This window comes from Castanea sativa, chromosome 1 (genome assembly GCF_040712315.1).
Source record: "Castanea sativa cultivar Marrone di Chiusa Pesio chromosome 1, ASM4071231v1".
NCBI lineage: Eukaryota > Viridiplantae > Streptophyta > Magnoliopsida > Fagales > Fagaceae > Castanea > Castanea sativa.
Window position 1 is genome coordinate 49532845 of NC_134013.1, and position 144179 is coordinate 49677023.

Consider the following 144179-nt stretch of genomic DNA (forward strand, 5'->3'; position numbering starts at 1 on the left):
ATTAGACTTGCAATGTAATGACAATCTCTCTTTTCAATGCATAGCTCCAAGTACGTGATTAATCAATTGATGCAAGGATTTCAGTACGTGACTTACTCCTTTGCATGAATCCAAGTATGTGACTAACACACCAACTTGAGGAAGATGTTGGCTGTAAATTTTTTCAGTTCATCCAACGATGAAGAACAAGAAGCTCCTTGGTTACAAAACTCTTGACGCAAAGACACAGTAGCTTCTTCAAAGAATATGATGAACTAGGTCAACTTTTGTCTCCGGTCACACAATGCATGAAGGGATGCCCTAATTCCTTGTGTGATGGCCTTTAAAATAATCCTTATATATGTCTAGGGTTGTGAGAAAAGAAACCCTACACAAATACACTTGGATGTGCGTGAAAACAAATCTGGAAATATGAATTTCATAATTCTTGATAGATACTGTTTTTGTTGAGCAGCTGTCGAGATTCGTCATTAGATCTCGATAGATATCTATCTGTCGAGTTTTAATGAACAACATTCTTCACTTGTTTCTTGAACAGATTTGCATGGTTTCAATATTAAACTTGAACTCTTGTTCCTTGAAGTACTAAACACATTCTAGATCTACTCAATTACAAGTAAAGTGCGTTTTGTTAAAGGATTAGCCAATTTACACAACATATGTTCTAACAAGTTCCACATATGTCCTTACAAGTATTTTATGAAATCCAATTTTAATCTTAATTTTATAGTTTAAATATAGATGTAATATTATATTTTGATAGGAAGGATGAAACCATTTTTTAAAAAATCTTTTTGAATAAAGAGTGTGATAATATAATATTAATACTTTATTAGTTGGTAACATGTACAATGCTCAAGAGAGTTCAACATGATATAATTTCTTCCTTTTTTTCATTTTTATTTTTTATTTTTCGGAATATAAAATTTGATAATAATGGTAATCATTAATATATTTATTATGAAATTTGATAATTATGATTGTTTTTGTATATGGAGCTTTAAAATATAATGTTCAAAAATTCTCATTGAGAACTTTGAAAGCTCGATCGTGTAAAACACTAAAACTTGTTGAGGCCCCTAATTTAAAATTATGGCTAAGTTGCTTTTAATCTACTCAACTAAGTGTGGAATAAGAGTAATTAATATGCAATTAACCGGGACTACTACCTAGTGCATGGATATACATAATCAACAGGTAGTAATAAAGCATGAGGAGTAAGAAGAGAGATGCAAAAACCGAAGTACTTGACATAAAAACCTCTCTTTGGCCTTCCATGTTGAAATGATCCACTAGTGAATAAAATTTGAGTACGAGGATATCAAAAAGATCCTCCAAGCTTAATCTATCCAATGTACTTAAACATTCTGATTTCTAGCTCCTAACGGACTTCATCAAGTCTTGTCTTTACTGGTTATCTGAATGTTGCAATTAGCTTCAAATTGCATCCACCAAAGAATGGCTTCATCCAATGCTTCCCATAGGTAGCAAAACAACTCTCAACACTCAAATTTGGTGAGGTATGTATTTGGGCTAAGAACCTCTCAAGGATTTGTAATTAGAGAGGTAGGAGTAGAGGAAACTTAAGAGAAATGTGTAGATGATTGTGGGTATACAATCACTAACTCTCAAATGGATTTCTAAGGTTTTTTCTCTGAAATTCTCTTTACAATTTTGTGGGTTGTGAGCTTATATAGTGTGGATAAAGAAATGAGGAAAGTACACTAAAATAAACTGGCAGTACATCTCATTGGTTGGTCAAGTCACGAGATGAGTCGCGAGATGCCTTATGGCACTTGACTATTCAGCTTTCAACATGTGCTTTTTACATGGCTTTTCGCGGGGTGTCCACTTGCGAGCTAGTCGTGAGTTGTCATTTCTTTACAGTTCTTCACTAATTTTTTACACTCAGCTCTTACATTGAATCCCATAAACATACAGGGAAATAATTGAAGAAATACAATCAAATTTGACACAAAATGAAAGCCAATAATTGAAAATCACAACTTTACAAAATTAAATATAGAATAGAATTTAAATTCAATATATATATATATATATATATATATATATATTCAATTAATTTATTTTTTTATTACAATTTTTCTAATTTCCCTAATAAGTGTGGCATCAAAATAATTCTTTTAATTCGATCTTTTTAGAATGTCGGATAACAATTGTTCAAGTTTTTTTCTTTTGATAGAAACCATAGAATTTCAACTTGTGACGTTTACTCTATGATAATTTTTTTTATTATCAAGTTAAGACACTAATTGGTTTTTGGTGTAGATGGAGTTTATATTCCAAATATTTTATTCGACCATAAGAAATTTTACTAGTTGAACTAACTGAAACCCATAAAATCATTCAAATTAATAAGTCATCAATGGTCATACGTTGGTTCGCTCTTTAATGTAACTTGGATAGAGAAAATCCCTAGTATGGTTGAATCCACTTTGACCCAAAATTCTCAAGATGTAATGTTTAAATCTAGCACAATATTGTTTCATAACATTGGAGAATGTCATGTTACGGCTTGTTATTGCCAGGGAGAGAGAGAAATACTTAATGTTCCAATATATTTTAAAAGAATAATTTTTCTTTCCTTGAGATTTTGTTCTTACAATTATCAACGGGGTTTTGGACTAACTGAAGAAGGAAGGAAGAAAATGGAAGCCAAGAGAAAGCATGTTACCAGAAATGCATTCATACTGGAGAATAAATGTGTTTTTTTTTTTTGATAGGAAAATGTGTTTTGTTTGTGTACTCTAATTTATAGCCATTATGGAAATAGAGAAAGCACAATTTAATTCCCCCTCAAACAAAAAGAAAGCATAATTTAATTGTCTTTTGAAGTTTAGAATAGTCTGGTTTAAAATTACTATAATTCTTGATATAAGTGAAAAAGGAAATGTAAGGAGGCTAAAAATTGACCTTGACATGGGTCCATAGACGTATGACCTTGACCAATTACATGCATGAGACAGAGAGTTTAAGTTTGACACTTTCTCACTTGCTGTGAACCCCATGTCGATCCACTCCACAGTCCATATGTCATGAATAACTCTGTGTTTTTGTATGCCCATGCAAATTTTGAAAATAAAGAAGCTATAATTACGATACGACACAACAAATAACACAATTTTTTTTATTTTTTACATTGCTTAAGTGGTAGGTTTTGATTGGTGAAACACAGCTTCTTTTGTGATTTTCGGCCAGCTCTATATAGCGAGTGAGTGACTTTCTGTTTTGTGCAGGTAAAATGAAATCCTTGGGATCAAGTTCTGTTAACCCAGCAAATGTGGAACTAATTCCAAAGCCCGTTTCACTCATCCTCCGGCAAATGTGGGAATATAACACCTCTCTTTTCAATAATATTATAATAATATTACAAATAGTTTTCTAATGTTTTATTTCACCAGAACTCAACTATAATTCTATTATCTCTGTATTAATTTTGTCCATTAATATTTTACAAAAGCTGATTTTAGTCTTAAATTTAGAATTTTAGATAGTTTAAGTATTGATGTAATACTGTGATTTGACAGAAACGAAGAAAATGGATTTTCGGAATAGTTATGAAACGAAATAATACTACTCGATCACTAGTCACTCAAGTTATGAATAAAATGTATAAACAGAATAATACTGCTCACTCAAGTTGTTCATATAAATACCCATGGAATTGGAATTCTTATTTGTACAAATGGTACTTTGAACTTAAAAGGAGCATGATGAAATTAATGATACTTCTATTCTTTATTTTTTGAGTTGTTCAGCCGGAAAAACATGCATGCGGGTTTTTTAAATATTGAAAGCCCATTTACAATTTTCATTTCAGATTTTTCTATGAATAAATTATATGACGTGTTTATCATTTGCCCATATTTCCCATAATTGTGGACAACATAATTCCTATACCTTGTACGTTATAAGATTCACTGGAAGAGATTATATTTAGGATTTGCATTGAAGTCCCTCAAATAAGCTAAATAGCCAATGGATCAAGTTTTTTCAGTTATTTTATTTTGCACATGTGATAACAAACTACGTGCATAGTTTTCGGGGGTTCCTTTTCACAAAAAAGAGAGGAAAAAAGAAAAGACGGTAGCATATTGAGTGCAAATTACAATACTGCGAATTAGAGGCATCACAAACCCCAAACCATATATCACACAAGGATTACTTATATATATATATATAGTCACCAATCATCCTGAGAATAATTAAACAACCTACATATATATATATAGTGCTTAATTATAGCTGAACCATGATGCTTATTATCTCAAAGGGGTTTAAGGATGGCAACCTTCACGACTGTAGATGGTACAACCCTTTTCTGATGGCGGAATCTTGGGGAGACACGGAGTATACGGTAATCCCCTACTGCATGGAGTTACGCTTCTGGTAGGATCAGTTACTGCTCTATATTCAGCTGAGATATAGGATATGAAGTAATAAGAATATTATCAAATTGATGAACCTAAATTGATGAACCTAAAATGGAAACCATGGGCCAAAACCACGCAAATTGGGAACAAGAGAGTCTGATATATTGCAAAACCGAAAGTTAATAGTGTATGTAGTTAATAAATAGTTAATATTTATGACTCCAGTTAACTTAATTGGTAAAATCACTTATGATTCAATAATTAACTAGTATTTAAGTTGAATTTACCAGATACACGGTAGTACTGTATGCTTTAGGAGGTAATATATGCTTTCAAAATCATGAAACTCATTGCAATATGTAAAAAAATCTATAAAAAAATCCATAGAAAACTTACTTAAAATAAGCTATTTAAAACTACTATTCAACGTATGTAATGAGCAACTGGCATGTAAACTCTTACTCTATAAACTTTATCAATTGTTCAGTTCGATAATCATGCATGCAGCAAAATAAATTAAAAAACAACTGTCGACTTGAAAATAGTGCTCACACCGGATAATTCTCGTGCTGCATTTGAAGCAGGAATGAAAAATGTGGAAGCCAAGAGAAAGCAGACAATTAGAATGGCTTTCATTTCGACAATTGATACTTGATAATGCTAACCTACCCTGATCTTATTTATAGACCTCAAAAAATAGGGTATAATTGAAATGTGTTACATTCGTGAGGGGCTTACACAGTCCTACTGTCCAATTACAAAAGTTAGAGTAAAACGCTAAAATTCCAATACTTCTTTATGCTCTTATCTTTCCTTCACCTTAATTTTGGTGGTTCCTCCACTAAGAGACTATTTCAACGCAATTTTCTTTCAATTAACCTTATAGAAAATGGTGATGGTGATAGTTATAATCATATTAATCCATCATGACTAATTTATTCATTACATTTTTATTTTAATATAATCATTCCATGATGACTTAAATGCATACTTTGTCACCTTCATTTATTCATTACATCTCAGATATTTTTCTTCTTTTACCAGAGAAAATTTGTCGCACTCCCACAAGTGGCACATAAAAATGGATTAAGATTTTCTCCAAACTGTGTTGAAGAAATCTAACTTAGCTATTACTATTGTTAGAGATATATTGTAAAGATAGTGGAAGCATAAGAAAGAGAAAGAGAGAAGATGAAAATTACGTGGTTCAGTTTGACGACCTACGTCCATGGTTTACCTAATTACATTTGATCTTTTATTCAAAATAATTTTGTGATTTGCAATTCCCTATGTATAAAGTGCTTGGAGGTCTTCAAGGGAAAATGGTTCGAGTTGTGAAGTTAGCAGCATTATAACTATCTAAAAAAAATTAAAAAAAAAAGTGATTGTGATCTTTTATAATTAAGGGTTGAATTTGAGAATCTTGAGATACAAAATTTCTATTTAAGAAGGGCATTTTCATATTTAAATTAATATATATATATATATATATTTAAAATACATTTTTTTTACTTGTTGAGACTTGAGGTACAACACTGCTAATTAATTTTTTATATTAGATTTTGTTAATATTTACTTTTCAATAGATAATATGTTTAATCAACTTAACATTATTGTGACATAATTGATTTAATAGAAAAAAAAAGTTATTGGCTAAATTGATGTATGGTTAAGGAAACCTAAAATATAATTCTAATTTTGATGTTAATGTTGAAAGAGGAAGATTATTTGGTTAAAACTTGTGAAAACAAGTCAAAATCTAGAAAAAACTGAGAACCAATTTCATTTTTGGTTTTTTGACCATTTTAGTTTTTAAAACTATATAAAAATCAATCATTAATAATGGTTGGATACACTTAATTTTTTTTTCAAATAATTTAAGAGAGCTGGTTTAGAATATTTAAGGTGTTTCTAGCTATAGTAAGAGATTTAGAATTCAATTCCTGTCTATACAAAAAATCGATTGATATATTGATTTGATGATAAAGAACTATTATCGGAAGCGGACGCTATAAATTGAAATTCTCTTAAAAAAAGAAGAAGAAACTGTTTCTAGCAATGGAGCCAGCATTATGTATGCTTCATCTACTACAACGGCAGTGATTTCCTTCAATTGCTTTAATGTTCTTTCTCAATCTTAATATATAGAATATTTTCTGGCTTTTCGATGACCTTTCCGGAGTTTATTTGTGTTTTCCGTCCCTATTTAACTAGCTTTTTTGGTCATTCTTGGTAGTTTTCCGACCATACTTGGTATTTTTCTGACCATTCCCTGTTGGTTCGCAGTAAGTTTTATGTTGTTTCCAGTATTATTTTCCAATTTTGATGTTTTCCAATGATAGATTCGAAGGTATTTTCCAATGATGCATTGTTGTGTCTGTTTTTCTCTCTAACCCATTGTTGGTGTTTTACGGTCTCTGGCTGTCATTCTCACCAGGCCTTCCCGTTGATCATGGCCTCTATGAGCTTAATTACATGGAGCCTTTCAATCCTCATGCACAAGATTCCGTCTTATTCATCACAGTTCACACCCAGTCTCACAATCTGATTTTCTCTTGAGTCTCACTAGATAGTTTCTTTCTTAATATGCAAGTATTAGAGGTTGTATTTTTCACAACATATTTTCCACGTTCTTTTGGAATTTATTATTTTTAGTGAATCAGATATAGTTGGTTTGTTGGTCTTGGTAGTCATCGATTAGTTTGTTTACTTGGATTTTCTTTCCTTGTGCTAATTCTTGTATATAAAAGAGAACACGTAGTTTTCACACATTTAATATCGCACTCTCTATTTTCTAATACTGGTTCTTTATATCAAAAATTCATTTACAATTTAGGTTAATCTAAAGTTAATCAAATATTTTTTAATATAAAAACTTTACACTGGGTTTGTTATATCATGAGAACTTAATGTATATTTAAGATTTTTATACTGTAGATGTAGATCATTAAGTTGAACTACCAACTTTTTTTTGTGTTCCTCTTTTATTCTTCCATTCATTATTCAATCATCATATACAATCACACTACTTTAATAGTCTTAAACTTAATTTTGTACATTAAAACCCAACAAGATTTATATTGTTATGGATTTGTCAACTTAATTATATAAGTTAAAAAAAAAAAAAACTCTATACCTAACAACGTTTTTACTTTTTATCATTTGTCCTTTTTCCCCCCTTGCACCCATGACTGGGCCTCAAAATAATTCCTTTACCTTTTCTTTTTTGGTCGAACAGTGGAAGAGATTATAATTAGAATTTGCATGGAAGTGCCACAAATACTCAATGGACTGACTTTAGTCAGCTCTTTTATTTTGCAAACCTTATACTGCAGAATACATGGTTCTCAGGGTTCATTGTAACAAAAGGGGCAAAAAAGAAGAAAGAAAAAGGCCGTAGCTTATTGAGTGCAAATTATTACAACACTGCGAATTAGAGGCATCACAAACCCTAAACCATATATGATGATGCAAAGAAGATCAGTAGGCTGGATGCTTCGGACTTGAAAGGACTACTGATTCTCTCTGCGGCCTGAAAAAAGAAAGAAAAGCGAATCAAAGGCGATCGGGGCTGCCGGCCAAAAACCCTCCGATGGCAAAGTTAGTTTTTCTCTCTATGTTATCTGAGTTCCAACTTTTTTGGAGTAAAAAATGAACATACCTTGGCCTTGTCTGAAACAGATTTTATATAGTGTTCTTATAGGCGGTTATCAAAATTGGAACTTCTCCTGGATTCAAGGAGAGGTAGAAATCAAATGTAACTTGCATAACTGTTTAGAAGTTATGCTTCTGTTCCACAACGGATACCTGGCGGTTATGCGTGGGATAAGGGATTATCACGTCATATTCGGAGATTTTCCTAAGTATGATACCCTCGTCCTGGAGTTCCTTAGTTGAGTGTGCTTTGGTACACGCGCAGGGGCTGTCTCGCCTAACAGACAAATTCCTTCAAGACAAGGTTGTCGGCATTCTGGACGAGTGCATCACTCTAGTGGTGCTTACCTCGTCCAGAGCTCTTCTCCCCTGGACGAGGTAATTGTAGGTAAGTTTCTGAGGGTGTTTACAATAGTAGGTGGGTTATGGACGACCTGAATGGACGACTCGGAGATAGGCTAAATCAGTTCCCTATCAGTTGCCCCCTGTTCAAGGGTCGTCCAAAGCTCTTTGGTTTTTGGACTCGCTTCAACGTATTATTCCACGTGTCTCAAGGTAGAGGACGAGGTTCCAAAGGCCCCAGATTATGCCACGCGTCATTACTTACTTGGGTTAACCGTTGCATCAATTTGGGTTTTTGAGGAGGTTGCCACGTGGTTCTTCCTGATTGATCATTTCGTTCTGGGTTTTACTTTTCAACACCTATAAATAGTGGATTTCCTCCCCTACCCTCTCCATTTTTCAAATTCTCTCGTTTGACATCTCTCGTCCATCGCCTCGTTCTAGGAGTATTCCAGCGTCCCTAGTTTCCTTCGTCTAGAGCCAGGTATTTTCTCTACGCTCGTCTTTAGGTTTCCCTTACATTTCCAAAATGTCCAAAAGTTTTTCTTCATCTAGCAATAGTGTTGATAGGGAGATAGATGAATATCGTAACACAACTAGCTATAGTGGTTCTAGTAGTGATAGTAGTAGGAGCAGTGGTAATACCACAGACGAGTATGTTTCTGGGGTTCCTGGGGTTCCCTTAGAAGTTTTCCAGGAAGAACTTAGGACAAGGGTGGGGTCTGGGTCTGGGTCTGGGGCTGGTCCCTCTAGCGCACCCTCGCCCACTAGAAAGGACGAGGTTGAGACTGTATACAGCTGCGCTGTAGGGGTTCTGACCAAGATAGACGAGAGGAAATTGGTGTCCCTTATAAGCTGGTACCAAATCTCAGACAAGCTAAATCCTAGATTAGCCATCCGAGATGAGTGGTGTTACCAACCTCACTTTGGCATTGGGGTTTATGAAGCCTATCTTCTAGGGGGTCTTAGGCTGCCTCTTAATGCTTTTGCCAGAGAGTTACTTAGTAGGTTAGGTTTAGGTTTGTGTCAGCTAAATCCTAATGCATGGAGACTAGTCGTTTCTATGCAAGTTTTGTGGAGAGAGGTTTTCGAAGGGGATTGTCCTCTTACCGAGGACGAATTCCTTTTTTGCTATAAACCCTCTGAAATTAGTCAATCTCGTGGCTTCTATCAGTTCACAGCCAGGAGAAAAGATTGTAGGATTATTAAATCTTTGGTTACTTCAGATAGGAGCTGGAAGACGGAGTTCTTCTTCGTCTCCGATTTTTGGGCAGGACGCCCTATTGAGTTGAGCAGGGATTCGTTTCCCCCCTATACATAAGACATAGGAAACCTTCGTCCTGAAGGTATGCTTACCACTACCGTAACATTACCTTTATTATACATCTTTCTATGTTAAACTCCTCGTCTTTATCGCAGGTGTTAGAAGGCCCTCGTTGAACAAGTTCTATCTAGGACGCGTTCAGAAGGCTCGTCTTCACCCAGAAAGGGACTTCCATTCTTTGGTCACCCTGCAGCGTCTTGCGACTTGGGGACTTGGCCCAAAGCCCTCTTTGGAAGCTTTAGCCCACGAAATCACAGTTCGTCGACGTGAGTTCTCGTCTTGAATTTCTTTTTTTTTATTATTTTCTTATTTTTGTCGTCTTATACAGAATTGTTGACTTATTCACCCATACCTATTATTATTATTATTATTATTTATTTTAGGGATGGCTACTATGAAGGAAAACAAGGGCAAGGGAGTCGCGGACGAGCGTGCTAAGCAAGACTCCGAGACAAGGGCTCGTCCTGCTGCTGGTGATAAGAGAAGCCTGTCAAAGGCTATCAACCTTGAAAACCTCCCCAGCCGGAGAGCCAAGCACAAAAGGTCTTCCAAGCCTGGGGTCGTCTCTCCCGCTGTCCCTGTTCTTCCTCCTCAATCGCCGTCCGTCCAGATCTTCGATGTGGAGTCGTCTGAGCCTGTTCACCTTTCTCCGTCCAAAACCAGTGTTCCTACCTCGTCCCAGCCTCCCGTTGACGTTGTGCCTAACCTTCTTGAGAGTGAGGGCTTGGCTTGGGAGAGGTTTCAACAAGCAGTGTCTGACGAGGACATGACTGTATGTTATAACATGTCCTTGAAAGATTTTGAACACTCAGGTGTCCACAATCTTTTCAAGGTAAGTGATATGAATTTATTCTCGTCACTAGTTTTGCTTTTATGCTTGTTGACTTTGCTTAATACGAAAACTCTTATTTGCTTATGTAGGCCATGTCCAAGTTTATAGTTGCGTCCAGGCAGGCTACTGAGCTGGACAGGACGAGGCTACTATTGGAGATGAGGATCCAGGACGTCAAAGACAGTTGCAAGGGCTGGGCTGAGACGGCTGCCAAGGCTAAGGACGAGGCCAAGGGTTTGCTCAACCTTGTCGAGGAGCTAAAGGTTGACATAGTGGAAAAAGACTCTCGTCTTGACCACTTTCAAAGGAAGATCGACAAGCTGAGCAACTCCCTTGCGAGGGCTAAGGATGAAGCTGTGGAGGAATTCAAGGCTTCGAAGCAATTCACTGACCTTCTGGACGCCAACTATGCAGTTGGATTTGAGGACTTTCGCATGGAGGCGAAAGAAAAGTTTCCAGAAGTTGATTTCAGCCCCATCGTCCTTCATCTAGGAGGTGCTACTAGTTCTTTTCTTCAGACTAGCTCTGAAGATGTCAATGTTGAAGATGATGCCTCGACCAAGCCTGCTCAAGACGACCCTGATGCCTGATGCCTTTGTTATTCAAAGATTTTATTACTATTTGTTTGAGTGTTTTGCTCTCGTCTTTTTTTTTTTTTGATGTATAATACATTTATCTCGTCTAGAGTACTTTTGACGAGTTTATAAACAATTTCCTTTCAAGGCTTATTTCTTAAGGATTTTTGGACGGTGGTCGTCCACCCTTTAATGTCTAATGAATGTGTCTTTGCTTGTCACTATTGTTGTTCCATGGACGAGTTTATGTATTATTTTTTGTTCAATTGCCTTTTAAGCAATGTTCCCAAGTGTTGGGTGACTACATGATTCCCTCATGGACGACTCGCTTAGGACGATGATGATCATTTTGCCTGCCCTATATGTGATTACTACTCGTATTTTCACAAGTTCACAACGTCTCGACCATATTCTCGTCGTTGGAATGCCATGTGTTAATGCCTACTTTCTTTCTTAGACAAGTGGGCCCTGGCCCTTACCTTGGACGAGCATGCCTTAGCATTTTTCTATTTGCTCTATCCTTTTTTAAAGGAAAGTTTGGACGAGCATGCCTTAGCATTTTTCTCTTCGCTTTATCCTCTTTTAAAGGAAAGCTTGGACGAGCATGCCTTAACATTTTTATCTTCGCTTTATCCCTTTTTAAAGGAAAGCTTGGACGAGTTTGCCTTCGTCCATAGATTTTATTTTTCCTAGGCTTTTGCCTCGTCCGTGGGTATTATTATGGAAATTGGATTTATGCTCCAAATATATAAGAAATTCAAACCATATTATAATTCAAACCGTATTATTATATGAACATTGTTCACAAACGTGGCACAGGCTTATAAGCTAGTGCCTTATTAAGATACTCAAGTACATAGCATCGTCTTTCATAAGCTAGTATGTAAGTAGTGCAAAAGTTTAAGAACTAGTGCACTTTTATTCATAACACACCATAACAGTAGTAAAAGCAAAAGTAAATATAAGCAAACACGCAAATCACAACTGTAATTTTGCCACTGACTTCCCTCGTCCCTACTCATCACTGATAGTACCTTCTCAGATGTTCCACGTTCCAAGGATGCTCTAACTTCCGCCCGTCCAGGGCTTCCAGGTAGTAGGACCCCTGCCTTTTGCAGTTGATTACCGTGTAGGGTCCTTCCCAATTGGGTCATAGTTTTCCATGAGCTGGGTTCCTGGTCGCCAAGGAGACCCTTTTGAGGACGAGGTCCCCCACACCAAACCGTCTGGGTTTTACCATGGCATCATGCTGTCTGGCCATGAGATTTTTGTACCTTGCCGTCCTTTGCTCCGCATTCATTCTTACCTCATCAATAAGATCGAGGTCAAGGCGAAGTTGTTCCTCGTTGTCTTTCTCCTGGTACTCCATCACTCGGTGACTTGCCATATGGACCTTCGCTGGTATGACAGCTTCACTTCCATAGGCTAGTTTAAAAGGGGTCTCTCTTGTCGGAGTCCGTGCAGTCGTCCTATAGGCCCAAAGAACACCTGGTAGCTCGTCTGGCCATATCCCTTTTGCCCCCTCAAGCCGAGTCTTGATGATTTTCAGCAGGGATCGGTTTGCTACTTCTGCCTGTCCATTTGCCTGTGGATGGGAGGGTGAAGAATAGTGATTCTTGATCCCAAAATGATTGCAAAAGTCCCTGAATGGTGCGTTATCAAATTGACGTCCGTTGTCAGATACTAATACCCTGGGTACTCCGAACCTGCATAGGATATTCTTCCATATAAAATTTTTCACGTTCTGCTGAGTGATTGCTGCAAGAGGCTCGGCTTCTACCCACTTGGTAAAGTAATCTATTCCTACCACCAAAAACTTCATATGCCGGATTCCTACGGGGAAAGGACCTAAGATATCCAGTCCCCACTGTGCGAAGGGCCATGGGGCCGTCATTGGGGTCTGGTATTCTGACGGCTGTCTAGGCACATTGCTATAACGCTGGCATTGGTCACATACCTTGACATAGGCTTTAGCGTCTGCCTGCATTGTTGGCCAATAGTAGCCGACACGGATGATCTTATGGACAAGGGACCTTGCCCCTGAATGATTTCCACACGATCCTTCATGAATTTCCCTTAGAACATAGTTTGACTCGTCAGGAGCCAAGCATCTTAAGTAGGGTTGGGAAAAGCCTCGCCTGTACAACACCTCATTTATGAGGACATACTTGGCCGACCGGACCCTTAACTTTCTCACTTCATCCTTGTCTTCTGGAAGCCTCCCATCTTTGAGGTAAATTATTATCGGACTCATCCAATTCTCTCCTCCTCCTATCTGCTGTATGTCAGGGATGTCTATGCTCGGCATGTACTGGATGTCGCCGAACGCGTCTATGACCCCTGCCGAGGCGGCTTTTGCCAAGGCGTCTGCTTCCGCATTTTCCTCCTTGGGAAGTTGAATAAAACTTATGGCTGAAAATTTTCGGGCAAGGCGTTTCACTTTGTTGAGGTACTTCTTCATTCGATCTTCCTTGACATCACACATCCCATTTACTTGGTTAATGACCAGTTGAGAGTCTCCTCTGATTGTTAACGACTCCACCCCTAAGGACTTGGCCAATTCCAACCCCTTGAGTAGAGCCTCGTACTCAGCCTCGTTGTTGGTAGTTGGATACTGCAGACGAGCCGCATACTCCAGCTTTTCACCCTCAGGGGACTTCAGTATAATTCCAATCCCTCCTGCATACAGTGTGGACGATCCGTCTACATTAACCACCCACATTTCATTTCCTTCGTCCTTGTTCAGGTCGTCCTGACTGGGGGTGAATTCTGTAATGAAATCTACCAACGCCTGCGCCTTTATCGTGCTCCTTGGGAGGTACCTGACATCAAACTCACTGAGCTCAACGGCCCACTGTACTAGCCATCCAGCAGCTTCCAACTTGCTCATCGCCTTTTTTATGGGATGGTCTGTTAGGACGTTGATGACGTGTGCCTGAAAATAGTGTCTCAGCTTCCTGGAAGCCGTGATTAATGCGAAGGCTAGTTTCTCCATCATCGGGTATCGTCCTTCTGCCCCTCTCATCGCGTGGCTTGTGTAATAGACCGGCTTCTGGACTCTCCCCTCTTCTCTGACTAATGCTGAGCTTACTGCGTGTGGGGACACTGCCAAGTACAAGTACAACTCTTCCCCAGGTACAGACGGACTCAACAGTGGTGCCGTCATTAGATACGTCTTCAAGTCTTGGAAGGCCTTTTGACACTCGTCCGTCCATTCAAAAGGCTTCCTAAGGACTTTAAAGAATGGTAAACATTTGTCAGTAGCTTTCGATACGAACCTGTTGAGGGCGGCGACTCGTCCAGTAAGAGACTGGACTTCCTTGATATTTTTCGGTAGCTCCATGTTCAGTATCGCCTGGATCTTATCCAGATTTGCCTCAATTCCCCTGTGCGACACCATAAACCCCAAGAATTTACCCGATGAAACCTCGAAAGCACACTTGCTCGGATTTAATTTCATGTGGTACCGTCGCAACGTATCAAAAGTCTCTTGAAGGTCGTCCAGATGTTTATCCTCGTCCTGGCTCTTCACCAGCATGTCGTCCACATAAACCTCCACATTTCGCCCGATTTAAGGACGGAACATATGGTTAACCAGCCTTTGGTAGGTCGCCCCCGTGTTCTTCAAACTGAAGGGCATTACCTTGTAGCAATACAACCCTTGGCTCGTGATGAATGAGGTATTCTCCTGATCCGCTTTATTCATCTGAATCTGGTTATACCCTGAGAAAGCATCCATGAAGCTAAGTATCCTGTGACCTGCCGTCGAGTCCACTAACTGGTCAATGCATGGCAATGGGCAGCTATCCTTGGGGTAAGCTTTGTTTAGATCAGTGAAGTCCACGCACATCCGCCACTTGCCATTAGCTTTCTTGACCATGATTACGTTCGCCAACTAGTCTGGGTAATGAACTTCTCGGATGAACTTCGCGGCGACCAACTTCTGCACCTCTTCCTTAATGGCATTGTCTCATTCAGGAGCAAAAACTCTTCTCTTCTGACGCACTGGTTTCGAATAGGGACTCACGCTCAGGTTATGGGCAATAACACTCGAATCAATGCCGGGCATGTCCTCATGACTCCATGCAAAGACATCAAGGTTTTTCTTCAGAAACCAGACCAAAGCGCGTTTTGCCCCCTCTTCCATGCTCGCCCCAACTTTAGTACACTTCTTAGGCTGGTTATCGTCCAAAGGGATGTCCTCTAGTGCTTCAGTGGGTTCCGCCGCGATTCTCTGTCCGTCTATACTCATTGCCTGCATGTGTTCGTCCATTGCTAACATAGCCAAATAGCATTCTTTGGCAGCCAATTGATCCCCTTGTACGTGGCCTACCCCGTGCTCAGTTGGAAATTTGATGGACAGGTGGTAAGTAGAGGTTACCGCCTTCCAACTATTCAAAGTTGGTCTCCCGATAATTGCATTATATGACGACGCACAATCAACAACAAGAAAATTTACCTCCTTGGTTATCTGCTATGGATATGTTCCAACGACCATCGGTAATGTAATGGTACCCACCGGTTGCACCTTCATTCCTCTGAACCCTACCAACGGCGAGTTCACTAGTCGAAGTTGATCTCGTCCTAGTCTCATTTGTTGGAATGTGGGGTAGTAGAGGATGTTTGCAGAGCTACCATTGTCTATCAACACCCTTCTGGTCATGTAGTCAAAGATGAGCAAAGTGATGACTATCACGTCATCATGTGGGTTATTAAGTCGTCCTGCTTCCTCGTCCGTGAACGTAACGACATGCTGGTCTACTTCCTCGGTCCTTGGTCGTCCGGACAACTGGATGTTCTGCACCGCCTTCAGATATGTCTTTCTTGACTTGGATGACTGCGCTGTCGAGTTTCCTCCTATAATCACCCTTATTTCTCCTAGCGGGGGTCGTGATGATTCTTCTACCTTGGCTTTCATTTTCTCATCTCTTTGGTCTCGTCCAAGGAAATTCCTCATTTTTCCTTGTCTAATGAGGTTTTCTATCTGCTGTTTCAAGTCAAAACACTCGTCCGTGTCATGCCCGTGGTCTCTGTGAAAGCGACAGTACTTGCTCTTGTTACGCTTGTTGGGGTCTCCCTTCATTTTATCTGGCCACTTCAAGGACGGATCGTCCTTGATCTGCATAAGAATTTGCTCTAGTGGCATATTCAGGGGGTGTACTGCTGATTCCTCGCGGAGGAACTCGCCTTCTTGCTCTCCTTATCTTTCCTCTCGTTTACCCGAACTTTCTTTGGATGAGGTCCCTGGTCCGGATAGCGATGGTGGCCCAATTCCGAGCGTTCTGCCCTTTTTCTTTTCTTGGCTATGATAGCGTCTTCAGCATTCATAAAATTCTGGGCCGAATGGACAAGCTCGGCCATAGTATGTGGTTCCTGCTCGTAGAGCTTATGAATGAACAAGTTAGAATTGACCCCATTGTGGAAAGCGACCAGCAATAGCTTGTCATCCATCTCATCCACCGTTAAGGCTTCTCTATTAAACTGGGTGATAAAAGATCGCAAACTCTCATTGTCCCCTTACTCTATAGTCAGCAGGCTAGAGGAGGAACGTTTGTGACGCTGTCCTCCAATGAAGTTGTTGACAAACAGCTTACTCAGTTCTTCAAATGATCCCACTGAGTTTGGGGGAATCTTACTGAACCACACTCGCACTGGTCCCTTGAGTGTGGTGGGAAAAGCTCTGCACATGATCTCGTCTGGGACCCCCTGCAGGTGCATGGTCATCTTGAAAGTTTCAATGTGATCACAAGGGTCGCGATTTCCATCGTACGAGTCTAAAGAAGGCATTTTGAATTTCGGGGGTAGAGGGTAACTGTTGATGGAAGCTGTGAAAGGGGAGTCCGTTCGGTGGACCATATCGTCTACTGGGTTTGACCTCCTCATATTCTCCCTCATCTCATCCATGACTTTCCTCATCTGGTCCATCTCTCTCTCTAAGTGTGGCATCCTTTTTGAAGTGGTACCCCTTGTCTGATTCTCGGACTCTACATTTTCCCCCCCTCTTTCCTGACTCGGGGCCCTTCCCTCCATGTGCCCCTCTTGACACTGCCTCATGAGGTTGATCTCCCTATTCAACTCTTGGTTTTGACGTGTCAGTTCTGCCATAGCGGCAGTCATGGATTGTATGTGCTGAATAGAAGGCGGTTTCATTACAGATGCTAATTTGCAATCGCGAAGGGGATTGCTGGATGCATCCCTACTCTCCTAGTGGCCTAGGTTGGTAGCCCTTGATCTTGTTCGAACCATTCAGCCTTTTGTCTGGGATAGAGTAACTTTTTACAACAAAAACACGATTGAACAAAAAAGGACTGAGTATTGTTTGTATGCTGTCCTTGCGCGTTCCCACAGACGGCGCCAACTGATGATGTAAAGAAAATCAGTAGACTGGATGCTTCAGACTTGAAAGGACTACTGGTTCTCTCTACGGCCTGAAAAAAGAAAGAAAAGCGAATCAAAGGCAACCGGGGCTGCCGGCCAAAAACCCTCCGATGGCAAAGTTTGTTTTTCTCTCTATGTTATCTGAGTTTCAACTTTTCTGGAGTAAAAAATGAACATACCTTGGCTTTGTCTGAAACAATCTTTATATAGTGTTCTTATAGGCGGTTATCAAAATTGGAACTTCTCTTGGATTCAAGGAGAGGTAGAAATCAAATGTAACTTGCATAACTATTTAGAAGTTATGCTTCTGTTCCACAACAGATACCTGGCGGTTATGCGTGGGATAAGGGATTATCACATCATATTCGGAGATTTTCCTAAGTATGATACCCTCGTCCTGGAGTTCCTTAGTTGATTGTGCTTTGGTACACGCGCAGGGGCTGTCTCATCTAACAAGCAAATTCCTTCAAGACGAGGTTATCGGCACTCTGGACGAGTACATCGCTCTAGTGGTGCTTACCTCGTCCAGGGCTCTTCTCCCCTGGACGAGGTAATTGTAGGTAAGTTTCTGAGGGTGTTTACAATAGTAGGTGGGTTATGGACGACCTGTATGGACAACTCGGAGATAGGCTAAATCAGTTCCCTATCAATATATAATACATCAAACAAAGATGACTTATTTATAGCCATTATTTAAAAGTCAAAAGGGGTTTAAGGTGATGAGCAACCTTCGCGACCGTAGATGAAACAAGGTTTTGGTGGCTTTGGAACACATGAAGTATATGGCTTTCCACGACCACACTCAGGGTAGGACTTTCTAGGTGGAGATGGCGTAGTTGCAGTTTGAGATGGTGAAGTCACAGGTGGAGATAGCGGCGTTAAAGGAGGATTTAGTGGCTTCCTGGGGCCGGGTAGACATTCACGATATGACTTTCCACGACCACACGTAACTACTGGCTTATCAGGATCCTGAGAAGGTACTCCTACTGCAGATTGATCTGAGATATGATATGAAATAATTATCCGAATATATATTGCTGGAGAATTTTAATATTAAATAATTAAAAAGAATAAATATTATAATAAAAATGTAAAGATTAGTGAAAATGTTTAATCTTACATTAAATAGTGTGGCTTGTGTTCAGTGGAAGTTTCTACTGGACACGTGTCCACTCTTGGATACGTGTTCGAATCTAAACGTGTTCAGTGAAATTTTTCACTGGACAGAAGCCTTACCCCACATTAAAAAGAAGAGAAACTATTTTATTCTTTTTAATTGTGGTGATTAATGAGCTAATATGAATTGTCTTAAATATTGGGCCAGATACGTACTCCTTAAGAGAGAGGTGAAATGTGGAGGTGTTACTGCAATATACACTAAAAAAAAAAAAAAAAAAAAAAAGACAAATACAACTATCTACTAGAAACTATAGTGTTGTCACCGGCTAAATCTCTAGTGGCATTGATTTTAGAAGTCAAGGTTGACTAGAATAGACTTAAAATTGATGAGGGATCTTCCACTCTTCCCTCCTTTTTCTTTAGTCAAATAGATATATATTTTCAAACCTGAATTTAACTGTGGAACTAGTATTTTTTTCTTTTTAATATTTGCAATGAAGTAAATATCGGTATCTTCATTCAAATCTAAGTGTTTCTTTTTCTTTTATTTTTTTGTAACACATTCCCAAATATAAGTCGAAAACTGATTTTTATTAATAAAAAAAAAAAATTCTTATGAAAAATTCCACAATTTTTTAATATAAAATATAAGGACATTTTAGGTACAACATTTTTCTAGATAAAATTATTTTTAATGTTCATACAGTCAATGCATGTACGTTGTTGCAGTGATGGTCACACTTTTTTATTTTTTATTTTTTTTATTAATATTTTATATCCATATTGACATTTTTCCAATCGACGTTTATAAATAAAAAATATTTACAGTGTTATAAATTATAGAACATGGGATCTCTCTCTCTCTCTTCTTATTGAGACTAAACCAAGATTGGTCCGTCATTTTGGGGCTTTATAGCTTCTTTCTCTCAACACAGAAGATTAAGGTGGAGGGAAAAAATTGAATCACTATTTGAGAAGGGGAATAGAAAGAGTGTACTGAAGATCATTCTTTTCCTTTTGGTGAAACCAACCTAGAATTTTTATTTTCCCACAATTTTGAGGGACTTTTTCTACTTGGGTCCCTTAGGCAATTGCCTAAGTTGCTTACCCATAGAGTCAGACCCGATTTCCTTTGTTGTGACGCCTTAATTATTTTTCCAAATTAAAATCTAAATCAAATGAGTAAACCTTGAGTGAGTCTTTTTAAAGTCAATTGCGCTCCCCCTTGTGCAAGTGTAGGGATATAGTTAATGAATTGTCGTAATCTAATTTTTGCCATGTTCACCTTTGAGGGTTTTCACTTTGGCGACTTGTGAGATATAATGTAAAGTGTGTGACACGTGTCCTACAATAGAGTGATGTGTATGTGTAAATAAGTCTTGAAGAGGGTGAAATTAAAGTGGACGAACAAAATTTACGAGACCTACCATGGGTAGCTTCACTAGGTCGACGGACAAAGAGATAAAATGGCAACAACGCATCAAAGGTGGACGGATGACCTGTGGTGAACAGATCACCTGCAATGGACGGATAACAGTTCAGATGGATGCTAAGGTTGACGGTGGCAAAAGGCCACGTGGCAATGACATGGCTTATTTGGTCCCCAAGGAACTTCAAACGACAGTAACTTGTGCTCCACAATTAACCCTAGTCAGTAAAGCCTCTATATGAAAAGGGTCCCTTAAAATGCGCGCATTTATGAAGATCTTCTCTACAAGAAAATATTCCTCTTCGCCAAGGAACCAAGGTCGCTTCCCCACTACCATAAAAATGCCAAAACCTTCAGAAAACGAGGAACACGTAATTCACCCCAGCTCTGGCACTCTAGGGTTGTGACAGTTTTTTTTGACTTAACCTTCAGAGGGTATTTGGCTAGTACCACACCGGTAGTCTCGAGGTTTTCTTTCTTGGTGTTGTGCAGGTGTTGTTTGGCACGTAAGAACCGTGCAACTTACTGACGATCTTTGGCATCATTATTTGGCGCCATCTGTGGGAAATAGAATGTAAGTGAGCCGTGTTGCTGCTTCCCAGAAAAAGAGTTGCATGGTGCTTACTCGCTCAATGGCAACCAGCACCAACAACCAAGGAGACGAACCATGTACCACGGCCCTTGAGAGACAGATTTAGACACTTGCTACGACGGTTGAATGCCTTACCCAGCAAAACCATGACTTGGAAGAACAGCTGCGCCAAAGGAACGTTGAGCCCCGAGACCAAGAGGGGGAGCAAGAGGGCAATAGCCTTCAGCACAATGATAACAGGCAAAATCGAGAAGGGCCAGAAGGCAGTAATGTCATGAGTAGGCCGATGGCCACAGATATCACCCCACCGAACCTGGTCGTAAATATGCAGATGATGAGGGAACAGATGGATTTGATGATGAACGCCCTTAGAGGACAAGTATCAAGGGATCTCAACGAACTAGTGCATTGGACGGATTCACCCTTCACTACACCCGTTACTTCGTTCCCTCTTCTACCAAAGTTCCGCATTCCGTAAATAGAGGCCTACGACGGGCCGAAGGACCCATTATACCACTTGGAGAAGTTCAAGACCCTCATGCACCTGCAGGGTGTAGTGGACGAAATCATGTGCCGGGCCTTTCCCACAACATTGAAAGGTCTTGCAAGAGTATGGTTTAGTAGGCTGACGCCAAACTCCATCAGTAACTTCAAGGAGTTAAGCGCCCAATTTGCCTCGCACTTTATTGGGGGGCACAGGTACAAGAAGTCGACGGCGTGCCTAATGAATATCAAGCAACGGGAGGATGAGACACTAAGGTCTTATATCACCCGCTTTAACAAGGAGGCCCTCTTGATCGATGAAGTAGACGACAAGATACTTGTACCAGCATTCACCAATGGACTACGGAAGGGTAAGTTTTTGTTTTCCCTATACAAGAACGACCCGAAGACCATGTTAGACGTGCTTTACAGGGCTACCAAATACATGAACGCGGAAGATATGCTACTCGCACGAGAGGAAAAGCCTAGGAAGAGAAAAAGACAGGAAGAAGCAAGTCAGGAAAGAGGATGGAAGGCCATGAGGACGAGAGACAGACGGGAGGATAGACGCTCCAAGGTCCCCACGGCAAGGTTCACAAATTTCACCCTACTAAACGTTTCCATTGATCAGGTACTTATGTAGATCAAGGATGAAGGATCATTGACATTTCCTGGCAAGCTGAAAGGTGACCCCAACAAGAGGTCCAGGGACAAGTACTGCTGCTTCTATTGAGACCATGGCCATGATACGTCTGAATGCTACGATTTGAAGTAGCAAATAGAAGCCTTGATCAAGCAGAAAATAGAAGCCTTGATCAAGCAGGGTAAATTGCAGAGGTTTGTTAGCAAAGAAAAGACAGACTAGCCATAAGAGCAGGGCCCCCAGAGGGAAAGTGAGCGCCCTAAACCACCCATATGGGACATAAGGATGATTGTAGGGGGCACCACAACTTCCTGTTCAACTAAGAAGGCATGCAAGACCTACCTCTAGGTGGTTTAGAACGTCCAGCTGACAGGTTTGGTCCCAAAGATGGCGCGCATCGACAACCTGGTGATCGGGTTCTTAGAGAAAGATGCTCGACGTCTCCATCATCCACATGACGACGCGCTTGTTGTGAGTATACGGATTGGGGACTACAACACTCACAGGGTCCTAGTAGATAACGGCAGCTCCACTGATATACTCTACTACCCAGTATTTGAGTAAATGAGGATTGGGAGAGAATGGTTGATTCCAACTGATGCACCACTCGTTGGGTTCGGAGGAACAAGAGTGTACCCACTAGGCGCGGTCACCTTGCTTGTCATAGTTGGCGATTACCCCCAGCAGATCACCAAGGATGTTATGTTCCTGGTAGTAGTCTGTTCATCTACTTACAATGCCATTTTGGGCCGCCTTACCCTCAATTCATGGAAGGCTGTAACCTCCACTTACTACTTGATGATTGAGTTCCCCATCGAGTACAGGGTAGGAGAAGTATAGGGAGATCAAGTAGCGGCGCACGAATGTTATATCGCCATGCTAGAGATGGACAACCATTTACTAGCAAAGTGCATAGAAGAACAGTGACCGGTGGCGGTGCCAGTAGAAGGGATAGAAGAGGTGCTCCTTGATGACTCCAAACCCGAGCAGACGACAAAAATAGGTGCTCTTGCTAGCCCACCAGTCCGCCAGGCCTTAATATCATTTCAAAGAGAGAACCAGGATGTCTTTGCTTGGAGCCATGAAGACATGCCCGGAACTGACCCTTCGGACATTGTCCACAAGTTGAACGTATCACCCTCTTTCCCTCCCATTTGCTAGAAGAAACGGGTGTTCGCTCAAGAACGGGACCGGGCCATAGAGGAGGAGGTTTGCAAGTTACAGGAGGCAAAATTTATACGACAAGTGTACTACCTCGACTGGCTGGCCAATGTGGTAATGGTCAAGAAAGAAAATGGAAGGTGGAGGATGTGCGTGGATTTCATAGGTTTGAACAGGGCGTGCCCCAAGGACAGCTACCCATTCCCAAGGATTGATATCTTGGTGGATTTAACGACAAGACACCAACTATTGAGTTTCATGGATACATTTTCTGGGTACAACCAAATCAAGTTGGACGAAGCTGACCAGGAGAAGACTTCTTTTGTCATAAACCAGGGCCTCTTCTGCTATAAAGTGATGCCGTTTGGCCTCAAGAATGTAGACGCGATGTATCAGAGGCTTATGAACAAGATGTTTGTGCACCAAATTAGGAGAAACGTCGAAGTGTACATAGATGACATGCTGATAAAAAGCGTATAGGAGGACGACCACCTAGACGACCTAAATGAGACTTTCGAGACCCTCAAGCACTACAACATGAAGCTGAATTCGAACAAGTGTACGTTCGGAGTGACGACAGGGAAGTTCCTGGGATTCATGGTATCCCAAAGGAGTATTGAAGTCAACCCAGACAAGGTACGGGCTATCATGGAGTTAGCTCCACCAAAAACCACCATGGAGGTACAGAGTTTGAATGGTAAGATTGCTGCGTTGAACAGATTCATTTCAAGAGTGACAAATAAGTGCTTTCCCTTCTTCTGCACATTAAAAAGGGCCTTTGAATGGACGACCGAGTGTCAACGAGCGTTCGAGGATCTAAAGGCATACCTTTCTTCCCCACCTTTGTTAAGCCCATCCAGACCAGGAGAGGAGCTCTTCTTCTACTTAGCCGTCTCCTCAACTGCTGTCAGTACAGCTCTAGTCAGGGAAGGGGACGGGGCCTAAAAACCCATATACTTCACATGCAAAGCGCTCTAAGGGGCAGTAGAGAGGTACCCACCTATGGAGAAGCTCGCCTTCACGTTGGTAACTGTAGTGCGTATACTCAAACCATACTTCCAAGCCCACACTGTAGTTGTCTTGACAGAAAGACCCTTGCAGAGAGCAATGAGCAGTCTAGAAGCGGCTGGACAGATGGCGCTATGGGCGATCGAGCTGAGTGAGTTTGACATATAGTATTGTACGCGTATGATCATAAAAGGGTAGGTTATTGCCGACTTCATTGCTGAATTCACTCACATGGATGAGCAGGGAGCAGAAGGGAACCCCCAATGGATGATCCACACAGACGGGTCGGCAAATAAACATGCAGGAGGAGTTGGTATAGTACTTCGCAGCCCAAAATGAGATGAGGTTGAGTGCATGGTCCGACTTGACTTCCCTACAACAAACAATGAGGCCGAGTACGAAGCTCTAATAGCAGGACTAGATCTCGCGCAAACAGCAAGGGCCACGGATGAGATAGTGCATTGCGACTCCCAAGTGGTTACCAGTCAGATTAACAGTGGTTACGAGTATAGAGGAGAACGGATGAAGGAGTACCTCGAACAGGTGAAGAATCGGATGCACAACCTCAATGTAGAATTCATTCAAATCCCAAGGGAGGAGAATGAGCGAGCCGACCATCTTGCCAAGGCGGCATCAGCAGATAACATATCTTTCCCTAGTCAGGTACTCTTCTTTGTTTAGAATTTACCAATAATAAACACAGTCAGTGTGCAGGAGATAGGTATCGAGGACAACTAGATGACACCAATTATCTCCTACCTAAAAGACGGTGTGTTGCCTGATGATAAGGAAGCTGCGAGGAAGTTGAGAGTTTATGCTGCATGATTTGTATTGATCAAAGATATCTTATACAAAAAAGGTTTCTCCCGCCCTTACCTAAGGTGCTTTATCCCCGAGGAAGCGGACTATGTCATGAGAGAAGTCCACGAAGGAGTGTGCAGGAACCACTCGGGATCGCGATCCTTAGTTCATAAGTTGATTAGGGTTGGATACTATTGGACCACTATGCAGAAGGATGCCCAAGCGTACGTCAGAAAATGTGACAAATGTCAGAGGTTTGGCAACCTCATAAGGCAACTGATGGAGGAGCTCACCCTAATGATAGCCCCATGGCCCTTTGCTCAATAGGGGCTTGATATCATGGGACTGTTTCCTACAGCAGTCAGGCAATTGAAATTGCTACTAGTCGGCATAGACTACTTCACCAAATGGGTTGCAGACGAAGCCCTGGCTAGCATCACGGAAAAGAATGTACGTAGTTTTGTATGGAGGAACATCGTTTGTAGGTATGGTATACTTAGGGTCCTGGTCTCAGACAACGGGAAACAATTCGATAACAACGTATTCAGGGACTTTTGCTCATAGCTTGGGATTGAGAAACACTATTCGTTGCTCGCACACCCTCAGGCCAATGGACAGGTTGAGGTCACAAACCGATTCTTGCTGAAAATCATCAAGACTCAGCATGAAGGGGCAAAGGGTATCTGGCCGAAAGAGTTGCCAAGCGTATTATGGGTATAGAGGATGACGGCAAGGACACCTATAGGAGAAACACCATTTCAACTTGCGTATGGCAGTGAGGTGGTCATCCTAGCTGAGGTAGGTCTCACAAGCTACAGAGTAGCGAACCATGACGAGGAGAATAATGATGAGGTGATGCGCCTACAGCTCAATATGGTAGATGAGGTCAGAGCGACGACTGAACAAAGGTTGGCACGATACCAAAACCTTATGGCCAGGCACTATAACTCCCGGGTGAAATACAGGGACTTTCAGGAAGGAGATCTCGTCTTGAGGAAAGCAATGGGCGCCACCAAAGACCCCTCCCATGGGAAATTAGAACCTAATTGGGAGGGACTGTATAGGATCACATCATGGCATAGGAAGGGCACCTACTACCTCAAGACACTGAACGGAAAAAAGCTGCAGCATCCCTAGAATGCGGAGCACCTGAAGAAATACTACCAGTAGATAATGGCACAAGCGACAACACTTCTCATTTCCAGTTTATTTTTCTAGTTTATAACTTTAGTTTTTATTATTATTATCTGCGGTACTTTTAGAGCCTAAAGGGAAATTTTCTTATTTTTCATGAACAAAATTCTACTTGCATATCTATCATAATAAGAGGAGTTTATTCAAAACATGTTGAATATTTTTCCAGATTATTAATCACCAAGTCCATAACCTGGACGGATCATCCTAAGAAGGATGCAATTTATTCAGTAAGTCCATAAAGTGGACGGATCATCTTAAGAATGGTGAAATTTATTTACCAAGTCCATAACTTGGACGGATCATCCTAAGAAGGATGAAATTTATTCACAAAGTCCATAAAGTGAACGGATCATCCTAAGAGGATGATATTTATTCAGTAAGTCCATAAAGTGGACAGATCATCCTAAGAGGATGAAATTTATTTAGTAAGTCCAAAAACTGGACGGAACATCCTAAGAAGTATGAAATTTATTCAGCAAACCCATAAAGTGGACAGATCATCCTAAGAAGGATGAAATTTATTCACTAAGTCCATAAGCTGGGCAAATCATCCTAATAAGGTTGAATCACAAAATCCGTAAGGTGGACGGACATCCCAAAAAGGACAGTTCGTTCACAAAATGGATGGGTCACATAAAAGGGTGGACCAAGCAAGGTAAACAGATTCACTACATAGATAGACTAGCTTCGTTCACACAAGGATGAGCGCAAAGTAGATAGGTGTATATTATAAAACATTTAATTAAAATATTATAGAGGAATGTCTACATAAAAGCCTACAAAATGATAGGAAATGGTTAAAATTAACAGAGATACTGTTCTCCCAGGCATTTTCAAATCTGAACAAAAGTGAAATAAAAATGAAAATAACTACTGTGGGGTGACGGGGGTTTCCTCCTCATTCTCATCAAATGTCTGGACCTCGGGTTGACAGGTGCAATCCTCAACGGACTCTTTTGTATTAGCTTTTTGAGCATCACCGTCGCTGGGGTCATCACCAAAGAGCTCGTTCGTCCCTTCCGAGTCAACGGGGTGAGCAGGAGTCTGGCCTTTAGGATCTATGGTAATGTACGAAAGGTTCAAGTCTAGGCAATCCTCGAAACCGTCAGCAAAGGATATGCCCAGTTCACTTAGAAGAGCATCAGAATCTCAATACTTTTGTATAGCGTCAATCTTTGCCTAACGGAGACTATCCTCTTTGTCTTCTAAGACTTTTCCTAGTGCCTCTACTTGTTTTTCCAACTCACCTCGGAGTTGTTCCAACGCCTTGAGATTCTCTTCCTGACGGACTTTCCAAGCTTTTAGCTCTGTCAACTCCTCTTCTATCACTTTTGCCTTTGCACAGACACGCTCCAATGCCGTCTCATAGGAAAGGCAGCGCTCTATTAACCCCTTCATCATCAGAACCCCTGCACCAACCACAAATTGAGATAAGGAAAATAATAAACAAACACGACGAAAATGTATTGAGATGGATACAAACCTGTGTAAGGTTGAACAGACCCGTCTCCCCCTTCGCTTTAGTGGCGTGGTTGCCTAGATCCTCATAGTCCTCGTCCTTGATAATGGATGTGATTTGCTTAAGGGCATACTGCGAATCCTCGCGAAGACGGACGAATGGTTTCTCCTTGACGGGATCTGGGCTAACCATCAAGCCTTTACCCTTCCCTAGGCTAAGCTTGGGGGGCAACTTGAACGAGCTGGAAGTTTTTCCGGCAGCTAGCCCGATCACCACCTTAGGCTTCTTAGCGTGACGGTCCAATTTTTCAGACGGCTGCCTTTTGGTGGACAAATGAGCCAAGCCCGTCTTAGAAGGAAGGCTCCCTTCCTGTTTTTTCTTAGCAGCAGCCTGCTGCTTGATGTAAGCTATTCTCCTGCTATTTTCAATTTCTGCATTAAGTGGACGGGTAAGAATCAGGGAAGCTACTGGAACACAAAAATATATATTGGGCAACGAACTTACGTTGGCGAACCTGTGTGTCGTATCGATGGGCAGCAGTAGTGGGTTCAAGGCTGTCGCAGTACCAGTGGAGAGTATCCAAAGTAACTAACTTAACCCACGTTCTCTTTGACAGCTTGGTGGTCTTGAAGATTTTTTTCCAAGAAACCAAACTGCTCAGTGGTAACCTATGGACAGTCCCAAGCTGCAAAAAGAGATGGTTAGAATGATTAAACAAATTGAAAAATTAAACCTAAGGAGGATGGACACCTACCAAACGGGGGCATTATACCCCAGGTCTTGTCCACAGGCATGTATTCCTGGTCGTCGAGGTGACACATCCAGTTGTCCCCTTGGAGGAAAAAATATGGACTCTTCCAGTTCCTGTTAGAGTCTAGGGTCTTGCATACTAACCTAAGCAACAGACTCCTTGGCAAGAAACTGTACATAACCCTAGATTGGACGATCTCGGACGGACGGTAACAATGGAAGAACTCCTTCACTATAAACCGGCGCGCCCTGTTAAACATCACCCCGTACAAAACTTTCACACCTAGGAAGACCATCCAGGCATTTGGGGAGATTTGGGTGACGGTCAGTCCTAAGTATTGGAGAAGACGACGGTGAAGAGCGCTCAATGGGAAACAAAGTCTTGCTTTCAGCATCTGCTTATACACTTCGATGTCTTCGAGACCTCTATAGTAACATTTTTTGGACTTAAAGGGTAGACGGATGGGTATGTGGTCGGGTATCTGGTACTTCTCCTTAAGTGTATTGAAGTGTGTTTGTTTGATGGTGGAAACGAAGTCATTGATCATCCACAAGGGAAGCAGGATAAATTCCCTAAATCCATCAGGATCTATGACGGATTGAGTAGGAGGGTCTACACCGTTTAGATTGTCATTTGAATCATACTCTGACCCGTCCTCATCTCGTACCTCATCCTTCATTGTAGAAGGTGAGTTGGCTGACAGAGCCCTTTCCTCGCTGGAGGTGCCAGGGTCTGCCTGACTTGACGAAAACACCTCATCGTAGCCCGCTCCTTCGTGGACACACAATTGACCACTTGACGCTTTACTAGATATTTGACACCTACACGTGACGGGTAAAAACCCTAAGACTCTAGGTCTACACAGATGACAGGCAGGCGAATAGAATGATAAAAAAGAAAAAACTTGGGATAAAAGGAAGAATACTTACAGCTTGACGGCGTAAGAAGGGCGATGGGAAGAGTGTAGAGAACGGTGGCACCAAGTTGACGAAGCGACGACTTAAAGAGAGTGGACGGTAGCGCTCTACTCAGCAAAAAATTCTTTGAAATGTAAAAATGAAAGGGATGAGCAACATATATGTAAAGGGAACGGCTCGGAAGACAAAGGGACGCTTCGATTCCAGCAATTGACCACTAAAAGCTTGCCACGTGCCCCTACCACATTAATGACCCTAGGCTAGCCTGTCAATCAACACACGCTTCTCAAGAATAGGGTCAGACCGTCGCTCCATGGATCCGTACAAAAATAGGCAATGGGTCCATAGAGTAAGGGGCAACTGAAGAGGGTGAAATTAAAGTGGACGGCCAAAATTTACAAGACCTACCATGGGTAGCTTTACTAGGTCGACGAACAAAGAGATAAAACGACAATGACGCATCAAAGGTGGATGGATGACCTGTGGTGAACGGATCACCTGCAATGGACGGATAACGGTTTAGACAGATGCTAAGGTTGACGATGGCAAAAGGCCACGTGGCAATGACATGGCTTATTTGGTCCCCAAGGAACTTCAAACGGCAGTAACTTGTGATCCACGATTAACCATAGTCAGTAAAGCTTCTATATGGAAAAGGTCCCTTAAAATATGCGCATTTATGAAGATCTTCTCTACAAGGAAATATTTCTCTTTACCAAGGAACCAATGTCGGTTCCCCACTACCATAAAAATGCCAAAACCTTCAAAAAATGAGGTACGCATAATTCACCCTAGCTCTGGCACTCTAGGGTTGTGACAATTTTTTTTGACTTAACATTTGGATGGTATTTGGCCGGTACCACACCAGTAGTCTCTTGAGGTTTTCTTTCTTGGTGCTGTGCAGGTGTTGTTTGGCATGTAAGGACCGTGCAGCTTACTGACGATCTTCGGCATCATCAAATCTTTTATTTATCTTTCCATTTTTTAAGAGTCGTTACCTACTTCTAATTAACCTATTAACTAAGGGCTTTTCTTAATGGCTCCCAAACTAAAAAGGTAGGCAAAAATGTTGAACCAGAATACATGGACTCAAAAGCTCGGTTATTGGTGGCAAATATGTTATAAACCTCACAACGTTTATCTAAAGGATAGTACCCTGTCTAGAATTGAGTCATAAAGATAATCGTTTAAATAATAACTAAAGAATTTGGCATTTAGTTTGATTTTGTTTTTGGCATGTGTGATCATGTATAAGTTAAACAAGTGCATGTCATGTGAAAGTTTGAATGCATGGCATCAAAGTCTATTCTAGAATGATGTAAATGTGAATGCGTGAACATACAAAAATACATGATAGCATGACATGCGAATGCGTGACATTTGAATATATCTTAGGATGACATGCGAATGCATGTTGTGGACGACTAAATTTCTCGGTTTGAAATAAATCAAACAAGTAAAACAGTTTCACAAATGCGAATTTGTATTGATGAATGTGTGGTACAATTCTCTGTGATTACAAAAGAGTGATCCTCTGATTCGATTTCCTTGAAAGACTTATTGATTGGAATTGTGGTAGTGTGATTTTGATTTGAACACAAATATCCTTCAATTTGGCTGAAGAATGATCGAAGACCCTTGAAGTAAAATTACAATGAATCTCCGGCTATGAGCTTGTTAGAAATTCTTTGCTCTTTGTGTTCTTCGCGTTCTTGATGCGTTCTTCATCTTCGAAGGTTTGTGTTGGAAGTTTTTCGGTGCTTTAGAGGCTTTAATCCGTAGAGCTTCGTTGATTTATGGTTTGTTGAGGTTTTTAGAAGCTTTTGAACTTGATTCCAGCAAACTTCAAGATCTAGGTTGATAGCTTGGATGGTTTTGCTTCGAATGTTCTTCGGTTTTGAGGTTGAAGTTCTCAAAGTTCTTGAAGGCTTTGAGGCTTGATTCCTGCAAAGCTTCTATACTTCTGAGTACTTCTGAATTTTCTTTGATGCTGCTTGTGCTCTAGATGGCTTGGTCTCTTCAGAGTTTCTGGAGGCTTTTGAGCTTGATTCCAGTGACCTTTGAGATCTAGGAAGATGATTTGGATGATTTCTCTTCGAATGTTCTTCGTATTCGAAGTTGAAGTTCTTGAAGTTCCTGGAGGCTTCAGGGCTTGATTCTAGCAGAGGTTCTAGATTTCTGAACTCAAGATCTCTTCCCGATTCTTCCCCAAATTTCTTAGTGTCTTCATCTCCTCCTAAATGCCTTAGGAAGGCTTCTATTTATAGGAGTTTGGGGGTGGGTGAGCGATACGTGGCGGAGTCTGATTGGTGACACATGTCACAGCTTGATTGGCCTGCTTGTGTCATCGCTTACACGTGATGGATTGCTTGTGTCATCGCTTACACATGCAGGGTTGCTTATGTCATCGCTTACACGTGCCTAAGTGTGATTAACATTTTGCATGCTTTTCATGTTTTTACTTTAATGAAACTTGGCAAATTTCTAGATAATATACATGATGCTTTGTAATTAGCCATTCTTTATGGGCTTGGTAGCATGATGTGTCAGCTTGTGATAGGCCGGGAATTTTCCCTATCTACAAATACCCCCTTGAGACTCGTTCACGTACATAGCTTCAGAGTGTGATGAGGGAATGAGTCTCGAAAAGAATGAATTTTGGCACTCGAATCTTCAAGTGCAGTGGCTGAAGGTGGCGAAGCTTTTAGCATGATGAAGTAATTTCAAAAGAGTAGACCCACCCATATGAAAGGCTTTGATGAGACCGAAAAGAGGTCTGCGAGTATTTGAATGTACTCGCGTGACCGAGTCTTCTCAGTAGAGGTTAAGTCAAAGTAATTTCAAAAGAGTATTTTGGATCATTGGTGGCGATCACAGGGTGTAGAAGATGGAGAAGAAATGAGAATGTCGCCTGGGTACAGCATGCAGAGCTATGGGGCTAGCCTCCTATTTTTAAGAAGTCTAGGCGAAGTAATTTCCAAAGAATATACTTTGGATTACGGCGAGGACATGTGGAAGAGTGGTTGAATGTGCATGTGTCATTGTTTCACTTAGGTTAAGTTGAGGTAATTTCAGAAGCTTATGGATTCTGGGTATGCTGATGTTGGTGGTGAAGAAGATGGCGATGAAGCAAAGTGAATGGTTGAAACATATGACACCATGGCGCTGGCCCTGTATGTTAGGGACCTTCTGGTGTAGATTTTTCTAGGAAGTACACCATGGGATATGGGACTGATTGCATGCTGAATGAGGTCCGACAGCAAGTCGTTGAATGTGCCTGTGTGATAGAACCATGCTGACGGACATTAAGTTGAAGTAATTTCAGAAGTATATTTTCTGAAATTATTCAAGCTGTTTTTAAGTTGGAGTAATTTCAGAAAGTGTGTTTTAAGGTACCAGCAACGATGACATTTGGGCCCCACGCTGGTAGGAACACGGAATGAGCCTTTGGCGACCATTTACCGACATCAAAGGCTGAATTCTGATGAGCTGGTACCTTGGAGGTCATCGTAAGTGTTGGATGGGAGACAATTTGTAGGATACCCCAACACCTTTTACCACCTTCACCTAATGCCACTTGTTGGAAAAGCACAAAAAAAGAAAAAAAGAAATGAAAGGTGGAGCTAACTTGCGATCCTAGTTTTAGAAACCAGCCAAGTTGCTGTTTGTTTCGAACCACTGCTTCTGATGGGAGACCAAGCAGTTGGAGAGAGACTACGGGAGCCCTGATCTTAGGAATAGATGTCTCTACTGGACTTAGATTTCCTGGCCAACCAAATCCAAGGAAGCATGGAACGACGATACCAGCCTTGTTATGAATAACTTTATGGACAAATGAGGTCGTTAAGGGGAGAAACAAAGTTTGTTCGGATCTCAAAACTAGCAAGAATGTTGTGAGAAAAGCTTCTATGAAACCATGAGAAGGTTGAGCTCAAGCTGATTACGAAGCAATATCGATTGCTAGGTGTTGAGAATGATGAGGCTATAGTGAGGAATGGCTATGAGAAGGAGGTTTTGAGATTTTGAAAGAAGCAAATTTTCATTTCATGATTCAGTGTGTTTTTCTTGTTGAGCTATAATGAATCCTACCCTTCTATTTATAGCGGAGAGACGAAGAAAAGTAGTTGGGTAGTTGAGAATGGCAGATGAGAATTTTTGGTGAGAATGGTGGATGAGAACAGTAGGCACCAAATGGGAATGGTAAGTTGGAGACTCGTAGGCACCAAACGGAAATGGTAGGTTGAAGTAGTGATCCAATGTGATTTCAAGTTTAAGACACACTTGTGAGAGTTCATCTGTTCTTTGAAAGGGGAGCCTTGATGAAGTTTGGAGGATAACCCTGAGGGAATCCAAACTAAGTGGATGAATCTCCAATTTTGATTTTGGGAGCTTAAGTTTTGGACACTGCTAGTACTTCGAAGAAGTGGGTTAGATTGGTGGTTTCCAAGTTCAAAACAAATAAGCAGATTTCAAAATCGGAATCTTTGTGAAAATCTGAATAGGACAAGTTTTGCTCGGACATCTTGATTCTTGGTTAAAGTTCACATCAAAGCCAATAGCCATAGAATCACACCATTTGAGTAATTTTGGATTCTCAAATGAATAAATAAACCCCAAAATTGGAATCTACGTGAAAAACTAAGCAAGACAGGTCCTTCTTGAAAATTTTGACTTTCGGTCAAGATTTATGCAAAAGTCAACTCTCTGGAAATTGGACGTTTGCGCAATTTTCGAGTTTCGGATAAAGAAATGGATCCTAAAATTGGAATGTACTCGAAAAATCGAGTGTAATAGGTCCGTTTTGAAAATTTTGACTTTTTGGTCAAAGTCAAAGGTCCAACTTGGTCAAAGCATTTTTTTTTTAATTTTAGGCGGTCCAGATCCGAGTCAGGATGAATGGGTCAAACCGGATCTGCCTGGACAAATGGGTCAAACCGAGGCGGTGACATCATTGATGACGTCATGCAACTGAGACGTGTGTCCAAGTGGGCACGTGGGAGCGCGTGATTGGTGAGGGCGGCGCGTGTTGGTGTGTGGTACTGAGGCTGTGAACGCCGGCTTTTATGGTAGCGCATGGAGGAGCGTGGTAGCTTTTTTGGTCTCGAGAAATTTGGGTTTTGTCGTTCTGGGGCCGTTGGATCGAGTGGTAGTGTTATTCTTGTGAAATAAAGTCTGGATTTGTATAGTTTTGAGGGCCTAAGTCGTTGGTCATTGCGAGTTTGTGGCAGCGCGTGATGGCGCGTGGCTAGGCACTTAGGCCTGAAATTTCCAGGTTTGGCAAATCGAAGGCCGCTGGATCGAGTGCTGAGGTTAGTTTTCTCAGTTGGTGATCCGATTTGCACAGATGTGAAGGAGTAGGCCACGATCTTCGAAGCCTATGGTGGCGCGTGGAGGCGCATATTTTCTCCGGTGTTGATCATCTTTCTGGGTTTTGTACATCGAGGGTCGTAGAAGACTACTGTGGTGTCAGTTTTGTGAAATAAGGTCTGGATTTCCACAAATTTGGATGAGAAAGTCGCGAGTCTTTGTTGGACTTATGGCCTATTGGTCTAATTTTGTGGTGGCCGCCCTGACAGGATGGTGCCAGGATTCAGACTTGCGAAGTAGGTAATGAGCCATTATCTTCTGTCTCCATGGCTGAATATGCTCTTTCATTTCAAAATTCAGCGCAAACTTCCCTGAATTTGAGTGTATTTGAGTTTGCAAAATCTGAATTTGAGCTGCAATTGTATTCACATTTCTGAAACGTGAATATAGTTTTTTCCATTGGCTAGTTCGTGGAACCATTTAATGGTTTGCTGACTTTCTTCATATTTCTTGTCTGCTAGTTTACCAGAAGTTCTCTATATAAGACGTGAGATTGGCTTCGTTCATTTGGGCATTCTTAGCCTTCAGTTTTCTTCTCCAGCTTTCAAGAATTTTTTATTTATTATTATTATTTTTTTACATTTTTCCTTTGTTTAGACATGCCATGGGATTTTCTTTTGACATTTTTTTTTGTTGTTGCTTGTTTTTGTTTTGCAGCACAGTTTCCTTGATCTTTGGGTTTTGACATCAAACTTTATGTTGACGTTCTCATAGTAGTGTTTGCCTTCATTTGGTGGCTTTGTATTTCATTGATAGCAATGTTCTTGCGGTGACGTATGCCTTCATGTTGTTACATTCTTTTCTTGCATCAACAATCTGTTAGTGATATTTGTCTTTGCAATGACGTTTCTATGAGGATATTCAGCTAGGCAAGGATGCTATTGCAAGTACTCATCTTTGAAGTCGTGTTGGCTCTGGTGTTGGCAGTTAAGCTGGACCAACACTTGTCTTTCCATATCAAGAATCTTTGCAAAGTAGCCACATCAAGAGTCTTTGCCATTGAAGCCGCTCCAGCATTTGTCCTTGTACTGAAGCTACACTAGCACTCTTCTTTTGCCACAAAGCTGCCTTGAAATTTTATCTGTATTGAAGCCATGCCGATATTTATTGTTGCCATGAAGTCACGACAACACTCCACATTAGCACTTGCACTCGCATTGAAGATGCACTAATATTGGCCTTTATAATAAAGCTGCATTAGCACCCTTTTTTAGAGGCAACATAGTTTAGACATTGAGGGTACATAGTACTGTCACTAGACATCAAGATTTTAGAGATGCCAACAAGACGTTAAAGATGCGAGGAGTCCCTATCAAGACTTTGAAGATGCAAGGAAATTCCAACAAAATCTTGAAGTTTCAAGAAGCTCCCATCAAGACTTTGAGGATGCAAAGAGATGCCAACAAAACCTCGAAGATGTGAGAAGAATGACACCAAGACTTTGACATTGCACAAACATGCCCTTAGAGGAGAGATGATGCAACACCAATTTCAGATGTTGGAGGAAGGTGACGTTGTTTAGATTTCAAAGACATGATGTGAAACAACACCACACAAAAGGGAGATGATGTGGTTCAAATTTCAGAGTTGTGAAGTGGCACAACCTAGAAGAGAGACAATATAGCCTAGACTTGAAAGGTACAAGAAGATGCCTCCAGGAGATAAGTGATGCAAAGCATACTTTGGAGACGTGGGATGATGTCCACAGAAGATGAGCAATGCCATGCAGACTCCATTCCTTGCAACATAGGTTGAAGATTTTATTTTACTCCACAACCAAGAATCAACTTATCATTATTTCAAGGAAAGATGAGTAACACCAATTCTTTGCAGCTGTCATTTTCTACCACAATGATCTTTGAACATCATATAGTGAGCAATTGATTGATCTTAAGCGACGCCTTGCCAATCAAAGGGTTCTTGAAAGCATGTTGACTACCTTTGAACAAACTCTTCAAGCTAGACTGGTAACCCTTTTTCTTTTTCATGTGACTGAACTTAGTAAAAAGTACTAAGCTACCTACGTACCCCGGAAAGGGATCAAGTCATTATGTAGTTTAACAGATTTTTTTTTGAATGATTTTTTTTTGTTTTGTTTTTTTTTTTTCACAAAAAGGGAGGGCTAATGTGTGTAATCCTCGCCCCACACCCCACGGCATTTCATGGGTACCAATTGCGCAATAGTGGGTATCACCACTAATTGAACCCGAGACCTCGGCCTCAAGGGCGACAACGGCATCCAACCACTACGCCACACTCGCAAATGGTGACATAGAGTGGGATTAATTTTTTTTTATTTGTACGCTTTCAAAGGTAATGGGTAGGCATCATGTACCCTTGTAGCGTTGTAGTGGGCAGTTTAAACTCTTACAGAGGAACAACCTTCGATTTTCAAGCATAGAAGTGTTTAAGGAACTTCCCATTGATAGGGCCGATCCTTACGCCATCATTGTCAACCAATTTGTAAGCCTTGTTGGTGTTTGCCTCTTACCTGAGAGTTGGAAGTACATCACAAGCAATGGTCACATGGTTTGACCCGACAACTTCATCAAGGTCTAGATCAATCTTGTTTTCTTTGGCAAGCTTCATGATTTGTTCTTTGAAGACGAAGCATTTTTGGATTGGGTGGCCAATGATGCGATGATATTTATAGTAGTTAGGGTCATCAACTTTCCCCATGTCTTCTGGTCGCTTGCATTCTGGCAATTTAATCAACTTCAATTGCAATAGTTGTTCTAAGATGTTTGGCACATCTTCATCGGGGAACGGATATGCTTTTTGCTCACGTTCCTTAAAGGTCAGATGATGCGCTTCGTTCTTTTGGCATCCTTCAAGTTGTTTTTCATTTGCCTTTGCTCCTCTTCTTGGAACCTTAACTACGACAGTGTTAACAACCACTGGGTCTTTGAGATTGTCTTTTGCATTCCTGTCATTCCTCCTTACTTCCTTTCTCCTTTCCTCGGGTATGGGAGGGTTTGTATTTCCATGGCTAGAAATGCTCAGCTCCATGTCATGCGCACAAGTTGCTAGCTCTTCAAATGTTCGGGGCTTTATGAAGTCCCCAATGCATGCCTTGGATGCATATTTCTACAGTAGATATTTCAGAAAGTCTATCCTTGCAATCCAAACTCAAAGAACGCCATCGATTGATATAATTAACCACTGGCTCATTTTCCCATTGCTTGGTATTAGTAAGCTCCATCGTGCTTACCGTGCGGCGCGTGCTATAGAATCGGTCAAGGAACTCCCTTTCAAGTTGTTCCCAACTATCGATTGACTCAGGTTCTAAGCCTGTATACCAATCAAAGGCATTCCCCTTGAGTGAACAGACAAACTGCTTTACAAGGAGGCCTCCTTGAGTCCCTGCATTCTCATAAGTTTCTACAAAGTGAGCAACATGTTGCTTAGGATTTCCTTTGCCATCAAACTGCAAGAACTTGGGGGGTTGATACCCATTTGGCATTCTCATGTTGTCGATGCGCTTTGTGTAGGGTTTTGAATATCTAAGAGAACTTGTAGAAGAACCTCTATATTGTGCTCGGATGGTATTTGTTATCATGTCTTGTAATTGTTGAACTAATAACGAAGCAACCGAAGTAGATTGTTCCCGTTGAGGAGTGTCTTGATTTTCTTTCCCTTTGTCATCTTTTGTAGAAGTGAAGCCAAATGGGAACTTAGGATCATGGCTTGATTCACCAAGATCTTGTATTTCAAGTTTATTCATTAGAGTTGCAATTTAGAGGTCCTTATCTTCAAGTGCTTTTGTGAGAAGGATGACCATTTGCTCCATTTCAGCCATCTTTTCTTCCATGGTAGAGGTGTTAGTCATCATGACTGACACAACTTCCCAAGATGATGAGGAAGGAAGTGAATTGAAGTGAGCACGTGAAATCTCATTTTTTGGATTCCTTTTGATGGGAGAGAAATCGTGCGACCAACTTCTTGTGAAGGAAGAAGGGGATTTGCCCCCATACTTGAGGTGTTCCTAGGTGGACATGTCCTTGTTGATGACCTTGTTTCTTGTAAGAGGGTTTAAGGAGATGATTGTTTGGACCTTGGCTCCCTTGGTTGATTGAGATTGAAGTTGATTATGAGCTTTAGGTTGGCTACAATTGATTGCACCAATGTAGTTGTTGGTGGTAGCCGTACTAAGTCTAACTAAAGTAGCTATTGTTGAGGCTTGGATGTTCTTGCTAGAGGCCATTGAAGTTGGTAGCAAGATGACGAAGATTTCTTTCTTTGCAGGAGAAGGAGATGAGAGGCAGAGAGGTCCCACCGGGCGTGCCAGAATTTGTGGAAGACTAAATTTCTCGGTTTGAAATAAATCAAACAAGTAAAATAGTTTCACAAATGCGAATTTGTATTGATGAATGTATGGTACAATTCTCTGTGATTACAAAAGAGTGATCCTTTGATTCGATCTCCTTGAAAGACTTGTTGATTGGAATTGTGGTAGTGTGATTTTGATTTGAACACAAATATCCTTCAATTTGGTTGAAGAATGGATCAAAGACCCTTGAAGTAAAATTACAATGAATCTCTGGCTATGAGCTTGTTAGAAATTCTTTGTTCTTTGTGTTCTTTGTGTTCTTGATGTGTTCTTCGTCTTCGAAGGTTTGTGTTGGAAGTTCTTTGGTGCTTTAGAGGCTTTGATCCGTAGAGCTTCGTTGATTTTTGGTTTGTTGAGGTTTATGGAGGCTTTTGAGCTTGATTCTAGCAAACTTCAAGATCTAGGTTGATAGCTTGGATGGTTTTGCTTCAAATGTTCTTCGATTTTGAGGTTGAAGTTCTTGAAGGCTTTGAGGCTTGATTCCTATAGAGCTTCTATACTTCTGAGTACTTCTGAATCTTCTTTGATGCTGCTTGTGCTCTAGATGGCTTGGTCTATTCGGAGTTTTGGAGGCTTTTGAGCTTGATTCCAGTGACCTTTGAGATCTTGGAAGATGATATGGATGATTTCTCTTCGAATGTTCTTCGTATTCGAAGTTGAAGTTCGTGAAGTTCCTGGAGGCTTCAGGGCTTGATTCCAGCAGAGGTTCTAGATTTCTGAACTCAAGATCTCTTCCCGATTCTTCCCCAGATTTCTTAGCTTCATCTCCTCCTAAATGCCTTAGGAAGGCTTCTATTTATAGGAGTTTGGGGGTGGGTGAGCGATACGTGGCGGAGTCTGATTGACACATGTCACAGCTTGATTGGCCTGCTTGTGTCATCGCTTACATGTGATGGATTGCTTGTGTCATCACTTACACGTGCCTAAGTGTGATTAACTTTTTGCATACTTTTCATGTTTTTACTTTAATGAAACTTGGAAAATTTCTAGATAATATACATGATGCTTTTTAATTAGCCATTCTTTATGGGCTTGGTAGCATGACGTGTCAGCTTGTGATAGGCTGGAAATTTTCCCTCTCTACACATGCGTATAGAAATATATCCTTAGATGATGTGTGCATGAATGAACGATTTATTTTTAGAAATAAAAGGCATAAACGGTAAGTGGCTTACCTTGCATTCTTAAATAAGCTAACAATTCAAATTAAATCCTCATATTTATTTCTTAGGGAAAGAAAGGCACCAAAATAAATTGCTAGTTTTTTTGGGGGGGGGGGGGGTTGTTTGGCTTTTGGTGGCCATGGACTAAATTGATTTAAGCCAAGTGCCTAGCATCATGTTTGAAAAATATTCATTTTTGAAAAGAATTTTTGAAAATCTCATAAGTTTTTATTGAAAAATACCTAAAAGGGTTTTTGTGAAAATTTCATGAATTTTTATTCAAAAAGTCCCTAAAAGCGTTTTGATAAAAATCTCATGAGTTTTGATTTGGGAAACTTTTTAACAAAAGTCTCGTAAGTTTGTGTTTTGAAAAAAATTCCATAGAAGGGATTTAGGCATTTAACAAAAGTCTCATGAGTTTTTATTTTTTGAAAGTCTTGAAAATATTTTATTGGTGGAAGCCTTGAAACCTATTTATTTATTTTTGAAATAATTTGAATTTTGTTTGTAAAAAAAAAAAAGATGCTTTTTTCAAGCCATTTTTTATATGGACCATGAATTTACGATATGCATGATGCAACTATGCATCTTCAAATCCAAATGTGTAATCACCTCATCAATTCCAAGAATATTAAGAATGACCTAAGCATCAAAGATGAATTAATGTGACCGTGCAAGAATGAAAATTTAAGTAGGCAAAGATGGAAATTTTAAGGTCAAGGTGGAAAGCTTATGACAAAATTGGATGGTTTGATGAAAAAAAACAAAAGTAAACTTGAACGTAAAGGTGCAAACTTTGTTTCAAAAATAGAAGTTTTGACATAAAGATGTGAGCTTTTAATGTTAAAGGTTGAAAATTTAATGCGAAAATAGAAGATTATGTTGGAGATGTTGGCTTTATGGGGAGAAAACATATAGGAACACCACTTGACCCAAATTTCTTAGCCTTCTAGATTAAGTGGTGTCCCTATATGTTATATTAATCTCTTAATTGAAATCTCCTCATGATATTATCTCCCCAACAAATGGAATTAGAGCATATTGTTTTGTATCAAAGTCCCTTTCCCACTTGAAGTAGGGATAGTAGATTGCACAAGGCAAAGTCCACACAAATGATTCTGGAAAAATACCTAACATAGTGCTAAATCATGGTGTGACGTGAGGTTCCCATGGACATGAAAGTGTGAGTTGGGTTCCCATGAATAAATGTTCAGGGTTTACACGTGGTTCAGATGGATGACTTGTTGATCAAGAAAAAGCCCATAAGGTAGAGGGAAGTTGGGAAGCTAGTAGAACTTGATCATGGTCCAAGTAGAGGTCTTGAAGCCCATAGAGAGGCAAAGACTCACATGAGAGAGGGAGATTGTTTTTTTGAGAATAAACGGTAGAAATCTATTCAAAGAAATAATAAGTTTATCAAAAGCAAGGCATCATCATAGATCAACCATGCTAAAACTGTACTAGCTACAGAGCTTTCTCTTCACCTATCAAAACCAGCAACTATATGCAAAGTTACATCAAGAAATGCCAAAGAAAAACAAGACTATCTTACAATTACTCAAGACAAGCTTCCATAATTAGCTTCCAAATATTCTAAAGCATTGGCTGCAACAGACTTGGCTAGAAAAGGGGGATCAGGACGTGGAGTACCGTAGCAAGCCTCATTCCACTTATTCCAAATCATCCAGTTGGTTGTGAAAAATATTGCAATCTCTGGGTCATTTTTCCTTTGCATTATTTGATCAGCCACATCCACAAATGAAAGATCTATGCAATGAGACATGATCTCCCTCAAGCATGTGGACTTCCAAACGCATATGTACAGCTTAGCAGGATATGGTCTGTTGACTCCACCCCATCCTCATAACATTCACATCCAACATCAAACAAAATTTTCCTTCTAGTTAGATTTGCTTTAGTAGGTAGTATATCTCTACAAGCTCTCCAAATGAAAGTTTTGATTTTATTACATAACTTGACCGCCCAAATCACTTTCCAAATTTTATTGCTCTGTAAGTGATTGGATGATTGGCCATGAGAAGATCTTAGTTGTTGAGTTTGGATCATCTTATATGCACTTTTTACCGAATATTCACCCGTGTTTGTGTATGCCCAAATTTGGATGTCTTGCACCGCTCTATTGCTCAATGGGATGGATTTAATAATCTCATCTTCATGTGGGAGGAATACATGATCAATCATGGGTACTCCCCAAGATCTTGTAGTTGGATCAATAAGGTTATCCATTGTGGTCATTGTTGAAATTGTGGAGCACGGGGTTACCACCTTGAATGATGGTGGGGTTGGAAGCCATTGGTCTTGCCAAATTTGAATTTTATTTCCAGTTCCTACCCGCCATCTCAATCCACTGTCCAAGACAGATCTGGCTGCCACTATACTTTTCCTTGCAAAACTCCTTGAATTTGGTGATGGAGCATCTAAGAAAGATGTATTGGGAAAGTACTTTGATTTGTAGACTTGATAAAACAAGGAGTGTGTGTTTTTCAGAAGCCTCCATCCTTGTTTGGCTAACATGGCTAAGTTGAAAGAATGGAGATCTCGAAACCCAATTCCTCCCATTGACTTAGGCATACAAAGTTTAGACCAACTCAACCAGTGTACTTTCCTTTCTTGTATCTTTTGACCCCACCAAAATTTGCTCATCATCCCTTCAAGATCTTTAAGCAAACCTTTCAGTAGTAAAAAGCATCCCATGGCATATGTGGGGATAGCTTGTGCCACGGCTTTAATCAAAATTTCTCTTCCAGCTTGAGACATTATGTTTTCCTTCCATCCCTTTAGTTTACTCCAGACTCTTTCAATGATTGGAGCAAAAGCTGGTTTTTTGTTACGCCTCACTATACTAGGCAGCCCTAAATACTTCTCATATTCTGGGACTGTCTCTGCACCCAATGCCTGTTTAATTGATTCTTGAGTCTCTAGTCCAGTGTTGTTGCTAAAGAAAAGAGAAGTTTTATTAGTATTAATCTTTTGTCCTGAAGCAGCCTTATATAAATTAAACAAAGAATTGACCTATCAACACTCTTCTACTGAGGCACGACAAAATAATAAACTGTCATTGGCAAATAGGAGATGAGAAAAACGAGGACTACCTCTGCTAGCTGCCACTCCTCTTATAATTCCATCTATTTCTGCCTTTTTGAGCAAAGCGGTAAGCCCCTCAGCACAAAACAAAAAGAGATAAGGTGACAGGGTCACCTTGTCTCTGTCCTCTAGAAGGCAAGATATAACCTGTAGGATTGCCGTTAACTAAAACAGAAAAATGAGCAGTTGTTATGCATGCCATTATCAGTTGCACCCATTTTGCATGAAACCCCATTTTCTCCATCACCCTTTGTAAATAACCCCATTCAACCCCGGTCATAAGTTTTGCTCATGTCTAATTTAATAGCTACCAGACCTATCTTGCCCCACCTCTTCTTTTTCATGCTATGCAAAGTTTCATATGCAACTAAAATGTTGTTTGTAATTAACCTTCTCGGGACAAAAGTGCTCTGAGTATCAAAAATTAAATTTGGGAGGATGAGCTTCAGCCAATTGACCAACATTTAAATATGATTTTGTATAGCACATTACATAGGTTGATAAGGCGATATTTTGTGATTACTTCAGGGTCTTTGGTTTTGGGTATCAGTGCTATGTGGGTATTATTTATATTTCAAAGTATAATTCCAGAATTTAGACATGATAGCACAACATTAGTTACATCAGCACCTACTATATGCCAAAACTTTTGAAAAAAGAAAGTAGTCATACCATCATGGCCTAGAGCTTTTGAAGGATGCATCTGAAATAAGGCGAATCGAACCTCTTCTAGATGAAAGTCTCTCACAAGCCAATCATTCATCTCCTCCGTGACTACTCTAGGAATATGGGCCACCACTTCTTCAATGGAATTCGGATTTGAAGATTGGAAGAGAGTCGAAAAATGTTGAATTATCACCCTTTTTATATTACTTTGTTGCTTTATCATCGTACCATCCATCTCCTTTAGCGAGACAATTAAGTTTTTTTTTTTTTCCTTCTTGCAGGTGCCTTTGCATGAAAAAATTTTGTATTACGATCACCTTCATGCAACCAGCTGATACGGAATCTTTGTTTACAATAAATTTCTTCTTTCTCAATTAAAATATTAATTTCATGCCTAAGAGCTTCACATTCAGCCCACGATGAATCCTTGTTGTTTTGCTCTAGCACTTGTAGCCTATTTCGCTTTTCCTCATCTTTTTGCCTAAGGAACACAATGAATTTTTACTCTAGGCTAACAACCGCTCCCTACATTCTTTTATTTTGTTACACACCTGGAACATAGGACTTCCATTGAAGGAAACAGACCAAGCATTTGCAATTGTGTCCTCGCAGCCTTCATCTTTCACCCATGCTTCCTCAAACTGAAATCTTTTTTTATACCTCCCAATTTGAAATTGTGATTGCCTTCTTAATCGCACCCCAATGGCCATATGATTGGAATTTGAAAAGCTTAAATGATGAACTTCAAAGTGAGGAAAAAGATCATACCATTCTTGATTAGCTACCCCACGGTCGAGTCTAACATATACCCGATCCTGTTCATCTCTTTGATTGAACCATGTGAAATGAGCACCTTTAAAACCCATGTCCCTTAATCTGCAATCGTCCAGCACTTCTCGAAAATTTGCCATTTGCCACTCACTTCTTGGTTCCCCTCCTTGTTTTTCATTCGCTGAAAGTATCTTGTTGAAGTCTCCTATGCGTATCCATGGCAATGTGACTTGCTGATGAAGTAGGTGCATCAAATTCCATGTCTCAATACGCTTCAAATTTTCAGGGTGCCCATAGATACCTGTCAATCTCCATGAAACCCCATCCTTCTCTGTCACAATAACATCTATATGGCTTTTTGACAAGGTTTCAATTTCACATCCCATTCTGAATCCCATAACAGAGCCAAGCCTCCACCCATTCCAATTCTATCTACACCCACTACATTATCTATTTTTAATTCATCTCTCACTCCTTCTATGTCTTTCTTTTTAAGTTTAGTCTCCATCAGAAATACAATTCAGGGATGTTGAACTTTAATGAGCTTAGAAAGCTCTCCAACAGCACCTTTGTCCCCAAGTCCATGACAATTAAGGCTTAAGATACTCATAGTTCAGCTTCCTTAATCACCTTACTTCATATTTCACTTAATCACCTTACTTCACAGATTCAATAATCCAACACAAAAACACCTAAATCTGTGACCCTTTAAGAGACAGATTTACCTGTAGCCAAGATAAGGTGCTGTTGAGATGATATGGAAGCTCTCCGCTTTGGAAAGACCCAACCACATAGTGTCTTTCATTGCTAAGAGCAATTAGCCCCTCCACTCCAAGATATGGGTTGGACCAAATTCATAAGCTTAAGTCGTTTGGGTGAAGTGGTGTCCCTAACTATATGTTATGTTTACTACTCAATTGAAAGCTCCTTATGATATTATTTTTCCAACACTTAGACTGTTGGGATAAATCCCCGTCTATGTTCCTGACTGAAACCCTTGACCACTAATTGAGTTTTGTACTTCACTAAATTTTCACCATCTGTCTTCAGCTTGAACACCCATTTGTTTCTCAGTGCCTTCTTACCTTTTGGAAGTTCAACCAACTCATAAATCTTATTCTTGTGCAAAGAATTCATCTCTTCTTGCATAGCTTTTATCTAGCTCTGCTTGTCCTTATGAGACACTACTTCCTAAAAGCTTTTTGCCTCCCTCTCATCAATAATAAAAATATACTCAGAAGAGGGATATCTAGTCGATGGACGACACTCCCTAGTAGACCTCCTCACATGAGATTCTTCCATCTCTGGTGGAGCAGGCTGCTCCGCCTGCTTAACATATTCTATATCTTGAGCATCATCACCATAAACTCTTTTCGCAGTTGGAGTGGGAACATAGTATGTGTACTTGAAGCCCTTTTGCAAATGGAATAGGGCAGGTCCTTTTCGCAGTTGGAGCAGGAACGGTATATTGCACCAAGCAATCCCATATAGACCACACAAACAATCTTGGAAAATACCCAATAATTGAGTATTATTGCCAATGGTGCTAGACAATGGTGAGGTGCAAGGTTCCCATAGAGAATAAAAGATATGTGGGGTTGACATGTGAAGGCCCATGGATAATGCACTAATGAAGGAAAAAGCCCATTAGGCAAAGGGGAACGAGGATGACTTGTTCATGACCCATAGAGAGGTCTTGAAGCCCACAGAGAGTTAGAGACTCACACAATAAGGGGAGATTGTTGTGTTACATGTGTGAGTAAAGTCCCACATTAAATAATAATGAGAAAAATGAATAGTTAATATAACATAATTGAGCACATACTCACTGGGCTTAGGCCTTTTGGGTTAAAGTGTGTCTCTATTTGTTATATTAATTATTTAAGGAAGTTCTCCAAGGTGTATATTTCCCCAACATAGACTACCTCTAAAATATTCCTCTCTACAATAGACAAAATTCCAAGAATCAACTAAAGTAGTTTATGGGATGAGGGGGTTACACACCTGATAAAATATTCAAGTACTAATAGTTCGACATTCTCACTAGCAAAAAGGAAAAAATAAAGTCATAATTTTAAGAATCAATTGAAGTAGTGTGTGGGATGAGGGGATTACACACCCGATAAAATATTCAAGTACTAATAGTTCAACATTCTTACTAGCAAAAAGGAAAAAATAAAGTCCTCAAAAGGATTTATGACAGTGCGCATTAACTATATGCTATGTTTACTATTGAATTGAAAGCTTCCCAAAGTATCTTCCCAACACTTAGGATGTGTTTGTTTGAAGGTGAAATAGGGTGGATGGAAAACTTTGGAGAGAAAATTGGAAGAAAAACTTTTTGGAGTGTGTTTGGTTGAGTGGAGAGGAAATAAAATAAATGGTAGGAGCTAGGTATTTTCTCCCGAAGCCCACCAAAAATTTTTTTCTCCAAAATGGAGAGAAAGCTGAAGGGAAAAATTGGACATCATTTTTGGACAAAAATACCCAAGTACAAGGCTTGTCCACGTTGCTCTTTTTCTTTTTCTTTCCTCATGGATGTTGCCTCTTCTTCCCTTTTACTTTTTTGTTTTTTTTGTTTTGATTTACTAGGTAGGCTTGCTACACGTCCAGGGCTTATATTCTTCTTCTTCTTCTTCTTCTTTTTCTTTTTCTTTCTTTTGTGTGTGTTTTTTTTTCTAGAAATAATTTTATTTTTTAATAAATTTAGGTGATTGATTTTTTTTGGTTGTTTATCCCTTTTTTGGTTTTAATTGAGCATCAGTTTTTAACAAGGGTATATACGTAAATTTTTACAAACTCAATTTTTCTATCCTTCCACTTTTCTACTTCCAACAAAAAAAAAATGAGGGAAATTGAAATTTTTTCTACCCTTCCTCTTTTCCATCCTTCAACCATTTTCTATCCTCCCACTTTTCCACCCCTCCAACCAAACGGACCCTTAAAGCACCTCTAAAATATTCCTCTCAACAATAGACAAAATGCCAAAAGAATCGACTAAAGTAGTGTCAGTTTGGCATGCTTAATTTTGCTAACTTATTTTACTATTCAGCTTATTTTTGTTACTATTTATGGGTCATGCTGTACTTTTTTACCTAACTTTTACCTTTATCTATAGTATTTTCAGCAAAAAATTTTCAGTTTCAGCAAAATAAGTAGATCTCAAATAGACCCATAGTGTGTAGAATGAGAGAATTACTCGTCCAATAAAATATTCAAGTACTAATAGCTCTAGACATTCTCATTAGCAAAAAGGAAAAAAATAAAATCCTGAAAAGGATATATGACAGTGCGCATTAATTCATTTGTGTGTTGATAGCCAAACCATTTTCAATTTTAGTGGCCTTCAAATGGACTTTCTAAAGAAAATTGAAATTGGATGTCCAAATCAAGGAGAATCTTGCGCAATGCGAATAAGGGTTCGAAGATAATACTTTGATTAGGAAAATAAACAAAGGCAAGGATACAAAGACCAGGTCAATTGATAAATCTCCTTTGCTCTCCCATCATTCTTCACATTTTCCATTTCCCATCATAATTATCTTTCAATAAATCTAACAAACACTACTAATTTTATATCTAACGTCACGCTGAAATAGTTGATTGTGCGTAATAGATACGTTTTGCCGATTGATTTTCATGTGTACCCACTAAAATATTTAAGTTTAACACTACTCTTTTACATTCATAACATTTTTACAATATTTTTATAACAAATTATAAGTGGTAAGTTGTTAGTTCTAATTTAAACTTACTTCTGAAATTACTTTTTTGCCTATACATTTATTTAGTCTACAATGTGAATCTTACAATATTGATAATACAATATAAAATATAAACCAATAATTATCTAATTTTTAATTGGTCAAAACTTCCAAACACATCTTTTCACAACTAAAATAATGTCCACATTCTTGATTTCTATCTAGTTTTCTGTGATATATGTGAGAGAGAGAACAATTTTCACAAAAATTGAGTTGCCGAGTTTTTATTAATTTTCATATGACCCTATATTAAAATCACTTTATCAATTGCAAGCAACTCACAATACTTTTAATTTTTTATTTTTTGATGAACAATACTTGCAATTTGTAACCTTAACAATTGTAAAATATTTTCTGGAAGTTGCTGTGACTTTAGACTTATTCAATACTCTTCCATTATATCATTCTTCGGTTTGTCTTATTCCAGTGAATTTAATAGTACTCCATTACACGTGCCCCTACTTGGGTGCATGATCTATAAATAAGATCTGGGTATAGAAGGTCACGGTATGAAATATCAACTCTCGAAATGAAGGCAATTCTTATTGTCTGCCTTTTCTTGGCTTCCTCATTTTTCATTGCCTCTTCAAATGCAGCTAGAGACATTCCAATACGTGGTAATGAGAGCACTAGTTTCTAGTAGACAGTTGTGTTCTAAATTTTGTTTGCAGCATACTAATGTTTTGATTATTATTTTTCACTAAAAGCAATTCATTTATGTTGAAAAATATTTTGAATATCAGCTTGTTTCAAATTGTTGGTCTAGAATGAATGATTCAAAATTATTTTTTTATATACTGATAATGAAATGAACTTTCTTTTTTGAAAGGACAAAAGTATAATTATTTATTCACCTCCAAAAGCTAGTGTTTTCTAACAAATACTAGTTAGTTATCACATACTTTCACTTTTTGAGACTTTCAATATATGGAACTATAGTTCCCATTGTTATGGATTATTTTCCCTGGTAATTTATTCAATTTGGTCATACTCTGATAGTTAGCTTTATCTCATATCTCAGGTAGGTGTAATCCATATGTTCGAGAATGTTATAACGATCCTCCATACCAGATGCCACATGCTCCACCATTGATTCCGCCAGCTCCACCCTTGAATCCGCCATCTCCACCTCATAGGAGGTTTCCACCTCAATCTCCTTGTACTCCTGGCCCATATAGGCGTGGTTGCCCACCTTAAATCCCTCAAGATATGAAGCACCATATATATATATATATATATGAGCAGTAATTAAGAATAAAGTAGGTTTTGTGTGATATATGGTTTGGGGTTTGTGATGCCTCTTCTAATTGGAAGTCCTGTATTAAGCACTTCATATTAATTTGATCTAATGTCTGCAAAATAAATGAGATGACTATAAGTTACTCAGTTGGTTTATTTGAGGCACATCATGCAAATTCCAAACTCTACCTTATCTACTTTTCTGAAATGTTCCGGTTATAAGAATTATTTTTAGACCTCATTTACTAGAGAAGACACCCGGCCAAAAAAAAAAAAAAAATCATACATATGGGGCCAATTAAGTAATTCGAATTCTATCACTTAAAAAAAAAAAAAAATTCTATCCAACTTTTTATTCACAAATATTTCACAAAATCCAATTTTCATCATTTTGTTAAATTTTTGTTGCATATCATATTAAATATGTTAGCATAAATGCAAAAGCGAAAACATAAAATATAGTATGATTCCTTAAGTTATTATATAAGTGTAATATAAATCTTGTGTTACAATGACTTGAACATGAGTATATATATCATTGAAATCACAAATTTTGGGTTTGGTGCTATCTCCTTGTGTAGGAGCTCTCTCTCTCTCTCGACTAGCTGGGAGACTACTCCCTCCCTTAGGTTTCCTAAGGGTTTTGACTTTTTCTTTTTGTTTTGATCTGAGATCCTATACCATGGCCGAAGATGTAATTAATGGTTTAGAGAAGATGAAGTTGACGATGGAGGAAGAAGAAGTAATCACGATCTTGGATGAAGGTCGGAGGGAAGAAATTGAAAGTTGCCATCTGAGTTTGCTCGGCAAGTTTCTCACATGCAAACCTTTCAACAAACGGGCTGCCCAAACAAAGTTGAGGCGAGCCTGGGGTTTGGAGGATTCGGTTCAGATTGTGGAAGTAGGTTCCAATCTATTCCAGGTCAAGTTTAATAGAGAATTTGACATGGACTACGTATTTAAAGGAGGACCCTAGTCCTTTGACAATCAAGTGCTCCTGTTAAGAAGGTGGCAACCCGGAATGACAGCAGCGAATATCAAGTTTGATTCAATGGCTCTCTAGGTTCAAATTTGGGGAGTGCCGTTCAATATGTCATCTCCCAAAGTGGCAGCAGAGATTGGTGGCTGTATGGGAGAGGTGGTGGAAGTAGAGAGGAGGCAGAAACTGGATGCACAAAGTCTTTTCATGAGAGTTAAGGTAGCAGTCCCCACGTCAAAACCTCTACGACGGGGTGGTTTCATCGGTGGATCGGATGGAAAGAGTTCATGGGTTATGTTCAATTATGAGTGTCTTCCCTTGTTCTGTGGATTCTTGGGACATGACCTCTACGACAGGGTGGTTTCATCGGTGGATCGGATGGAAAGAGTTCATGGGTTACGTTCAAATATGAGTGTCTTCCCTTGTTCTGTGGATTCTTGGGACATGACCTAAAGCACTGTGCAGAACATTTTGCACTGAGTAAGAATGGAGGTGAGGTGGTGTACCAATACGGTGAATGGCTTAAAACTACAGGAGGCCATTCTAGATCACCATCAAGGATGGGCTTGGCCAAGAACCACCATCTGAGCAATGCAAATTCGACTGAGGCTTAGACCGAAAATAGAAGCAGTCTAGTGAGGCTGGCGGCGGAGGACATGTCCAATGGTACAAACCCTACAGATGGCAATTCGCACATAAAAGGAAAGGACGAGAAAGTAGGGATTTCACCGATTTAGATCACCATCTAGATCACTGTCTTCCCTTGTTCCGTGGATTCTTGGGACATGACCTAAAGCACTGTGCAGAACATTTTGCACTGAGCAAGAAAGGAGGTGAGGTGGTGTACCAATACGGTGAATGGCTTAAAGCTGCAGGAGGTCATTCTAGATCACCGTCAAGGATGGGCTAGGCCAAGAACCACCATCCGAGAAATGCAAATTCGACTGAGGCTTAGACCGAAAATAGAAGCAGTCTGGTGAGGCTGGCAGATGGCGATTCGCACATAAAATGAAAGGACGAGAAAGTAGAGATTTCACCGATTTTCACGGATGCTGCTTCCGTAACGGATGGGATATCTAAGGAAAGTTTGGGGCCGTTTTCATCGGTTAGAAAGTTTGAGGCGCCAAATTTAAATAAGGAGAGTATATCTCATAATAGTAATTTGCAACACGTGGAAGTCAAGTGGCCAAAACCAATTATGGGGCACGTGGAAGGGAAGGAGCAGTTTGGGCCTCAAGTTTCAAAACAGAAGCCCACTTGGACAAGACTAGTAAGGATGGAGTGTGGGCTGAGCTTAGAAAAAACAGAAGCGAGGCCGTATACGTTGGGGAAAAGAGGGATCCAGGAAGCTGAAATAGAAGTTGGTAATGAGATTAAAGGTCAGCTGGGTAAATGGGGTAGATGTTCTATAGAGTTCAAAACGACTGAAGCGGTGGGGTTCAGGAGCACCCTTGCCAAGCAAAATGAGGCTTTTAAGTTGGAACTACCAAGGGCTTAGAAACTCTTGGATAGTTCAAAGCCTTCAAAATTTGGTGAAGGATCAAGCTCCCATTGCATGTTTCTTAATGGAGACACGCATAGACTGAGAGGGTTATGAGAAACACTGTAGAGAACTTCCTTTCCAAAACAAGTTGATAGTTAAGAAGCCTTATGGTGGTGGTGGTCTAGCTCTTATTTGGAAATCTAAGGTGAATATGGAAGTGATAAATTTTACGGACAATCATATCTTAGCTAGGGTGGTGGAAGATGATGGCTTTGCACGGATGTTGACGTGCTTTTATGGATGGCCTGAAGCAAGCCAAAAACATAAATCATGGGCTCTGCTTAATCACATACGCTCATTTGTGGATGGACTATGGTGTTGTGTGGGTGACTTTAACGCTATACTACACTCCTCAGAGAAACTAAGTAAGTATCCTCCTCCTTGTAAATAGATGGATGATTTTCTTTATGTCTTGGATGTTTGTAGATTGGCAGATTTGGGTTTTGTTGGCTATCCCTTCACATGGAATAATAAAAGACTGGGGCTGGAAAACACGAAGGAGAAATTGGACAGGGTGGTGGTCAACACGGGTTGGAAGGAAAAATTTCTAGTGAGCTCGGTGACTCATTTATTTTCTCATGCTTCGGATCATCGCCCTTTGCTACTACAAGCTAAACCAGACTTACGGCGCTGAGGCAAAAGCACAAGGAGCTTCAGGTTTGAAGAAGCTTGGCTGTTGAGGGCTGATTGCGAGGAGGTAATTAATGAGGCGTGGGGGTTGGTGGGCACCTTGGAGTTGGGTTTGTGTTTCATGCAGGAGAAAATTAGCAAGTGTGGATCAGTACTTCAGGCGTGGGGTGCGGCTGACACTAATCCAGATGAGAAGGAAATCAAGAAACTCCAGAAAAGGGTGGAAAAGTTAAGCATGACTGAACCGACAATGGCAAACAAGGCTGAGTTCTTGGCAGCAAGCAAGACATTAGATGATTTGCTTCTTAAACAGGAAGTGTAGTGGACCCAACGATCTTGGGTCTCGTGGCTGAAGCATGGTGACAAGAACACTAAGTTTTTTCATTCCAAAGTCTCTCAAAGGCGGAAGAGAAACTTCATTCATAGGGTCAGAGATCAACACAACCAATGGGTGGAAGAACTTGACGAAGTGGCTGGTGTGGCAATTGAGTACTTTGAGAGTATTTTTCAGTCAGATACATGTCAAAGAATGGAGGAATATCTTAGTGTAGTGCAACATAAGGTGACCCCAGCGATACAGGATATCTTGTCTAGTGACTATAGTGAGGAGGAAATCAAAGCTGCATTGTTCCAAATGGGACCAACAAAGGCGCCTGGACCTGATGGTATGAATACTATTTTTTTACCAAAAATATCGACATATTGTTGGGGATGATGTGATTGCAGCTGTACTTGATTTTCTAAATTCTAGTAACATGCTCCCTGAAATTAATTATACTCATATAGTTCTTATTCCTAAGGTGAAGTCTCCTGAGAATATCTTTGATTTTAGACCTATTAGCCTTTGTAATTTCATTTATAAAATTATTTCGAAAGTGATGGCTAACAGATTGAAACAGATTCTTCCTCAGTTGATTGCTCCTACCCAAAGTGCTTTTGTTCCAGGCAGACTTATCACTGATAATGTATTGGTTGCATATGAAACCTTGCATGCCATGCACTGTAGGGAAATCAGGCAAGAAGGGGTCTTTAACTCTGAAGTTGGATGTAAGTAAGGCTTATGATAGGGTTGAATTGGAGTTCTTGAAAGGAATAATGATCAGATTGGGATTTCCTATGTCTTGGATTGAAAGGGTGATGTGCTATGTTTCCACTCCCTCATTCTCAGTTTGTATTAATGGTAAAGCTTATGGGAACATTATTCCCTTAAGAGGACTTTGCCAGGGTGACCCATTATCACCTTATTTATTCTTGCTATGTGTTGAGGGATTTACAGCTTTGTTGGCAAAATCGGAAGATGAGGGGAGGCTTAATGGAGTTGCGGTTTGTAGAAGAGCACCTCATATTTCCCATTTATTATTCGTAGATGACTCATTGCTATTTTTCCAGGCATCTCAGGAGGAAGTGCAGTGTATCACAAATATTCTACAGCTATATGCAGACTCATCCGACCAATGTATAAATTTTGAAAAGTCATCCATGTACTTTAGAAGCAACACGACGAATGGGCAAAGAGAAATCTTAAAACACATGTTGGGAGTGAAGGAGGTAGACAGATTTGAAACTTATCTAGGGTTGCCTACGCTTATTGGTTGATCAAATACCAAGCCTTTTCCTTCTTGAAGGATAGAGTTTGGAAAAAGCTGCAACGTTGGAAAGGGAAAATGCTATCACGAGCAGGCAAAGAAGTTCTAATTAAAGCTGTAGCCCAATCCATCCCAACATATACGATGGGGGTATTCTTGCTCCCTACTAAGCTTTGCCATGAACTTAATGCCTTGTGTTCAAGATTTTGGTGGGGTTAAACCGGAGACGAAAGAAAGGTTCACTGGAAAAATTGGGGGGCGTAATGTCTGCCCGAGAAAGAAGGTGGAATGGGTTTTCGCGACTTGAAGGATTTCAATCTAGCGGTGCTTGCCAAGCAAGGGTGGTGGTTGATTCAAAAGAAGGACACACTACTCTATAGGTGTTTTAAGGCATGCTATTTTTCACGGTCCAACTTTCTAGAGGCTTCAGATGTTCCTAACAGCTCCTATGTGTGGAAGAGTTTAATGGTGGCACAATCTGTTTTGAAGCTGGGATGTTGTTGAAGGGTGGGCGACAGGTCCGTTATTCGGGTTACATATGATAAGTGGATACCGAATCAAGTCACAAACCGTTTACTGCATCCACCGGTAAAAAAGGAATGGGAGTGGCGGGTTTCAGACCTCATTGATTGGAGAACAAATTCTTGGGATCGAGAGGTGGTAGTGTCTAAATTTCAAAGGTCAGATGCAGAGGAAATCCTTCACATCCCCTTAAGTCGTAGACAGGTTCCTGATGTGATTTTCTGGCTCTATATAAAGAGTGCTAAGTAGTCAGTGAAATCCGGATATCACACCGCGAGGTTGATTTCAAAGCAAGAAGCAAAAGTGTTCGATTGGAGAGCCTGCCTTGATATTCTGCCTACACACGAGAATCTAGCTCGGAGAAGGATTATTGAGGAAGCCAGGTGTGGGGCCTGTTCTCTAGCCATAGAAACAGGGTACCATGCTTTGTGGGAGTGTGGGTTAGCCCAGGACATATGGGCTGGTTGCACAAGATGCTTGCAAAAGGGCAAGATTGATCACATGGATGTGCTACACTTGGTCAAAGATATGCAAAGCAGATTGTCCAATGAGGAGCTGGAATTGTTTTGAGTCCAAAGTTGGTTAATATGGAATCAACACAACACCATATTGCATGGAGGTGTCATCCAAGACCCAAGCACATTGAACCAACGCGCTAAAGACTATTGGAGGAGTTTCGGGTGGCACAGACACAGCTAGGCATCTCGGGTATGATAGCGTCAGTACAGGCATGGCGGCCTCCTTTGGGTTCGCTCTATGAATTGAATTTTGATGCCGCGATGTTTACCAACATGAATTCCACAGGGATTGGGGCGGTTATCCGTAACAATATGGGGGAGGTTATGGCAGCTATGTTTGCCAAAGGACCTGCTATTGCGGATAGCGAAGAGGCTAATGTGCTCGCTTGTCGAAGAGCCCTAGAGTTTGTAGTTGATGCGGGCTTTGTAGGGCTGGAGATTGAGGGTGACAATGCCACTGTAATGAAGTTTTTGGCTTCGTTGTGTGCCATCAAGTCGAGGCTGGGAAATATTTACGAAGACATCTGTGTGTTAGTGGCAGGTTGCAGGTGTCAGTCTTTTCTTTGGGTCAAACGTAGTGCAAACCGTGTAGCCCACTCCTTAGCTAAGTATGCTAGTTTGATAGAGGAGGATATCTATTGGATGGAGGAGTCTTCACCTCCAGCTCTTAAGGCGTTGTACATGGACTCTATTTCTATGAATGATTAATAATATGTTTGGATCGGTTTCAAAAAAAAAAAAAAAAGAGTATATACCAAGGAAGTCAATACCATACCGGAGGTTGTACCGGTTTGACTAGCGGTACGGTATATTTCGGATACCGGTCAATACCGGTGTATCGTTTCGGATTTATCACAATTTTTTTTATCAGTATTAGTTAGTAACAACTAACTACTTAAGATTTATTGTGAAAATATTGTAGTAGCATTTCTCAATTTTAATTTTTTTTTCTTTATTTTTTTTCCTTATTTTTTTTTCATCCACACGTTTCTTTTCTTTTCTTTTCTTTTCTTTTTTCCCTCTTTTTTTCTCCTCCACACCTTTCCCTTATCTTTATCACATCTGGAGCTTTCTAGTCTCTTCACATTTTCCTTTATTTTCTTCACGTCAGGTTTGGACTCTGGAGCTCTCTAGTGTCTAGTCCCTTTACTTTTTTTTTTTTTTTCTAGCACTTCCTTTGTAACTCTCTTCAATTTTCTTTTTTCTTTTCTTCTCTAACACTTTGTCTACTCTAAAGCATTGAAGAAGTTCTCTCTCTTTCTTTCTCTCTCTCACATCGTCGGTGGATGACTGGGTTAGTTTTGCTCTTTTATTTTTATTTTTTTGGTTTTAATTTGATTAGCTTTAAAATTGTGATTTGAGTTTGTATTTTGATTGAGATCTGTCGATTTTGTGCACCGTTGTTTTCTGATGAGAAGCAAATAAAGAGTTTTGTTCTTCTTTTTCTCCTTTTTCTTTATTTTCTTTCATTACATATGAGACTTTTTGTGTTTCGGTCCGGTATCCATTTACCGGCCGAAACAGCCGGATTTCGCCGGTACGCGGCCGGTATTTTTTTCAGTACGAAACAGGGCTGTACCTGTACCGGTGCATTGACCAGCACGGTATATACTGGCCAATACAGTATGGTACGGTATCCTGGGTTGCACCGACACGCCGTTTTTGGCATCGTGTCGGTGTCCGACACGTATCGGACACCAGAACCGGTACAATTCGCCGGACTCCGATGTCCAAGCAGTGTCTCTTTTTTTTTTTTCTTTTTTTTTTTTGGCTTCTCCGACGCGGCTCCGACGCAGCGCCGACACGTCCGACACGCCAGGAGTGAAAAAAAAAAGAGAGAGAAGAAAATCACAGATTGGCGATCGGCGCTGCCGCTGCGGTGCCCTGTCCATCGCCGCTGCCACTCCGCTGCCGTTGCCCTCTGTCCATCGCCGGAGCTAGATCGGGCCGATCGGCGAGCTCCATTGACGTCACCGATGTGCCCTGTCCCTTCCGATCTCTCTCTCTCTCTCGGCGTGGACGTCAGGTCCGATCTAGCTTCTCTCTGTGTTTTTCTTTTTTTTCTGTTTCTTTGAGATATTTGGCCAGTTGGTAATGGGTGAGTGGGTTACTTATAGACACTCACCTGTTATAAGGACAACGTCCCCTTTTTTTTTTTATTTTTTAAATCCCACTCTCACTGTGACTGTGTGGGAGTGGGATATTATATAACATTTATGTTGTTACTATCATTATGTGCCAAATATAATGTTGTTAATTGTTACTGTCATATAATATAATATTGTTATTGCTATAGTTTTATTAATTTATTAAAGTTAAACTTAAATATTGTAGATGATTTTATTAAAATGAATACTGAAAGTATAAATTGAAAATGAATATTGTAGCTTTTGAATGTAGCCTATTTAAACTTTTGGTTTGTACTCTAAACATTTTATGTGTATTATTGTACTATTTTGAATGTTAGTTTACTTATTTATAGTTCTTACATAATTTAAATTCTAGACATAAACGTATTTTATGTCTAAAAATATTTAAAAATATGCCTAAATATAAAATTTAATTAATTATTTAATTGCCGTGTCCACGACGTGTCGTGTCTTTATTTTTCAAAAATTGCCGTATCGCCGTATCAGTGTCCGTGTGTCGTGTCCGTGTCCGTGTCCGTGTCTGTGCATCATAGACGGTATCACCCACACTGGTATATACATCTTAAATGAACCATACACTGGTTAATATATCTCTAACAAATATTATGAACATATTAGGAATTCTATCAATAAAATTGTAGATGAGTGAAATTGACTTTTGAAACTCTCTAAAGAGTCAAGATTTAGAACTTATTTTAGTTCACTGTTTTAATTTGGAGAAATACTTATGCATTATTACAACCAAGATGCCGATAAAGCATTACTTAGAAGCGAAATTATAAACCATATTACAATTGAGTTGCAATTTGTACATTTCTTAATTAATTTTCCTTTTCATGGACTCAACGTTATGAGCTACTTTTTGAACCACAACTTGCAAATTATAGAAATTTTCGAAATACGTGATAGCTAAATTATAACTATCATAAAATAAAAATGGCAAGATAAAGTGGTTAATATAACATAATTGAATCCAAACTCATAAACTTAAGTTTTTTGGGTCAAGTGGTTGTCCTAGCTATATGTTATGTTAGCTACTCAATTAGAAGCTCCCAATGGTATCATCTCACCATCTCTAAAATATTACACTTCAAATTCGAAGAATCAACTAAAATAGTGCGTAGGATGAGTGGATCGCACACACAATAAAATATTCAAGTACTAATTAATAGCTCTAGACATTCTCACTGGCAAAAAGGAAAAAAAAAAAAAAAATCCTGAAAAGGATATATAACAGTGTGCATTAATTCATTTGTGTGTTTATAACCAAACCATTTGCAATCTTAGTGGTCCTTAAATGGACTTTCTAAAGAAAATCGAAATTGGATGTCCAAATCAAAGAGGATCATGCGCCATAAGGAATAAGGTCTCAGGGATAGTACTTGATTAGGAAAAGAAACAAAGGAAAGGACACAAAGACCAGGTAAATTGATAAGTCTTCTATTTTCTCCCATCATTCTTCACTTTTTCCAACCTCATCAATAATTACCTTTCAATAAATCTAACAATACACCCAATTTATATCAAACTTCACAATATGCTGAAAAAGGTGATTGTGAATGAGAGATACTTTTTGCCAATTAATTTTTATATGAACACACCAAAAATATTTAAATTTGACAAAATAAATAATTAAGTTCCTTGGAAAAATTATTAATTGGCCAAACACATCTTTTCACAACTAAAATAATGTTCACATTCTTGATTTCTATTTTGTTCACTGTCTTCTATATATATATATAGAGAGAGAGTAATGCCACAAATTAAACAATTTTCACAAAAATTGAGTTGATAGATTTTTATTAGTTCTCAATGCCCACTACAAAAATCACTTTATTGATTACAAACTTACAACTCAAAACTTGCTCAACAATAGTAAAATATTTGTGAAAATTGTTGACTTTAAAAGACATGTTCTATACATTTTGAATTATATCATTCTTCAGTTTGTCTCGTTCCAGTGAATTTAATAGTTCATTACACATGTTTCTAAAAAAAAAAAAGGTTCCTTACACATGTCCCTATTGGATGCAAGAAATATCAACTCTCGAAATGAAGGCCATTCTGATTGCCTGCCTTTTCTTGGCTTCCTCAGTTTTTCGTTGCTTCTTCAAATGCAGCTATATACGTAGGGCGGCTCAACAACTCTGGGCCTTGGACAAAAATTTTAAATGGAATATTTTTTATATTTAAATATTAATCAAATAATATATATTAAATTTAACTATCAAAACACAATTTATAATTAAAAATGATAATTTAACTAAAAATAAAATTTAAAGTATAGAATAGAACTTGGTTATTGCAATTTTTTTAAAACCGTGACCATTTTAAATTTTAAAGTCTAAACCTGCACAAATAAAAATTAATTTATTATATGATTCAATAAATTAGTGTCATTATAATACAAATAAGTTGATATGATACATATCAAATTATTAATTAATATAAATATTTATAATAATTAAAAAATTCAGAAAACGTGTTGTCCTATCTATGACTGTCGGTTGTGCATGCAGCCTGCAGTTTGCAACTGGCAGGCTGTGTTGCTGTACAGTACACAACTGTACACGGTACAGTTGCGCACAGTTTAGCCACATTTGTTTTTTAATTTTTAATTTTTTACATTTTAGGATATAATGAGGTATTTTTAATGCATTTTATTGATCAATAAAAGTACTTAATTTTTTTAATGAAATATATAGATAAATATATTATATGTATATATATATTTTTTTTTTTTTAGAAGTAAGGATTTTAGGTGATTGCATCAATTACATCACCTATTGAGCGAACCTTTATTATATAGGCATTAGTTTCTACTTTTTGGCATAGAGTATAGACAGTGGTGTTTCATTTCTTTTGAACCATTTATTTCAATTTCACGTATACTTTGTTTGGAAGATGGTACCATATGCTGAATTTTTTTTTTAAATAACTATAAAATCAAAACTATATCATTAGTAAACAAAAGTTTGAAACAAATTTGGTTTCTAACAAATCGAGTCCAGAGAACTCGATTTTGGGCAAAGAAATCGAGTTCAATGGACTCGATTTGTTCTTTTGGCAGCAGCTGACGTGGACAGGGAGTCCACGTCGACCTAAAAATCGAGTCCATTGGACTCGAATTAGGACAATAGTAAATCGAGTCCATTGAACTCGATTTCTTTGAAGCTCACTTTCACTTAATCCCTCAATTTCAAACACTTTCACCGTCTCTCTCAGTCTGACTCTCAAATCTCTCTCAGTCTCCACCGTCTCTCCACCGTCTCTCCATCGTCTCTCACTGTCAAATCTCTCAGTCTACATCGTCTCTCCACCGTCTCTCACTGTCAAATCTCTCAGTCTCCACCGTCTCTCCACCGTCTCTCACTGTCAAATCTCTCAGTCTCCACCGTCTCTCCACCGTTTCTCACTGTTAAATCTCTCTCAGTCTCCACCGTCTCTGTCAGTCACACCAACGTCTCTCAAAAACACCCACACCGTCTCTCAAACACTCTCCCACCGTCTCTCCACACACCCAAATCCGACCCAAAGACTTAAACCATCCCCATTGCAAAGGTAAGTTTTTACTAATTTTTCCCTTTATTTTTTTGGTTCTTAATTTATTCTTGTGTTAATAAATGGTTGATTTTGTATTTACATAATTTAATTTTTACTATTAATTGGCTAATGAAATTTGAGGGCATTTGTTGAGGAGGAGGAGGATAATCTGTGCTATATGTTCAAAGTCCAGCAAGATTTGGTTTTTGAGACTAGTTTATGATTAGTTTTAGGGTTATTTTACAAAAGAAATACAGTTGATAAAAATTTGGATAAATAATTAATGAAATAGATAATATATATAAGAATTTGTTTTTGTTGCATGTAATACTATAGGTGTTGAACAATTATTGTATCACAATGTCGGGTGACGTTTTGGTAGTAGAGTGGCAAAATTAGCTTTAGACTCCAATTGTTAATTAAATTTCAAGGAGTGATGAAAAAAACTTAGATGAAGTCCCATGCTTCGTGTTACCGTTTTGGTAGTTGCTACAATAAAATCGAGTCTAAGAAACTCGAAATGTTAGTTTGCTAATTAGTTTGAAAATGATGTTAACTAACGTATATGTTTGAAAATGGGTGTCTTATGCCAATTTTCTCCTTTTGGTTCTGTTTTTGTTTTAGGAAAATCAAGTGTTAAAGAGTCGAGTTCACGTGGAACTCAATTTTCTGAGTTTCGAGTTGTTACAGTGAAATCGAGTTTAAAAACCTTGAGATGTTAGTTTGCTAATTAGTTTGAAAACAATGTTAACTAACATATATGTTTGAAAATTATCTTTATATGCCAATTTTCTCCTTGCAATGTCACCCGAACTTATCTAATAGTTTTAACTTGATGTATTCTATTTAGCTAGTTTTTCTATTCACTTGATTCTATCTTATTGACATAAATATTGTCTCTTATGGAGGTTGTGTGGATAGTGGTATTTGGAGAATTGTGCAATAAATTAGGCTATACATTGAGATCCTTGCCAATTTATCTTGAACATGGGCTTATATTACTCTTGAGTCCCTAAAATTTGTGTAGTATGGCTGCCGTTGCTGAGGTGGATGATGAGTTCGGTCCTGGTCCCAGGGTTCCTTCGGTGTTAAGGTTTCTAACATAACATCGATCATCCGCTGTTTGGGAAGGCCAGGTAAAATAAAAATCGACGACCTGCTGAATACCAGCTCCTTCTTTTCTTATCCTTTTACATTATGTTGATATTTTTTTTTTCATTTCTAAAATCCTAAGTTTGTCAATGGTATCACTAGCTTTGTATGCATAGTAATGTTCTTGCAAAATGGTCTGTAAATAATTATCTATCTCTTATCATTTTCGTTTTAGGCTATACTCCTGATTTTGTTGATAAAATTCTTCTTGAGCATAACCTTAATCTTGATATATAGCTTTTGTATTTTTGGTTTTTGTATAAAAAAAATAAGGAGACTACAAACGCTTCGTTAAATAAGTTGTCATAAACTCATGGAAAATCCAATTGAATAATTTATAGTCTATTTTCCCAACAATAGCTACAATCATTTATACAAAGGTAATGACATATTACATCTCATCACCATGGTTCTATCATGTGCAGGATCCGGGGGTATTGAAATGTCGTGGTCGTAATGAGGAGTTTCGAAAACGAAGCCCGATGGTGGATGATCGCGTCCTCGACATTGTCAAGAGAATTGGATTAGAGGGGCTGTATAGGACCCCATTTAGAGAGCTTGACCATAATTTGATAACGGTCTTTGTTGAGCGATGGCGGCCTGAAACCCACACCTTCCACCTTCCACATGGTGAGATGACGATCACATTACAAGACGTGGAGGTTCTGTTGGGGATTCCAATCGATGGTGAGGCAATTGTTGGAACTTGTGCCTTGAAATGGGCTGTTGAATGTCAAGAAATGCTTGGAATTGTTACTAATTCCGTGGTGCTTAAAGGACAGAGGATCCAAATCAAGAAGCTACTTGAAAAAATTGACCAAGGGTTGCCCGATGGTGCAGAAGAGGTTGTTGTGCATCAGTATGCACGGTGTTATATTCTAGCACTCCTAGGGGACACAATTTTCGCTGACAAGTCTGGCGATAGGGTGCATACGATGTGGTTGCAAATGTTGAGGGACCTTCACAATCCACCTTGGTACAGTTGGGGGAGCGCTTGCCTTGCATGGTTGTACAGAAAGTTATGCAGGGCAATCGACAAAAACGCTAGTCAGATTGGTGGGGCCTTAATACTCGTTCAATATTGGGCATGGTCCAGATTCCCTTTTTTGTGCCCAAGGATGGACCTCCCACCAGATGGTGCATATGGCCCACCATTACCATCTTCGCCATTGTCTATTAAGTAAGTCTCTTCCTTGACCGATTCTCTCTATTTTTTTTGGATCCATCATTTTAAACGATATGACACATTGAACTTAGCATTATTCAACATACATATCCTTTTTATTTTTTATTACATTGCATATTTGGTAGATATTGATTTCCTCTTTCTTCATTGTAGGTTGGTTTGGGTCGTGAGCACGAAGAATAGCCCCGCCGAAATCTGTTTGGTTCGGTACCGTTAGCTTCTAGATTCTATGTATCCCAACCAGGTATCCAAATTGTGTTTCTTGTAATGTTATCTTAGTCTATACTGTTATAACTGTAAAATATGTCAATTCAAAATAATGGAACATTGCATAATGTGCTGCGCTTTTTTTTTACTACAACAGGTGGTGTGGCAACCATATGAAGCCGAATTAGGCCACCTGCCTGCGTTCTATGTAGCAAGGCGGGACATGTGGACGGCGAGGGTGCCGCTTGTATGTTTCTGGCTAGTAGAGAAACATACACCGGATCGTGTTCTTCGTCAGTTTGGGATGGTGCAAGAAATTCCCGAAGATGTTGATACTGACGATGCCCTTCATAAGATAGACTTGAGGGGGAAGATTGAAGTGGATTGGAGGGTCAGAAATTTTAGCCACATCCAAGTATGGAATACGAGAGCACAGAAACTATGTCATGGAGCACGACTAGAGGGTGCTATGTCGAGTGTTCATCCATACTTCGGCTGGTATGGTAAAGTCACATGGAGGTTTGTCGACCACACTAGCACCTCTCTTCTTATTACGGTAATCGCTTTGACCTTTCTTTCCAAATTTTGTTGTGTATTACCATTTTTGCGTTAGGTGTACTAATTGTATTACAAAAATTGCAGGTCGCCATGCACAAGCAGATGTTGATGCGTTATGTAGTAGACAGTCCTGAGCACAAGCTGATTACAGCTATGCTGAAGGAAGTGGATCGCCTTCACCGTCTAGCTGCCCATCTTCCCTTGGAAGATGCGGATACAGCAAATCCAGAACTGCCAGAACATAATGCACGACCACGCACGAGCTCAACTCCTGCCAGCCATAGCCATGGCCAGTGTGTTGCACCCCATCAAGGCCAAAATCAACCCCCTCCACCCCCACATGCTTATCCTGCCCCAGAGTTCCCTCCACCCCCACATGCATCACCTGCCCCACAGTTCCCTCCACCCCTACATGAATCACCTGCCCTAGAGTTCCCTCCACCCCCACATGCATCTCCTTCCCCAGAGATCCCTCCTCGTACTACTCCCGCATTTCCTGACCTACAGATCCCTGTACCCACTGCACATGCATCTTCTCACCCCGAGATCCCTTCACCCACCCTATGTACATTTTCTGACCCCGCGCATCTATCCCTTACTCCACCATCCTTTGATCTCGGCATTGATTTCAATGACACCCCTCAGGTCATGCACACTCAATCTCCCTCGTACAGCATTGGTCATATACACCATGTACCACCCCATAGTGACTCCATGTCATTCATGCCCACTCCTGGACTGCATATAGCTCCTATGACTATGAGCCTCACTCACATTTCGTCCGCTACACCATCCTCCCCCGCAGTTGTAGTATCTTCAGTTGTTGGGAGTCAAGCAAATCAACCAGCTGTGCATGTCGAGAATGAGCAAGTTGATGAGCTACAGTCACCCCCACAAGGTCGGCCTAAACGCACAAGAAAAGCACCTCCTTGTGGGACAGGTGGTCACAAAGCAGGACACAAGGCTGGCCCCACGGTATGCATTGGTCATTTACTAGCTTTGAATACTTTCGTGACTGCTGTTATAGTTGGTATTAAAATTCATTTGATCCATTGTTTTTTTGTAACTTCGTCTTTGCAGCAACGCAAGGAGCCTGACCAAGGAGATGCGGTACCCCCTCCCCCACATACCAGACATTATACAAGACAACGTAAGCGTCAAGTGCCATAAGGTTAGCACCCCATCTGCCCATAACCCTATGCTTTTCAAGTGCCATAGGGTTAGCACCCCATCTTCCTCTCTTAACCCTTGATTGTTTATTGTTCCTTAACCCTAACAGGATTGTTTATTGTGCTCATATGCTCATATGCCCATATGCCATTTTTTCTTTTTTTGATATCATAGTCGTGAGTTTGGATTTTATACATAATGTTTATGTGCTTAATAATGAGTTTTATTTATTTTGATGAATATGAATGTTCTTTGTAGGTGAACATACTTGTTGTAGCAAGAGAGAGTGACCAGTATTTGCAGTGGCAAAATTTCATCCCCATGAAGTTTGTGAGTTTCTTACTTTCTTTCTGCATAATCAAAGAATATGAGCTAGATATGTACTGGTTTTTCTGTGTGCATGTATATATTATTGAAATTCTGTTTTTGGGGGTGTGGTTTAATTTCATAATTTTGCAGACATGTTTGAGTAAATTTGGGGTTTTTATATCTTTCACCATGTCATATTGTCAATGTGTCTGGGTTTAGGATCTTATTTAAACATAGATATGTTGTGTGTGTTATTTAAATTCTGGTTTATGGGGGTTGATTAAATTTCATTGTTTTGTAGACATGTTTGAGCAGAGGTGGGGGTTTTCATTTCCCACCATGTCACATAGTCAATGTATGTGTCTTCTCAAACATAACAGAATTGTATGTTGATTCTCTCACTTTCGAGCTCTTGTCAATAATAGAGTTTTATTCCTGAGTTGATCTTCTAACCTGTCTTGGTCTGCAGACGGCTTAGTGGCACAAATTTGGGAGGAAAGTTGGGTGATAGTTTGGGAGACTTTGGAGCGATCTTGGCAATGTATGTGTCTAACTTGTTCTGTAATTTTTGATAACATGTATGCATACGTGTATCATATGGGTGAGTTTCATATCATTCTGAGTGACTAATGGTGAAATTATTTTAATTCAATTTGGTTAACGTTGTCTCAAAGCTCTAATTTCATATTTACTTATTCTGTCATTGTCAAAATGTTAAGTAAATAACCCCCCCCCCCCCCTCACATTCCAATACTCTAAGGGAACTTATTTGTTGAAAAGTGAGCTATAGTTTCACTTGTTCTGTCATTGCCAAAATGCTGATGGCATAAATTAGGCCGTTATTGGACTTTGTGATTCTCAAGGCTTAAGCAATAAAATACTTGATTTACTAATCGAATGATCTACACATAAATTCATTACATGCGAGAGCATATTGAGGCAGAAGCATCAAATTACATTGCTGCTTGCTTTTGTTTAACTTCTTAAATATCTGTCTGTAATCTTATTAAGCTTTGTGCTACATCATGGGGCAGAGATCTAAGCAACAACCATATTGGCGGGACTATTCCATCGTCTTTTCCCTCCACCATCAGGAACCTGTATGTTTCGCACTCATTTATTTTTTGTATCCATGTGAAAGCTGATTTAGCAAATTATTTTTTCCCACGAATATGCTTCTAGTATATCCTAAATTTATGTCAGTCTTGTATTTTATTTTCCTTGTTTAGTTCTCTTTCAGCTAACAAGCTCACTGGAATCATCCCCGATGCTTTGTCCTCATCTAGCCAATTGATGGACTTGTAAGTCAAAGTTGGCTCATGTATACATCTTTAAATATAAATGATGTAATTAGAAGTTATATACTGTTTGGAAACTCTTATGTTCGGTTTTTGGCCAATGATGTGTGTTACATGGTCGCTGAATATATACATTTTTTGAAGGGTTGGTTAGGGTATGAAAAAGGATTCAACCAGAATTGCTGTTGCGGACATATCTATTTCCAAGCTGAAAAATGAAGGGGCAGATGTAATGCTTTGTAGCATAGATGAAATACTTTTCTTTCAAGCGGTTTTTATAAATTCTATTGTTTTCCATTTTCTTTATCCAAAGTGTTTCTCCTCAGTTTACTTATTGTGTACTTGGCTTTCAAATGCACCCCTTGGTGATTTCTTTTAATGTGTTTATATTTACAAAAATATGATTTTTTTTTTTTTGGATAAGTAAATATGATTTTAGTTTCTACTAGTTTGTAGAATCCAGGTAGCTCCAGTAAAAAAAATATTAATAGTTTTAGTCAGCGGTTGGAAATCAATCTTGGTTTCTATGTGTGGCATTAGTTAACACCTGAAGATGCTTATCAAAAAAAAAAGAAAAAAGTTAACACCTGAAAATGTTCCTGAGATTTTAGCTAGTACAAAATGAATAGAAGCAAATTTATCACAAAAAAAATGCCATAGTAAATGTTTATAATGTTCATGAGAAATGTGTTTCCTATTATTCTCATTCTTTCTGGTTAATACATTTTTTATTTGATAAGTAATTGAATCAGATATAAAAAAAAAATCTATAGAGGATGTTTTTAGTGGCAAAACTATTGATAAATAATTTCAATGCATTTCTTATACTGATTAAACATTTTGCAGAAAGTTTCCTATGTCCCTATCCTGAATCTGTTATTCTTCCATATTGCTTGAAAAAGCTTCATTTTAGATCTTCAATAGAGCATTCTTTTATATTCCAATTTGTTCTATTTCCTGTTCACAATAAGTTTTTTAGGCTGCTTCCAGATTTTAATCTGTTTTTGCCATCACTTTGGGGGTAATTTGATCATATATTGGTCCTGGTGTTCATTACATAAGACAGGGTCATCTATGTATAAAGGGTTTAGGTGGCTAGGGCTAGAAGTTTACTCTTACACTTCCCTTGGGTTGACCCTAGCATGGCATGACTGGAACCTCATCTAATGGCAATGATTATGATTATATTTCATGATCCGTCAAATAAACTTGCATGTTTTATTTCTAGTGTGAGCAATCGCTTCTATGCAATATAAAAAACAAATATTTGTGTAACATTCTAGGGCTTTAATCAAAGCTTTTAACTGACCAATTTGTGCTTTTCTTATATATTTTACTAAAAAAAATCATTGCTTTTCTTCCACAATATTTTCTTTTTTGAAGTTCAAATCAAAAGGATATATCCAATTTGTAACAATATAGTTCTTTTGTTGAGTATAGTATGGGGTTGGCCTAGTGGTTCTGAAGGCCTTATGAGACCCATGAGGTCCTACGTTCAAAACCTCTAGCCTACGTCTTTGAGCAACCTCCAAGGGAGTCCTCCCTTGGTGTGTGTGGGATGAGGGGACTACACTCATCTAAGAGAACAATTCCCCCCCCCCCCCCCCAAAAAAAGCATCCAATATGACATTAGTTTATTGTTCTTGGGTGTAACATTTTGGGTGGCTATAAATTGATGGGAGTACTGTTTTCAGTTGCACAGAGGGAAATACAACCCATTCTTTTCGCATTTCTGATTTCGGGGTGTTTGATCAAGCAGTTGGATTTCGCTTAGAGGATGCGGTTAACGTGAGTGAAAGTAAGTATTCAGTAATGGAACTCACATTGATTAATTCAAGAGCAAACAGTCTTAAGTTGTTATGTATTTTCATTCTGTAGGAGCATAAGAACTATTCCGCATCTGGTGATCTTAGTGGAACTTTACGTTTTGACTTATCACAGAACTTCCTTTTTGGCTCTGAACAATCTTTTTACATATAATGGAGAAAAGTATGTCAAAGTAAAAGTATAGCATGTAATTTGCAAAAAAAAAAAAGGGTTAATAAAAACTATGTGTATCTCTTTCAGATTGATATATGATGTAAGAAAATCATGACTTATGAGTAATAATCAAATACATGGAGATTCTGTCTATTTAAGAAATTCAAGTCATCAGAGTACATGCACAGTACTAATAACTTTTGTTATGCAAGAGAAACATAGGAAAAGCTGTGTATAATGATGATTGTTGCTTTTTCTTGAATGGAATTTTAAATGAAAGACTAGAAAGAAACATTTATTGTCACATGGACACTCAAACTCTGTTTAACATATAGAAATCAAGAAAGAAAGATTTCGACATAAACTGCAGCAGTCCTTGATTCAATGCAAAATATGTACTTTATGGAGAATAACTTAAATAAAAAAAATGGTCAAATGCAACTGGAGATATCATATCTAAAGAGACCACATCAATCAGTGGCTTTGATATGCAGGATGGAATGATGGAACTAAGTCCAATCAATTAAATTTATTACCTTTAGTTTAGAACAAGAGACTCCAGGATAATACTGGTAGCACCTAATATAGGGTTGGGTTAATATGAGTATGACCTTTAATAATATTCCAGTAACACCCATAACTTTCTTGTACTGCAGTTAAGAATAAACCTATTGAAATCTATCTCTTTTCTTCTCTCCCTCACTTTTTTTGAGAAGGAAATTTGTATGACTTGATGCAGATACTGTGTTTAGTTCTACAAAAGTTAGTGGTCAAGCAGTTTCTTCTGATCCCCTTCATCTTTACACTTCTGATAAGGTGAATTCCTCTAAAGTACTAAACTTTCTTATTTTAAGTTGTAGGTGTACTATACTAGCCTTACATCTTTTATTTTCTTCTATTTATATGTTTTTCTTTTGGCAAAACAGTCACCAACTTCACTTGATATAAATCCATCTACCTTCCGAGTGGAGCGTCAGAGGTTGCCGTTAGAAAAGGGTCATCCATCAAATCTGGTTTCTGTATCAAGTGGTAATATTGAGAACTGGGAAGAGTCTGCCATGGCTGATGCTAGTCCAAGGACTGATATCTCTACAGATGTGGAGACAGATGATAAGAATCAGAGGGTAATGCTTTGTTTACCTCCACTCTTGAAATATTATTTCCTACCTTTTAATTATATAAATTATAATTTTTTTTTTATAAAAATTTTTGTTAAGTAGGGGATGAAATCCCTTGTTTTGCACCCAGGCTCTCCCCTAATGGAGAGAGCCGGACATGCCAATGGGCTTCGAATCCATTAGCATATATTTAACATGTTATTTTCTCCATTCTGCATATCTGGACTCATAATTAGATAATACCAAATATCTAGAATTATGTAGCACAAATCTAAGGTTCCCAATTTAGATACTTATTTGTGCTCTTTTTTCTTGAATATAAGTTTTTTTATCCCCTACTCGTTTGAAAATTTCGAGGATGTTAATCATCATAGCTGGCATTCTGACATTTAGGCTCTCAATTGTGCAGTTTGATAGAAGTCAATCTATTGCTAATGTGGCTTCCGATTCCAGTGACATATCAAAGGATAAATCAGATCAAAAGGTTGTATGTATTAAACTATTTACATGAATTATATATGCACTTTCAAGAGGGAATTCATGATCTTTTGCTTGATTGCACTTTACAGACTCTCCGTAGGCTTGCTCAAAATCGGGAGGCTGCAAGAAAAAGCCGATTGAGGAAAAAAGTATGGGCTTATATCTTGCTGCATTGGTTTATCCAATTATTGTTCTTTCAAAATATTCCTTTTTTTTTTCTTTTTTTTTTGTGTTAGTTGTGAAAACAACTATAAAACACAGTTACTGTTTTTATTTTTTGGCATTTAATTGCCAGCATGCAATTTCATTAGTTTAAGAATTATCAAGACCAAGTTTATTTACAGCTTTGTGAATTTTCTTCTTCATATAAGAATCAAACTGTTCATTATTTTTTAGTGGGATTTAAATTTAATAGGAATTCAAACTCCTTTCTTTTATTTGGTACTAGTCTACTAGAATGATAGCATTCATAAGCTGAGCTTAGTGTAATCTGAACTAAATGTACCAAGCTTGACCTAACCCTGGCCCAACCAAATGCGAGCTCGTTGTCTTCTGGGGAAAGCTTTGCTGTTAAGGCTCTATTTTTAGTTTATATTTTCAGTTATGGATGATAAAATGTTACATCTCTCTCTCTCTCTCTCACACACACACACACACACACACACAAACACACTTGCAAAGGGAAGAGACAATAAATATAGTAGTGGTGAGGTGCTTATGGGGAAGCCAATTTGAAGTTTCCCTACTCTAGCATGGGATATGCTAGTTGCTAGAGAGAATGGGTTCCCTACTCTTCTTTCAACTTGATGTTTCTAGGTTTCCTATTAATTGTAACAAAAATCCTCAGGAAATGAGACAGACCTTCTTTTTTTCCAAGAAAGTATTTACACTGAACAAAACTCAATTTACAGAATACTCCCCTCTAATGAACGTGGCCCTAGCTTTATAGGTGCACAGGTTGTTTATTTCTTGTGGGCCTTTTCCACTATTGTCCCAATGAGAAAAGATCTCTTTTCTTTGGTACATTTTGTCTCAAGGGTTCCTTATCTGAAGGGAATATGTTCCTTGCTTTGGTGGGGACGCCACTTGGTTTTTATACTTATGTGACAAACTTGGCACAGATGCCTTTTGGGGTCTCAATTTATGGCCCTCTCTAGACTGAGCTCCTGGGGCCTGCTGCAGTTAGTTTCCTATCATCTGGGGCTTAAGCCTTTTTCTGCCTGTTTCCTTGGCCTTCTTCAGGGTTAGATGCTGTTGCTGTTTCCTGGATTTTATTAAGGACTATGTTTGTCTTGGCTGCAGCCCTGTTCACCAATCATTTTTTTTTAGTTTGTTTTAATCTCAGCTGCTAGATCATCACTAATTGGCCCATTAATTTAAAAGAAATGCTGTGAAAATAGATATTATTGGTAATCAATCTTTTTAAGTACCTTGGATGGATTTTGCCAAGTAATATATCGTTACATGAAATTTGGAAGTAGTACTTATGTGTCACATCCTTGCAGGTTTTTAATAATTGTAACCCCTGTTTCCAAAAAAAGCACGCTCCTTAGTTATCTTTTGGCCATGGAGCATTTATAGTTGCAAGCATCCCTAGTTTCAATAATTCTCTTTATTTACTTGAATTGATTCTGGTGTAGGCATATGTCCAACAGCTGGAGAGTAGTCGTTTGAAGCTGACCCAATTAGAGCAGGAGCTTCAACGAGCAAGACAGCAGGTTAGTTTTGGTTAATTCTTCATAATTAGATTGCCTAGTTCTGCTTCATTTTTGGTAATTGATGTCCTTGTTAGGTGTGCATAGCTTGCATATTTGCATATTTATTTTCAAAAATCTTTAGCCTTTGGCCTTTGGCTTAGTTGAGAAAGGGTAGGTTGGAGTTCTGGTAGGTCTTAAGTTCATCTTCCCGCAACCTTCCCCCCCCCCCGCCCCCACAAAAAAAAAAAAAAAAACTTACTTCTTCATTTTGTCTCCTGTAGGGAATCTTTATATCAAGCTCAGGAGACCAAGCCCATTCAATGAGCGGAAATGGTATCCTTCCTTCAACTTAATTATTGCTCCTACTTCAGTGTGGTTCAATTTTATTTTATTTTTCTGGAACTAAAGAGACTGCTTCATGATGATTGAGGGATCAATATTGGATTATTATGACAAGTTTATTGGAATAACATATTCAGGGTCGTAGCTGTCTTGTATAAAAAAAAAAAGAAAATTTGGGATGGCATACGCAAATGACTTGTGTCTTATATGTACATTGGACAACTGTTGTTAAATCATGTTCTTAGGATTGCGGTTAAGTGATTAAATTTACCATTTTTTAATAGCTTAAGTTTTTGGGTGAATCGGTAATTTAAGACATGTATTATGTGAATCCACCAATGCTTCAAATGGTAATGATAAAATTGAACTATATTCCAAAATGTGTGGGATGATTGCAAAGCTTTTTTCATTGGAGTTTGTAAAATCTATCCATTTTCTTAATCAAGAGAAGTTTGTATCTATTTTATATCTCTACATTGTCCATTATACTCTGTTTAGTGTTAATGTGCTTCATTTATGAACACACACACTCTCTCTCTCATGTGTGCAAGCTCTCACACATGCAGGATTTTTTTAGTTGTTAGCATTTAGTGTGCCACATTTGATGCATATGTGCAATGAAGTGGAGGTGTACTTGTACTTTAGGCAATTGCTGGATATGCAGAGGTAGCAGTGGTGTTCAATGTAGTTGTGGTGATGGTGCTTGTTGCGTTACCACAATTTAATTGAGTGTAAGGTTGATTTTGATGGCATTGGAAATAGTTTAGGTCATTAGCATGGAGGAGGGAGTTGACACTTTTTTTGCATTATTCATCATTGACACTTTTTTTGCATTATTCATCATTGACACTTTTTTTTTATAAAATTCACCTGTTGACTTTTTTGCTTGCTGTCCTTGTTAATCTCTATTTTGTTAACTATAAAATTTAGAATTCTTTTCATCTCTTAGGAAGCATGTTCTTATCTTGGGAGCTGATATATTTGCCTTTTTCTGGGTGGGGATTTGGAATTCCTTTGTTCCCCCCAAGCTTCATTTTTTCCCAGTCTACTTGGATTTTTTAAAATGATTTTGATGTGCATGTGGTTCAGTTTGGCTAATTTAGGCTGTTTTGTTTACAGGAGTACGAAAACAATCTCTTCCTGCAATGTGATAAATGCAGAATGATGGTAAGAGCTTCTTTATTTGCTTATCTGATGCCATTTTCATTGCATATTAGGATCATATAAGTATAGTGTTTGGTCTAAGTACTAAATGTTTGCATCATATCTACTATGCAAAGATGGGTAAGTAGAAATACAAGAAAAGATAGGATATGAAATGAAGAAATTAGTTTAAAGGAAGGGGTGACTTCTATTGATGACAAGATGGGGTAGAGTTGATTGAGATGGTTTGTTCATGTGCAAAAGAGAACAATTAATGCCCAATAAGGAAGGATGATTTGGTTCAAGTTGAGTGAATGAAAAAAGGTAGAGGAAGACCCAAAATAACACTGGTAGAAGTAGTAAAAAAGGACATGTTAATTAAAGAGATAACAAAAATATGATTTTGGATAGGATAGAATAGGATGGTGGAGAAGAATACATGTGGCCAATTGCGATTAGTGTGTTGAGGATCTTTTGCTGCCCCCACAATTTTGGGACTAAGGTTTTGTTGTTTACATCATATCTACTGATAGTGTCTATGGTCTTTAGACCAAATGGTAACAATATTGTTTACTTATAAATTTAAAAAAAAAAAAAAAGAGCCAAAGTAGCCCACCTAGATTTTTGGGCACAAACGTTACAATATTGTTTTGTATTGAGAGCATTGAGAACATTATGTTAACAATATGCCGATTCAACAAATTTAGAATATGCCTTATGGATTTTTTTTTTGCAGGAAGCACAGAGTGCCATCAATGACTTAACTGGTTAGGCAGATTGTTCACCTCCATTGCCTTTTTTCTAAAATCTTTTTTTTTAATTTTTTTTATATTAAAAATAATCTTTTTGTGAACACTCTAGTTTTCTATCCTTCCTGGAGCTGATCTGTTTTTCCCACCATCATGTAGGTAAATGGCTTGGAAATAGGCAAATAAGATGCAACTGGGCGACCAAAGGTGCTACTTCTAATGAAGACAACAGGCAAATCAATGAGAATCAAAATGCAGTTGTACTTACAAATGGATCTTCAGGTAGCATGAAACCTTCTTCTTGATTCTGTCCACTATGTAGAGTCCTGGAAAATCAGGACAGTGCCTTTTTAGGGACTATGTTGACCAAGTTTCTGGTCACCACATTCCCTGGAATATGCTTATGCATGTAATATGGAATCACAGCATACAGCACAACATAATCTCACACGTGATAGCCTAAAGCCAGGCTATATCAATAATCTGACTATGATTAGCTTTACAGAAAATTGACAAGTGTGCCCATTTGCTTGAAGTATAACCACTCACCAAAAGTTAAAATGGCTTGGGTGATATAGAACTTTGTCCCAGCTAGTCGCCAATCTGGTTACTCTATTAGTTGGGTGACCAGCTGTTTTAATGAGGTGTATTTTGTTAATATTTGTGGAAAACACAAAATAGCTAATGGTCATTGATAGACTGGAAAGTGATATGCCTAGCAGACTCAAAACAGAAGCTTTGAGTTAGGATTTGTTAGGGTGTGCATTCACATTTAATAATTAAGATGCTTTAAGGTGTCATTAAGTGCAATACATTAAGCCTTGACAATTTATATTGAGCTATTGAAGGATAGGGGTACACAATACATTCATAGACCTACATATATGATAGGTTAGTATACAGCACATGCACTCACATGGGATTGAATCCCCCCCTCCCCCTTCTCTTCCCCTCTTCTCTCTTCCCCCTAAAAAGAAAAATCTGGGGTGGCAGGTAGTGTGGGAGGAGGCATTTGGTCTAAGGATCATTGGCATGCAATGACGAGTAAAATAAAGGGCTATGGAGTAAGAAGTCTCCTTTTCTCCTTGACGTGTCTTAGGAAATTTCTTAGCTCCATAGGCTCATGAGAACTTTAGGAGTAAGTATAAGAACTGATGTCAGGTTGTGTCAAGAGCTAAGGTCATATATTATGTGGCCTCTTTAAATTTGACTTATTTCCTGTTGTATCCCAAAGTATGTGCTCTAATTGATGATATGCTAGGCTAGAATTGGCTTGGAATATCTGGATTTTGACAGCTATTTTCTTCTGTTTTATTTGTTTTGTAGATGGAAGCCAGGAGAATATCAATGAGGAGGCTCCTGAAAACAATCCAGCATACACTACTGTCTATATTGGCAACCTTTCCCATGAGGTAATAAGAAATGCATGGAATTTTCTTAATTCTTGCACATAGCACATTAATGCAGGAAAGACTTGTTGTCTTTGTACACTGGAAATAGTTTTGAAATTTGAGAAATTTCTAATTATTTTAGTAAGATTAGGTTAAGTACCAGGGTTAAAAGGGAATAGAATGGGGTGGGGCCAATTTCTCTATTCCTCACCATTAAGAGGCATAGAATATCCAAAGAAGTGTATAAATGCTCCAATTCCCAATCTTGGACATCCCTAGAAAATTGAAGATCCCAGTGAAGCCTTTGGTTAGGAAAGTGCATAACATCCTCAATAGAAGACCCCTTATTACAACTAATGCTATAGAGTTCCGGAAAAGCCTCTGAGAGAGTACAACCTACACACCGCACATGATGCCAAAATTTAATTCTATTACCAACACCAACCTCAAACTGATTCATATCTCAGCAAATAACTGATTCTATCTCTGCATTTTTGCATACAAAGTCCAAGCAGTGTGTTTGGCACAAGGAGAAGGTAAAAAGATTATTTATTAAAAGGAAGTCTAAAAATTTAAAAGAGAAGAAAAATTAGAAAGGTTTCCAGGGAAGTATGGATCAAGAGATCATAAACTTATTAAAAAAAGGGATCAAGAGATCATAAGGTGTATAACACTGAAACTCTGTTACTTCAGAATTAAGAAATCCTTTGTTATCAAATTTCTCATTGATATTGCAATCTAATCTTTTAGGTAAATATCCTAAGAAAGAAAGCAGGCAAGAGAAAAAGAACCCTGGAATATGAGAGGAATGGTGCAGTAGGGTACATCTTCAAAGGAATTAATAAGATATCTACGTATATTAATTTTTTTAGAAATTACTTAACTATGCTAGGGAATTGCTGCATATTTTAGAAATTACTTAACTATGATAGGGAATTGCTGCATTTTTTAGAAATTACTTAACTATGCTAGAGAATTCTGTAACTGAGGCAGGGAGGTATTAAACCCATACCTGCCCTGAATTCATGCTGCATTTTTCCATCTTCCCCAACCACCTGGCCTATTTTAGAATTCATGCTGCATTTTTCCTTTGAAAGTCAGAGTGTTGTATGAGTAGTTCTTTACTCTTGGAACTAGGGATGAGCATTCCATTATAGATTATATAGACTATTTCTTTTAGAGGACTATTTTTTGTTGGACTCTCTTCCTAATTCTTTAGGAATGTTTGTAACTTGTATATACATCATGTGTTTGCAAGATTTTCTTTTTTCAATAGAATTAACATAAAAAAGAGTGGATAAATGAGCTATCTTTTTTCAACAAAATGCAATCACAAATGTAAAGCAGCAATGCAGCGATTTTGTCATGACCAGAAACATCCAGTGCCAGGAAATGACTGAAGATGTGCAAAGACAAATGGCGGGCCTCAATTTCCAGGATAATAAAAATGCAAGTGCTTACAACAACTACCCTTCAGTAGGACATCAGAATCAAAGATCCAATTCACAACAGCAAGCAGATCCTCAGCCACAAGCACCTTCCTATCAGCCACCAGAGCAGCCTACAATGCCTGGGTATGGTCCCCCACAAGCTGATTATAGCTGACCACAACCTGATTATAGCTCGCCACAGGTGCCTTCTCCTTACCATGTTCCACCTACTTCTGTTCCATATCCACATCCTCAGGCCCAACAGCAGCAGTCACTTATTGGGCATGAGTATGGCCAACCTGCTTATCCGAGGTGGCGAGATCCATACTACAATGCCCATGCACAACAATCTGGATCTCATCCTTGGCCTCCTTACACCATCCCAGCTCCATACCCTCCTCCTTACCAAAGTGGCTACTATAAGCAACAATAGTGTAGTTGTGTATCATCTATCCATTTTGGCTATATAATTTGATTGCTTTTGATATGTAATCTGTCACTTTGTTCCATCCTTGCTTAAATAGATTGGATTTAGCTAGATCTTATTTATGGTCGTATAACCTCTTGATAATCCGTATGCTAGTTTGTGAAATGCTTTGTATGTGTATTGCATAGCTTGTAGTTGGATTTTTCTGTAGCTTTTAAATTATGTTGAGATTTACCGCAATGATACTAATTTGCTAAATAAAAATCATCTATTTTACTTTTTGTGTTCCATTTATGCTTCTATCAAAAGTAAAATTATTAGTACTATGATTTTGTGAGGTTGACACGTAGGGCTTGTGACAGGAAACCACCCAAATTTTTTTTTTTTAAAAACCTATAAATCGAGTTCATTGAACTTGATTTATGTGGCCTTATAAATCGAGTTCATTGAACTCGATTTATGTTGCTATAATTCGAGTACTATAGACTCGAGTTCTACATTGAGTACTCTTCTCCAGAGATTTTAGGCAGAGAGTTGGGACAAAATCGATCCCTATGAAGTCGATTTTTACGTTTTTTTTTTACATTTTTTTTTTGTTTTCCTTCTTACTTTTTTTCGTATCCTTTTTTTTCTTGGATTTGTTTTTCCGTTTTTTTTCTTGCTGTTATTTTTCCTTTCTTTTGCTTACTTTTTTTTCTTACCTTTTTTTTTTCTTTCTTTTGCTTACTTTTTTTTTCCTTTCTTTTGCGTACTTTTTTTTCTTACCTTTTTTTTTCCTTTTTTTTCTTACCTTATTCTTTGCTTACTTTTTTTTCCTTTTTTTTGCTTACTATATTTTTTTTCCTTTTTTTTTTCTTCCTTTATTTTTCTTACTTTTTTTTCCCTGTAGTGCAGAAACACGATATTTTTCTCTCTCTATTCAGTATGTTAACTAAAGAATAAGCAAAACTTTTAGAAAACCACCTTATTGGTTATTTTCCTTCCTCACAAGTAATGCCACCATCAACTTAACAAGACTAAAAATTATAAACAATAAGTGAACAATGTCATGCAGAGTAAAAATCAGATAAGACTTGACGAAAATAAGGTCGTAAAAGAATCGAAAGCTATACAGATGAGGAAGAAAATAGGTACATTGGATACAGAATACTTCGATTACAAGTGCATTCAGTGCTAAAAGAAAATAATAATTGTGCCGATACAACCCAGTAGTAAGTTCGAATACACAATAAAGAGAACCACAATTTACATCTACAATGGCATTCCAAAATCGAGTATCTGCATACCTGAGAAAAATTTAAATATTGTCGTTAAATACCAACAGCCAAAACAACGGTACTAATCTACGTAACTTGGATAATTGATATAATCATGACATTTTATATAAAAGCATCACTTACCTAGGTTGGGTCAGTATTGCTTGTCGAAGCCCCACGGGAAAGCGGACATCTTCTACGGTTATGCCCATGTTGATGACACAGTCCACAGCTCTGCTTTTGTTGAATCTCCCTCAAGTCAGAATCTGGCCTTCGGCTTCCCGGTTTTCGCCGGACCCCATCCATCTCATTCCGTATCCTAGACTTCACAGGTCGACCTTTGGCCCGCAACAGGTCTGGGTCAGGCCTTTGGACCTTCCACATCCCTCCACAATGACTCTGACTTGGGCACCACAAATTGGTGTAAGTAGGTGCGAATGGCGTTGTCCAAACTATAACATGGGTCAATATATGCAGTTCCATCTTGCCCCAAGTACTGAAGAACTGTAATCGCATGTGAACAAGGGATCTTTCGATTTTGCCACTTTCCACAACCACATGTTCTGGCCAATATGTTTACTTCATGACTATGTTGTCCCCCTCCAGAGCTATGGATGTTGTACGCAGTCGTTACTTGATATACACCATGGACATTATTAAACGGCCTTACTTGGTGTGTTTTAGATTTTTTCAAATTTGCATCAAAGATTTCTAAGGCATATTTACTCCACACCTTGCCCTCCAAGAGATCATGAGTAATTTTTTTGTGTCGATCATGGAAATACGCGACAAGTTTGCTCCAAGTGAATTCAACCAGTGCAGCAATGGGCAGGCCACGGGCACCTTTGAGTACTCCATTGAACCACTCTGAGACATTGGTTGTCATAGCCCCATAACGGTATCCACCATCACGTAACTGGGTCCACTTCTCTATATCCTCTTTCATTAGATATGTGTATGGCATGATGGATGGGTCAGGTTCACTTACCTGTTGTTCAGTGGCTGATTTCTTCCTAAGGGCCTCGATCTCGGCTTCCTTGATAGGTTGCATGTACAACTCAAATTTAGCTTCCTGAGTAGCATACCCCGCTTTCAAGGCCAATGACTTTAAAGTGGCGTCCTGAAAATGCATGTTGAAGTTGCTAGCAACATGTCGAAGGCAATATCTGTGGTATACTCATACTCGTCCATGATCATCTCTAGGCCAGTTTGCAATTGCGTTTCGAATACCCTTATGTCGGTCAGAAATTATGCATATGTCCTTATTTGCTATCACATCCCTCAGTACAAACCTGACGCAATCTAAAAACCACCTCCAACTAGGCCCTGACTCTTTGTCCACAACAGCAAAGGCGAGAGGCAAAACCTTGTTGTTGGCATCGGTGGCCATTGCAATCATCAACACCCCTCGATATTTACCATACAAATGGGTCCCATCAATACTGATTACTGGTTTACAATGTCTGAATCCTTCAATGCAAGGAGCGAAAGCCCAAAATACATATCGCAATATTGTAACACCTTCCTCCCTCGGTTCAGTGAGATACCAGTACCGGGTGCCAGCTTCTTGATCCAAGTATGCCAACAACAACTTTTTCAGCCTTTCGTAAGACTCTTCCCAATCGCCGAATATCTTTGCAATAGCCCTTTGTTTCGCATCCCATATCTTATAGTAAGAAAGCTTATGTTCATAATACTTCCCTTTGATGTAATCTCTAAGGTGTTGAATTGTTGCCGTGTGATTTTCTCGCAACATTGGAACAAATTCTGCTGCAAGAAAATTACAATCCATCATTTTACCATCAAGAGCCATGCCAAGGGTCATACAACTGTGAGGACCTCCATAAGATGTGACCATCCATGTTCCTTGTTTAGGCTTCATGACTGCTCCAACGTACCACTTGCATGACTCATCCATGCATTTCACATACAGTCTACTTTTGGTCGACCTACTAGTCAGACAGTTTCTGTTATGCTTTGCGGCATAAATTGTTAATGCACGTTTCACCGCTTCTTTATTCGCAAAAATCAACCCCGTACAAAAATTCATGTCCGCATTCCAAGAAGAAGCAAATGCTTGCTCACCAACTTCAGGATCAACCATATTTTCCCAAGTATTTTCATAAAATGATAAGGCGGGAGGTTCATAAACGGGGGTTGCATTTGTAACATGCTGAACTCTAACAGTAGGGTTTGCATCATCTTCATCACATTCATCCATACCATCAACATTAGGATTGAGAGTAATTTCATGGTCATCAACACCCCTATCAAAGTCACCTCGCTCAATCCTCTCTTCGTACTCATCTCTATCGTCAAGATCTTCCCCAACACAGTGTTCGTCTTCATCTTCAACTACTGGAACTGTAGAGGATTCACCTCGATGTGTACAAAATTGATCTTCATATCTATTGCCAGGTTCGCTCTCAACTGTTCTTGGTGTCTCTTGAAAAGGGGGTGTATAGCCTCCCAACGTGGTGCACTAATCATCTAGGACTTCAAACTGTAGAGATGTAGTTGTTTGTATAATATCCTCTATGCCGACTTCTGCACGCGGCTCCAAAGTGACGTACAACTCAAAATTTGCTACTTGTTCCCATTGACGCATCTTGTGAAACATGAACTTCACATGTTTGTCTTCTGTTATCGCCATATATCTGTAATTAATGCATTGATTGAGGACTTCATGTGGAGAACGGAAAGTAATATGTATGTCATGCAAAGCAGGGTTCAGTTGCAGCTCTTCCATAATTTTTATCTTTAAATCACTTAAGGTCTTTAACTTATGGCGTATCATCATATAACATCACTGGATACCCGGACCTTGAAATGGAAATCCGTCATAAGGGTTGGCATTGCTAAGGGATCCACTGTAGTATATATTTATATAGATCATTATCAATCTATAGATCATCAAGTGCAATTGTGTTAGTGACAAATTTATAACTCTCAATCAACATCAATCACAAAACTTTGGGTATGACATGCCAACAATACTAACCTCAACCAAATTTGCATATACTCACATCCAAATCATTCTAGAGGCATGACTTTCAAAACCCATTCAAATAAGATATGATAAACAAAAATATTATAGCAACTAGTTACCCATTGAAATCTTTGTTACAAATCTGAAACAATTATATCTTGAAATAATTTATACTAAAAAGACTGTAATGGGTGTCTTAGGTATCAAACTCATAATCCATTTCATACCAATGACAAAAACCTAAAAGTACTAAATATTCCTAACAATTAATCACAATATTTAGTACTAAATATTCCCAATATTAATTTTGAATAAAAACCTAGCATAATCACAATATTTGGTACTAAATATTTCCCCAATACTAAATATTCCCAATAATTAATCACAATATTAATTTTTATTAAAAACCTACAAAATAATTTAATCACAATATTTACACTAACAAAAAATAAGCAAATATTCCCAATATGTTGTAATAACATAATTAATCACAATATTTGGTACTAAAAATTCCCAATTTACAATCACAATATTAATTTCCTAAAAAAAACTTAGCAAATAATTTAATCACAATATTTACACTAACAAAAAAAAAATTCCAAAGATGTTGTAATAACATTAATCACAATATTTAGTACTAAGTATTTCCAATAATTAATCATAATAATAATTAAAAAAAACTAACAAATAATCACAATATACTAACAAACTACCCACAAACAAATAAACTAATCACAATATTTACACTAACAAACAAAAAAATAAAAATTTTCCTAATATGTTCTAATTGTTTCTTAAAAAAAATAACCTAGCAAATAACCACTATATTTAACTAACAAAAAATATTATCAATATTATAAAAAACATTACTTGAGAGTTGATGAAAGTTGAGTGTGATTGTTGTGTGAGTGATGAAGTAAGTTGTGTGAGTGATGAGGGTTGTGTGAGTGATGAGGGTTGTGTGAGTGGTGCTGCTGTGAGAGCAGAAGAGAAATGAGAGCATAAGTGAGCCGGGTAAGGGGGAAAAAGGTCTCAGTTGGGACCCACATGACACGTGGATGGGTTGGGGACCATTCACAGAAATCGAGTTCAGGAGACTCGATTTTTAGAAGCAAATAAATCGAGCCTCCTTGACTCGAGTTACATCCACGTGCCCGAAAACCATGGTGCCCAAAAATCGAGTCCAGTAGACTCGATTTACCTTAAGTGATCACGTGACCAAAAATCGAGTCTAGTAGACTCGATTTACTAAAGTGATCACGTGCGCCCCCGTGAGTGTGGAAAATAGAAATCGAGTTCATTGAACTCGATTTTTGTGCCTACGTGGCCTCCTGTCCAGCTCAGCCAGTGCTGCGATGGAGAAATATAAACCGAAAATCGAGTCCAATAGACTCGAATTGTTAGAAACCAAATATGTTTCAAACCTTTGCTTACTAATGATATAGTTTGAGTTTTGTAGCTAGTTCTGTAAAAACGCCCCATATGCTCGAGCTAAACATATTCAAACTAACGCTTCTTATACTAGCAAGAAAACCACAAAGAAAAAAATTGCCTGGGATGTTTCTATGGAGGCCACGTCAAGGTGAATTTATTCACAAAAAAACTAAATAGAAATAAATAAAGAAATAAAACTACAGTAAACTTGAATTTATTGCTAGGGGTAATTCGTCTAAGTGAATTGGAAGGGTTTTTTATTTATTTATTTTTTATGGGATTTAATTACATAAAAGAGTTGAGTGATCAAATGAATCCAGACCATATTTCCACATTCCAATTAAAAAATGGAGTCTCTTTAACTGGGGAAAATGGAAAATGTCGAGCCTATTGCACTGTGATTTAAAGTGGGTTTAGCTATATTTTTTTACTAAATGCTATTTTGTCGAGCAAGCTAAGAATGCTCTAGTGGAGTGATCAAGTGTTAGTTTTTAATTTGGTCATGTTATCTAAGAGATTAAAAATGATTACTTTAAACTTTAAGGGCTAAAATCATTCATCAGCTGAAGTGTAGGGATTAATGGTGCAAACTATGCAATTTGACCAAAATATTACTGTTTGTATTATAAGGTACCCTTGCCTCATATATTCATACTTGTTCTTGTGCTTCCCTATTGGTGATTTTAGCCATGAATTTTTTGCATGTAGTCTGTTAAATAAGATTGGTGTTACCCACAATAAACAATTTTATTTCTAACCATAAAAAAAAAATTATAATTAGGTTATGTGGTCATTGGAAAAAGATTTTGCCTCCTATAACCTCAACTCATCATACAGTTATCCTTGTCTAAACATATAGATAACGATAAGAATAAAATTGAATATGCAAAAGCTAATACATGACTTCAAGTATTCTAGGAAGCCTATGTATTCTTAAACAAGGACACAACTTCAGATTTACTAGAAAAATAACAAGTTTTAAAATCCAGATGATTGTCACCTTGTCCTGAGTTCCCAACTATATATGGCAGCCACCCTAGGATCCTTTTGCCTTCTCAATCTATGCAAACAAAACCTGACCCTCCCCAGCTTTTATTCTTTGATCTTCTACCAGGCATTGACAGAATACCTTACATTCTTGGGGTTTTATTACTAAGCCCAACTAAACTAGAGTAAGAACCAATTGACAATTAGCATAGCCCAAACCAGAAATTGTTAAATTACAAAATTACCCTTGACACATAAAATCAAATAAAATATAATATTTCTGTCTTCCCACGGCCTCTTGCATCAAATTAAGCACTAGTTTGGAATATGTCATACCTTGGCTTTCCCATGATAATATACCCTGAAGATAAGCAATGACACAACAAAAGTAAGAATAATCATAAAACTATTGCAATGTATAAGAAATCCAAACACTATTAAGATCATAATATCTTCATCATTCCACTCTAATTTTCTTCCCACAACAAAACCACTTCTAGGAATATTTCTTTTCACATTGTGACATATAAAGTAAGGAAAAAAAACCTCTTGTTGAGACAGAAGTTGATCTAGCTTGGAGATCATTTTGGAATTTACTAGTTTATGATCCAACACCTGTTTCAATTAACTTTTTGGAATTTACTAGCGTATGATCCAACACCTATTTCAATTAACTTTTTAGAATTTTGGAACCATGGTCTGTTTCAACAACTCATAAGTGGCTTCTATCACTACAATGTTTAATAATTAAAACTAAAATGAATCCAGCAGTCACCAATAATGAATTTAAATAACACCACCATCTGTTCAAAGTGTTACTATTCTCATATGTTAAAGCCTAATACCCAAACAACCTTCACATATACATCGATCTGTAACCCAGTTAGAACATAATAATAATTTAAAAAGTGACCACATATTTGCTAAGTGTTTGGAATAGGGCATACCCAAACTACCTTCAAGTAGCCATTCTTTCTTGTCGTGATAATCAGCAACCGTGCTTGATTTCACTTAAGTCAAGAATGCAAGTTTCACATTATCTAATCACTTATAAGTGGATAAGGAGGTGAATGGAAGCATACAAGGTCTATCAAATTTTGATGCTTCATTTTTCAAAAGAGCTGAAATAAATATTGGGTCTTTCTGACTCCAATCAAAAACTTTAATGGCCTGTTTGGAAGTTTAGAGAGGGAGGAGAGTAAAGGGGAGGAGAGTAGTGGGAAGGAGAGTAAAGGGGAATGATTACCCTCCACCTTGTTTGGATGTTTTTAAAATTAGTAAGATAGAAGGGAGTAATTAGCTCTTCCTCCTTGTTTGGATGTTTTAAAAATTAGGATGGAGAGGAGAAGAAATGATTAAATAGACAAATTTACCCTTATTTGAAAATGGACTTGCAACATTGGTCTATGATTAATTTGTTAGATTAAATAATTATTTAATCAATATTCTCATTCCATTAAATACAACTAATAAAAGTATAAAACTACTATTAACTATTATAAAATAATTTTTATTACCTGCTTTCAAAAACAAAAATATTTATTACCTCAAAAAAAATTATAATAAAAATAAAAATTAGAATATGTTAGTGAATTTTTTTTTTTTGGATAAGCATAAATAAAAAAAAAAAAAAAAACAAAATAAAGTATATTCATTCATATATGCTGTGCTCTGTCTCCATTTCCGATCTGCTTGGTCTGTCTCACTCTCTCTCTCTCTCATCAAAGTAATGGCTATAGTGGCGGCAGCAGCAGCTCGTAGAGCCGTAGCTCTAACTCAACTCTCATCTCCTTAAACATCATTGCCTCATCTCATTCACTGCCGTGGAGTGCTGTGCGGCCGTCGTTGTCCTTGAAGTTGACATTGACGCTAGAATCCAATAGCTCTTTGATCCCGTCCAGGTTGCCTTCGTTCGTCGAGTACATCAGCCTCACTTTTGGATCGATTGGTCTCTCCACGTTATCAGTCTCCTCCATCACCACCGCCACCATGGCGTCGTGCCTCTCCGGCGCCATCGACAATTGCTTCCCTAATGTGAATCTCACCGCCGCTTTCGTTTCCATTGTCACAAATTTGTGCTTAGCTTGCGGAGAGAACTTTTTGGAAATGAAATTTGAAGTTTGAGAAATTTTTTTTTTTCATTCACCTCAAAAAATTTTCTCAAATAACAAAAAAAATTATTTATATAATAGGTTTGTAATTTTGTTAATTTAGAAAGAGTAAATCGAAAAATTCATTTGGTCAATAATTTATCTACTCCACTCTCCTTCCAAATCTTTCCAATTTAAAGGAATTAAAAATGAGGGGTTAGAGGAAGTTGAAATCCCTCCAAACCCCTTCAAATTCCTCCCATCCTTCCTTAAAAAACTTCCAAACAAGGTAATTGAATTACTCCCCCTCTCTCTACTCTACTCCCAATCCTTTTTTAAACATCCAAACAGGCCATAAGGGCACAAAATATACAATGCCCCCTTGCTAGTAATGCAAGATTCCAAAGCATAACTCTCTCAAAAAAAAAAAAAAAAAAATTCCAAAGCATAACAAGAATAAACTCTGTTCAATCTGCAAGGGCAAAATAACAATAGTTTATATTTTTCTCAATCTATTTATTTCAAATGTGGTTGCTATTGTAACAAAGTTGAATACTCCTACTACCAATCAACATTCAACAATCAATTCTTAAGCATTAATATAAAAAAAAAAAAGGAAAAAAGAAAAAGAAAAGAAAAGCAAAACATCATCATAATTCTTATCACAAATTCACAAATCCAATAGGTAGCATAACGCTGAACAAATAAAACAAATAAAATTACCATCACTGAGTCGCGAGTTCTGGATTTCAGTGTTCAGTGATGGTTCTTGGAGAGCTGTGGACCGTTAATTTGCACAGAGCTATGGTTAGAAGTTCATCAAAAGAGAGGAATAAATGAGAGAAAGAGAGAAACTCACAAGCAATAATGGCAGAAACACGGTGTTGATTTAAGCTTGGCTTAGAGAGAAAAAAGAGAATTGAGACTAAGGGAGTTAGGGTGAGAGAGTGTCTGAGTCCGCGAGACACAGAGAAATTGAGAAAATGACATTGGATGTCACTTTAGAGATGGGACTTGGGTGGGCCATCAGGAGTCATTTTCAAAAATGGACATTTTTGTCTCTCCATTGTTTTTTTATTTTGAAAAACTGAAATAGTAGGAGGAAGAATGAACGTTAAAAAACCTTCTGCAACTTTTTTTTTTTTTTTTTGAGAAGGATAAAAAACCTTCTGCAACCTTTAGGAGGCTTTTCAACGCACTACCAGACAGGCCCTAAGTGTTTCATATAGCAAGGAATTTATTTTTTTATTTTGATACAATATAGCAAGAAATTTTGGAATCATAAAACCACGCATAGAAATAGCTCTGTTCACAATAGCAGTGCTCCAACACCCTAGGCAAGCATAGAGTTTTCCAACTCAAAAAGTAAGTTTTCCTTTTACTGCCAGAATTCACAGATTTTCCTATCAAGAGTTTAGAACCAAGACAAGAGGAAAAGGGGATGGAATTAAGCACATATTTAATTAGAGTTAACGGATTGAGATCCCGTGCAATACTAGGTGCAATAGCACAAATCTCAACCCTTCATTTAATCTAATGACTCAAAACTTTGACACCTCACCCGTCCAGGTTGGCAATCTGTGTCTCACTTTTGTTTTCATTTCAGCTTCCCAAAATTTCACTAAAAATCTCTCAACCTCCACGCTCTCTGCCTTTTTGTCAACCTGTCGTCTCCACTTCTACCATACCCAACTCAAACCCATCAGCAAAAACAAAGAAAAAACATTAGCTCACTATCTAAGATCCCAACACCCAAACACTCGTATCCTTTTTAGACCAGATTAGAGAGAAAGGGTTGGGGTTTGGAGAGAATCGGGTGTAGAGAGAGACATTGATGCTTTTCAGAGCCAAATTAGAGAAGGTTAGGGTTTGGGTTTGGAGAAAATCGGGAAAGAGAGAAGTTGATGATCTTTCAGGTTTGATCTATGGAGGGAAATGAGATTGAGAGACAAAGAAAGAGATTTTGGTCGAAGGAGAGAAGAAGCCACCATCGGAGGTGGTGGTTGCGGTGAGCCAGCCTTGCCGATTTGGTCTAGACCTAAATCAGAGAAGGTTAGGGTTTCGGTTTGGAGAAAATCGGGAAAGAGAGAAGTTCATGCTCAATATCCATAGCTACAGGTAGCAGCCACCGTGTTCCGCTCCACCAATTTCGGTGGTGGTTTTGGTAAAGTTCCTCTGTCTCTCTCTTTGATTTTTCGTTCTTTTAATTTTCTCAAAAAAATAAAAAAAATTGTTCTTTAAAGCTCACACTTGGCCGAGCTTCTTCTTGCAACCACACTACTGCCGATGGCGGTGCATATAGACGGTTTTTACACCATTGGTGGCCGCTAGTACCCCTCTTTTTCTCTATATTGTCTCTTCTCTTTTTATTTGCTTTTTAGAAATGACCAAAACCCCTATTTTGTTTCAGTTTTTATTAGTGACTAGGTTTCCTTTTGCATAAAACAATGGAGGTTTTTGGGTACAGCCAAATGTGCTGTGATTGAAGGAAAAGTGGCCTGCTTGTAGTTGTTGTGTGTTGTTGTCTTTGACATCAGTAAAGTAATTGTGTTGCTTGGTCTATGCTAAAAAAATCATTATGAAATTTCTCTCTTTGTCCTAATTTTTCTTAGGTACCTGCTATTTTCCTAAATTGCAGATGGGCATTTTGCGTGTTGTAGTTCATTTTGAAGGTATAAACTGTGGCTCTTGATAGGCTAACTTGAGGGGAAAATTTTTTGCTTGCTTGAATTGTTACCAATCATACTTAACAAGTTTAGCCCAAATTTTAAGTAGTCAATTTAGATTTTTATATGTTAAGGCCTCCCTCAAATATTCTGGGTTTTTGGTTCAAAAGAATGTTTGAAAATTTGGTGATGTGTTTTTTCTTTTAATAAATCTTCAAATGTTTCTAGATGAACTTCAATTCTTGGGCATTTCAATGTTATACAGATATGTTACTGATTTATGAACTCTAATTCTAATTGGGCATTTCTAAGTTATACAAATATGGTACTGATCTATACAATAAAGCAGAAATTGCATTTAAATTTAGGCACAATTGAGCTTATGAACAAGAGTTTGTTTTATGCATTTTTCCCCACTTATTGTGGCCAAAGCTTAGATGGATTAATAGCTATATGTCTCTTGTTTTCTTGTTAACAGGATAAAATTTTTTGAAGCATTCCATGATCTAAGACACATTTAGAAAAGAGCATAGCAGCTAAGACACATTACATGACAGTGATACATAAAGAAAAGCTTGACATAAAAATTGCTAAGAATATGAAGTGTTGGTTCTCTGCCAGGAAAATAGTAGCTCTATCAAAGATGGCCTTCAGTTGTAACTTGTTACTGAATTTTTTTGAAGTAGAATGTGATGATTGAAGAAAGAAGTGCATTGCTGAAAGGGAGAAGATTATGTGGAGGACTTGACATTGTGGATAGCTATTGCCGTGGGTGGATAGCTATTGCATTTGAAATTCGTATTTGGATTACTATGGAGTTGCTGTTGCATACATATTTGAATTATGTTATTTAGATAAAGTTATACCTGATTTGGTACTTGTATTTGAGTTTCTAAGAACACTACAACAAAATGTATTTTTAGTGACGAAAATTAGTGAGGAAATATTTTTCGTCACTAAAAATACAGATTTAGCGACGAAATATGAATTTCGTCACTAATAATGAAAAAAATTATAACATTTAGTGACGAAAAATAATTTTCATCGCTATTGTGATTTGAAAAATGGGCGCTAGAAGGAAAAACTTTGGCGGGAACTTAGTTAATCTATAGTAACGAAATATTTCGTCGCTAAAAGTTGAAATTTTTAGTGACGAAATATTTCGTCATTGTGTGTATTGCTATGGATAGCATTAGCGACGAAAATCATTTCATCTCTATAAGGAAGAATTAGCGATGGAAAATAATCGTCACTAAAAATAATCATGGTTTTTCATTTAATTGTTTTAGCAACAAAATCACAATTTGTTGCTAAAAGTATACTATAGCGACGAAATCTTAATTTCCTCTCTAAAAATCTTAACAAAATTTGGGTTCTTTAGTGACGAAATTGAGCTTCGTCGCTAAAGGGGTTTCTGATTCCCTTATACCCATTTCAGCAAATATATTTTCCCACTTCTTTTTTGGTCACTTCCCTCCCAAACACAAACTATTTTCTCACTTCCCACTTCCCACTTCTTTCTTCCTTTCTCTCACAAACCCAAACATCAGCCGCCGACCCTTTGCCTTCCGACAGTTCGCCTCCCGACCCTTCGCCTCCCAACGACCCTTCCCCTCACAAACCCATCCTAACCCTCCCTTCCCCTCAAAACTGATGCGGACGCCGACGCCGCCGCCGATCTCCTTTCTCCCTTTGTCCCCTTAAACGCCGATCTCGCTTTCTCCCTTCTCCCCTCGCTCATCTCATTGACACCGCCGTTGCCTTGGGCTCCGCCCTCCTCTCACCATCAACGAGCTCACCGAACTCAAGGTTGCTGAAGAAGATAATGAGAAGCTCCTTCGTAGGAGAAGGGACAGGACTGATAGGTAAGATTCTTTTTTAAGTGTATGGTATTGTGTTAGTCTGAGGAATTGCTCCTGCTTCTTCTCTCTTGCTTGCTCTTTCTCCGTCAAAACAAAACCCTAATTTCACTCACGTTATTTTTTTTCCCTTTTTCAGTGAAACCCATTTGAATAAGTATTTTGTTTTTATTCTAAATGCTTGATAATTGCATATTACTACCCTCCTCTATTTGCATGCTCTTGGTTTGTTTTGTTTCCTCTCTTTTTCTTTCATTAATTTTATTTCAAAGCAATTGATTGCATATCTCTATATGTCGAATATGGGTATTGGGGACGTTGCTCAAGATTGAACATTTGAGTAATTCTAAGTGGATTGGACTAAGCTATTACCATTTAATTGCTTTGTTTTGGTGGGTTAATTGCTTTAGGATTATCTGTTAGTATTTTGAATATTCATAGGAGTATCTATGGTTATTTATTTATTATTTGAATTCCTAAGGCTTGTATTTAACGTAGAATGCAATTAATAAAGCAGCAGAGAATTATTATCCCAATTTCCCTCTCTATTCTCTTATTCAGGGGACCGGTCATCTTGAATACGACCAAATAACTATCCATTCAGTTAGAAATTAAACCCAGTCATAACATAGAACCTATTACAAGCACTCCATGATGTAGTGAAGCTATATCTTGTTGGCAATAGGCTAATTTTTTCAGTATAACTGAAACATTAAATGTATTTTCTATTTTGACACTAGGTAGTTTCATTGTTCATTTACAAAAACTTTTACAAGGATTTAGAGTACAAACCAAGAAAAATGTAACAAAATTTAGTTATTTTTTTCTTGATATTGGTTTGAGTGTGTAATACAATGTAATTGATTGTGTGCCTTTTTATTTCTAATTTCTTGTAATGCTTCATATTGAAAAATTTTGATGTTGCCTATACGGTCATGAATTGATGCAAGAGTTTGATCCAATAATGAACAAAACTTTATTGAAATGTATACTTTGATTACAAGACTATTAGAACAAGAGCCCTAATTAAAAACACAGTCATGGGCAATGATTTATTTCACTCAAAAAGAACCTAAAATTTGCACTCACAAATTCTGTAAGGATGCAAGTTGAAGCCCAAGTGTAATAAATAAGATTATACCCAAGCAAAATACTTCCATTCAAAACAATTTTTGAATTATACAAGTGGCTAAAGCTTAGGTATCCATATATATATATATAGTTGTACAATACTTCTTCTTAATGGTAGAACTTATACAAGTGTGAGAACATGTATTCTTCACTAACATAAAACAATCTAAACTTAGCACTAATCCCTCCAGCAGATGCCATTTCTCGCTCTTGGTGATCAAACGAAGAATAGCATTCCTTTTTTTTTTCTTTTTTTTTTGACATCAAGAAAAGCATTCCTTTAATCATGCCATTCAACCTGACAAAAGAACAAAGCGTGATTTCAATGATAAACATAAATCAAAATTTCCAATTAACAGCAAGCACAAGTGAAGCCATAAGATCACTATCACTATTTACTACTAAATATGTAAGTTTGTTGAGGGTTTAGCTTGGGAATTTCCATCTTAAGAACTCAGCTAAGGGACCAACATTAAAAGTGAAATACAAAGCAGATCATATAGTCTAAATGTTCATAATCAATGACATAATATGTTAGGTGCACAGCCCAATTTTAATGAGGCAATCAGAAAATAACATATGCATTTTGCATTAAGGAGAAGCAAAGATTAAAAAAGGGCATCAAAGCAAAATTACGCTCTAATAAAGGTTGCCACTGAAAGAATCTGAAAAGAGGCCCAAGGTATTTAGTGGCAAATGCAGGTGAAAATTTTTTGGCATGAATTTTATTTCAAGATAAGCCAATTAAATTCACAGCATGCTTAATTGTTTAAAGCTTCTGTGCTAGACAAAAACAATAGGGAGCACCAATGGACAAAAACAAGAAATCAAACCAAGGAAGGAAAAATCAAAGAGAGAGACAGAGGAACTTTGTTATATTTCTCCATCTTTCTCCTTCCATATATGTTTATCAAAAGCAAGATATCATATATCCACAATGAAGTTGCAAGCCATGCAACTAATCCAAATCTTTATACCTATTTTCATGAATTACGATTCAAAATATAACCATTTAAATGCTAAGATAAATTCATTCTTACATTAAACAAGCAGCTATAGTATAAACAATTAAACTTATCATACTATCATACACATGAAAAAAAAAAACCCTCAAATGAAAACAGATCAAGAGATACTCCAATTTGGAGAAAAAAAAAATCCTAACTTTTGAGGAATTCATTTCAAAGGTCTGCTAGAGCAAATACTCGCTCACTATTAAGCAATTAAAAAAATCATTATTTGAAGTAATTTTTGGTTTATAGCTAATCAAGAAAAACTTGGAACATAAATTAGGAAAATTCATGAATTAGTTTGATAATGGAAAAACGCATTCATCAACTTAAAGATTATGATGAATATATAACAACTTTAGATCAGCAAAGTGAAACTTCGTAAAAGTTTGGGATTTAGTCCTCTCATGGTGAAAAATGACAAAAAATAAATGCTTGTTTATTTAAAAGGAAAACAAGTAGGTAAACCACCATTTATACATACAGATTCTGTTATTTTTGTTGTCTTTTCACATGAACACAATCTGTATACAATAACACAAATTCCACATTATTTTTTTCCCAAGTACAACAGGGAATTCAATTTCTTTATGAAAAGAAAACGAAATCCTAATACAATACTAAAAATTTAAAAATCTTCTTTTTTGTTGAGAAAATTAAAAGAAGGAAAAATCAAAGAGAGAAATAGAGGAACTTTACCAGAACCATGGCCGGAATTGGTGGAGCAGAACACGATGGCTGCTAGCAGTAGCCATGGAGATTGAGCATCAACTTCTCTCTTACCCGATTCTATCCAAACCCTAACCCTTACTTTCTCTGATCTGGGTCTAAAAAGCATCAAATTCTCACTTAAACACCTGATTCTCTCCAATCCCCAACCCTTACCCTCTCTCTGATCTGGGTCTAAAAAGGGTGCGAGTGTGTGAGGGTCGGGATCTTAGATGGTGAGTTATTGTTTACTGTTTTTTCTTTGTTTTTGCTTATGGGTCTGAGTTGGGTATGCGAGAAGCGGTGACAATGGGGTTGAGGTGGAGAGTCTGGTGGAGGCGCAGTCAGGGCGGGGTTGAGGTGGAGAGTCTGGTGGAGGCGCAATCGGGGTTAAGAGAGTGGAGCGTTAGGGAGAGTGAGGGAGAGAACCTAGTTGAAGTGAGAGAGAGGAGAGATTTTTAGTGAAATTTTGGGGAGCTAAAATAAAAACAGAAGTGAGACACGGATTGGCAACCTAGATGGGTGAGGTGTCAAAGTTTTGAGTCATTAGATTAAATGAAGGATTGAGATTTGTGCTATTGCACACCGTGCAATACCCTAGGTATTGCATGGGATCTCAATCCAGAGTTAATTTACCAGCCTGATTAAAAGCTTGGCCTTCCAGGTCTGGAGTTTGTCAGAGATTTTGACCACTGACTTTAAAGTCTAAACATCATTGACCTTTTCTCAAAATTTAGATTTAAGCCCAAATACGTACAAAGACTTGTCAATTCAATGAGCTCAAGCTCAACTGGCACCTCCTCCCCTTCCCACATAGTATCACCAATTGCAAACAAACTTTCTATCATTTTATAACAGCATCAAACTAATTCCATTTTTCCCTACTTTCATTTCATAGCTGTTCAGGGCCCTTTTTTTTTTTGTTGCGACACATGACAATCGCCCATTTGGAAGATAAATTATGGGTCTCTGTCATATAAAGTCCAAGCTGGATGGTCACATGTGATTTGGAAAACTAGCAGTTTGTGATAGCTTAGCTCTGAATAATGGTTGTAACATAGTGAAGCTAACTATTGTGAGAAAGAAGCTATCTGAACCAAGTATATATTAGTATTTTTGAGTATCACACCAAACGGCCAGTCTGCCTGCAATTCTTCTCTAAAATTCCAAAACCAGAAATATTAATAGAGAAAGCCCAAATTAGAATCACTGGCCATAGGTGTGGCTTTAATCTGCCGCATAATATTATCAGGAATATCAAAGGTAGCCCATTATCTAAGCTTATATAAGAGTTGAGAACATCTCCAACACTAAGCTTTTCCTCTGGCTGTGAGGGGGCCTGCTACTTGTTGTCTCAAAAGGTCCGAATAGAGCCAGAAATCCCTCCAAAAATGAATAGATCTTCCGTTCTTCACAGGCCATTTTAATCCTTTATTGGTGCAACCAGAAACATTGTTGGTGAAACCAAAAAAACACAAATAATACAAAGCCAACAATTTTATGAAAGTATGAGCTCATATGTTACGGATAAATTATAGTTGCTCATTGTAAATGAAGTTTGGAAAGTTACTGTCTGCTTGGTTATCAGATAGCTTGCCAATATCCTTAATTTGTTTACATTCCTTGTAGGTTTGGAAGTTTTATGAACTAGATGGATTTCCTATTTTCAATGGAAATAGAAGCTGAAAAAGGGAACATGAGCAATCAACAAAAACACTGACCTTTGCTTGGATGGCATCAAATGATAGTTTAGTTCCATTAAGAGATGAACTTGAAGCTCTTGCAACATTCATTGGTGAAGAATTTAAAGGAACTCGGGTCGGGTCCGGATTTTATAAAAAACCCGAAACCCAGCCCAGAAAAATACCCAGTTATGTGAGATTACTTAAAACCCCCCCTTATATATATATATATATATATATATATATATATATATATATATATATATATATATATATATATATATATATATGCACGCGTGCACACACACAAACACATCATTCTACTTTGCAAACCCTAACCTAAGTCACTACTCAGTACTCTCTAAGCCAGCCCAGCCGCCTCTCATCTCATTCCCTCACGCTTCACTGCCTCGGTCACAATTACACTTCCTCATCACGTCTTAGTGCCTTAGCCACGCAGCCATGCCTCACTCCTCAGCCATGCCTTATCAGTCATCATGCCCTCACGCCTCAGCACGCAGCCACGCCTCAGCACCCAGCCACACCTCAGCCACGCCGCCTTACAAAATGACTTACTCTCCTCTCCCACTCTCACTCACTCTCCTCTCATGTCTCACTTCGTCAGCCGCCCCTCTCTCATGATCTCAGCCTCTCGGTCTCACTCTCTTTACCGAAGAAGACGAAGATGAAAATCCAAAGCTCTCCGATTTCACCCAGTTTGATATCTAGGTTGGATTTGGATTTGCGGAGAAGATCATTGAAATGATTTGGGGACCTTCGGATTTGTGTTTGATCATTGGCTTCATTGTTGGGTCTCTTATAATTTTTTTTTGATTAAAATATGTGAAACCCATTTTGTATTTTTACCTTTTGGTTTTGTTTGTTTGGTTATTTAGTTGATGGGTTTTGGTGATCAAACTTGGGTTGGGTTATGCTGATTCTGCCTTTGATTTGGTTCATTTTTGGTGTTTGTGGAAGAGTTCTGATTATATAAGTATCTAATAATTTGATAATTTATGCTTTGAACACAAATTTTTAAAGAAAAGGAAATGAAGAAATAGCTTTGCTTGTAGTTGTAATGGATGATGAATGTGTGCTGTTTGTTTGATTGCCATTTCTATTCAGAGCATTTTGGTTGATTACCATTTGTTTTGGTTTTTATGTAGTTTCTATTTTTTGGGTTACATGTTTTGCATTTTTTTTAATTGATCGGGCGGGGCCCGTGGAGCCCGTGGGGCTTGGCGAGGTGGTCTGGGCTCTGGGAAAAAATCCGTTTAATAAAAAGCCACGAGTCCTGACCCACAGGTCGAGTACGGGTATGAAAAAACCCGGCTCGAACCCGACCCGTTGCCATTCCTAAACATCCCTGCCTAGTTATTAGTAAAACAAGTTTAAAACTATAGCCAAAAAAAAAAAAAAAAACACCAATATTGACAAAGTTTAAACTAAGATTGAAATAACTATTGCATCTCAAAAATAGGTATTTATCATTTTCTGGGTTGTTTTCAATTATTCATTGGTTCTTATTTCTTTTTTATAATTTTTATGAAAGCTCTTATTTCTAATTTTGGAAAAAAAAAAAAAGAACAACAACAACAAACCTAGACATTTTATTATATCATGTAGCGGATGCTTTACAAAAATTCTATGTAATGCCAAATACATTTCTGCATCATTTCATTTCTTCATAATCTGAAAATCAATAAAGAAAATGATCATGAAATGAAAGAAATGGCAAAAGCGGCGGGAGTAACTACCACCATTAGAATTAATGGTAATACACTAATACTATTTATGATCTTCAATTCCCCTACATCTGGAAGAGTAGCAGGGATATCTAGGAAATAGCTTTAGTAATCCTACTCACCTTGCCTTCAGAACATTGTCCTAATTTGGAACATCCAAGATCAGCATAGCACTAAATTTGATTACAAATTAAAATTAGATCTCCTTGGATCTGGGTGATTTATAAATTAAGAATAAACGTAGGACTGTTTGTGAAGGATTATGTTAATAAGCATCTATTTTGTTCACTAAAGAGTGTAGATTTCACAATCACTAAACCATGATGCTGCATTCTACTACACAGCAATCCAAGTTGCCTATCTCCTAGTCAATGGACAATGAAACACCTAGACAAATATCAACAACATCCTTAGGTTGGTTAACATGCTAACCGAACTACACTATTCCAAAGTAGCTACCAAGTCCGATGTTTGTATAACACCAGAAAGAATATGAAACATATATTCACAATACTAACTTATCAAATATATATAATAGTAACACATAAGAAATAAAAATAAATCAATTAAAAACTATAACACAAACACTGATACATTTTTAGGGCATAACATCCAGGTCATTATTCCGCAACATTTAACACGCAACTAATGAATTTAGTTTAATTGAGTGGAACACTTAAAAGGTTACACAGTGCACAAAGCTCCCCACTTTTGAGGGTTCTGGGAGAGGTGGTTGATAAGCAACCCTGTCCCCAATTGAGTGGAAACACTTATAGACTCTAATTCAACTGGATCAAAGGCAAAACTTATCAACAATCCCAGACTCTACAATAAATATTTTGAAATGACTTTGCATCAGCTGATGTTTGGGATAAATCATTCAAAATTAATTTCAAATTAACAACACTGGTGCAAAATATAATGTAAGGAAAGATAACAAAATTAAAATAGCAACAAACAGCCAAGCTTAAATACATGAAAAGAACTATCAGCTTGCATAAGTATAACAAAGACTTGCAGGAAATTTAGCTATTCCTTGCAAGTTGACTCATTAATCAACGTGATCTCTACTAAACAATCTCCTTTGATCTTATTGCACATCTCCCCATCACCAAGCAACTCCAAATGGAAACATACTTCCTGTGCCCAAAATTGAGAGAAACTTTAAGTAAATTTTTCATTTTTATTTTTTTTTAATGACCTAAGACCTCACCAAGGCAAGGCCCTTTGAACCCAACCCTGGGGAGTAAACCACAGATACACGACCTCACCTACTAGAACCATGTATAAGGTACATAAAGAATAAAAATAAAAAATAGAATGTAAGACTAGCCTATTTGAAACATGTTCACAGGAGGACACAACAACAGGTTTAAACATTTCCTCATGCAAATATTGAAAATCCAGCATCTACATTATTGGAATTAAATAGTATAAGAAAAATAATAGACCTTTATCTAATTGGAAGGATGAAAGCACAAAGAAACCAAAGGCACCAAACCAATTACAGTTGTTTCAGAACAAAATCATTTGATTGTGTGATATAAAAAACATAAAAAATTCAAAAATTCAAATTATTAATAATTGAATTATTACTTGTAAATATTCTTATTTTCCATGAAATGAATAAAGTTCGAGCATCCCTAGTGACAGTCAAAAAGCAACAAGTGCAAACAAGACGAGAATCAGACTTTTGAAGGATGGACAAAAAATTCAACCTAGGTTTTGACTGAAGGTAATCAAAACGAATGAAAAAATGCATAACTTAGACTAATTGACATTGAAAGGACGAACAAACCAATCCTTTTCTTCAATTAGTCTTTTTTTTTTTGGATCAGTCGACTAACCACTCAATCTATTCAGGTTTTAAAAACAATGATCTCACTAGCAAGCAACAAAGTCCTGCTATAACAAAATTTAATTTTTAGCAAATTACAACAAAACTACTTATGTAATAAATGGGGATAGTATGAAAGACGTAGAACAAGGTGCATCAGAAATGAATCCGGTTAAGGATCTTACCAGGTCCAGCATCTAACCACTAAGGTTTTAGAACTTTAGGTCTGGTTTAGGTAATACACTAATACTAACAGATTAGGGCCATTAGACGCATATCCGTGTAAGTTTAGATATTTAGGCTATATTTGAATTTGAAAACTAGTTTCCTTGACTGACAAACAATGAATAATGGTTGGAACATAATAATAATGAACTTTGAATAAAAATGCAACTCCAAAACTTAATTTCGTTGCAGGAACATTTAAAAACATCAATTCGGCTTACTAAAGGACGTATGATCACCAGAAAAAAACTAGACTATTAAAAATGACATTTAGCATTAACTTAACATGAGCCAAAATTTTATAAATAACTATTTATGAAAATTGGTTCAATGCAGCAATATGAGTGCACCATGAACTCATTTGTACAAATCTTTGAGCTTCCTCAACGCGACCAAATTGGGTGAGAAGTCCAATGGTGATAGTGTAAAGTTCTTTGGATGTGTGAGTGTCTGCGACCCCAGTCCACCAATTTTTTTTTCTCAAACTGGGCCTAACCCGTGCGAACAGGTGGGATCGTGATGCTCAAAATGTCGAATTCACTGTAAAATGTACTCCCTTCTAGATCTAGGGTTTACATGGAGTTGCCACTTATTTAATTTAAAAGAAAAAAATAAGAAAACCTTCACTATTAAAAAAAATGCTTCTGTTGTATTAATATATATGACAATTTACATCAATTTTGTAACAAAATTTACAATACTTTTTTATCTTAGATACAATCTAAGAAAGTAAATTACATTGCCCTATTTCCTAGTTACATTCTAAAAAAAATGTAAAATTGCATACATAAGAGCCTAGTCTAGAACCCTTGATCTTGGTTCGGTGGCTAATTTACGAGATGGGAAGGGATTAAGCACCCATCTCACCTAATAAAACCGGTCTCCTAGGTTAAGGTGACCAATATCATGTCATGTTAAACAAATATAAACAATATATCATATAAATATGTTAATTTGCAAGAATTGTAAACAAATATTTGTTGGTAAAGAGAAACAAAAGGTGAAATTTGTTAGATAACAATGTAAATGTAAAGAAAGCATGAAAGTAATGGCATGTTCATCCAAGAAATTAATGTAAACAAAGAATTCCTAACCTAGACATGTTCATCTAAAGCATGTGAAGGAAAACAAAATCGTCATGTTATTTGTCATCAACATGAGTGCAAAAGAAAATTTACTTTTAGGCCTACCAATCATCCAAGCAATCATCAGAAGAACAAAGAAAATCACCCAGACATGTTCATCCAAGTATTTAAGCAAAGACCATAATATTAATTAGACCTATTCGTCTAAGCATTCAAAAAAGAGAGAATCAACTATACCTAGACATGTTCATCTAAGCATGTTATGAAAAGCAAATAATAACTTAGAAGTGTTCATCCAAGCATGTGAAGGAAAACAGAGAATTGCCATGCTATTTCTCTAGACATGTTCATCTAGAGAAAATCAAAATACTTAGATATGTTCGTTTAAGCATTTAAAAAAAGTAAAAAAACTACCTAGACATCCTCATCTAAGCATTTAAGAGAAAGCTGCACATTAGCCTAGAACTGTTCATCATAAAAAGGAATATCAATGAGATATATAGGCATGTTCATCCAAGCATATCATAAAAGAAACAAATAATGACTTGTAAGCCTTTATTCAAGCATGTGCAGAAAGTTAAAGAACATAATTAGCTACTTACCAGCATAGAGCATAAATTAAAAGAAGAAAGTGATCACTTAAAGGGCTAGAGAGAAAGCAAGGAAGCACTAAACTACAACCAAAGTAAGGGAGGAGATAAACCTGTTTAAATGAGCTAGAATGGATTTGGTGTTGATCCTCATTTGAATTTTGAAAGGAAGTTGAAGATGATGCTAAACTTATGTTATCTTTTGCACCTGTTTTGTATTTTGGCTCTAACTTTCTGCTCAAAATTCCAATTGATTCAAGATTGGTGTTTTCTAAAAGAAAATTCAATTTCTCTACAACTTTTCTAGAAATAGAGAAAACCAAATTTCAAAATTTTCTAGACCAAAAATGAGATTCAAATTGCTACTGAAAATAGTAATGTTTTTTTGAGCATTTTTCTATTTTTTGAAATTTTTCATAGAATGTATCTGTTTCTATATCTAACTTGGTTTTCAAAAGCTTTCTTTTGAAGCTAAGGAAGGGGATAAGCCTATTAGATAAGTTTGATCAGATTTGGTGTTGATCCCCATTTGAAATTTTGAAAGAAAATTGAAGATGATGTTGAATTAGTGTTATCTTCTGCTCTTGTTTCGTATTTTGGCTATAACTTTCTACTCAAAATTCCAATTGATTCAGGATTAGTTTTTTTAAAGGAAATTCAATTCTCTACAACGTTTTCAGAAATAGAGAAAATCAAATTTCAACGTTTTCCTAGCCAAAAATGCGATTCAAGTTGCTGCTAAGAATGATAACATTGTTTTTTTTAGCATTTTTCTGTTTTTTTTTTTTTGAATTTTTTCATGGATCATATCTTTTTATCTCTCCATTTTTTTTAAAGAGCAGATAAAATGCCATAAAGGAAACCATTTTTGTTAGGTTCTAAAAGTTTAGAATAATTGGCGAACTGTGAACACAAACTTGTCTAGATATAGATCCTAGAGTTTATAGGTATTATTAGACAATACTCAAGGTGATACAAGTTAAGATTTAAGAACATACAAGCTGCAAAAAGAAGAATTCAAAATCTTCCTGGTTTGATTGATCGTAAGACAGGCTCGACCGATTGAAACACGTATTTGCAGAATTTTAAGTCGGCCCAAATAGCAGTTCAAGCCCATTAAGGATTAAGGGTTCAGATCTACTTCTTCTAGTATATAAAGAAAACCTTAAGCACATTTTTAAAAGGTTTTTCAAAGAGAGAAGAGTGTGCCTCTTTTGTAGATCTAGGGTTTTGTACTCAAAAGCTCTCTAGAGTCTTTTTGTTGAGTTGTGTGTTGAATTTTTCGTGAGATCTGAGAGGTGTTTACCTTCATACACACATAAAGCTATCAAGATCAAGATTCACATCAATAACTTGATGGTTGCTTTAGTTGCTACATAAAGAACTTTCAAGAGGATTTGAAACCTTTGAGAGATGTCTCAAAGTCATAAGTAGGAGAATTTGTGATTGCTGCAGATCAATGAAAGAAGTAGTTTGTGAACTTGGAGCTATCATGGGGTCGTGGTAGTAAGTTTTCTACTCAAGGTAGCAATAGGATGTTAGTGGTCTAAGTCTTATTGTACAAACTTCAATTCTTTCATAGTGGATTTGCTTTTTACCTTGAGAATATTTAGGTTAAATCCTCTCTAGTTTTTTTACCAGCTTGGTTTTTCTGCGTCATCATATCATTGTGTTCTTTATATTTTCTACTGATTTGCATGATATGATTGTTTTGTTTTAACCTACATCTGAATAATGAACGTAAGTATTCACTTAGTTAATTAATTAGGTTAAACAATCTAGTTTACAGGGATCTAAAACTTTACAAGTGGTATTAGAATGGGTTAGCTCTTGAATTAGGTTATTATATCTAGAGTTGATCCTTGATCCCTGTTATCATGAATAATTTGAAGTGTCTTTCTGCTCATGTTTGTGATGATTTGAATAAAAAGGAAACTATTGTTTCTGTTGAACTTTTTGATGCTTGTGAAACTCTTCATAAGTAATTATCTAAATCTTTGAAAATTGTTAAGAAATTTAAAGAAGAGTTAAAATTGGCTAATCTTGAAAAAGAGGAATTGATTGTGAGATTAGATTAATCTAATAAAAAGAATGAATTTTTGAGAAATCAAATTTCCTCTCAAGATGAAAAGATGAAAAGCTTGGAACAAGACTTAGTTGAGTCTAAAACTAAACTTGAAAAGTTGACTAGTGCCAAGCCTATTGTTGATAACAGAAGTGTTTCCGTTTCTCTTAAGCTTAAAGGTAAAAAAGTTTATATCTCTTATTTCAAGAGGAATAATAAAGAAAATGTTTATTTTGCTAGGTTAGACAAAGGTAAAAGTTTTGATGTAGACATTGAAGTTTCTAAACCTAAGTCTAAACCTACTGGTAGTGTTAAAAAAAAAATCTGCTTTTATGCCTACATGTCACCTTTGTGATGTTGTTGGTCATATTAGACCAAATTGTTCGTTGTTGAGGCAAAAATCATAATCTGAGACTAGATTTGCTATTAGGAATACTGATGTTCCTAAATTTGTTCTTGTTTGTCACTTTTTTAGTGTCTCTGGTTACATTCGTTCCAATTGTCATAAATTGAAATTGAAATATTTTGTATTTCAATCTAGGATATATGATGATATTTCTCTTGCCATAAGTCCATATAAATTGTTTCATATTCTTTTGAAAAATTTGAGCTTGTTGGCTTGTGAAATGAATTTGCAGGATATTAGTCTTTCTCAAAAGATTGTTGTAATCCCTCAAATACACTCTGTTTTTCATAGATTTTCACCTACAAAGCTGAAGACTTGTGCTATATGGGTAAGAAATGATTCTCTAAGGTGCGTGTTGCTGACTTGTCCTTGATTTAATTCTTTCAATTATTTGTGGACATGTTTACTTTTAGTTTTTGGTTGTATTATTTTCTTAGGTTGCTTTGATTATTCAAAAATCCAAAAACATTGAAAATTTTCAAAAAGACAATATTTTATTTTGTGTCTATTTTTATTTTTTTAGGATTACATGAGTTATAATATCTCTCTCTTGATTTAGAACATGCTTGACATCGTGGAGAAACTTGAATAGCATGTGTTATATAAGTGCTAAGCTATTTCTGATTTTGTGTGACTATGTACTAGTTTGTACATGTACTCATGAGTTAGTTAAGAAATTGATATTTCTTATTTATTGTGTGCCCTCTATAATTTAGTTAAGCACTATCATGCATTGCTTTTGCATTTTATTTATTTAGCGTAATGTGTACTTTTTGTTTTCGGTCATTAATATTTTGAAAAACCAAAAAGATTTTTTTTGTATAACACATCATAAATGTGTAGTTGAGGTTGGTCTATGAAATTTGCATTTCATGACTATGTATCTTGTTTAGCTTGGATGAGCTTATTTTTATGCGCTTTGCTAGTTTCAGCTATGTAGTGCATGTTGTGTGTGAGTTATTTATAGTTTTTAATCACATGATCTTAATTTTGAAGTCACATGTCTTTGATTGTAAGGACTAAAAAATCCTAAGAGAAAGACATAAATAACCTTCTCACCACTGTTTACTAGCCAATCATGAACACTTTAATGCATCTAAAAAGTTTTTGTGCTTTAGAAAGTGTAGCACTTGCACATAAAAAATCATAAGGTGTTGCCTTTAAAAGAAAAGAAAAAGTAGAAAAAGAAAAATATGCATAAAAATATGATAAGGCAAAAAAAAAAAGAAAAAAAAAAAGCATGATTGCAAGCTTGTTTTCAAGAAGATGTGGTTATATGATGTAACTCTTAAGGAGATAGTCACTTTCAAATTTATGTGATGAATAATGTAAAAATTGTGATTGATTACTATCTATATATCGCCTCACATGTATCTCATGTTGTTACTAGTTGCACACACTTCACAAGTTATTCTTTGCTAAACTTTGTACATGAAATTGTGTATGAATCTAGTTTAGCCATCCAAGATTATGTTTTTTATGGTGTTTGATGCAAAATATGTTTAAGAGTTGGCAAAAATTATGTTTTTGCTGATTAAAAAATTTGTTTTCAAGTTCTGGGTTGAAAACTCATATTTTTGAAAAACATTTAAACTCATTCTCATGCATTTCATTCATGAAATTCCTTGGTTTGAGTAGTTTCTGCATAATCTTCTGTAGTTTTTCAAAAAAAATTCAAATTTTCAGAATTTCGATCGATCGAATGTGATTTTTGACTAATCGAAAATCCCTTGATGTTTAATCATTGCTTTCTGCCTGACTCGATTGATGTTTGATCGATTGAAACTGGAAAATTTTTAGTTTTTAGATTTTTGACCAAAATTTCTTTTTTGCATCATTTGTGTTTAAGATTCACATGCATTGCATTTTTTTTTTTTTTTGGTATCAATCTTGCAGTTTTGCAATCATATCTCTCATTGTTCGCACATAATATGCATACACTTTGCTAAATTGGGTACTCAACTTGATTTAAAAATTGATTGATTAATTTTTGAGTCCTTTGTACATTTTAGTATATGCTATTTTTTATGTATGAACTGCAAAAAAATATTTTTCTTAAGAGATATGATGAATAATCAATGTGCAAATATTTTCTCTTCTCATACAACTGTTTATGGGTCACATAGTGTCAAGCTTGCATATATTGAAAGAGAGAATATTTTTCTTCAAGTAAATCCTCAATTTTTTTTTTAAAGTTTGGTTTGTGTCTTTTTAGTTTTCCCAACCTCCTAAATTTTTCCCAAAACATGTTTTGTTTTTCCTATTTTTATAGGGGGAGGAGCTTGTTTTTAACCTTTGTTGTTCATAGGAGGAGTTGTTGCTCTTTATAGGGGGAGTTGCCTCTATTTTCTATAGAGCTTGAATTTTTTGGTTCCTTAGTTCTCTTTTTTCTCTCATGTTTACTATCAATCTACTTTTGTTTGAGTTGTTTTTGTCAATACGTGACAAAAAATGGGAGAAATAGATGAAATTTGAAAAAGGTTTTTAACTGTTTTATTTAGGGGAAGATGAAATTGTTTTTGAAAGGGGGAGAAAATAAAATTTTTTGAGGTATCTAACTTAGGGGGAGAGTTAGAATTTACTTTTGTTTTTTATTTTATTTTATTGATTCATATTGTTTATATGTCTTTCTTTCCACACATGCGTTGATGTGTTCTTTTGAGTGTTTTAGGAAAGATAGGTACATTCTGATTAAGATCTTCTATCTCTTCTTGCAACTTCTAGGTTAGGATTCTTAAATTGGGATTTGTGATGTAATTGAGAAATTTATTGTAATTGGGTTGTTCTTGTATTTGAGCATTTCATTCGTATGCAAGTTTTGTCACAGATTGTCAAAGGGAGAGATTGTTAGGTTTATAAAAATTTAGAACAATTGGCAAACCGTAAACACACAGTTATCTAGATATAGATCTTAGAGTCTATAGGTATTATTAGACAATGCTCAAGGTGATACAAGTCAAGATTCAAGAACATACAAGCCGTAGAAAGAATAATTTGAAATCTGTCTGGTTCGATCGACTGAAAGACAGGCTCGACTGATTGAAACACGTATCTACAGAATTTTAAGTCGGCCCAAACAGCAGTTCAAGCCTATTAAGAATTGAGGTTTCAAATCTACTTCTTCTAGTATATAAAGAAAACCCTTAACACGTTTTTAAAAGGTTTTTTAGAGAGAGAAGAATGTGCTTCTTTCGTAGATTTAGGGTTTGGTACCCAAAAGCTCTTTAGAATCTTTTTGTTGAGTTGTGTGTTAAATTTTTTGTGAGATCTGAAAGGTGTTTACCTTCATACACACACATAGAGCTATCAAGATCAGGATTCACGTCAAAACGATGGTTGCTTTAGTTACTGCATAAAGAACTTTCAAGAAGATCTGAAACCTTTGAGAGGTGTCTCAAAGTCACAAGTATGATAACTTATGGTTGCTGCAGATCAATGAAAGAAGTAGTTTGTGGACTCGGAGCTATCATGGGGTCGTGGTGGTAAGTTTTCTACTTAATATAGCAATAGGTAGTTAGTGGTCTAAGTCTTATTGTACAAATTTCAATTTTTTCATAGTGGATTTGCATTTTACCTTGAAGATAGCTAGGTTAAATCCTCCCTAGGTTTTTTACGGGTTTGGTTTTCTTGGGTCATCATATCGTTGTGTTCTTTATATTTTCCACTGCTTTGCATGATATGATTGTTTTGTATTAACCTAGATCTGAATAATAAATCTAAGTATTCACTGGTTAATTAATTAGGTTAAATAATTTAGTTTACAAGGATTTAAAACCTAACAATTTTTTTATTATTTCTTTAAAAAATGAAGTAAAATGAAATCCAATAAAAAATCACAATTAATTAATTTTAAATTAATTCTTGTGGGAACCAATCAAAATCAAGTGTTTAAAATAGGACATGATCGGGCCCACCGTGTAAGAGAGCCATGATCATTGAAAATTGTTTGAATGATAACTTTTGATCAAGTTGTCCGACCAAAGCCCATGACGTACCATTATGATCGTTAGAGCATCAAAATTTGTTTTGTATCACAAATCTGAAGATCTACCTGTTGGTTAAATGCAAGTTGTAAAATGGGGTGTCTACAGGATGCCTTTATTTTATATCTATGATGCATTAAATTAATTATCCGGCAAGCATCATCAACTAATCCAGCTTGATCGCAAATAACTAGAACCACTTTGAAAGTGAAATGGTTTGGATTAAAACCACCAGATCTCATTTGATCAAAAAGAGCTATTGCATCTTGACACCTATTTTTATATCCATATGCCTCTATAATTGCAGTCCATGTCATTGATCCCTTAATGGGGATTGCATTGAAAACTGACTTAGCATGATCAATTGCTCCGCAAGTCCTATACAATGTCACAACTTCAGTAGAGACGAAATGGATACACTCAAAATTCTTCTTCAAGACTTGTCCATGAACCTCCTTCCCAAGCATCAAACTTTTTAGTTCACCACAAACACTAAATATCGCTATTGTAACTGAATCTGGCCTGTGCTTTGAAAACTGCATTGATCTAAACACACCAAGTGCTTCATTTAGATGCCCATGTTCTAATATGAATCAATCATCGCTGTCCACATGATCACATTCCTCTGTTCCATGCCATCAAACATTTTTAAAGAATACTCCAACAGGAAACAATAGATACATTCGGTAGGAACCAATTCTTCAGAGCATAAGCATGAACCTCCTTCCCTTGAGTCAGAGCCCTCAACTTTGCACAAATTGGAAGAACAGTGGCAATTGTGACAATATCAAGGTTAAACCCTTCCTGCTGCATCCAAATTATTGATCTCAAAGCCTGCTCTAGCCTCCCATTTGAGGCATAACCTGATATCAAAGCAGTCCAACAAATAGCATTCCTCTCCATTGATGAATAAAACACTTGCCTCCCCGATCGCATGTCCTCACACTTACAATACATGTCAATCAATGTAGATTGAATGAAAATTTGCCTCAAATAACTTTTCGTCTTCAACAAGTAAGCATGAATTTCTCAGCCTAATTTATGTCCCCAAACTTCTCCAATACCAGGAAGTATTGCAGTCAGCATAACCGAGTTTGGCGTTATCCCTTCCTCTACCATTCTCCTCACATACTCCAAAGCTTCCCTTTGCAACCTATTGTGTGCAAAACCTGCAATCATCGCTCCCCACACCACAACATCCCTCTCACCAATCTCTTCAAAAACACAATGCGCAAGCTTAATCTTTCCACGTTTAAAGTACATATCAAACAAACTCATCCCAAGAATCGAAGTATCAACAAAACCATTGTTTATCAAAAGGGCATGAATCTTTAAAGGTTGCCAAAGCGCAGATGCACCGGTAAAACTCTTGATGACATTAGAGAAAGAATAAACATTCAAACCGACCCCTAATTCCTGCATTTTAGTATAAGTTGAAAGCACATCATGATATCGCCACCTACCAGATATCACATTGCCTCTAAGCAAGGTATTCCACGAATACCCATTCTTACTAGAACATTCACCAAACAGTTGGCGTGCATCTTCGACTGAGCCACAAGTTGCGTACATTTTCAAAAGTTTTGTACGTAAAAACTCATTGTTTTCAAGCCCATTAATATTTATATGTGTGTGGACTTGTTTCCCTTCGGTTAAGGATTTGGTTCGAACACATGCAGCAATAAGAGAAGTAAAAGAGGTGGGGTTAACAGGTATGCCTTGTTGGTCCAAGTAGTCCAATATGGTAAGTGCTTGTTTGAGCTTGTTTTGCTTAGCGAATCTTTGTAAATTGCATGTGGGGTTTTTGGTGTGGAATGGTAAAGATTCTGGGAATGCATCTTTTTGTCAAAACGGCGGTGGTTTTTTTTGCAGGAAATTTGGATGGTTTTTTGTGTTGTTGGTGGGTGTTTGATGGTGGTGGTTTTGGGTTACGGGTTTGGACTTGTAGCCAGTAGGAGCTAGAGCCAACACTGCCCATTGCCAAAGCCATTACTTTAGGGCTCTTGATTCAGAGAGAAAGATGAAGGGGCTGGGAGATTGAGACCATTTGAAATTTAGGACCACACACCGTGTAACCTTAAGGGAAACCTATATGAAAAGAGAACAACATAATTCAGAGGAAAAGAAAAGAAAAAAAAAAAAAAAATCGACCCAGAGCGCAAAATCTGCACCAAAACCCTTTGGGTCATTAATCATCCAAAATAGCTTTACAAATTTTAAGATTTAGGAAAGCCCCAACAGTACACAATCACAAGGAAAACTCAAAGTTTTGGAGCTAAATTTTCTTACCTTGCAGGATTGAGGTTGAAGAATTGATGTTGTTTTTGAGTTGAAATGAACCCGTGAGAGGGCTATCTTCCTCAGCTTCAAGAGCCCTTTGTATTTTTGGAGGCTTTGGGGATGACGGAGAGAGTGAAGCATCAGGAAGAAGAAGACTGTTTGGAGGGGAAAAAAAAATCAATAGAATTAATTGAATGCCTTCCTCCTCCTTCCCTCTTGCTTATTAAAATATTTAATATTCTCAAAATGCAGTTAGTTAATTTCACATAAAAAAAAAAAAAGTGAGTTAAAGAGGTACTTTTTTGAATATATACCACTCTTAGTTTCTTTAAGATTGTCTCTGTGTTAAAATATTTAGTATTGTAAAAAAGCTACCTCATGCTTTTAGTTAGTTACGCTGTGTGTTTAGAATTATTTTTAAAAAATTAAATTAAATTAAATTTTTAGCACAATCTTATTAACCTTTTCATTGCTTTTATGAGTTATTTTACTAATTTCAGTTTTTTTTTTTTTTTGAGAAGGTACTAATTTCAGTTAAAAGAATAAAAATAATTATTAAAAATAATGGATGTTAACTATATTGGTATGTTTAGAAGTTGATATAGCTAAGAAAATGATGAACAAATTATGCTATGAAGAACACACATGCGCGTGCGTGCATACGTACACACATACATACATACATACATATATATATATATATATCTTTTTTGTAGTTTTAACTAGTAAAAATACTATTATGGTTTGTTTGGATGCTATGGATTTGGATTTGAGGATCCCAAATCCTAATTCTTTGTTTGGGTAAGTTACAATAACGAGTAAAAATACTATTGTGGTTTGTTTGGATGCTATGGATTTGGATTTGAGGATCCCAAATCCTAATTCTTTGTTTGGGTAAGTTACAATAAATGAATTTGGTCTTGCCCCTAATCCAATGATCCCAACTAGAATTTGATAACCCAAATCTATGGATTTCAAATAATTTAAATCACAATGAAAATTTTGAATTTCTCATGCATGCTCTTCACTATTTCTCTCTCCTTCGACTTGCATCTCTCTCTCTTCCTCGCTACGCAACAAGCTTCTTCTTCTCTCTCTTTCTCTTGCGGCAACTTTAAGTTTGTCTCTCTCAACTCTTCTCTTCCTCTTTAACTCCTCTATTTCTCTCTTTCTACTAAATCTGAATCGACAAAGGTTGTGGGTTATGTTGATTTTTTATGAGTTTGTCTAGGTTTCATTTGATTTGTTTATGGGTTTTATTTAGCTTTTGTTTGATTTGTTTGTAGGTTTTGTTTGATAGTATTTTTTGGGATTTGTTTATGGGTTTGTCTTTATTTTCTATTTCTATTTTTGCTTGTGGGTTTGAAATGAAAATTTCATGTTTGATTAAATGCTTCTATGAATTGTCTATGAGTTGTGAATGTAGTAATTTTACTTTGTTATGTCCAAAGGGTAGTGGCTGGAGCTACTCAATTCACTTGGCTTTGTTGGATGTTCATATTTGGTGGTAGTTTAAAACCACGTTGTCATTCTTGTCTTTGGCACTAACATCCTTAGTAGTGGTATATCTCTTGTCAAAATTGAGATCCTACATAGGATTGTGGGAAGTAGGGGGGATCGTGGATCGTAGAATCAGATTGTGGATTATAAAATCCTATATAAAATCATATTTAAAACAAAAAACACATTGATAATGACTTTGTATGTTGAATAATCATGTAAATTGTGATTTTATGCATAAAAAACAAATATTTGCATCATATATCGCTAAGTCTATACTAACGAAATAAATAAATAAATATATATATATATATATGTTTTGACCCAATGTATCTAAAAAATTCAATAAATGTTTAATTAGCAACTAAATACTAAAATATTTATCAACACATGGAAATATTTTCCAAGTTCCAAGTTTAAAATCCAAAATAAGTTATCAAATGGAAACTAGCTAACTAAAATATGAAATCTAAAAGCAATATGAATATTAAGGTGAAGTGAACATTTATTTATTCCCATTCTAGGTTTCTTATAACCATTGTTCTAATCATCATCATCTATGTAGACATTGTATATTTGTATACTACAGCTACAAAAGAGATTAAGATACAACTTCACACTCAACTATTCAAGTTATACCACTCAACAACAATTATAGAGCATGCTAAAAAAAAAATCAATCAATCAATATACACATACAAGCTTACTAATAAAATTATATATAAGAAAAACATTTTAGTAATATTAGAACACAAATTAGTATATTGATCAAATAAAGTTAACAACATTATAGTTTAAAAGGTAGCAAAGCCAATATAAATTCTTCATTTTGATAAGATGAAGCATTCCTTCATTTTGATTACAAGTGAACTAGAAACTAGAATACGTTTGCTTAGGTTAACATAATTATATAAAATAGAAAATAAAAAGTCATACCATCACAACATAGAAAAAAAACTCTTAAAGCTTCATTAAAACCAAAAATTTATCCTAAAAAAAAAAAAAAAAAAAACCCAAAAACTGATGTTTTGGTAGGATCGGTATAATTGGTAGGGTCCCATATGATCCTGCGATCCTATATACGATCTTACCATTTTTAAGATCCTAGTGCGATTCTAAATGTTTTGGTGAAGTGGGATCGTAAAATCGTGCGATCCTATGATCCAAATCACGATTTTGAAAAAGGAAGGTACCAAAATCTCCTCCATGATTGATTTGAACATGTGATATGGATTTCACTTTTAATTTAGAGGGAAGAACACAAACTTGCAACATTTTTTCATTGGTAGAAACTCAAGGACTTTAAGTGTGATAACCAATGGGATAAAGTGGAGTACACTTTTATGCTCTAGTGGTCAAGGTTAAGTGCTTTAAGTGGAGTACACTTTTTTTGTTTTCCAATAATTCAATATTTACTTTAAATTGTCAAAAGGTTCTATAATGGGATGTTACTATCTATCTCAATAATGTGCATATGCTCCATAAGAATGTTTTAACTGTGCTAGTTACTATCATGATGGTAAATAATGTCGAATATTTTGAATACAAAGTCAATAACCAAATGTTTGCCCCAAAAAAAGGTCAATGGCCAAATGTTCATAAGTTTCAGATACTTTATTTTATAACTTATCCCTTAAAAAAAGAAAAAAAGATTTCTTGAGCAGTTATCTTGCACAATTCCAAAATGTTGGCCACTAAATGAAAATGGGATATCAGAAGAAACATCACATTTGTTAAAATCACTAACAAGTGGACGACCTTTTGAGATGCTTTGGTAAAAGAAATGTTTGAGGAATATCAATCTCGACATCGTCGTGTCATTTGTCATAGCGGATAATCGTCATGTGTGGGATGCTTACGTTAAAGTATGGTCACAAGTTATGACTCTTTTCTCTTAAATTATGATGGAGTTTTTGGATTATGTTATAGTTTCTTATTATGCTATAGTTTTGTTGTTTATGTACTTGGTGAGAATTTTACTAACTAGGTTGGTTTTATTTACTTTTGTTATGCCACTATCTCCCTCATTGAATTCTTGTGGTTGTTGCTGTTGGGTTGAGAGTGTAGATTTTGGGGTTGATTTTTTGGGTTTACAGAGGGATTTTTTTGGTTATGTTTGGGCATAGGTATTTTTTGGAGATTCCTTTGAGCTTGTTTTCTAGTTTTTTTCAGCGGGTTTTTGGGTTTCTAGGAATTTTTCTAGTATTATTTATAGGGGGTAATTTGAAGGTCTATATGTGGTTTTTCAATAGAGTTTTGGGTAATTTGCAAGGATGTTTTGTTGGTTTTTGTTGGTGTTTAGATTTGGTTTTACAGTGGGATTTTAATTGAGCTCTTGTTTGGGTTTCATTGACTATTTAGGATTAATTTTTTTGATTTGTGGGTTTTGCTATTATAAATTAATAGATTTCAATAGTTTTGTTTAATTATGTTAAATCATTGCTTGTCTTTTTTTTTTTTTTTTTAAACTTTAGAAAAATGTAAAAGTGGGTGCTTATAAAAAAACAGTTATTGAAAATTAGGAAGACATTGAGATCTTGTGTGGGAGGGATAGAGCTACTGGCATTGGTGTAGAACATAGCAATTGAAGTTATGAACATATAGACGATGCACAACAACCATGTCAACATTCGTTATCAACGAGTTTTGCGATTGAGCCTCACCAAAGAAAAAGGAATAGGAAAGATCCACTAGTTAAAGTTGTTGCAAATATTGGTCCCTCTCTTATAGAGTATTGTTCCTCACTTTTAATTGTTAAAAACTTTAGAATAAAATTTTCGTTTGAGATTTTGAATGTTGTGAAAAAACCTATGCATTTGGGAGAGCTCTCTCTCTCTCTCTCTCTCTCTCTCTCTCTCTCTCTATGTTGATATAGAACATTTTAGTTTTCAACAGTTGGCAAGACATTTTTTTAGTTGATTATGATGAAAGAAATTTTGTCATCATCTTGTCAATTGGATTATCAATGGCTTTTTCATTACCTCATGTATTTATTAATTGTATTATCAATTGTTTTTTCATTGCCACATGTATTTATTAAATTGTTGCTAAAATTAAAATGTAGAAGGATTAAGAAAAATGATGATTAAAAAATATATTTTATTGATCTTAAATCCAAATCCTAGGTATCCAAATAATGGAATTTCAAATGATGAATTTTAAATCCTTTATTGTTTAAAAAGACCCAAAGAATTTTAAAATTAATGGATTTCAATTTAAGCCATTTTAAGTCAATGGATTTCAAATCTAAATTGACATCCAAACATAACCTTAAGTAGTTTTGATAGAGTGGAACCGAAAGCGCTACTTGAAAAACATTATATGGACAGCTGGACAGAGAGGAAAATAAAATGGTCAATATTGGCAGGTGAATTGATAAGACAATTAAATACAAGTAGAAGCCTAGACATGCTAGTTATAGATATTTAAGGTGTTGTGATAGCAACATTACGTGAAAGAGTTTGTCCTTTTAAGTTGGGTGGCTAATGGTTGGGTTGGGTAGGTTTTGGGTTGGACCATAAATTGAATTGGAGCTAATCTTTGTCAAATTTCTTATATTGAGTACTTGGGTTAGCTGATGAGAAGAAGAAACATCATTTTTCGTGCTTTAAGAATACTTAAGAATTAGTCATCTATATCACTGCATTTAAGGTAAACTACCTAGCTATATGGTACATTGTAGTACCCCTAATTTCTAGCAAACTTTAACACCAGGATTGTCAGCTTCTTCCAGAGAAAATTGATCCTAGAATCGCCTCTTGGTCTTGGACTACCAAGCGCCTATCACTCCGTGGCTGGCAGGTTACACTACTAAACATTGAATTCTATACTCTATAGCATTCAAATTTACAGGTGTAGTTTGTGCATCCTTTCCAAGCAACTTATTAGAACCGTTGAGCAAAAATTTGACAACTTGTTATTGAAAGAATATGACACAAAAGCTCGCGGAGTGAAAGTTTCATGGGAAATTGTATGTGTTGCGAAAAAGGAAGGGAGATTAGGCATAACAAATTATTGGAGATTGAATATACATATTATGTTGAGAAGTATGAAGGCAAGAAGATGCAAAGAAAATATTGTCTTGGTCGTTTACTCATTTGGGACCTCTGCATAATTGCATATATATGACGCATTAGCTTAGTTCTGGATCCTACCAATGAGAAGAAAGTTATGCCGAAAATCATTATTATAAAATTCTGTTTTCTTGCTTTCTCTACAACTCGTTTGGGAGGAAGTGTATGAGATATATGGGACACATATATAACACATTTGTTCTGTATGTTTTTGACACCAAGTCAATGGGACAACGGATATATACATGACACCATTAATGACCTACTAAATTTCTTTCTTTCTTTTTTTTTTTTTTTTGTTGTTGTTGTTGTTGTTGTTGTTGTTGTTGTTGGTAAGTAGTACTTCTAGTACACCACAAACTCCACTCAAGAATTTATTTATGGATGCACTCATAGTCTAAAGTAGTGGGGGACTGGAATCAATAATTTATCCTCAAGATTTAAATACAAAATTTGATAATTAAGTTTTTTTCTTATTTTACTACAAAAAGTGTGGGCTATAGCCGTGTTTACAAAAAAGGTGGCTATAGCTGTTCTATAGCCACGTTTCAAAATAACGCGGCTCTAGATTTAAACAATAGCTGCGTTTTTTAAAAACATGGCAATAGCTAACCTATAGCTGCTTTTTTAAAATGCGGCTATAGGTTTGAACGTAGCTATAGGTCCAGCCGAATAATAACCATGTGTTGTACCTAAGGTATTGTACCTAAATTTTGTTCCTTTTAAAATAACCATGTGTTGATTAACAAAAACAAAATAGTAGTAAATTTATACAGTTTTTGCCCTTTGATTGTCCCTAGTTTACATATATTGTGTGTTCAGATGCTCATGCATTATGCATACATATGTATATGCAGGGATTGAGATCAGGTGCAATACAAAATATTGCACTTGATACAATAATAATAGATGATTGAGATTGAAAGTTGAAAAAATTAATTTTTAATTTCAACCATTAAATACAAAAAGTTGAAAAATAGTAAAAAGTAATTAAAAAGTTAAAGTTAAAATTTAAGAATGGTAAAAATTTATATAAGAGGAAGTAAAGTAATTGTACCCTTAGTAATTGTAAATATCCGTATATACAGTTTTGACCCCTTAGTCAAATACTGAGTTTCTGACTCCACCACCAATTAATTGGAAGAGGTTATAATTAGAATTTGCATGAAAGGCCACAAGAAATCATTGGACTGAGTTTAGTCATCTCTTTTATTTTGCACACTTCAGAACAAACTACATAGTATTCATCGGGTTAACCATCCCTTCCCCATAAAAGAAGAAAAAAAAAAAAAAAAAAAAAGCCGTAGCTTATTAAGTGCAAATTACAACACTGCGAATTTGAGGCTTTGAAAACTTCAAACCACCTATATCTATATGACACTTAGGATTTTATTTATAGCCATTGCTCCTCATGAGAATAAGCAACCTAAGTGCTTATTATCTGAAAGTCAGGGGTTAAGGTTGTGAGCAGCCTCGACGCCTGTAGACGTTACAAGGTGGATCCGCTTTTGGCTTTGGCGGTGGCTGTGGCTGTGGCTTACATGCAGCATATGGTTTTCCACGACCACAGCTTGGGGTTGCGCCTGGTTTATTCACTGGTGCGACTGTAACTGAGATATGATATGAAGTAATCAGAATGAAATCAAAAGGAAATCATGGGCCAGAACCATGCGATTTTTGAGCAAGATATGGAATTTTTTGCAAGTATTCGGTGATAATTTATCAGAAACACACCAAGTAATTCTAACATAAATGAGCAACTGCTATGCAATATCTTAGTCATGGAATCTATATTAAAAGTTCAGTTTAATAATAAGCATGCTGCAAAATATATTAAAACACAACTATCTACTAGAAACTATAGTGTTCTCACCAGCTAATTCTCGAGCTGCATTTGAAGAAGGAATGAAAAATGTGGAAAGCAAGAGAAAGCAGACCACTAGAATGGCTTTCATTTCGAGAGTTGATAGTTGATGGTTCTCAGTTTCTCTATCCTCATCCTATATATAGACCAACCAAGTAGGAGCCTGTCTAATGTTGAGAAGAATAAGTCAAAGGGTGAGGTAGGATATAATTGAAAAGTATTATAAAAAAAGGGCATCGACATTTATTAAAAAAAAAAAAAAGGGAGAGAGAAAAAGAATTTAGAAACCAAAGCTGACTGGAAGACAAAAAAATTGATAACGGTGTCTTCCTACTCTCTTGTTTTCTCAAATCGATATAAATGAGTTGCTTTTGCGTAATAATACGCGGCCCCTTTAGCTTAGATACTTTCTTTAGTTTACAGAGAAATTTTGTCTACACCTTTTGATAGTCAAATTGTATTGTACACATCATTTTAGAGAAATGTTGACGCGGAAGATGGCACAATCCCATTAAAGAGAGGCGAATTGTGATTTTTTATTTTTATTTTTTCTGAAAAATTTATAACTATTGCTTTCAATTCGATGATTTATAAAATATCCATGTATATTATTTAATTAAACCAGTTACATAATTTATTAAAAAAGTCATGTGACTAACATTATACATATATAATTTTTTTAATCGCCATATAGCATGAGGAAAAAAGATAACCATGTTTAGTTTTAGACCCTTATTAACTAAGTTTTAAGCCCAAGTTGTTACTTAATCAGATTATGAATGGTCCTTGGTTAAAGAAATCAATCACTTATATTTTATAACAAATAAACAATATTAATAAAACACAACAATATGGTGAACTAGGAAAAACCTAAATAATTCCAAAGTAAAACCACTGAGAAGTTTAACCTAGCAACCCCAATTAAGGGAAAACAAATCCACATAACTGAATAAATATTGTACGACTGTGAGTAACTCTAAGTCTATAGACTTAATTTTTCAGCTATCAAGATGTTGCACATGCATGAACCTCTCGCACATGACTTCAATTATACATTGGAAGATTCTGATTCAACACTGTTGTTTAGGAATATGTATCAACTTCAAAACACTCCATTTCTAAATGTGCGTCAAGCTGGATCACCAATAAAGGATTTTGAGAGTGGGGTGGCACTACAATCTTGAGATGTACTCTCTAAAACTCTCCAAAAGTCTTTGGCACGTCCTCTAAGGCTTTCTTTTTATATCATAGGCTTAGTAGAACAAATTACCCTAGAGACAAGGTGCTGAATCCACAAATCTTACTTGCTCATAGTTCGGTCGATTGAAAAATTGTCAAAAGTTGTGGAAATAATGATGCTTGCTTAGTAACATGCAAATTAATACTAGGTAGCTATCTTGACTTACAAAATGCTTCTAAGAACAACATATATCATGGTTTACAAATCCGGACCGTTCAATGAACCATTGAAGGGAGAGGTTCAAGATTTTAAAGATCAGACCGAAGTTGAATCGAGGTCGAATTGTGAAAGTGTCATAATTAATTTAAAAATTATTAAAATAAAAATAAAAATATTAAATTAATACAAATAGAAAAATAAAACAAAATAATCAAATTAAATGTATTTTTCATAAATATTCCATAACTTATTTAACATGCTAGTGTCTAAATAAAATGTCATCATCTCATTAACAAAAACAAAACAATAGATGCACTTAGATTTTTTCGACAAAATTTGAATAATAATAATAATAATAATAATAATAATGATAATATAAAAAGCTCTTTGTTCCATGTTGACAGAGTCATGGCAGTTATAGTACAAAATTTTGAATTAAAGTAGCATTGTGCAATCAAAGGACGTGGGTTGGTGGCTCAGCAGGCTAGCCATAGGCACTAGCACACTTAGGGAAGCAGGGAACTGGGAGAACCGGTCATGGTTCTCAGGACTGTGTAGTTAGACCGCGGTTTGAACGGTTCCCTACTTTTTTGGCTTAGACAGGTTCTTAGGGTTAAAAAAACTGTGTTTATGAGAGGTTCACATTTAATCGCGTTGGATCGTACGGTCTAGTCCAGATTTGAAAATCATGACATACATGACCTGTTTTACTCACGCTTTGTAGGGCCAACTCAAGGTATTGTGAGGTTTAAGACAACTATTTTAAGTGGATCTATTATTATATTTTGAATATTAATAAAAGATTTATATAACTTTTGGTGTTTTTTATATAATTAAAATCTATTATTTCATATGCAAAATTACAAATTGAAACGAATCCATTGTAGTACTCAATGCCTATACAACTAAAATAAATACTATTTATTGAGTGAAACAACCAAAGACCAAAATATTATGATTGAAAATTTTAATAAAATTATATATTTGATATTTCTAAATAAATTTTGAGTATAAATTTATTTACTAGTGGGAGATTAATAAGTTCTTTCAATATTTGCATGTGAGAGATTAATGAGTTTTACACTTTCAAACTGAGAAAAACGAACAATTATTGTCACTTCTAATAAAAATATTTTTCTTTAACTTTAAAATAAACTACTTTTTATTTATTACTGAATATTTTGAGCTTAATTAATATTTTCATTGGTACATAGATTTTTTTTTTTTTGGTAAAAAGTTTTTGAAGACGTTAGGAGGTTGTCTATTTGCCTTGCCATTGAGCTGGCACTAACGGTTTGCCAAGATAATATCTAGAATCGACATGTAATACCCCTCGACTTTCATGCGGACATAATATCCAAAGTCCATATATATTTTTTCCCCTTCAGATTTTTTATGAATTAATTATATGATTTTCTGTTCATTTTCCCCAAAAAGTCCGTAACTGTGCACCAGAATAATACCTATTAATTTGTCAGAACACTGGAAAATAATTTAATTAGAATTTGCATGGAAGTCCTCCAAATAATCAATGGACTGACTTTAGTCGCTCTGTTATTTTGCACACGTTACAGCAAACCACATATTTCTCGTGGTTCCTTAAAAAAAAAAAAAAGAGAAAAAAAAAAAAAAAAAAAAAAAAAAAAAAAAAAAAGCCATAGCTTATTGAGTGCATATTACAGCTCTGCAAATTAGAGACATCCACAAACCATATAATATAGCAAACAACGATTACTTATTCCAAGTCACTACTCCTCATGAGAATAAGCAACCTAAATGCTTATAGCTGAACCACGATGCTTATTATCTCAAAGCCAAAGGGGGTTTAAGGTGGTGAGCAACCTCGACTATTGAATCTGGTACAAGGTTTTTTCGAGGGAGACATCCAGCATAGTTCTTATTGCGACCACAGAATGGAGGCAAAGGCTTGCCAGTTGGAGATGGCCGGTGGCCTCTCCATTGGAGATGGTGGGGTAAGAGGTGGAGATGGCGGGGTAAGAGGAGGAGATGGCCGCGTCACAGGAGGAGATGGCCGCCTCGTGGGGGTGGTGAAACATTCACTATATGACTTTCGAGAACCACACGGAAATGCCTTTCTGCTTGCATTTTTCTGTACTCATACACTTACATCTGAGATATGATATGAAGTAATCAGAATATAACTGAAAAGAAAAGGTGAAAGATTTAAAGTACCTAGGTAGCTAGTATTTGGTAATTAATTTATCAGAAACACACCAAACAATTTTGAATTATTCATAGATCAATTACTTTATACTCCAAATATTATTCTGGCATATAATTGAGCAACTGCTATTTAAACTCTTACTCATGAAGTACTCGTTTCTAAAAACCGTATTCAAAGTTCAGTTTAATAAGCATGCTGTAAAATAATCAATGGCAACTATCTACTACAAAAACTAGAGCTCTTACATCGAGCTGCAGCTGAAGAAGAAATGCAAAATGTGAAAGCCAAAACAAGGCAGATAACTAGAATGGCTTTCATCATGAGAGTTTTTCCTTTTTGATAGGCCATCCATCCAAGTACTAGCGTGTCTAATGGACTAAACAAATTGACCCATAATAAACCAAAATGAAGAGAGATATAATTGAAAATTATAACAAACTTCAGAAAACAAATTAAGATGACTAGAAGACCTTAAAAATTGGGTAGGATATAAGTTTTGGCTCCCTTGTCTTTTGTCAAAAACCATACAAATAATTATGTTGCTTTTGCGGATCAAGTACGTATATATATCTTCGCATAATTTCATTCTATACATATAATTAGTATTCATGTAAGCTCCACAGCCTCAATTTGTTTAATAACATTTGCATTTGGTTATATCGTCATTAATTAAGATGTTGAGATAGTAGCAAAAGTAGCAATAAACAAGAATTTAGATCCTTGAATTTAATTGTGGAAGTTAAGATGATGCATTTGGCCAAAACTAATTTTTAATAGGCGAAAATGCACTTTTGGTCCTTACATTTTGGGTCAATTCCCATTTTGGTCCTAAAATTGATTTCGTTACAAATGTAGTCCCTAAAAAAAGAAAATCGTTTTTAAAATGGTCCCTACCGTCAACCCACTGACGGAAACCTCCTACGTGGTAGACGGAGTTCCTTGTTTGCTGACGTGGCAATAAAATATTATTAAAAATAATTATTTTGCATTTTTTAATGCCACATCAGATTTAAATTAATAAAACATTAAAAAAAGGGCAGATCAAAAAATTCAAAAAAAATTTAATTCCTCAATTTTAGTTTTAATTAAAAACAAACCAAAAAAATTTACTTTTTTTTAGATTAAAGATTGAGGCAAAAGAATTGCCAAGCGAAGAGAGATTGACGGAGGAAGAAAGAGTGAGAGATTGAGGGAAAGAGAGATAGATCGGGAAAGAGATGGAGATCGGGTCAACAAGATCAGTCTCCAGCGGCAGCGACGTTCTTCAGCGGCGGCGATGAGATCGGTCTTGGGTGGATCAGGTATTGTAAAGGGTGGGTTTGAGAGAAGTGTTTCGCATCTGATCGGCGACGCTGCTCGTCGGAGGGTGTGGGGATCTCGGTCCTTCGTCTGATCGGCCTTCTTGGTGGTTTTGGTGACCAAATCGGAAATGTTGACGGAACTCGTGAGAGTCTGAGATCTCCTCGCCGCTTCTTCTGCCAAGCCTTTCGCTCTCTTCCAAATGTCCTCCATTGTTGTTGATTTTTTTGAATCTCAAAATCTCAAATTTGAAATTCTTTGTTTGTTTGTTTGTGTTACTTTTTTTAGTGGGTTCGACTTGTTGGATTGCTAGGTTCGACTTGGTGGGATTTACTGGGTTCTAAGGTCGATTTCTTGGTTCGACTTTCTAGGTTCTGAGGTGGGATTACTAGATTTGCTGGGTTCAACTCGCCTGAGATGGGTTTTTCTGGGTTTGAGATTTTTTTTTTTTGTTTAGGTTGGTTATGTTGTATTTTTGGATTAATTTGGTATTTTGGGGCTTTGGGATTTGATGATTTTGCTGGTGTTTGAAAAAATGGTGGATTTGAGATTTATGATTTTGGTTTTTAGCTGAATTTTTTGGGTTTTTTTTGTGTTTGTTTCTTAAGAAAATTTTTGGGTTTGCTAGTTTGTTTGCCAGGGGAGAACATGAAGTTCACGTTCTGGAAAAGAAGAAATGTTCTTACAAAAAAAAAAAAAATTTTTAAAATTTAATTTAATTATATTAATGTTTAGTTTTATATTAATGTAAAGAAGAAATTTTCTTATATTTAATTATATTAAAATTGAGGAATTAAATTTTTTTTTTGAATTTAAATCTGACGTGGCATTAAAAAAATACCAAATAATTATTTTTAATAATATTTTATTGCCACGTCACGCCACGTCAGCAAACAAGGAACTCCGTCTGCCACGTAGGAGGTTTCCGTCAGTGGGTTAACGGCAGGGACCATTTTAAAAACGATTTTCTTTTTTTAGGGACTACATTTGTAACGAAATCAATTTTGAGACCAAAATAAGAATTGACCCAAAATGTAGGGACCAAAAATACATTTTCGCCTTTTTAATATTTGCAATGAGCTCAATACTTTAGTCTCTTCATTCAATATTGTTGTATCTTGTATGACGAGTTCTTTTTATGTCTTTTGGCAAGCATCCAATGTATTGCCGTGATGCCCACGCATTGCATTTATTTTTCTTCGACGTCTTTTGCATTATAATATGATAACTTTTTTTTTGTTTTTTTTTGTTTTATATGTGTGAGAGAGAGAGAGAGAGAGAGAGAGAGAGAGAGAGAGAGAGAGAGAGAGAATGAATTTCAATATATTTTACCTAAACTTTGAATTTTTATGTACAGTTTTTTTTTTTTTTAAATCTCACTTTTTTTACTTTTTATCATTTTTTTTAAGGTACAAGTATATTTTAATATAGTTTAAGTAAATAAATAAATAAGTTGTTCTCAAACAGACACTTAGATACCAATTGATTTTTAGGGTAGGCAGGTTCCAATTTCGTATTTTTTATTTAAGGACAATAGAATTTACCAATTAAGCTAACTGAAACTTGCTCATAATTTAAAAACTTAGTAAATAAGATTGTTTATAATTCCTTTCATTGTTGGTTTGATAATGTTTGAAGTATAAGAATTTTATGGTAGGGACCTTTATATGTTTACATTGTACTTGCAATATAAATTTACATTTTAGACACATAACAAGTGACAAATGTTGTACACATTTGCAAAAATTGTACAATATTTACTACTTTACTTTTTTGCAAATAAGTACAACAATTTTCACTTTTTTGTGTCTACAATGTAAACTATATTGTATCATACAACGTAAAAGAAGAATTTCCCTTATAGTAGATATTTTTTATATTTAAATATTATTTAAATATTTTTCTTATAATTCCATTTTCTCACATTTTTTAAATGAAAATTTACTAGTGAAGTTTTAGTAGCTAAATTTTGTTGAACTATTTTTTTTTTTCTTGAGAGAATTGTTAAACTATTTGTTTAATGAATAGTTTGTGTGTAATTTTCCCTAGCAATTATAATTGTATATGCAGAAAAAAAAAAGGATAAAATTCTACCTAAGAAAAACTATATTATAAGAAAGATTAAGAACTGATCTTATTAACAATTACAAAATTTTAGACGCAGCCCAAAAAACAACTGAAACTATTTTCGACCACTCCTTCTGTCTCATTTTATTTGGCACGTCTAGAAAAATCTAACTTCTTAAAAGAATATCATTTAATGCATTGTCTTTTATATAGAAAGGTAAAAGTTTTCAAAACCACCTTCCTCAATTTAAATTGGGAAAAGTTAATGGATATGTTGTAACGACATTGGTTTAGAAAATACTTTTAGAAATTTTTTATAGGAAAAAAAAGGAAATTGATTTTTCAAACAATTTTTTATATTTCCGCTTAAAGTGATATCATTTTTTTTATTATAAAAAATAGTCATTAACAAATGTGTTATTGGCACCCGTGAAAGACACTCATTTACATTTTACTGAAAATGAGATATTGACTTTTCAAATAGAGTGAATGGTATATGTGTTAAAAAATTATATATTAACTATTCAAAAAGTACTTTATTTTTGTATATCTTAAAATGAAATACAGACCAATCAACTTAACAGTTATTCCGAATCTCAACTAAAGTACGTTATAAATTTATACTGCCGTTTCAAAAAGTGCAGAGTTTAAGAAAAATAAAAGGATAAATTAAATACATTTATTTTGTAAAAAATTAATCATAGACATACCGACTAATCAATCGTTATACAATTTTACTTTCTCCCATTTTCCTCTTGTAAGAGACGTGAGACACATGCATATCATATTTGTCCATGTATATTGACCCTAAGTCAATGAGAAAAAGTCTTCATAAAAAATAAATAAAATCACTGGAAAAAAAAAGGATACATGACAAATGACTGACATCGAGCATTGAAACATTCAAATGTGCATAAACTATAAACCAAACAATTTGCTATTGTGGTGGTCCTCAAATGGTCCTTCTATAGACAAACGAATTTGGCTTTACAAATCAAGAAGACTATAAGATAAGGTCATTCTAAGGTACCTCACATCACTTAAAAATTAGCCATAGATTTTTCAAGTTTTAATATTGACAGTTTATTTTGTTTTAATGAATAACAGTTACCTTTCAAGCAGGTTCTGTATAAAACCAAAAGCACAAAAAAAAGAAAAAAAAAGAAAAAAAAGAAAAAAAGAAAGACATGAACACCAAGTCAGTTTATTATAAGTGAAGAGGATAAAATAAGAGACAAATCTCTCTTAGTGAAGCATGACGGTACGGTATTGACGTGTGGATGGTCGACGGGTCAATGTTACAAAGACATGTAGTGGACGGTTGTAACATTTGGCCTCCGTCGGTATTGATTAGGCTTCATGGATTCCTAACCGGAATCAACTTACATCTCGCGATAAGTCTGATATGGTTTTATTTGATCTCCACACAAACGTGAATAAAGGGAGTTCTTGCGTTACACGTTTAACCATAATCAAAATATTCCTATAAGGAAAAGAACTCTATAAGGAATGCAGAATCGAAGAAGTGTTATCCTAAAAGGAAAGGGTTTCCTGGCCAAGGCATGGATGATAACCCTACATCGATATAAATACCCCAAAACCCTCGTAAATCAAGGTACGCATTATTAACTCAACTCTAGCACTTTAGATTTTGAAAAACTCTAACTTGACATTCGGAGGGTTTTTGGCCGGCACCATACCGGTGCTCTCTGTTAGGTCTATTCTTTTCGTTTTGTAGGTCTTGTTTCGATTTGGAAGTACTTGCAGCTTACTGATAATTTTTTCGGCATCATCAGTTGGCGCCGTCTGTGGGGAAGTAATTTGCCTTTGCTCTATCCTTGAGACAAAAAGTTGCATGGTACTCACTCGATCGATGGCAACAACCAATAATCAAGGCAATGAACCGCACGCCACAGCTCTAGAAAGGCAAGTCCAAACGCTTGCGGCGGCGGTTGAGCGCCTAACCAAGCAGAATCATGATCTAGAAGAGCAATTGCCACAATGGAACGCATACCCAAGCTCACCAGAGGAAAACTAGGAAGGTGCTAGCGCGGATGGGAGGAACGCGGAAGGGCCTGAGGGTAGCAACGCTCCGAGTAGACCGGAGCGGCAGGACACCAATCGGCCATCCATCTCGGACACCTTACCAACTCACATAGCAGCTGAGATGCAAGAGATGAGGGAACGGATGGATGTGATGATGAACGCCCTCAGAGGTCGAATCTCCAGCGACCTGGAGACTTAGTCCATAGAACAGATTCACCTTTCACAGCGCTCGTAAGTTCGTGCCCCCTTCCCCCAAAATTTCGCATGCTTCAGGTGGAGAATTACGACTAATCCAAGGACCTATTAGATCACTTGGAATCTTTCAAGACCCTAATGCATCTTCAGGGTGTACCAGATGAAATCATGTGTAGGGCTTTTCCCACCACCTTGAAAGGACCTGCAAGGGACTGGTACAGTAGGCTAACGCCTAATTCCATCAGCACTTTTAAGGAATTAGGCGCACAGTTCGTATCACACTTTATCGAGAATCACCGGTATAAGAAGTCTACCGCGTGTTTGATGAACATAAGGCAACGAGAAGACGAGAGTCTAAGATCATACATAGCCCGCTTTAACAAGGAAGCCTTCTCAATAGACGAGGCAGATGACAAGATACTTGTAGCAGCGTTCACGAACGGGCTGCGGAAGGGTAAGTTCCTGTTTTCTCTGTATAAGAATGACCCAAAGACTATGTCCGAAGTGTTTTACAGGGCAATGAAGTACATGAACACAGAGGATGCCTTATTGGCCCGAGAGGAAAAACCTAGGAAAAGGGAAAGGCAGGAAGATGAACGACCGGACAAGGGACGAAAAATGGCTAGAACCGGAGAGCAACGGGAAGATCGATGACCCAAACCGCCCACGGGAAGATTCACGAACTTCACCCCTCTCACAACCCTAATCGACCAAGTGTTAATGCAGATCAAAGATGAAGGAACCTTGACATTTCCTAGCAAGCTGAAGGGAGATTCGAACAAGAGGCCAAAAGACAGATACTACCGTTTTCATGGCGATCATGGCCACGATACGACGGACTGTTATGACTTAAAACAGCAAATTGAAGCCCTCATTAGGCAAGGAAGGTTGCAGAGGTTTGTGAGGAAGGAGAGAATGGACCAACTCCAGGAACAGAATCCCCGACGAGAGAACGAGCGTCCCAGACCACCTGTAAGAGACATACGGATGATTGTAAGGGGCACTACTTCTGCAGGGTCGTCCAAAAAGGCCAAAAAGACCTATTTGCGGATGGTTTAAAGCGTCCAGTCGACAGGTTCCCACTAAAGGTGACGCGACGAGATAACCCCAACATCGGGTCTTTGGAAGAAGATGTGTGACGCCTTTACCACCTATATGATGATGCACTCGTCGTTAGTATATGGGCAGGGGACTACAACATGTATCGAGTTTTGGTGGACAACGGAAGCTCAGCGGATATCCTCTACTACCCTGCATTCCAGCAAATGGGGATTGCTAGAGAACGATCGGTCCCAACGAATGCACCCTTTGTTGGCTTCGGAGGGACAATGGTCTATCCTTTGGGAGTCGTCACGTTGTCTGTGACGGTCGGGGATTACCCATAGCAAGTAACCAAGGATGTAGCTTTCCTTGTGGTCAACTACTCTTCTGCTTATAACGCCATCCTTGGACGACCCACTTTTAATGCATGGAAGGCTGTTACCTCGACCTACCATCTAATGGTCAAATTCCCCACCGAATCCGGAGTTGGACAGTTGCGCGGAAATCAGGTGGCTGCACGGGAATGCTACATTGCCATGATGGAGATGGATGACCATCTACAAGCAATGAGCATCGAGGAACAGTGAACGGTGGCAGAACCGGTGGAAGAGTTAGAAGAAGTACACTTGGATGATTCTAGGCCCGAACGAACCACAAGAATTGGCACCTTGGCCAACCAGACAGTCCGACAAGCGCTCGCATCATTCCTCAAAGAAAACCGAGATGTTTTTGCATGGAGTCACGAGGACATGCCAGGGATAGACCCGTCGGTCATGGTCTAAAGGTTAAACGTGTCACCCTCCTTCTCCCCTGTTAGACAGAAGAAACGAGTGTTCACTCCTGAATGAGATCGAGCCATAGTAGAAGAGGTACAGAAGCAACAAGGAGCGGATTTCATACGCGAAGTATACTACCTCAATTGGTTGGCAAATGTAGTAATGGTCAAGAAGGCAAATGGGAAATAGAGAATGTGTGTTGACTTCACAGATCTAAATAGGGCCTGCCCTAAGGATAGTTACCCACTTCCACGTATTGACACCCTAGTAGACTCCACCACAAGACACGAACTCTTGAGTTTCATGGATGCCTTCTCCGACTACAACCAGATTAAATTGGACAAGGTTGATCAGGAGAAAACCTCGTTCGTCACGAGTTAGGGGCTCTTCTACTACAAAGTAATGACTTTCGGGCTTAAAAATGCAGGAGCCACATATCAGAGATTGATGAACAAGATGTTCACGTAACAAATTGGCAGAAATGTGCAGGTTTACGTGGATGATATGTTGGTAAAAAGCGTACAGAAGTCTAATCACCTGAGAGACCTCCAGGAGACTTTCGATACTTTTTGGTCATACAAAATGAAGCTGAATCCAAACAAATGCGCGTTCGGAGAAACCGCAGGAAAATTCTTAGGATTCATGGTATCCCAGAGAGGCATTGAAGTTAACCCCGAAAAGGTAAAGGCTATTATGGAACTATCTCCTTTAAGGACGGTAAATGAAGTACAAAGCTTGACCGGCAAGATAGCAGCCTTGAATAGATTCGTATCAAGAGCGACGGACAAATGCCTCCCATTCTTCCGCACACTGAAGAGATCGTTTGAATGGATAGACGAGTGCCAAAAGGCATTTGAAGATTTAAAGGTGTATCTCTCCACTCCGCCGTTGCTCAGCCCATCTATGCCGGGGGAAGAATTGTTTCTATACCTTGTTGTCTCCTCAGCCGCGGTCAGCGCAGCTCTCATTAAAGAAGAAGGAAAGGTACAAAAGCCCGTATACTTTATAAGCCGGGCACTGAAAGAAGCAAAAGAGAGGTACCCTCAGATGGAAAAACTCGCATTTGCTCTAGTAACCGCAGCTCGGAAGCTCAAACCATACTTTCAAGTGCATACCATAAATGTCCTAACAGATAAACCCTTACGAAGAGCAATGAGTAGTCCCGAAGCTGTTGGACGAATGACGCTATGGGCGATTGAGCTGAGTGAGTTCAATATCGGATATCAACCACGGGCAGCCGTGAAAGGACAGGTATTGGTAGACTTCATTGATAAATTCACTATCACAAATAATTAGGGGGAAAAAGAGACGCCCATACGGACAGTTCATAGAGATGAATCTTCTAATAAACACGCTGGAGGTGTTGGAGTTGTACTCCACACCCCAGAAGGAGACAAGATTGAATGCATGATCCGTCTGGACTTCGCTACTACCAACAACGAGGCAGAATACGAGGCCTTAGTAGTCGGACTGGACCTTGCGATAGCAGCAGGAGCTAAGAGCGTGGTCGTCTACTCCGATTCTCAAATCGTGACCAGTCAGGTTAATGGGAGCTATGACTGCAAGAATGGAAGGATGACAAGGTATCTTGAGGAATTGAAGGGTCGAATGAATAACCTCCAAGCCAAGATGATTCAAATCCCAAGGGAGGAGAACTAAGAAGCCGACCGACTCGCAAAGGCAGCTTCGGCAGAACCCATGATCATCCCTAAACAGGTATTGTCCTTCGTCCAGCTCTCATCATTATTAGATGACATTAGCATGCAGGAGGTAAGTAATGAGTGTTGTTGGACGGCTCCAATAGTGACGTATCTCAAGGAAGGCAAGCTACCTGATAACAAAGAGGACGCAAGCAAGTTGAAGGTTAAAGCTGCCTGGTTCGTCTTGATTAAAGACGTCCTATACAAAAGAGGATTCTCCCGACCATATCTAAGATGTCTCGGCCACGGAGAAGCAGACTACGTGATGAGAGAGGTCCATGAAGGAGTTTGTGGAAACCATTCTGGATCAAGGTCTTTAGTGCACAAGCTACTCCGAGCAGGATACTACTGGCCAACAATGCAGAAGGATGCCCACACATATGTTAGAACTTGCGACAAGTGCCAACGATTTGGCAATTTCATAAGGCAACCAACGGAAGAACTTACCCCTATAACGGCCCCATGGCCCTTTGCACAATGGGGGTTAGACATCATGGGTTCTTTCCCGACAGCGGTAAGGTAGCTAAAGTTCTTAGTGGTTGGTATTGACTACTTCACCAAATGGGTGAAAGCAGAGGCTCTGGCCACTATCACGGAAAAGAATATCCGTAATTTTGTATAGAGAAGTATTATTTGCAGATATGGAATTCTGAGGGTGCTGGTTTCCGACAACAGGAAACAATTTTACAACAACACATTCAGGGACTTTTGTTTTCAGCTTGGGATCAAGAATCACTACTCATCCCCCACCCACCCGCAGGCCAATGAATAGGTTGAAGTCACGAACTGGTCCTTGCTTAAGATTATCAAGACCCGGCTCGAGGGGGCAAAGGACATATGGCCGGACGAATTACCAAGTGTTTTATGGGCATACAGGACAACGGCGAGAACATCGACAGGGGAAACACCGTTTCGATTGGTGTGTGGTAGTGAGGCTCTCATACCAGCAGAAGTAGAATTAACAAGCTACCGTGTGGAAAGCTACGATGAGAGCAAGAATGACGAAACTTTGCGTTTACAGCTTGACCTTGTGGACGAACTCAGGGCAACATCTGCACAGAGATTAGCGCGATACCAAGACATGATGTCAAAGCATTACAACTCCAAAGTTAGGCACAGGGATTTCCAGGTGGGAGATCTGGTCTTAAGAAAAGTACTCGGGGCTACAAAGGATGCCTCCCAAGGAAAGCTGGGTCCTAACTAGGAAGGATCATACAGGATCATTTCATGGCATAGGAAGGGAACGTACTACTTAGAGACGCTAGACGGAAGAAAGCTAAGCCATCCATGGAACACAGAGCACTTGAAAAAATATTACCAGTAGACAAAGGGCAAAGACAACAGCAACATTTACATCCTCATTTCCAGTTTATTTTTTAGATAATCATAATTTCTACTTACTAAAGCCAAAGTTTTTTATTTTCTATGAACAATATAGTCTACCAGTCCGTTATAATAAAAGGAGTTTTATTCAGAACGTATGAAATGTATTTTGCTCAAAATCTACTAAGTCCATACAGTGGACGGATCATCCAAAAAGGATGAAAACGTGTTAAGTCCACATAGTGGACGGATCATCCAAAATGGATGAAAATTTATCAAGTCCACATAATGGACAGATCTTTGTTAAGTCTTTGCTGCTTACTGCTTGATGAAGGCTCTTCTTTTGGCAGCGTCCATTTTTGCAAAGAAAAGACGGATGTGCAGCATTAGAAAAGAATGAGTAAAAGAAACTGAAAGCATTTAATGACGGGCTTACGTTTGCGAACTCTATTATCGTAATGATGGGCGGCTGAAGTTGGTTCGGGGCCTTCACAATACTAGTGGAGTGTGTCGAGGGTGACTAATTTTGCCCACGTCCTCTCTTCGAGCTTCGTCTTATTAAAAATCCTCTCTAAGAAGCTCCATTTGCTTCCGTTTGGACGGAACAGATGAACCTGTCCCCTTAACTTGTTGACCAGCCTCCTGTTTCTTCTTTGCTGCTTACTGCTTGATGAAGGCTCTTCTTTTGGTAGCGTCCATTTCTGCAAAAAAAAGACGGATGTGCAGCATTAGAAAAGAATGAGTAAAAGAAACTGAAAGCATTTAATGATGGGCTTATGTTTGCGAACTCTATTATCGCAACGATGGGCGGCTGAAGTTGGTTCGGGGCCTTCACAATACTAGTGGAGTGTGTCGAGGGTGACTAATTTTTCCCACGTCCTCTCTTCGAGCTTCGTCTTATTAAAAATCCTCTCTAAGAAGCTCCACTGCTCCAAAGTAACTTGCAGACGGTCTCGAGCTGCAAAAGAAGACGTTTAGGGTAACTTACAAAAAATAAAGGGTGTAAACACACGGGAACTAAAAGAAATTGCATACCTGACGGAGGCATTATGCCCCATGTTGTGTCGACGGGCATATATGTGCTATCTCCTAGACGACACATCCACTCGTCCCTTTCCATGAAAAAATACCTACTCTTCCAGTCCCTATTAGAGTCGGGTGTATCATGAACGAGCCTCAACAACGGGCTCCTAGCTACGAAACTATACATACCCTTTGACTTTATGATCTCAGTGGGACGGTAACAGTGGAAAAACTCTTCCATCGTCAGCCTTCATGCACCGTCTGACATGGCCCCGTACAAGATCTCCACACCTATGAAAACCCTCCAGGCGTTTGGAGAGATTTGTGTGACGGATAGACCAAGATACTGAAGGAGTCGACGGTGGAGAGAGCTTAGAGGAAATCTGAGCCCTGCCTTTAGCGTTTGCTCATAAATCCCAACACCGTCAACACCCATGTAGTAACATTTCTCGGACTTATGGGGGAGACGGAGACGGACGTGTCAGGAATTTGGTACTTGGCCCTAATTGTTTTGAAATGAGATTCTTTGACCGTGGACCTAAAATCATTGACCGTCCACAGGGGTAGCATGATGAACTCCCTAAGGCCGTTAGGACCAATTACAGATTAAACAGGGGGATCGACGCCGTCTAGGCCATCACTTGAAGCCTCCTCTGAACTATCCGACTCCAAACCTTCGTCATCTAAGGAAGGAGAAGTAGCGGACAGATTCCTTTCTTCACTTGAAGTGTCAGGGTCTTTTTGACCTGACGGGAATCCTTCATCGTAGCCCGCCCCGTCGCAGACAAACGAATGATTACTTGACGCACTAGACATTACCTACATATGACGGTAAAACCTAAAAAACTGACGGATTTACAGAAAGTGCATGGAAAAAAAAAAGTTCAGAGAAGTACATACCGGATTGAAATCAAGCAATATAAGATGACGGAGAGATTAGCAGGACAGTACAAGTGCACAAAGTAAACGACAGTGGCGCTTCGATTGCAAAATTTCTGTAAGAAGGTGAGAATGAAGAAAGAAAAGGTAAGCTTTTATAGAGCAAAGGGTGTAGAACACGAAGGGACGCCTCGGTTAGAGTGAATAGCTAATAGATGAAGGCCGTGTGTCCTTTGTCATAAATAATCCTAGCCCATCTGTCTCGATAGGTTGCCATGAGAAAGGAAGACTGCCACTCCATGAGTCCGTCTAGTTCGTAGCGACGGACTCAAGGAGTGAGGGGGCAACTGAAGAGAATAAAATAGGAGACGGATCTCTCTTAGTGAAGCATGACGGTATGGTATTGACGTGTGGATGGTCGACGGGTCAATGTTACAAAGACATGTAGTGGACGGTTGTAACATTTGGCCTCCGTCGGTATTGATTAGGCTTCATGGATTCCTAACCGGAATCAACTTACATCTCGCGATAAGTTTGATATGGCTTTGCTTGATCTCCACACAAACGTAAATAAAGGGAGTTCTTGCGTTACACGTTTGACCATAATCAAAAGACTCCTATAAGGAAAAGAACTCTATAAGGAATGCATAATCGAAGAAGTGTTATCCTAAAAGGAAAGGGTTTCCTGGCCAAGGCATGGATGATAACCCTACATCGATATAAATACCCCAAAACCCTCGTAAATCAAGGTACGTATTATTAACTCAACTCTGGCACTTTAGGGTTGTGAAAAACTCTAACTTGACTTTCGGAGGGTTTTTGGCCGGCACCACACCGGTGCTCTCTGTTAGGTCTATTCTTTTCGTTTTGTAGGTCTTATTTCGATTTAGGAGTACTTGCAGTTTACTGGTGACTTTTTCGGCATCATCAATAAGTCTTCTACCTCTATTCTTCAATCATTCTTCTCGTTTCCCGTTTCCCACTCAAGTTTCCAAATCTAAGAGATTGTAGAACTTTATTTTGCAAAGTTACCTCAAGATACTGGGAAAACTTCTAATTCTTCGAAGACTGGTAAAATAATATAAATAGATTAGCATTTTTATTAGTAGTAGTACCACTACTATGTGTGCATTTGGCTAACTTTTTTGCTAAAAGGGCAAGTTATTATATATATATATATAGACACACACATGTGCAAGTTCATGCAGCTGCCAGCAATATTCGTATGGTTCATTACTCATTTTTCTTGTACAAATAAGTAAACCATGTCTTTGTTTTTAGCTTCGCATGCTTAATTTGATAACTTTATCAAATGCACTGTTCTGAAACAAGGTAAAGAACGAAAAATTCCATCCACAATTAAGAGTAAAGTGTTATTACATATAGCTCAAAATATTTTGCAATATATTAAGAAGATTGACATGTCTTTCGTTATAGTCTTACTGAATATTCATGTCATATTAAATTTTCAAAAATTCTTGCCTTCTTTTTAACTTTCTATTTGGTTTCTTTAAATTTTTGTGCTAGTTATTTTTTGAGTAAGTCTATTACCACAACAATTTTACAATTTTGGTCACAAAAATAATTGACCTATGTGGGTTCCTAATTTCTCCACTCACAAGTCACCACATAACCAAGCTATAGCAAAGTTGTAAAAATGATTGTGGTGCTAGACTTACTCTTATTTTTTTATAATTAAGATGTGCTGTCTTCTTTCTTTCCTTTTCTTTTAACTCAATTTGCTTGATTTGATTGGTTCTAATGCATTGTAATAACATATGTTGGTTGTGATTCCTGTGAATGAAATATTTCATCCACATGTATGATCTTTGAACTTAGCAAATTTAGCAATTTATTATGATGGGAGGCCTTTAGTTATTCTTACTGGATATATATCCCTAACATAAAAGTTTTTCCAAAATTGTTTATCTTCTTTGTGACTATTCTAGTATGAGTGTATATGCTCTCCTTAAATTTCTATGCAAGTTTTTGTTCTATTCAGATGGGTTGTCTTCTCTCATTTTCTTTGGACTCTATATGTTTAATTTCTAGGTTTTAAAGCAAATTTAGTAATTTATTTCTTTGGACTCTATATGTTTAATTTCTAGGTTTTAAAGCAAATTTAGTAATTTATTAAGATGACAGAGATGCCTTTAGTTAGTCTTACCGGATATCCTAAACACAATATTTTTTTTCCCAAAACTCTTATCTTCTTTCTGACTTTTTCCAATTATTAGTGTATATACTCTGCTTAATTAATTTCTATGCAACTTATTGTTCTATTAAGATGTGCTGTCTTCTTTCCTTTTCTTTGGTCTTTATCTGTTTGTGTAGAGAAATTTAGACCCGGGTTGTTGCGAATTAACCAACTTTAGGCCAAGTTAACTTAATTAATCAATTATGCTTTCATGTCTATGGTTATCCAAGCATGCACCAATACCACAAAAATAAACAATGTGGAATATAGAGTATACACGTGATACGGTCACGGAGAAAAAACCCTAAACTAGAAAAACTTTTGCCACCAACAGTCAAGGTTTTAAATTAACAAAGTAAATTTGAAGTGTTTACGCTATAATTAATCCTAATCTGTATTGCTATCTCATGTAGGCAATATTTGTTACAAATCAATCAAAAGAAATTTTAAATATTTGTTTTAGTAGAGTTTGTGCAAAATATTAGGCAACATTTTATTATTATCTTACCAGTTACTTATTATGTTATTCTATCATGTTAGTGATTATAAACGAACTCTATGAACATGTACATAATAATGGGATACACAAAACATTTGAGAAGAAGCTCCTTCCTTTTTATATTATTATTAGTCGTTAATCCGTGTGATGCATGAAAATAGCTACCGAATGAGTTTCAAGAAAAAAAAAACCATTATTTTTTAGTTGAAGCAATAAGCAAAAATGCATGAAATCTAAATAAAAAAAAATGATATTGAAAGAAATAGCACAAAGTTTTATTAGTTGGACAGAAGAAAGTAATGTTTTTTTATTTATTAATTTGTATTGTATATATATATATATATATATATATATATATATATATAAAAGATAGGTTGTAATATATATGCCAAAAAGTGCCTATTGAATGAAAAATGTGTCTATTGACCGGAAGGTATTTATTGGCCGGAAAGGTACCCATTGGCCAGAAAAGTGCATACCAAAAAATGTTTATTGAAAGGTCATAACTCTTCATATTGGATATATAAAAAGTTACCTATTGATCGAAAAAGTGCTTATTGGCCAAAAATGTGTTTATTGGTTGAAAATGTGTATACTAAAAAGTGCCTATTAAAAGGTCATAACCCTTCATATTAGATATACTAAAAGATGCCTATTGACCAACAATGTGTCTATTGAATAAAAATGTACCTGTTGACCAAAAATGTGTCTATTGAAAAATGAAAAGTCACAAATATTCAGTATTTTAAAATATATACGTGGCATTAATTTATGTAGCCATATGGCACAATAAGAAAAGATCAATAAAAAGTCAAATGTTTCAGTTTTATATTGAAAGGTTGTAATATATATACCAAAAGGTGTCTATTGAAATGTTATAACCTTTCAAATTGAACGAAAATGTACCTATTGAACAAAAATGTGTCTATTGAATGATCATAATCCTTTGGGTATAAATAGTTGTCAAATTTATTTGATAACTTCTTCTTATTCATTTTTCTTAAAAACACAAAAAAACCTGTGGATATTATTAAAAATTGCTAATTTTTGTTTGTTTTGCTAAATAGCGAAAAAGTCTAAGAACAGGTACACACTTCTCTTTTTATAATTTATGTTTTCCATTCCCCGTGATCCTGTCCCAATAATCGCAAATATTTCTTCTCATTTTATAAATATATTTTTAGAGATAATTATAACATGCTACTAATCCCGTGGTTCGAGCCCTTTCCTCCCTAAACCCCCCAAGCACTTTATATATGGAGATGTGTCAATTTAGATACAAGGCCTTTGACCTTTTCATTTTATATATACCATAGGCGTATAGGCACATAAACGCCGAAAAATATGGGATCAGAACTTCCCTGATGCATCAATCCAACCTAATCATTTTTCGGAATTTTTTTTATCTTGTCCCACATTTAACGTTTTTACCCATTTCATTATTGAAGTATTTTAAGTTTCTTGCTTATCTCATAAATAAATATATATCATAATAGTAGTAGTTAAATGAATAGTGAAAATGCCATTTTAATTGTTTAGTCTTTTAGATAGGGTGAAACTTTTTTCTTTTTTCTTTTTCAGAATCAGATAGGATGAAGCTAAATTCAAGATAATCTTTTTTTTTTTTTATCATCAATTCAATTAGTGGGTCCCATATATATATATTAAAAAAATACTTAATCTTCTCATTCTGTACCAAAACCCTAGAGCCTCCAACCCTTCATTATATTTTCTGTTCCTTTCATTAAAATATACTAATTTCTTGCATGCTTAGTTGAGAGGGTTGCAAAAATTAATAACTATCCAAAGGAATGGTGAAATTGCACACCAACGGCAGGAAAAATAGGACTGGTACGGTTTGCCAAATGAAAAGTTATAGCTTTATGTGTTTTTTAATTGTAGTCATAAGTAATTTATGTTTCTAAGAAAAATGAAAGAGAAGAAGTTACCAAATGAAGAAATCGTTGAGTATTTTTGTTGCTACCATTGATGTGGCTTGATTCCTAGACATTTTCACTATTTAACCAAAAAAAAAAATACCGACTTACAAATAGCAATTTTAGAGAAATGGAAGAAATTGAAAAGAAGTTACCAAATGAATATAAACCACTATTTATACCCAAAGGATTATAACTCTTCAATAGGCATATTTTCATTCAATAGGTACCTTTTTCGTTTAACATGCACATTTTCAGTCAATAGGCTCCTTTCGTTCAAAAGGCACAACTGTTCGGTGCTTTTTAAATATATACGTGGCATAAATTTATATAGCCACGTGACACAATGAGAAGTGGTCAACAAAAAGTCAAATGTTTCGACTATTAGTTATTATATAGATTTGTGGAACTATATATGATAATTATTTTTAGGGGGAATCACAGATTACCCACCTATAGTTTTTCTCGGATTTAACTTACCTACCCGTGGTTTCATTTTTGACACTTTACTCACCTGTGTTTCACTCCGTTACTATTCTGTAACCCACCTCCCTTTTAGACGTTACTCTAACACATAATTCATCAAAAACAAATGCCAAAACAAATCAAACACTCATCACTCCCAAAACACACTCCCATCCAACATGCTCACCAAGCTAAGATCCTTGATGCTACAATGCAATGTGCTTGAAATAATGGACTGAGAACCATTTGAGTTTTGATCGTGCAAGTAAACCGAGGAAGAATGAGACACAGATTTTGGGTTTAGCTGTTGCAAATCGTATTTTTGATTTTTTTTGCTTGATCTGTCCGTTTTCTCTTGATTGGGTGAGTTCCTAACTTTGTCAGCTTCAAGTTTTAGTTTTCTTTTACTTTCATATGCTCTGTTCATCCGATTCTAGGTAGATCCTTTTAATTTTTGAAACCTAGGGTTTTAATTTTTTTTTCCAAATTGGGTTTTTGCTAGGACAATTTACGTGCAAATCTATGCTAAAAATTTTAACCATGCGACTTGTAACAGATTTTTGCTATGTCTTCATCAACTAGTAATGGCTCTACAACTAGTGGTTTTACTATGCCTTAGATGGTCATTTATGTACCCATGAGATTTTTGCCCTACGAACAAGTCGAAAAGCTGGTAACTATGGAAGAAGATTCCTTGGTTGTAGTCAATTTAATGTAAGAGGCAATTCCATTGTTGTATTTCATTTGAATTGAATGGAATTATTAGTTGTGATTAATTTTAAACTGTGAAATTAATTTTTGTAATTGTAATGATCAGGTTGGTCCCAAATATGGCTTCTTTCAATGGGTGGATAACGAAACTTGTAAGACTAAAACTGCCCCACTTGTCCGTGAAAGGCTAAGTATGCTTGAGAATGAACTGCAGCTTGCAAATCGGAGAGAAATGACAACTAGGGAAATGGAAGAAAGATCTAACCAGAGGGAAAGAGAAGCTCATGAACTTTATGTAGAAGATAGGGAGAAACTTAAGAGGGTTAGAGAGAGTGAGAGATTGTACAAGCTGATACTAGTTTTGTCATGGTTATTTTTCATTTTTGTAATGATGTTGTTGTGTTTTGTCTCAGTGAACAACAATACAAGGGTGAGGACCCTTAATTTTCCATGATGCTTGGGGGGATGTTGAAATGTGGTTGGGTAATTGAATAAATTTTGGTGGTATACCAACCCTATTTAAGCCCTTGATTATTGTATCTATCTCTTGAAATACAAAGTGTTGTTTTTGTGCAAATGTTTTGTAGTTTATTTATTTATTTATTTATTTATTTTTACTTCATTCTGGGATTTGGATTGATATATATTATCACAAAATGTTATGTGGAAATGTTAATAACATGATTTGCTTCTTGCCCATAAATGGATCCATATATATTGCCACAACATATAATAAAATATATTGATTTTGGTTCTATGCTACACCTGCCCACAAATGGAACATGTTTTACACATACACATGATTTGTTGTGTCAATACATAGACTTGTGTAAATCCACCAAAAGCACAAGCCAAGCAAAACACATACTCGTGTAAATCCACCAAAAGCAAAGACAAGTACAAGACAACAAAATATTTTATCCTGTCTCAATGCACATTAATAAAATCTAGATAATGTCATAATCTGCCAAAAGTAAAGACAATCATTGTGACTTTATGTCACATGCAGACAGATTTACAACCAAAACCTAACTACTAGTCCACCACACATCAGACATACACATCTTCCAACCAAAATTTCCAATATTGTTTTTGACACTTGACCAATTTAAATATTAGTTACATTAAGTGTTGGAACTATAACAAAATAAGTGGTTGAGAAAAACATTTTCCATCTTCATTTACTGCTTTTGGTGCCATTGCCAGCCTTCTTGCCCTTTCCACTAAGTGGTTGAATCTTTGTTGTCCTTGATACACCAAACTTTCTACCTTTAAACCCCATAGCAACACCACCACCACTTCCTTGACTTGGTACACCACTAGTGCTCACAGATGAACTTGTTGGCTACATAACCAAAATCCAACAATTAGCAAGATGGTCTAACAATATCAAGTAAGAGGAAAAAAAGAAACAAAATACAAGAAAGTAGAGGTGCCTGAGATGGTAAAGAATCTCATGTCTCTCTAGGGGTACGGAAGCTTGGTTGTGAGGATAAAGAGAACCGGTTGGCCATAGATGCAGTTGGACATTGAGTTGCTGCCTCAGATCTATTGTTTGGTGCAAGTTGAGATGCAGTTTGACCAAAAGGTCTGTATGCAGGCTGAGATCTAGTACTTGGTGGTTGAGATGCAATTTGAAGTGTTGTAGTCTGCTTTGTTGTTGTTAACTTACTACCTTGTGCCTACAAATAGGGTTGTACATACACATGAAATATTGAGGAAATGACTACAGTTCAAAGCATGAAAATACTTACAGGTTTTGATTTGGCAAGTTTGTCTCTTCTCTGCCATGGAGTTTCACCAGTGATGCTTGCCTTACACCCTCTTGCATTATGTCCTTCTTTATGGCACTTTTCACACTTAACTGTCTTGTTCATCTTAAAAACTCTATAAAGGTTCCTTGGCTCTTCAAGATCTCTTTTTCTTTGCTTTGGTGGTCTGCCAGGTGGTTTATACACATGAGGAGCAACAAGAGCAGGTTGGTTAGTCTCAAGCCACTTAGACTGGCCAGGCATTGGCTGTATTATCTCTTTATAAGTTTCAACAAATGTCTCTCTCAAGTAACAAGGATGCACATAGTCCTCCACATTCTCTAGATTCTTAACAATAGCAGAGATCCCATGTTTGCAAGGAAGTCCTGTCAAATTCCAAATCCTACAACTGCATGTTTTTCTAATCAAGTCAACCACATGTCTCTCACAACCATTATCAACCTCATACATGAACTTGCTTGATGAAGTAGCATAGAAAGGTATAGATTCATGTTTTAACTTCTCTAATTTGTCTTGAATATTAGGACACACCTTTCCAGTGTATTTCTCTATACCTTTCATCTTTTTGTATAGTTTGGTAGTGAGCCTAACTTTGATCCACTCCAACATTGCTAAAATTGGCTTATCCCTAGCTTCTAAGATCATGGAATTAAAAGACTCACTCAAGTTATTAGCTAAATAGTCACACAAAGCTCTACTACTAAAATGAGACTTAGACCATTGTGTAGAGTTGATGTCAACAAGATACTCCCATGCCTTGACATCCAAATCCTTCAATTCCTGCATTCTTGTCTCAAACTCCCTGATTGTTGTGGCTTCAGCACATCTCCACGTGCATCCTTCAACTCCAAGCCCATATGGTCCACTTTAAAATTATTATAGATATGCTTCACACAATATCTATGCTCACAAGTTGGGAACAACATCTCAATTGCAAGTATAAAACCCTAATTCATATACAAAACAGATTAAGTAAATATGTTAGTTAAACATGTTGAAATGAACTCATGCATGTATTATTCAACTTTAAATATGTGGGTTAAATATGTTACTACAATTCTAGGTCATACCTTTTGTCTATTAGTGATAAAGACTAGATTAAGTTGCTTTGGATTCCCAATGCCATCTGAAAACTGCTGCAGAAACCACACCCACGAATCTTTGTTCTCTTGCTTAACAACAACAAATGTAACTGGGAAAATGTTATCATTTCCATCTCTATCTGTGGCAAAAATTATTTGCCCCCCAAATATCCCTTTCAAGTGGCACCCATCTAAACCAATGATTGGTCTACAATCTCCCAAAAAACCAACTTTTTGTGCATTATACCTAATATACATTCTCTTAAATTTGGGTTGTGCATTTTCATCTTCCATTTCAGTTTGCAAAATAACCCTACTTCCTTTATCATTCAATCTTATCATCTCTGCATAATCCCTAAGCTTCCCATATTGTAGCTGTTCATCCCTAGTAATCAAATTAGTAGCTTTCCTTTTTGTTCTATACACCTGACTGTAACTTATGTCAGCTTTAAGTTTTTACTTCACATGATGTTGAACACCAGCCACTTTCCAATTGGAATTTTTGTCAAAATCCTACACAAACTTCTTTGCAATATAACTTGCAGTCACTTGGCTGTGTTTGAAGGATCTAGGGTAGGTGCACTCCGGATTGAATGTTTTTATTTGGAATGTCAACTCCCCATATAGTTGAGATGTATAACACCTCCATCCACATTCATTCATGCAATAAACATCTTCTTCTTCTCATTCAACTTGAACTTGATATCGATTGGCTTCTTTATAGCATATTCCCTCAAGGCCTCCTTAAATACATTAGAGTTTGGAAACTTCATTCCCTTCTTTAACACTGGTTTTCTCATGTCAGTTTGGACATTAAACTCAGGTTATTTTGCAATAGTTTATTCTGGCTAATCATCATCAGACCCTACTAAACTTTCTATGTCATCTTCAATAGGTGGGTCAATCCATTCACCCTCTTCCATAAACCCATTCTCTCTTGAATTAGACCTAATTGCTAATTCCTTGTCATTGTCAACTATAGTAGGCCTATGTGGGGCTGCATTGACATTATCTCCCTCAGAGGGCCTATGTAGGGTTACTGCACTGCCATTAAGTCTATCATGTGTAGATGGCCCACCATCTAAATTTTCAAATACATCATCATCAAAATCTGGTCCCTCAAACCCTTCTTCCAACCAATCAAGCTCTAGACAGGCTTATCCACCACCTCCTTCAGCATCCACATTACCTCCCTCACGCACATCATCATCATTCTGACCCATCTCATGCACATCATCACCATTCTGACTCACCTCATGCACATCATCATCATTCTAACCCACCTCATGCATATCATCACCATTCGACCCCCTACTTCCTTATTAGCAAATGGTTCCTCAACTGCAAACGGCTCTTCACCACCATCGACATATAATGTTATCTAATCTGTAGGCCATGTAAAATGAATCTCACACATATAAACTACATCATCATCCCCATTTATAACCCTTAACCCTTGCTCCAATTACCTCTAGGAATAAGATAATGAAATCTACTTGTACTATTTACCCCCAAATCACCACAAATATCTTGTATTTCAAAAAAACTAAGCTTATCGAGGTCAACCTCATCAATAAAAGAAATACTACCTCCTAAATATACCAAATCTGGGTTCCACACAAACTAGCCACCATGATGAATCTCAAAATTGAATGTCAAGTCAGCCATCTACATATAAAATACAACACAATAAAGTATGAGATGGGCTTGCATGTGGAAATGTATAATCTACTATAGATTATTGCTTTATTAGGCAGTCAAATTTCTCTTTCAGTTCCCTTACTACATACCAGCAAATGAGATGGGCTTGCATGTGGAAAAGTCCTAGAGATGAATGTAATTAATTAATCTGAAGAAAGACTAAAGCAAGAAAGAGAGAGCTCAAAAAGAAAACCCAGAAAGGGTACTGCCGGTGATGGGTCATGCCACCCCTCAACATACGACCTTACTGTCGTGCATGCAAGCCACTCCACCGACCCATCCCTTGTCCTCGTCCTCTGCCGACCCATTCGTCTCTTCACAGACTCACACCAAGCCAAAGGAACTAGGGAGAGAGCTACCAAAGGTCAAAGAGAGAGAGAGAGAGAGGCCAGTCACCTGAACTCGAGATCGACTCCACCACCATCTAGGCCGTGCCTCTCACCGCCAATCAAGCAAAGCTCGACTCCATCACTGATTTTCCCTCTTACTCTCTTCCTACCTCTGCCACCCATGTCACCAATCTACCCTTTTTCTCTATACCCATGTCAAGCAAGCCACCGCAAGTCGAGCGACCCACTATGACCCAATCACCTCCGCCGCGTGATCTTGCTTCTGCCATGCAATCTACCTCTTTTTTCCTCAAACTATCTCTCCCTCTCTTCCTTCCTCTCTCAATTTTACTAGAATTGATGAACGTTTTTGTTTGGTTTTGTTTATTTATGTTTATATATTGAGAAATGATATTATATATTTGTTTGGTAACTGAGAAAACGTGAGCAACTAGTAGAAAATGTGTTTTCTATAGCATTTTCAAGAACACAACCCAACACTTAAAAATATTTTTC

At 37.2% G+C, this 144179-nt stretch overlaps 5 protein-coding genes, 3 long non-coding RNA genes and 2 pseudogenes across 9 annotated transcripts; 5 read left to right on the forward strand and 5 right to left on the reverse strand.

Annotated features, from left to right (window-relative positions):
• Positions 1–25458: 25458 nt before the first annotated feature.
• On the forward strand, positions 25459–25872 carry LOC142628899 (uncharacterized). The gene has a single exon (XM_075802931.1). It carries the CDS (start codon positions 25459–25461, stop codon positions 25870–25872), a length of 414 nt encoding a protein of 137 aa, XP_075659046.1.
• Positions 25873–41477: 15605 nt separating this feature from the next.
• Positions 41478–44847, reverse strand: LOC142628907 (uncharacterized). Its single transcript, XM_075802937.1, has 4 exons — positions 44242–44847; positions 43033–43171; positions 42005–42915; positions 41478–41723 (listed from the first exon to the last, which is right to left on the reverse strand). The coding sequence occupies exons 1-4, from the start codon at positions 44845–44847 to the stop codon at positions 41478–41480; spliced, it is 1902 nt and encodes a 633-aa protein (XP_075659052.1).
• A 10587-nt stretch (positions 44848–55434) lies between these two features.
• Positions 55435–55950, forward strand: LOC142628915 (uncharacterized). The gene has a single exon (XM_075802943.1). The coding sequence runs from the start codon at positions 55435–55437 to the stop codon at positions 55948–55950; it is 516 nt and encodes a 171-aa protein (XP_075659058.1).
• Positions 55951–65874: 9924 nt separating this feature from the next.
• On the forward strand, positions 65875–66818 carry LOC142609096 (uncharacterized). The gene is made up of 4 exons (XR_012839567.1): positions 65875–65901; positions 65987–66058; positions 66552–66617; positions 66747–66818. It is a non-coding gene; the product is annotated as an uncharacterized LOC142609096 (long non-coding RNA).
• A 105-nt stretch (positions 66819–66923) lies between these two features.
• LOC142644489 (transcription factor TGAL1-like) lies at positions 66924–75737 on the forward strand. Of its 2 annotated transcripts, none has more exons than XM_075819089.1 (12): positions 66924–67044; positions 68510–68613; positions 69535–69611; positions 69722–69919; positions 70323–70400; positions 70483–70542; positions 72034–72111; positions 72372–72423; positions 73552–73599; positions 74312–74342; positions 74484–74606; positions 75651–75737. In XM_075819089.1, the coding sequence occupies exons 1-9, from the start codon at positions 67031–67033 to the stop codon at positions 73581–73583; spliced, it is 693 nt and encodes a 230-aa protein (XP_075675204.1). In that variant the 5' UTR covers positions 66924–67030; the 3' UTR covers positions 73584–73599; positions 74312–74342; positions 74484–74606; positions 75651–75737. The 2 variants fall into 2 exon arrangements, with proteins under 2 accessions (XP_075675204.1, XP_075675206.1); XM_075819091.1 differs by having other exon boundaries at positions 70323–70397.
• LOC142628923 (uncharacterized) lies at positions 73713–77851 on the forward strand (annotated as a pseudogene).
• Positions 77852–84267: 6416 nt separating this feature from the next.
• On the reverse strand, positions 84268–87203 carry LOC142609442 (uncharacterized). Its single transcript, XR_012839600.1, has 3 exons — positions 87188–87203; positions 87052–87105; positions 84268–84599 (listed from the first exon to the last, which is right to left on the reverse strand). It is a non-coding gene; the product is annotated as an uncharacterized LOC142609442 (long non-coding RNA).
• A 20140-nt stretch (positions 87204–107343) lies between these two features.
• Positions 107344–109774, reverse strand: LOC142628933 (pentatricopeptide repeat-containing protein At1g71460, chloroplastic-like; annotated as a pseudogene).
• Positions 109775–116358: 6584 nt separating this feature from the next.
• LOC142622696 (uncharacterized) lies at positions 116359–117177 on the reverse strand. Its single transcript, XR_012841947.1, has 2 exons — positions 117047–117177; positions 116359–116783 (listed from the first exon to the last, which is right to left on the reverse strand). It is a non-coding gene; the product is annotated as an uncharacterized LOC142622696 (long non-coding RNA).
• A 24147-nt stretch (positions 117178–141324) lies between these two features.
• Positions 141325–142433, reverse strand: LOC142628940 (uncharacterized). The gene is made up of 3 exons (XM_075802961.1): positions 142306–142433; positions 141622–142063; positions 141325–141498 (listed from the first exon to the last, which is right to left on the reverse strand). The coding sequence occupies exons 1-3, from the start codon at positions 142431–142433 to the stop codon at positions 141325–141327; spliced, it is 744 nt and encodes a 247-aa protein (XP_075659076.1).
• Positions 142434–144179: the final 1746 nt, after the last annotated feature.

Excerpts from the sequence above, each read along its gene's own strand:
- LOC142628915 (XM_075802943.1), top strand. The coding sequence starts at position 55,435 with ATGATAGCGTCAGTACAGGCATGGCGGCCTCCTTTGGGTTCGCTCTAT.
- LOC142628907 (XM_075802937.1), bottom strand. The coding sequence starts at position 44,847 with ATGGGATGTGAAATTGAAACCTTGTCAAAAAGCCATATAGATGTTATT. Across the intron at positions 42,916-43,032 it reads AGGAGTGGCAGCTAGCAGAG|GACAAAAGATTAATACTAAT; the intron begins GTAGTCCTCGTT and ends AGGCTGCTTCAG. Across the intron at positions 41,724-42,004 it reads CAAACACGGGTGAATATTCG|TCCACATGCTTGAGGGAGAT; the intron begins GTAAAAAGTGCA and ends TGCGTTTGGAAG.
- LOC142644489 (XM_075819089.1), top strand. Across the intron at positions 68,614-69,534 it reads TGCGGTTAACGTGAGTGAAA|ATACTGTGTTTAGTTCTACA; the intron begins GTAAGTATTCAG and ends GACTTGATGCAG. Across the intron at positions 70,401-70,482 it reads ATAAATCAGATCAAAAGGTT|ACTCTCCGTAGGCTTGCTCA; the intron begins GTATGTATTAAA and ends TGCACTTTACAG.
- LOC142628899 (XM_075802931.1), top strand. The coding sequence starts at position 25,459 with ATGACGGCAAGGACACCTATAGGAGAAACACCATTTCAACTTGCGTAT.
- LOC142628940 (XM_075802961.1), bottom strand. The coding sequence starts at position 142,433 with ATGAGAAAACCAGTGTTAAAGAAGGGAATGAAGTTTCCAAACTCTAAT. Across the intron at positions 142,064-142,305 it reads TTGAATGAGAAGAAGAAGAT|TCAGGTGTATAGAACAAAAA; the intron begins GTTTATTGCATG and ends CATAAGTTACAG. Across the intron at positions 141,499-141,621 it reads TTATCACTAATAGACAAAAG|GGTTTTATACTTGCAATTGA; the intron begins GTATGACCTAGA and ends TATATGAATTAG.